The following is a 111,248-nucleotide window of genomic DNA, read 5'->3' on the forward strand; positions in this document are numbered from 1 at the left end:
TGGCCCAAATGCCCATGGCACCCACTGCTGCCACCTTATCTTCTCTTTACCAGCCCACAACTATGGCATCTTGGGGAGTTCCTTATAATCAGTTGACTGAGGAAGAGAAAACTAGGGCCAGGTTCACAGATAGTTCTGCATGTTATGCAGGCACCACCTGAAAGTGGACAACTGCAGCACTGCAGCCCCTTTCTAGGATGTCCCTGAAGGACAGTGGTGAGGAGAAATCCTTCCAGTGGGCAGAACCTCGAGCAGTGTACCTGGTTGTTCACTTTTCTTGGAAGGAGAACTGGCCAGAGGTGCATTTGTATACTGATTCCTGGGCTATTGCTAATGGTTTGGCTGGATGGTCAGGGACTTGGAAGCAACATGATTGGGAAATTGGTGACAAAGAAGTCTTGGAAAGAGGTAAATGGATAGACCTTTCTGAGGGGCCAAAAAAAATGAAGATATTTATGTCCCATGTGAATGCTCACCAGAGAGTGACTTCAGCAGAAGATTTTAATAACCAAGTGGATAAAATGACCCATTTGGTGGATACCAGTCAGCCTCTTTTCCCAGCCATTCCTGTCATTGCCCAATGGGCTCATGAACAAAGTGGTCATGATGGTAGGGATGGCGGCTATGCATGGACCTCCACTCACCAAGGCTGACCTGTCCACAGCCACTGCTGAGTGCCCAGTCTGCCAGCAGCAGAAACCCACACTTAGTCCCCAATAAGGCACCAATCTCCAAGGTGATCAGCCTGCTACCTGGTGGCAGGTTGATTACGTTGGACCACTTCCATCATGGAAAGGGCAGCGATTTGTTCTTACTAAAATAGACACATACTCTGGATATGGGTTTGCCTTCCCTGTACAAAATGCTTCTGCCAAAACTACCATCCATGGACTTACAGAATGCCTTACCCACCATCGTGGTATTCCACACAGCATTGCTTCTGACCAAGGAATCCACTTCACAGCAAATGAAATGAGGGAATGGGCACATGCTCATGGAATTCTCTGGTCTTACTATGTTCCCAATCATCCAGAGGCAGCTGGGTTGATAGAACTGTGGAATGACCTGTTGAAGACTCAAATACAGTGCCAACTAGGTGGCAATACCTTGCAGAGCTGGGGCAGTGTTCTCCAGGAGGCTGTGTATGCTCTGAATCAGCATCCACTCTATGGTGCTGTTTCTCCTATACCCAGGTGTGCCAGTTTGAATGTACTGTGTCCCCCAAATGCCATTATCTTTGATGTAGTCTTGTGGGGCAGACGTTTTGGTGCTGATTAGATTTGCTTGGAATATGCCCCACCCAGCTGTGGGTGATGACTCTGATGAGATATTCCCATGGAGGCATGGCCCCACCCATTCAGGGTGGGACTTGATCAGTGGAGCCATATAAATGAGCTGACTCAAAGAGAAGGAACTCAGTGCAGCTGTGAGTGACGTTTTGAAGAGGAGCAAGCTTGCTAGAGAGGAACGTCCTGGGAGAAAGCCATTTTGAAACCAGAACTTTGGAGCAGACGCCAGCCACATGCCTTCCCAGCTAACAGAGGTTTCCAGATGCCATTGGCCATCCTCCAGTGAAGGTACCCGATTACTGATGTGTTACCTTGGACACTTTATGGCCTTAAGACTGTAACTGTGTAGCCAAATAAACCCCCTTTTTATAAAAGCCAATCCATCTCTGGTGTTTTGCATTCTGCAGCATTAGCAAACTAGAACACCAGGATTCATGGGTCCAGGAATCAAGGGGTGGAAACAGGAGTGGCACCACTCACTATCACTCCTAGTGATCCACTAGGTAAATTTTTGCTTCCTGTCCCTGTAAGCTTAAGCTCTGCTGGTCTACAAGTCTTTGTTCCAAAAGAAGGAGTGCTTCCACCAGGAAACACAATAATCTCATTGAACTGGAAGTTAAGACTGCCACCTGGCCACTTTGGTCTTCTTATGCCTCTGAATCAACAGGCAAGGAAGGGGATTACTGTACTGGCTGGGGTGATTGAGCCTGACTATCAAGGGGAAATAGCACTGCAACTACAAAATGGAAGTAAAGAAGAGCTTTCCTGGAATACAGGAGATCCCCTAGGGTGTTTCTTAGTACTACCATGCCCTGTGATTAAAGTCAATGGAAAACTACAACAACCCAATCCAGGCAGGACTACCATTGGCCAAGAAACTTCAGGAATGAAGGTTTGGGTCACCCCACCAGGCAAAGAACCATGGCCAGCTGAAGTGCTTGCTGAGGGTAAAGGGAACATGGAATGGGTAGTGGAAGGAGGTAGTGATAAATATGAACTACAGCCACATGACCAGTTACAGAAATGAGGACTATGATGGCATGAATATTTCCTCCTTGTTTTCTTATGAGTATGTCTGTATTTGTCTGTAAAGCAAATATGTTTGTTTTCTCTGTCTTATCCCCTTATCATATGGCATAAGCTGTACTGTTCATTTTGCTGTATTTAAGCCAAAGGAGATCAATTTTAAGAGCTAATGTCACCCAAGGACTTGCACCCTACTCTGGAGACATTTAGTGCGTTTCCAGTTGTACTCTGCACAGCAGAGTATTGTTAGGCAGAATATATGTCTGTTATTGTTATCTACTTAGAGATAAAGTATGGTTTTAGGTGATGTGTATAACTGCCAAGTTGACAAGGGGTGGACTGTGATGTTTAGGTTCATGTGTCAACTTGGCCAGGTGATAGTACCCAAGTATCTGGTAAAGCAAGCACTGGCCTAACCGTTACTGCAAGGATGTTTGTGGCTGCTTAATAAACCAGAAGGCTGGTTTGTTAAATCATTAGTCAGTTGGCTGCAGCTATGACTGATGATGTCAACCAAGGGTGTGTCTTCCACAATGAGAGAATGCAGTCAGCTGGTTTTAATCCAATCAGTTGAAGACTTTTGGGCGAGACAGATAGTGGACCTGCACTTCTTCTTTGGCTGACCAGGGAAGCATTTCCTGAGGAGTTCATTGAAGTTGCCAGTTCGTTTCCTGAGGAGTTCATCAAACACATTCATCAAAGTTGCTAGTTTGCTGCCTGAGGAGTTCATTGAACATCTTCATTGGAGTTGACAGTTTGCTGCCTGCCCTACAGCATTTGGACTCATGCATACCCACAGTTGTGTGAGACACTTTTATAAATCTTATATTTATAGGCATCTCTCATTGATTCTGTTTCCCTAGAGAACCCTAACTAATACAGAGGGGCACACCAAAGAGGAGTTTCCCAAGTCAGTCTATCCAAAGGGAAACAAGGCCAGGAACCCAGAAAAGGAATGCAGACTGGTTCCAAGTTGCCCTGGGGAAGGGATGAAAGAGTACCCAAGAAGGGCGACAGGAACTTTCCCCAGGGCTCTCCACAGCTGGGCTTTCTTGTCTCAGTACCTACCCAGCAAATGCAGCCCTTCATCTGTCCTCCACAGCTTGGGAAAGTGAACTGTTCTTAAGTGTCCTCTGCTGCATTTGTCTGGGGTGGGTTGGAACAATTGCCCCCCTCAGAGGTGGACACCCAGAGTGTCAAGTCAGAGGTGGACTTGATTAGCTAATCAAGATGAGCACTCCAGCCTTCTACCCTCAGACCTTGAGGAACTGAGTTTTTATGTCTCACTCTGGCACCAGCAAGCTATGCCAGTACCTTACTGCTGCTTGCCATGAGATTAGGGGATGGGAGATGGTTGCCACAGTGTGGAGAGTGCAGTTCAGAGGTATTTACCACAATTTACCAGCCTCTTCCTTCCACTCTTCCTTGGATGCTGCACAGTGTTCTACTGGTCTCTGGAGTTTTGAAATAGTTGATTCAGACAGTTTTTGCCTATTTAATAGCTGTTCTGGTGAAGGGACTGATTTCTGGAGCTTTCTACTCTGCCATTGAAATTGTGGGCTGGAAAAATCCATTTGTGGAGATATCCTCTGTTCCTATAACCTTTCCTTCTGAGCCTGTTTTACCACAGGTCATATAAGCTGACTATGCACAGAAAACTCTGGCTCTTTTCCTTTAGGTGATCTTTGAGACACCAGGGACAGAGGTCACTTCCCTTGGAATCAAGATTATGAGGACAGGGAGACATTGGAAGCAAATCAAATGTAAGAGGTCCAATAAAGAAGATCTGACCTAAAATCCACTCTACTACTTATGGACATCTCTGTAATTATCCAGTTAGACTATGCCAAGTCAAATCTCCCCACTTTTGTCCCTACCTCTCACCTCCCATTCCCATAAAATCTCACTTAACTCTCAGATGGGGAGATAGATTTGAGCCTGGCCTCCTGTCTTCATGCTGGTCGACCTTGCATTAAAGGTAACAATCCCAATGTCATGGTATTGGCCTCTGTGGACAATGGGCAGCAGCCCTTGCTCCATAACCCCATCTTCCCACAACTCTACCCCCAGGGTCTCCAACAGGTCAAGTGGTGTCTGTATGTGCTTCTAGTACCAGATGGAGCAAAAATAAAGAGGATTCAGCCCTTAGATAGACAGGAGTAAGTGCCAAGGAGAGGGCACCCAGTCCACTGTAAGGAAATTAGAGGGCTGGGCACCCTCCTGGAGAAAGTATGAGATGATGCCAGGCCTTGAGCAGACTCAGCACCAAGGCTTGTTAAGGGGGTCTCCAAGAAACATATTCCTGGCACAGCTATAAGCGAAAAATAAGGGTAGGCTGAAACGTAAATTGTACAATTAACAGATTGATTTAATAAAATCAATTATTTAATCTTTAAAGTAAATAAGAGAAATAATTGTGACAAAGATACAAACATGGAAAACTCTGGAGAGGGAGCACAAATAGGGAGGGAAAGGAAAGAGGAAGCATTTCATGATACTTTAGCAACAACCAGTCTTATTCCAGTCCTATGCTCTGTCTAAATCCATGTCTACCTCCCACCTCCTTCCGCACAGAGACCCCTTTCCCTGAAATTCTATCTACTCTGTGAGGATAGGCAGAAAATAGGATGTCACTTCCTGCTTTAGTTTTCTATTCCTCTGGCTCCTCCTCGACAGAGGGTGTTTAGGCCTCATCCCCTCAAATTTTCATTTCCCTGCTTCCCAAGCCCACAAAACCAAACACTTGAGCAATTAAAGAAATGCCTGCATTATATGTGACTATTTCTTTGAATACAAATGCTGGAGTTGTACTTTTATTGAGGCAATGATTATTGTAGTTTCTTTCTGAAGAATAGAAAAACATTTTCATTGTCCACAGACAAGAAAAGCCAGGGATTAAGGTGCTCTTGCACCTACTCCAAGTCCCAGTCACTTGAGAGTGTTCCTAAGTGGTGTTAATGCTGAGCTCTGCCACATGGAGCCAGGTTAGAGGCTAGTCAGGGATGTGGCCTTGTTTAGCAGTGTGCCAGTTTGGATGTATTATGTCCCCCCAAATGCCATTATCTTTGATGCAGTCTTGTGGGGGCAGGCATATTAGTGTTGATTAGATTGGAATCCTTTGTTTCCATGGAAAAGTGACTCAATCAACTGTGAATGAAACATTTGATTGGATAATTTCCACGGAGGCGTTATCCCAACCATTCATGTTGGGTGTTAATTCGATCACTGGAGTTATATAAAGGAGTTCACAGACAGAAGGACCTCAGAGCAACTGAGAGTGACATATTGAAGAGGAGCTGCAGCTAAAAGAGGACACTTTATGGCCTTAAGACTGTAACTCTGTAACCAAATAAACCCCCTTTTATAAAAGCCAATCCATTTCTGGTATTTTGCATAATGGCAGCATTAGCAAACCAGAACAGCGGGTAAGCTACATTTTGTAAGCCAAAACTATAGAATCATGTTGCTAGGCTTGTTTATACCCCCTTTTGTTTTTTTTTCCTAAGGTATTAGTAAAGTCTTATTTGTATATTTCATTTAATTTTAGCCATAGTATAGAGAAGGGAAATATTTTGTTTCCAAACTAGAGCCAGAGTTGGAGAGCAGCTTCTTGATGTTAATAATCATCTAGAAAATCAGAAGGGTAAAGTAAATTTCTGCCTCTCCCCACTTGAAGTTTCTCCTTTCAGTGCTGGGCTCGGATTTCTGGGTTTAATTTATTAAGGAAAGCTGCAGTTACATTACTCTGCCTTCCTATAGCGCAGGGGACTGGGACAGACAGGCAGGACCTCTAGTGTCTCTGGATACAGAGAGGTTGTGAGAAAGCCTTAAATGAAAGAGAAAGAATAATGCATCCATTTCTCATCATGAGTTACTCCCTCATATCTCTATAAGATGTATGGCAGCATTGCATGCTAGTATGCTAAAAGAAAATCTGTGATGTCACTATCCTGAGTCCGCACAGAGGTGTGAGCTCTCTCACTCTCACAGTCTCTCAAAGTCATTCTTAAGTTATATTTCTTTCTTTGGATCTATACTATTCCCTTTTGTCTCCCTCACAGTCATTCTCTTTCTCTGTCTCTCTCATTCTGTGTCTAACTCTGTCTTAACCTCTTATGCATATGTACACACATACCTCTTTATCCTGTCCCCAGAAATATTTTTCAAACTACATAAAAGGATAATCAGGCTAGACATGACTTCCAAGTTTTTTAGATTTCTGTAGACTAGGTCTCATTTCAAATCATCCCTGATAAAACAAATTTCCAAATTTATCTCAAGTGAAGTAATCTCATTTACTTGCTTGATTTAAGAGTTAGTCAGATGCCACAGGATCCACAGATATAGTTTCTCCTGACAATGGATATTTGTGCCCAGTGCTCATACAGAGAGGAAGGCATAAGGGACTATCCAGCTCCATGCCCACCCACTGAACTGTTGCTGCTGCTGCTGCTCTCCCTCGTGATTTTTTGTCTGGTGTGTCCTTTCTTGCAGCTATTCTTTTTTCTGACACTTCTGCTCTTCCTTTAAATGTCCATCTTCTTGAAAGTAGGAAGTTACCTTTTTCTCATAGCCAGAAGTCAAAGAGACTCCGAAACTCCACTTTTTCTTTCTTTGGAGTTCCTTCTGTATGATCATATAGAGAGAAGTGTCCACCAAAAATATTATTCCCACTGCCAGATAGAAAAGAACATGAAACCAGATGGGAATTGGTGACTGGAAGCCTGAAACAGAAAAAAACAAAAAGAAAAGCTACTACTTAAACCAGAGAGGTCTGGCTAAGTTAGGTTTGGAAGAGAAGGTTGGCTGAGATCTTCTGATATGCCTGTCCCCAGGGGAAGCACTGATAATTTCGGGGGCAGGAAAGAGCTGGAGTTAGCTCCAGCTGAGCTATACTGTCATCAACCAGGAGGGCAGGGTCCTTGCAAGAATTTAAGTGCCAGGATCTGTCAATGGACTTACTCCAAAGTTTCAGAGACAACTGCCAGCTCTATGCCATTTAATGCTTAAATTAAATTTGTTCTGAACTTCACAATCCCTCCACCTCAGTTAGATATGAACACTTGGGCAGGTAGGCATGTGCAGCTCACAATGTTGCTACCTCATCAATCCCCCATGTGAGCTCCTCAAAGCAATAACTGCACCCCAGAGTCTTTCTAAACCCAGATCTATGATAATACATTGAAGGAGCTCAGTATGATGTTAGGGAAAGGGAGACAGAGGAAGGAAGGAAAAGAAGGAAGGGAGAGAGGGAGGAAGGAAGGAAAGAAATGGAAGATGGAAACGAAAAGAAAATAAAGGAAAAGGAAGGAAAAGAAATTTAATGATGTTTGCAAGGAGAATAGTAAAGTTCTGAATCGAGGGTGGAAAGACCTGTTCATGGGCTTTTCCTGAAGAGATTTCTTCCTTCTTTCTGGGCCATGCAATCCCTCTGAACAAACCTCAGTCCCATAGGAGAAAAGGGAGCATCTACTCCTGTACCAGTTAGCTCCCATCATTCTCACTCACCAAGCACCTGAAGCTCCAACTCATGGCTGCGCTTAAGGACATTTCCATCTTCTGTGGCTGCCTCACACCAGTATACCCCAGAATCTTCTCTTTTAGCAGTTAGTATCTGGTATTCAGAGGATGTAGTCCTGAACTTCAGGGTCTTGTTGCCCACGAAGAATGAAAAGAAAAGCTGCAAACCAGGCCTCTGTGGGAACAACTTTGTTTCACAGCTCAGGTTTACAGGGTTCCCCTCTAAGAGGGGGGATGACAATGATGCTCTCAGCACTGGAGTTGGAAATAACTCTATGGAGAAAGTTGACAGAGGGAAGGGTTGCCTGCTTCAGCATCAAAATTCTCACAGAACACATACTCTCTCCCTGCTTAGGAAACTTGCTCCTGGAGAATGCATCCATAAGACATAATTTTCCTCACTTCCAGCAAAGAGGCATTTCTTGGGGTTCCCTAATAGATATAATTACAGTCACCAGCTTGCTCACACCTTTTTGGGGAGACTATCTCTACACAACCGATGCATCCCTAAATGGCCATGTTATGTATTGTATGACCCCACCCTTCTGGCAGTGGTAGTCTAGGAGTGGTCACTGACCCATATGCTAGCTAGTACAATGATTCATTACTTGTATCTAGGGCTCAAAAGATAATCTGAGACAATCATTTCTTTCCCATGAGACTGAACTAAGGGATAGAAAAAAGTTGCTAGTGATTCATGAGTACTAAGATGAAAGATCATGGCAGAATCAGAGCAGGGGTCATGTGCAAACTGGCCCAGAGGAAACTGCTCAGTTAGCAGATGGTCAGAAGGGGGACCAGAGAGACCACATGTAACCAAATACTAATGCCTTCCTGGTTTCTAGTTCTATGGAACTTTTGTGAGATGTCAGTGGATTACTTTCTAATAATCCTCCTAGCTACCCTGAGTAAGTCTCTACTCCTTGCAACTAAAATAAAATTGATGAAATGGATCCTCACTATGCTCCGGCAGACATTAGGTCCTGGATTATTGATGGGGCATCGTGGTAAACTGGAAAGAGCAATGGACTGGGACCCAGAAGACCTTAGTTCTGGTCCAAGTCCAGCCACTGGTCATTGTGTGGCCTTCAATTAGGCAGTTTACCTCTCTGGAGTGCAATTTCTTCACTTTTAAATTGAAATGAGGATTTTAGATGATTTACGATGGTGCCTACAGTCCTTACAACTATAGCTCTATGACTATTCAGATACCATACCTTTCACAGAGACAGATACTCCTGTTGATGTGTAGCGATGCCTTCCCATTCCTGAGCAGTGATAAATGCCATTGTGACTCAGGTTGGTTTTCAGAATGGTGAGTTCACAATCTCGAGGAGAAAACTTGAAGGTTTTGCCATTTTGGTAAAAAAGCATATTGTACACCAGCTTATTCTTCCATCCATGACACCTCAAGGTCAGAGGTTCCCCTTCGGTGAGAACTCTGCTAGAGACCTGGAGTAGTAGCCAACCTGAAAAATGTAGACCGAAAATGTATGTTTAAAGTGGAGGAGGTTCAAAGAGGCTACAGCTTGGCCCTGGGAGCTTTCTTATCTTTTTCTCCTTGCAGAATTCTGACCCCAGAGCTCTGCTGAATCAGAAGCCTGTGTCCAATTCCTCAAATATCTTTAGATTTGGTGGGAAGAAAGTAATCTTTCACTAGCAGCCATGCACACGGCCCTTACTTATCTTCCCTTTCCAAATCTCAAATGCGGGTTGGGACAAAAACAGTTTATGTAGTAGGCAAAATTCTAAGATGACCTTATCAAGTCATCTTCTAGCCAACAGAATATTAAAACAGTGATGGGATGTTTATATTACATTAAATAAGAATCTGTCTTAACAGACTGGACTGAGAGCATCTCCTGCTGGCTTTGAAGAAGTAAGCTGCCATGCTGTGAGAGGGCCTGTGAGAGGGCCACATAGCAAGGAACTGCAGGGGTCTCTAGGATCTGAGTGGCCCTTGGCTGATGGCCAGCAAGAAAGTGGAGGCCTCAACTACAAGGAACTGAATTTTGCCAATGACCACAGGATCTTGGAAGAACTCCAGAAAGGAACACCTCCCAGCTAACACCTTGAATTTGCGTTGTAAAACTCTAAGCAGATCACCCAACTAAACTCTACCTGGACTCCTGACTTATGGAAACTGAGATAATTGTATGTTATTTTAAGCTGCCAAATTTGTGGTAAATTGTTACATAACAACAGACTATTACTGCACTTTAACTCCTGACAAATTTGTTAATGGGACCACACATACTAAAGCAAACATACAGGACAAATATAAAGGACCTAACATACATATCCAGATGCACATGACCTACTAAATTGATATGAATACTCACATATGTACAGATCAGTGATATAGCTTGTAAAAATAAGCTCCAAATCAAATGGGCCTTCCCTTTTGATATACATACACTTCTGCACAAAATCAAGAATTCCTTGTCTCCTTTTTCCTTCCCCTGGGGCAATTGGTTTGGCTAAATAAGGATCAGGATCTTGGAGGACAAATGAGAAGAGACAGCAGTGCTTTTTTCCCTCCAGAACTTATCTAAGAATGGAAGGCATCAGTAGCATGATTTTTACAGTCTTAGATGCTGCCACAGTACTTTTAAATACTCCTTCCTCCCTTACTTTCACCGCCAAACACAGGGTGCTTAAAGATTTCGCAGCCAAAACACAAAGACGTCTTTGCTTCATATCACCCCCACCTTCCCTGGAAGTAGACAAAGCCCTTTCTTTACCATTATAGTATATTGAAGGATGAATAAAATATCACTAGGTGAACAAGTCAGAGAACATTCTCAGTAGAAAGAATCATATTATGCTGGTTTGAATCTGTTGTGTACCCTCAGAAAAGCCATGTTCTTTTAATCCAATCTTGTGGGGGCAGACCTATTGTGAGTGGGAATTTTTGAATAGGTTGTCTCCATGGAGATGTGGCCCACCCAATTGTGGGTGGGAGTGTTTGATTAGACTATTTCCATGGACATGTGATCCCTCCCATTCAAGGTGGGTCTTAATTAGTTTACTGGTGTCCTCTATGAGAGGATAAAAGGCAGAGACATTTTGCAGAGATCTCAGAGATACTTAGAGAGAAAACACCCAGAGACATTTTGGAGAGAGCTGTTGAAACCAGAACCAGGAGAGAAGCTAAGAAATGAAATCCAGAGTTTGTCCAAAGAAGCTAAGAGAGGACTCCTAGATGCTTAGAGAGAAATGCCCTGGGAGAAACAGCAAGGACTAACATTTGCTGAGAGAGGGATGCTAAGACAGAAGCCCAGAGACATTTTGGAGAAAGCCACTGAAACCAGAAGTTAAACCCGGGAAGGAGGGTTCAGCAGAGCCAGCCAAGTGCCTTCCCATGTGACAGAGGAAATCTGGATGCCATCGGCCTTTCCTCAGAGAAGGTATCTACCTCTTAATGCCTTAATTTGGACATTTTCATATTTGTGAGCTAATAAACCCCCATTGTAAAAACCAATTCATTTCTGGTATTTGGAATTTCAGCAGCTTTAACAAACCGGAACATATATGTTCCTTTCTATGTCTTTTAAATGGCAATGTGAAAAAGCATGCTGTTAAAATATATATAAATATTGTATTGCAAAGGATAGATTATAGAAGCAGAGCATCAAATGAGATTGACAATATTTTGAAAACAAAAACTCAAAAAATATTTAGATATTCTTTTGTTACCTACTTCATAGGATTATTGTAAGAACGAAGCAACTTTATGTAAAGAGCAGTGCTGCACTGTAGGTGGAACAGGCAATTTTCAGATGCTAATCTAATAAAATATAGTGAATGTAGCTTTATTGTGGTAGAGAACAGAAAATTCCTTTTGAATTCACACTATTAGAACTGCTTCTGACTTAAGCATGGTAAGAGCTGACTTGTGCAACCTGAATTCCACACAAAGATATGCTAAATAAAATATAACCAAAAATAATCTAGCTTAGCTTAAAGAAAGAATGGTAAATACCCTTATGTCATAAAAACAAATAGAAATTGAAGTCAGATTGGGAAGGCTTGAATAAATACTTCAACCATCAGGATTTTGGATTGAGAAGCTAAGGGATGGGAGCTAGGAATCCAATACCCACTTGGCAATAGCAGATATGATGCAAGGTGTGGATTGTATGTTGGAATTGATCTCTTGCATTATTCTAGAGACTCAAGACTTCACTGAAAACAGACTAGAAAACCTTATCCACCATCCTATAAAAGTTTCAAGGAAAGTTCCTGTTTCATTAGGATTGCTTGTGGGGAAAAAGCAGGAAATTGAAAAGACCTAGCCTGATTTTTACATGAGGTCTGAATTTACACTATCTACTACTCCAGCTAAAAAAAGTAAAATATGACTTATTCATGACTGAAAAAAACAAGCCCTCTGTTAAAATATTTTACTACACATGGTGCCCAGAACTCCCATGGGGGGAAAAACTCAGGGAAAATATGCCTAAAATTAAAACTTACAAACATAAGGAGAAGCAAACTACTATGGAAGAGAGTCAGCAGATAACAAAGAGAAGAATTTTTACCTGAAGAACTAGAAATAACAAATATTCAGAATTATGGTAAAATACTGTAAAATAAATATGTTTAATATGATTATATATATATATATATATAAGAATTAGTAGAAATCATAAGGAAAGAACATGATAGCATAATAAAAGAAATGGCAGAATTGAAAAAAATAATTAAAAATATATTCCTTGAAATTAAAAAGCTCATTAGGTGGGTTAAGAATAAGATTGACACAGATGAAGAGAGAATTATTCCTTTAGAAGAAATTATCTGAATATATAGAGAGTGTTTATATAAGGCCTGGAGGATAGAACAAAAACATCAGGCATAGACAATCAGGAGAGAATAAAGACAGGGACAAGAGAAAATATTTCAATGGATAATAGCTGAAAATTTTCCAAAATCAAAGAAAGACATGAATGTTCAGATTATGGAATCACACAGGACAATAAAGGTGTGCCGGTTTGAGACTATTGTGTACCTCAGGAAAGGCTATGTTCTTTTGATCCACTCTGGTGGGTGTAGACTTATTGTGGATGGGATCTTTTGAATAGGTTGTTTCCATGGAGATGTGACCCCACCCATTGAGGGTGGGTCTTGACTAGTTTACTGGAGTCCTTAAGAGAGCTCAGAGAGAGAGACAGAGCTCAGAGCCAATACAGAGCCAGATGCTTGGAGATGCAGACAGAAAGATGCTTGGGAATGGTAAGAGATGAAGCCCAGAGTTTGCTAAGTGAGACCCCACATATGCTTAAAGAGAAGACCACTGGAATCAGAAGGTGAAAGCAATGCAACCTGGCAGCAAAGGATGAGCAGACACTAGCCATGTGTCTTCCCAGCTGACAGGCTGACAGAGGTGTTCCAGAAGTAAAATATCTTAACAGAGGGCTTGCTTTTTAGGCCATCCACCTTTTTTCAGTAATGGTATCCTCTTGTTGATGCCCAAGTTTGTAAACTTTTATGGCCTTAGAACTTTAAATTTGTGAATGAATAAACTAATAAACACCCATTGTAAAAGCCTATCCATTTCTGGTAATTTGCATTCTGCTTAGCAAACTGGAACAAAAGGGAAAAAATAAACAAACTGTCATCCACAAAATAGATGACAGGAAAGGGGGCAAAAGCAAAGAAAAGCAAATACTAATAATGGAATGTGCAAAATAATGGATGTACAGATTAAAAATATATATTAAAAGACAATCTTAGATTGGAGCTTTAAAAAAATAAAATCCAGTTATATATTGCTTGTGAGTTACATGTATGAACAAAAACATAGACCAAGATTGAAAATGGAGGAGACAAGGACACCGCAGTGGTACACCATACCTTTCTTTGATGTGCAGAAAAGTCTTGTAGATCATTGGATGACAACCCAAAGTGCTGAGCAGCATTACAAGCTTCCAAGTTGTTGCCATGCTTTTGAAAAGGAATGGATAGAATGTGTCCTTGGAATTGGCAGAGAAAGAATGCAAGATCGAGTTTGATGATTTTGTACAATGCATGCTTCCGCAGAAAATTATGAGATGCATTAGCACCAACAAAAGCTAATGGGATAAGTTGATAAAGGAAGGGGAGTACACGCCTCCACCTCGCCACTTGGGCAAGGAAGAACCCAGGCCCTGAGCAGAGCAGCTGCTGATGGCTGGAGGCTGATTTTCATGTTCTCTATTCTCCACTGGAAAGATTGTTTACTAAAAACCTCTGTTCTTTAAAAACAAAGCATTGCTCCTTTAAAAAAAATTGAAAATGTAAGGAAAATTATTTATCAAGTAATATACAAAAGAATCCTGGTACAGCAAACAAAAAAAAAAGACTTCAATAATGAAAGGAACTATTTGTTGCTTTACATAGTATAGGGGTGGGAAGGGGAGGAAAGGGGGGCTTCTAAATCATTGGATGTTTACAGTTTCAGGATTGACTTATTACTCCACCCTTCCAAACGTATAAAGCACAAAGATAAAGCATCTGTGACTTAGCTTCAAAAATATATAAAGCAAAAATTGCAAGGCAAAAAATGTATATATAAATAACATTGTGGGAGAATTTAACACCTCCATCAGAAATGATCAAAATACTAGAAAGGGTATAAAATATTTGAGTGACACAATTAGTAGATTTGATTTTGTGGATATGTATACAGAATGTTATTCACATAATTTCCAAGCACACATGCAATGATTATAAAAATGGACAACATACTGGGCCACAAGGCAATTTTCAACAAATACCAAAGAACTGATTTCATATTTACCACAAATTTTGACCAAAATGCCATAAAACCAGAAATTGGTAACAAAAATCTACCTTCTGAAAACACTTCTAAATAGTTAAGGAGTAAAAAGCAAGAAATTTTAATGGAAATAAAAAAAATATTTAGCCTTGAATGATAATGGAATATTATATATCAAAACTTGTTGGAGATGCGGCTTGTAGCAGGTATTATTAATTACTGACTCAATTATTCTCCCCATCTTTATGGTTTTGGAATAGGAAGGGAGCAATCATTCTAAGCCATATGATTAGGACATGGGTCCACCAACCAGCTGTATTTTCTTAGTCTCAGAATACACAGATTCAATTGAAGCAACTGGGAGTCAGTGTAACTGCAATTAGATCCTCCTCTGCTTACTAGCATAAACCTTTTTAAAATAGGGCATAGGGAACATCAACCAAAAAATCTGACATGCTGTAGTAAAACTAAGAATTTTTGTTCATTGAAAAAAAAACTCACACACACAACATCATAAGATAGCAAAAAGGCAAGCCACAGAGTGGAAAAAGATAATTGCAATACTTGGAAAAGGACTTCTATCCTACAAGTCAATAAGAAAAAGTCAGGCAGCCAGTAAAAAATTGGCAAAAAAAGACTTGAACAGGTACTTGTGGGGATCCAGAGCCCCGGTGCTCCCACCCCCCCCCACCCGTAGTGAAATTAAATTATTGCAAGTAGCTGCCTACTTGACAGACATTAAAGATCATCAGACCTACCCAGGGAGCGGGGGTGGGGAGAGAGTATACAAACGGTATTATAAACAGAGCATTAAAACTCTCCTCCCCGATCACTGCTGATAACAAAGCTCCCCACCCCTGTGCCACAAGACTCTGCTGAAACTGTTCTCACACCCTATGGAATGTCCTTATAAATCACCCCCTGGAACCGCCTGTTCTTTGCAGAGCAGTAACTTCCATTTCCGTGGCTGGCCACCACCATGGAACCATCTCCTGTTCATAAGTCCTAATCAAACTCATGTCTAACTCTATGCCTGACATATTCTTGGGTCTTGGGGCTGAGCTGGGTTACAACAGTACTTTACAAAAAAGAATATCCAAATAGCCAATAAATATATGAAAAAAAATATTCAGTATAGGGTAATACAAATTAAAACCACAATGTGGTACTACTACTGATACTTCTAGATGTGTAAGAAAAATATAGAAGACACCTAGTATTGGTGATAGGGAGCAACCAGAAGTCTCACACTCTGTTGGTGGAAGTGTAAATTGGTACAATCACTTTGAAAAACTAGTGGTATCTACTAAAGCTGAACATGTGCATTTTTTGTGACCTGGAAATTCCACTTCTAGTCATATTCTGACAGATACACACATATTACATACGTGCCAAAGACATGCGCAAAAATGTCGATAGCAGTACTCTTTGTAAAAGGCTAAACTGGAAACAACCTAACAGTCCATCAGTAGAATGGACAAATATGGAATATTACACAGTAATGAGAACAAATGAACTACAACTTCACAACATGCATGAATCTGCCAATCACACTATTGATAAAAAGAAAAAAAGTACAGAAAAAGAAAAAGTATCTACTGTACCATACTGTATCCATTTATATGAAGTTCAAAAATAGGCAAAAATCTATGGTGTCAAAATTCTGTCTTGGGGAGTGGTGACTAGAATTGAGCAAGAAATAGTTTCTAGGTGTGCCAGTTTGAATGTATTATGTCCCCCAGAAAAAGCCATGTTCTTTGATGCAATCTTGTGGGGCAGACATTTTAGTGCTGATTAGATTGTAATTCTTTGAGTGTTTCTGTGGAGATGCGCCCCACCCAACTGCGGGTGATGACTCTGATTGGATAATTTCCATGGAGGTGTTACCCCACCCATTCAGGGTGGGTCTAAATTAAATCACTGGAGCCATATAAGTGAGCTGACAAACCAGAGGAACTCAGTGCAGCTGTGAGTAACATTTTGAAAAGCAAATGAGAGTGACATTTTGAAGAGGAGCTACAGCCAAGAGGGACACTTTGAAGAAAGCACAGGAGCTGCAGATTAGAAACAGTTTGAAGACAGCCATTGAAAGCAGACTCTTGCTCCAGACAAGCTAAGAGAGGACAAATAGCCCAAGTGCAACTAAGTGACATTTTTGAGGAACTGTAGCCTAGAAAGGAACGTCCTGGGAGAAAGTCATTTTGAAACCAGAACTTGGAGCAGACGCCAGCCACATGCCTTCCCAGCTAACAGAGGTTTTCTGGACACCATTGGCCATCTTCCAGTGAAGGTACCCGATTGTTGATGTGCTCTTGGACACTTTATGGCCTTAAGTCTGTAACTGTGTAACAAAATAAAACCCCTTTTATAAAAGCCCATCCATTTCTGGTGTTTTGCATTCTGGCAGCATTAGCAAACCAGGACACTAGGAGTTCTGGTAATGCTCTGTTTCTTGATCTCTGTGCTGTTTACTTTGTGAAAATTCACTGAGATATACACTATGATTTGTGAAATGTATGTTATACTTCAATAAAAATTCACACTAAAAATATAATGCATAGATACTATTTTCCATAAGTCATGGATGCTGGAGGTTCTAGAGCCTGTACAGAGGCAAAGAAAATGGCTTCTTCCCAGCTGAGTCCATATTTTGTCACTTGGGCCATGAAACACCTCTCCTTCTGCTCAAGCTACACAAAACCTCTTGTTGAAACAGTTCTGTCAGCTTCTTTGGCCTTTTTATCCTAGATACTGATTCCCAAGGACCTAAGGATGCTTGAAGAAAACCTCGCCTTCCCTCTCAAATTCTCAGCATTTTTTTAGCTAAGACACATTTCCTCCAAAAGAAACCCAGTCTGTAGAAATATCATTTTGCCTTCAGCATGGATTAACTTTTGCATTATCAATTACAAAGAAGTTTTAGCTCATTGATTTTTGAATAATTAAATTATCTACTTTGACAGTTTGTCCTAAATAGTGAAACATTTTGCCCTAAAGAGTTTTACAGTTTCCTTCTCTTGCCAAATAGAAGCCACTTAAATAGTTTGTGTGTGATGTTTTTTTTTCTGCTTCTATTCATCAAGGTTTAAAACACTTCAAATCTCACAGTAATTCCATGTCTAAAACTTTATCTCACATTATATTATTAAATATGCTCTAGACCATATGTATTTTTTGCAGCATTGCTTGTAAAAGCAAAAGAATGGAAACCTCATAGAAGTTTACTAGTAGGGGAAAAGGTAAAATCAATTCTGGTACAGCCATACAACAGACATGAAGTGAATCTCTAGTGATATAGACTTCCAAAATATTTTAGGTGATGAAAGTAAGGTTTAGGACAGTAGGATAGAGCATTCTGCCAGCCATGATTTTTTTTTTGAAAGTTTGAATATATTAGCATTTCTGTTTCTGTGGAAGGCAACTGTGGGAATGGGGGGTTGTGTGTGAGGGAGTCTTTTCATTGTACATCATTATACATTCCTCTGAACTATCATCATTATTAGTTACTATGTGCAATCATAACTTTTTCCAACAAAACTAGGTAATTCTGAATAAGGATAAGATCTTAGGGTCAAGTTTTATTCTAGATTCTCTATTCATAGATGCCCCAGTTTGGGTGTTCTTGGACATAGTTTAATGACCCTGATGTAACTCAGATAATTTGACATACACATTGGGCACCCCAAAAGGAGACAACACAAAGGAAAACTTTGTGGTTTCCAGCCCTCCTCCATGTCATACTTACCTGTGAGGATTTCCAGCTGTACAGGGTCACTTGGCACTGAGAGTCCTGTCTGGCACCTATATTCACCACTGTCACCAACACTGGCAGCAGTGATGCTGTATTGGGGTGTCAAGGTCTGAATGGCTGTGTTGTTGTGAAGCCACTGGGTGGAGTTGTCTCCAGGCAGACGGGGCCCCTCACACCATAAGTTTACATTTTCCTCTTGGAACATACTGACCCAGGGAGGTTGCAAGGTGATCACTGCCTTTGTGGGTTCTGTTTCAGGATTTAAAAAAAAAAAAAAAAAAAGACAAAGTGGGGTAAAAGGAAGACCTCTGAGCAATTGGTTTTGTGGATAACACAAGGAAAAAAAATGTATTTAGATTAGATTGAAAATAAGCAAGTGGAAACCTACGAAGTCTATGTTTAAGAGTGTCCAGACACTGCTGCAGAGAGCTCTGTTCAAGTTATTAAACCTACATTTAGGTGGTGGAAATTTGGGGTTTCTGAGGATTAAATTACTAATTTAGTTATCACTGTTGGTAAACAATAAAGCAGTGGTTTAAATCAAAGCAAACTGATTGAAGCTTATTTTGTTATCTTCTATCTTATAGTATCTCCAAGGGTTAATCACAGCTGCACTGGAAATTGGAAGTTCACCTCCTCACTTTGGTATCTGCCAGACACTCTCTGAGGAGAAAAGAAAAGTATCAGCTTTCTTCTAAAGGGGGATGTTGGACACAAAAGCAATTCTGGCTTTTTTTCCTGCTATTTTATATACAGTTAGGCACTTAGTTCAAACTTCAGGGCTCATTCAGAAAACCTTAGAAAGAAACCTTAAAAACCAGGATTTCATCAAAAGTGCACTCTGAATATAGGAGATTTTAAATAAATTATAAATCTTTCTCCTTTATGTCCTCTTCCTACACTCTCTTCTTCAGTATAAGGGGACCCATCCTCTGGAAGCAGGTATGTAATAGAGGAAGAGACAAGTTGGAGATCACTCACCTGCTTGCCCATCAACTGGAACTGCAAGAGACCAGAGAATAGAGACGTCAATAGGACTCAATAGGAGATGACAAGGAAAGGAGAAACCAGGAGACACAATGAATTTTGTAAGCTGTAAGGGGCCAGGCTTAGATCTCATGAGTTTCCCCCTAGTTACCATTCCCCAAATCAGGGAACCAGTGGAACTGAATAAACTACAGTGATAAAAGTGATGTGGCTTTATTTTGGCATGGGTTTCCAGGTTTTATGCTACTTCAGAATCCTGCTTCCCACCCTTTTGATATAATCAGCACCAATACACCATGGAAGGCCAGATACAGTTTTCTGCATACTCATGGGTTCTAGCTCAGGATACCAAAAGAAGACAAAATATTTTGACTCGCCTTAGAGCCAGTATCCTCTGGCCACCCTCTCTGAGCCCATCTTACCCCAAAGAAGCAGAGATGCCAAGAGCCACATGTTATCTCCGATGGGAGCAGCAAATCTGCAACATTCAAGACAGTGACAAGGCTCTGCTGGGGGCTCTGGAGATTAGAAAAGAGGAAGGAAATTGTCTCTTCTGACCACTTTCATCATGTTCCTTTTCTGGGAAATACAAACTTAGTTCTTGAGTCATGCTTTCCTCATTCCCATACCTCTTAATTCATTTCTCCCAGTTTGCAGCTTTGGTTTTGGGGGTTATGAACCTTTCAGAATCCAGAGGGGGGACTCAAGTTTTAATGACATTCTATTCTGATTATACTCTCCCTCTGCCACTTTTGTTCCTTGGAACTGGAATATGCCAAATCCTCATTTTTATATTTGGTTCAAAGGTTGGCTTCCCAAACTTGGTCATTTGAACCCAGATGATTCTAGATCAGCCTCTATGAGGCATGTGAGGAGTTACTCATCTGTAAGAGTTCCCCTAATACAAAAAAAGTCTCTGTTCCTTCAGGGAATAAGGCAGGATCAATTTGCCATTTTTGTAAAAACTGTCATCTCCCTGAAAGGTATTATGATTTTTGGATGTTTATCTTGGCTAAGTCCAGGGAAGTGAAATGCAAATAAACTTTTCTTTAATGTCAATGCTTTAGCGAAGAAAAGCAACTTAAACATAGGGTGGAAATATCCCTAAGAAGGGAATTTCAGTGTACAAGGGGAGCTCTATGTCACTAAAGGGAGTTGGTGTCTGAAGCAGAATTGTAGGATATATGGAAATTTTAAAGTATCCTGTTAAGAGAGAAAGCAAGCTAATCAGAAACTAGGATGAATTCAATGAATGCAAAGGGATTTGGTTAGTAATCTCACTGGGAGAGAATTTTAAATGTTGTAGATTGAATTATTGGTACCAATTTCTCACCTTTTTCCTGAATTTATACTATCTCCACAACCTCATGAGGGGTTTGGGGTACCTCCCTGACCCTTGAGTTTGGCTCAACCATGTGACTTCCCTTGGCCAGTGAAATGTGGGTAGAAACAATATTGTCCTAATTCTGAACCTAGACCTTAGGAAGCTTCATATACTATCTCTCACCCTCTTGGGTTTCTGTGATGGTCATGCAAGAACATGCTCTGGCTAGCCAGCTACGGTCTGAAGCAGAGCCATCCCAGCCATTGTAGCCTGAATCAGATTTGCCCCAGCTGACCTGCAAACTTGCGAGTCAGAAATAAATGCTTATTATTGTATGCTACTGAGATTTGGAGACTGTTTGTTATGGAGCAATAGCTGACTGATACAAATGAAAAGCAAGGAAGAAAGGTCTTAGAAGAACTCAAGATGTTCTGAAAGAGATAGGGGAAGCATCAGCTCTTTAAAATTTACATTCAAAGCATATATTCAAAACTATTACATTTTATCTTCAAAAATTTTCACTCGATGAATGAACTATAATTTATTTCACCAAATTCTCTTGAAGGATATGTAGATTATTTCTAATTTTTACTATTGTGACCAACACTGCAATGAATAGTCTTGAACCTTTCTTAAATATTTGATTTCTTATTTCATTAGGGCACATTGCTAGAATCAACATTGCTCAGTTAAAGGATATACACATTTGTATTTGGATAGATGCTGTCAAATTGTCTATCATCATCACCATCATTGCATTTGAAGAGTGCTTATTATGTGCCAGGTAAATATGCTTGATATACATTGCCTCATTTAGCCTTTACAATAATCTATGAGTAGAAAGAATGGTTTTCTCTGTTTTGCAAATAAGGAACCTCATCTAAGGTCATAAAAAGTACAAGCAGGATTCAAAATCAGGTAGCTTGATTTACTTTACATTCTCACCAATAAAGTGTAACAGTACTCACCCCATTCCTCACAATTCTTCCTTGTAGTAAAATAGCTGCTGTTTTGAAAAAAATTAGTGAATATGTTTCATTGATCAGGATCACATGGGGGAATGGGTACTGTGGAAGAGGAATGAAAGAGTGCCATGACCTGGAATGGTGAAATTTTTTTTTTCTAATAAGTATCAGAAGTTTCCAAATGTTGAGAAAATAGCCACCAGTGTAGGTTTGAATCCATGTAAAAATTACTAGGATAATGGGACAAACATTGGAATTAATGCAGATAGAGTAGACTACAGTATTAATGGCCAATTAAAATCATGGAGAATTTACATCCATATGTAACATTTATATTTCCAGATATTGATTTTTTATAATACCAACATACTCATTGGCTTCATGCTTTTAAAATCATTTCACAAATACATTTTTCTTAAAGTTGAGTGCAAAGTCATACATATTTTAATGAAAACTGTTCTCTACCAGAGAAAATGATTTGTAAACAATTATTTGATATATTTTTAAAGGTAAGATAATTTAGATAATTTAAATCTGAAATTGCTCAAAATTTTATTTTTGCATTATTTATGAGTAAAAAGCAGTCAGTAATCCTTTATACTCTATACTCAATTCCTTCTTTAATAACCATATATTTTGGGAACTATTGAAATGTGTCAACTAAATTTTAGGTAAATAATTGCCTATGCTTAATATGTTTTGTATATTGTTGTAACCTCTCTTGAACGACTTGAAATATGCTGCCTTTATATACCTTTAGTTTTCTTCATGAATAAGATTTATAAGTTTTATCCTTGCTTAGATGCAGTACTTTAATATCTGACTTCCTTAACTTAAGGTGAAGTAGACTTAGACAAGCTGCCATTGAATTAAAAAAAAGTTTTCACATTAGAATGCAGCTATGGGTCATGCCCTGAAATTAGTATAATTAGTATGCCACCAGCTTAATTATTAATAGATTAAACAACAGAGATGAAGTTAAGACTTGTATTTATTTGAAAACCTTATTACAATAATATACACCAAGCCAAAAATAACAAAATAAGTGATATGAACCAGTCACATAATAAAGGTTCATAAAAACAATTTAGTTTCTAGTCTTCAAACTTGGAGTTCTGAGGACACAGAAAAAATAAATTTGAATTAACTTATAATTTCTTAAATTAAAGGGTCTATTGGGCTCATTTAACTAAGTACTTCTTCACTCAAGGAAAATCCCCTTCAAAGATGGTTTAAAAGAGAAAACACATTAAATTGATTTGAACAAAACTGATTATCAACCAGTAGAACTCACTTTATTTAGTCTTAATCTGTAGCCCTAATTTGCATTTCACTGATTCTTAATAAGATTGAGCACCTTTTCATGTATTTGTTCACCATTTGTGTCGTTTCCTCAATGAAATATCTTTGTAGTTATTTTATTCATTTTGTGCATTTTTGTCTTTTTTTAAAAAAAAACTTTGTGAGTTATATGCATTGCAATTATTTTGTCCTCATTTGTGACTTGCCTTTTTACTTTCTTTATGCTGTCTCTTTATATACAAAAGTTCTTAATTATAATGTGGTCAAGTTTACCAGTATTTTATTTTGTGGTTAGTATTTTTGTCTTGTTAATGAAATCCTTGCCTATTCCAAAGTATTTTACTCAAAAAGTTTTAAAGTTTTGCCTTTCACATTTGAGTCTGTAATTGATATTTGTAGGTGATGTGAAGCAGTCATCCATTTTTTTCCACATGCATAACCAATTGTCCCAGAACCATTTATAAAACTTAATCATTCCATTCCCTTTCTGATATGACTTTCCAAATCTGTCACAAATTAAGTTTTCCTATATATGTGGTTGTCTTTCTAGATTTTATGCTGTTTCATTGGCAATTTGTTTATCTCTGTGCCAAAACAACATTGTCTTAATATTACAGCTTTATAATAAATCTTGATATATGATAGTACATGTCACCCCAACTTATTTATCTTCAGAAGTCTCATAACTATGCTTGGGTGTTTTGCTCATTCATGTAGATATTGAATCAACTTGTCAGGTTCCTTAAATAATATTTGTTGGGACTTGGGTTGGAATTGAATATGTAAATTAACTTGGGGAGGATTTGTATCTTTATGACATTGAGTCTTACAATTCATGAACTTGGTATTTCTATTTAATTATTTGGTTTTCTTTAATAATGGTCCATAAGTTGCATAGTTTATATGTTTGCACAAATTTTGTTGGATTTTTTCTTGGGTGTGTGTGTGTGTGCATTTCTGCTAATTCAAGTGGTAATTTTATAAAGTACATTTTCTAAATGATTGTTTATGGCATAATGGATATACAATTGATTTTGGGAGCACTGATTTTCTATTCAGATACCTTACTAAAGCCCTTTTTAAAAAAAATCATATTATTTGTTTGCAGGTTCTTTTGTATCTTCTTTGTAGACATTCATATTATCTGCAAATGTTTAGAGATTTGTTTTTCCATTTCTTCCTTTATAATCCTTATCCAGTCATTTCTTTTATCTTTTTGCACAGCCTCGAACTTCCAGAACAGTATTAAATAGACGTGGTGAAAGTGAGCATTCTTATTCATGATGTTAAAAGAAAATGCTTCTTATAGTTCCCCATTAAGTAGATATTTTTCTGTAGAATTTCAGTAGGCATTTTTTTTTCAGGAAAATGATGCTTTATTTCTTGGGGTGCTAAATCACAAATGGGTTTTTTAATTTTATTGAATGCTTTTTCTCAATATATTGAGATGATATAGTTTCCCTCCTTAAATTTGTTAATATGGCTAATTATGTTTATAAATTTTCCGTTGTTAAAAAACACTTGAATTTCTGAGAAAAGTATAATTCCATCACAATTCATTATATTTTTTAGAGATTAATGGCTCTAACTTGTTCATGTTTGTATTTGAGATTTTTGCATTTGTATTCATGAGTTAAGTGAGCTTTAAATATACAATATTTTTCTAGTTCTTAAGTCCCAAACTTAGCTTATTAATTTTAGCCTTTCTTCATTTCTAATGTGAGCATATAAGAGTTTATTTATTCTAATTACTATTTTAGCTGCATCCCATGAGTTTGGATTCATGATATTTCCATTATTGATTATTTATAAATATTTATAATTCCAATATGATTTCTTTCTCAACCCACAAGTTATATGGAAATATATTTTTTTCATATTTAATGTATGGTGATGTTTTAATGTATCTTTTCTTGTTGACTTTTAATGTAATTGTGTTGTTGTCAAATTGTGCTCTGTATGATACAAAATCACTGAAACTTTTGAGATTTGCCTTATAATCTAGACATGGCTACATTTTGTAAAGGTTCTGTTGTCAATTGAATCGTGTTCCCCATAAAGACATGTTCAAGTCCTAACCCCTGGTCCTGTGGATGTGAACTCATTTGTAAATAGGATCTTCAATGATCCCATTAGTTAAGGTGAGACCAAACAGAATCAGGGCAGGCTTTAATCCAATGTGACTGACATCCTTACAGGCGGAGAAAATTTAGGTGCAGAGTCAGTAGGAGAGAGGTGAAAGAGGAAACAGAAGAGACAGATGGCTATGTGACAGAGGCAAAGATTGAGTTACAGACTGGTGGCAAGCCACCAACAGAATGCTACAGACTTCAGAGAAAGCATGGCCTGTAGACACCTTGATTTTGGATTTCTAGCCTCCAAAACTGTGAGACAATGAATTTCTGTTTTGTAGGCCAACCAGTCTGTGGTATTTGGTATAGCAGCCCTGGCAAACTAAGGCAGGCTCCCTTCATGCTTGAGAAGAGTTTGTATTCTTTACATGTAGGTAGTCCATTAAATCAAGTTTCTTAATTCCGTTGTTCAAATCTCTGTCTTTACTGATTTTTTTTTGCTTGCTTGGGCTGCCAATATTTGATAGATGTAAGTTGATAACTCCTACTATAATGATAGAGTTGTACACTTCTATCTGTAGATCAATTTTGTATATTTTGAGCTTAATTTTTTAGATGACTATGTTTAGAATTATTATATCTTCCTGTGAACATTAAACTTTTTTATTGTCTAATTCACTTTTTCTAAGAATGCTTTTATCACAGGATAATATCTCTACTGAATAATCTGATAGTGGGAATGCTGATTCCTTCTCTGTATGCCGCTCTCATATACCACCAGATGTTTTCTGTTCTGATAGTGAAGAACCAATTATTCCTTCTGATATAGAAGCATATTTAACAGTACTTTTACCTAAGAACACTCAAGTACAATTTCCAAATGATAAGAATTGGAAAGGCCTTACTATAATAACAGGGACAGGTGATTCATATCCTTCAAGTCCTATATTAGAAAATTATACTGGAGTAGAAGCTAAACAGTTAAAAAAATTGTGAATATTTTTAAGAAAGAAGAAAGGCCCTCTCAACCTTCTTATATAGATAATATGTAATCATCTGGTCCTTTGTGAAAACAGGATTGGGCTGGAGCTGTTACTTTGATCATAAATAAGTCATAAATAATGTAGCAAGGTTGAATACAGTCCTAATCAAATGTATGTTTATCAATATGATGTAATGGCTAACCTAATCATAGACTAATATGAGAAAACTATATTAACAAGTTGGAGACAAGTAATGCTAATCTCTTTTCTAATTTTTAGACTTTATATAAGTAAAAGTATGTCATATTGCTCTTATGAAAGTCATAGCTTAATTAATAAAAATATTAGCAGTAGAGTTTTGCAGACATTAAAGGCTAAGTCTCTAATAATGTTGTGGATACCCTCCTTTGATCTTGAACCAATTGTGGATCAGGATGTTTCACTTCATGGGTCACTTGTGTTCACAATGCATCATTTAATGTAAAAATAGAATATGACTTAATTAAAGGTACTTTAAACCAATATGCTATAAATTTTCTGTAACTCAGACAATGGGGGAAATCTCTGATCTCAAGCCCAGCTGTATCTGGAAGAGCAGGGGCTCCAGGGCTTGGTAATGTATCAATTTTTTACATTGTAAACTTGTTCCTTTTACCTTAAGTGCTCCTTTAGTAAAAATGTGTTGAAGTTGAATTCTTGTCTTGAGTGCTCTTTATTTTTAAACTATTGTCTGACTCTATACTCCTAATTGAGTGGGAGGTTACTTGATGAAGCCCAAACCCATTGAATCATGACCTGTGTTCTAGTTTGCTAATGCTGCTGAATGCAAAACACCAGAGATGGATTGGCTTTTATAAAAGGGGGTTTATTTGGTTACACAGTTACAGTCTTAAGGCCATAAAGTGTCCAAGGTAACACTTCAGCAATTGGGTACCTTCACTGGAGGATGGCCAATGGTGTCTGGAAAACCTCTGTTAGCTGGGAAGGCATGTGGCTGGTATCTGCTCCAAAGTTCTGGTTTCAAAATGGCTTCCTCTCAGGACGTTCCTCTCTAGGCTGCAGTTCCTCAAAAATGTCACTTTTAGTTGCATTTGGGATATTTGTCCTCTCTCAGCTTCTCCGGAGCAAGAGTCTGCTTTCAACGGCCATCTTCAAACTGTCTCTCATCTGCAGCTCCTGTGCTTTCTTCAAAGTGTCCCTCTTGGCTGTAGCTCCTCTTCAAAACATCACTCACAGCTGCACTGAATTCCTTCTCTTTGAGTCAGCTTATTTATATGGCTCCACTGATCAAGGCCCACTCTGAATGGGTGGAGCCATGCCTCCATGGGAATATCTCATCAGAGTCATCACTCACAGCTGCATGGGGCACATTCCAAGCAAATCTAATCAACATCAAAACATCTGCCCCACAAGACTACATCAAAGATAATGGCATTTGGGGGACACAATACATTCAAACTGGCACAACCTGATAAGGCTCAAGTCTTTTCTAATGGAAAAGGTTTGAGGTGTAAAGAGAGGAGCCCATGACACTTTCTGTCTTTGTCTTTTTGTTCTGGTATTAATGTAGTTACATCAGCTTTTGTTGTTGTTGTTAACATTCCTTTGGTATGCGTTTTTCCACCTTTTATGAAAATGTTTCTTTTGTAAGCAGCATATGCCTGGTTTCTTTAAATATGCATTTTGCAAGTTTAGTCCATTTATTTCTATTGGAATTATAAATATTTGGACTTGTCTCTAGAAATTGTATTTTTATTCTATTTATCTCACTTTTTCTGTTTCATTTTTCTTCTTTCTTGGCTGTTTTGATTAATTGAATTTTTTACTTTCATTTGCTATTTTTTTCTTTCCATTTCCTCCTTTTCATAGCTTGGAATTTTTACACACTATTTTTATTTTTTGATTCCCCTGAAAGCAGATCATGCATATTTTATATGAGATTATAAAGATAATCACCAGGAGGAAATCTTTAGAGGAGAATCCTTTCACCACTTTTATGCTTTAGGATGTGGCAATTCAGTACTACTAAAAGTTCATGCTTGTGAAATCCTAATGTATAGAATATTTTCTGTAGAAGCTCTATTTGATAACTTTTTCTCTCAATGTATTTCAACTAATGGCAAACCTATCTATGAAGATGCTATCTACATGGTATGTTTATAAAACAGCCTTATACTATGAATCCTTTCAACACTGGACATATATGCAAAAGAAATTACCTCCCTTATGACAACATAACCCAGAATTTCTAAGGACATTACTATTGGTATACAGTTCTGTCTTTCAATATTCTGAGGGATTAATGAATGAATAATAGTGGTAATATTTTCCCTATGATAACCTGTGGGAAGTGGCAGATTGAGGTGGTGTTGAGGAAACTTCACCGTAAGTGAAACTGAAGAGCATTTTACAATATGATACTACTTCAACTAGAAGCTTCCACCCTAATGCCTCAGCTGGTGCTCCTACCTATAGTTCTCCCAGCACACAGTCCAGGCAATAAGTAACCTTCATTTGTGATCTAAATTTGTGGGGATCAGACCAACTCTTCTGAACTTAAAGTTCTTAGTAGGAGTGGGGTAAGTGTGGATTGGTGGACTCAGCAAGGTTTTGTCCTCAGAGATAGTTACTTATGTAAGAATCTTGTATTTGGGGGCATCAGAAGGAGCATATAACAGTGCTTGAAAACTGTGCACAATGACTTTGTTTCTTAGAGTTTTATGTAGTCTGTAGGGGTAAGGTTGATCCTTACTAGTCTGATTTGTTCCTTGCCACCAAAATTTAGTTTCTCTTCCTCCATTCTGATTCTTAACAGGAAATGGAAACAAAATTTAGTGGAAAGACAGAGTAACAGAAGTGAAAATAAATTCATCTAAACAAGGCTTGAACTCTCCAACATTTTACTTGGAAAAGAATATCTTATTATTTCAAATTTGTGAATGAGGAAAATAAAGGTAAAAGAGGTTAAGTAAAATGCTCAATGTCAAAAAATTAATAAACTGTGCAGTGAGACACAAAACAGCTCCAAGTCTGGTTTTGCGCAATGTCAAAGAAAAATTTGCACTGGACAATGTTAAATAGGCAAGGATGGCTTTATTCAAAGGCTGCTCTAGTAGGGGGAAGAGAGAGACTGTAGAACTCAATTTCAGGGAAGACAGAGTTTTATAGTCAGGGCAAGGGCAGTGGAAAAGTACTAGTGGGGCATCTAGTGGGAGAGGAGAGAAGGAGGTCAGGGACGAGTTTGAGATTTGGGAGAGCTAGGGTCTGAAGTTGTTTTTCTTTGCAGTTTGTTTTTTTTTTCTGTAGTCAGAAAGCTGAATTCATAAACACCCTTCTATACAGTGTATTTACTTGAAATCATGATCAAAATGTAACTTCTTATATTTGTTCCATTTATTTTGGGGTGAAAAATCCTTATACACAAAAAAAGGAGTTTTCATCCAAAAAAAGGGTAGAACTTTTTTTTTTTTAACTTACTATCCATTGTTTGCTCTCACATAGTTAAGGTATAACTTTTTAATAGCCATTGTGGCAAGAGTCATTAACAGAAGAGTTATGTTAAGGAACAACATAATGATTAGGTAAGAATTTCCTTCCTATGTATGTATATCTACCTACCAGACTCTTTTAACTAATTAATAATAATAACATTTGATTTTATATGATGTGACTTAATTCTCTTTTCCAGAGTAAAGTTAGTCTGTATAGGATTGCAAGTTGGGGAAGCCAACAGGAAAACTAGTGGTAGATTTTGAGGTTGAAGCTTTTGAAACTTTTGGCCCAGAACAAACTGATAGCTGGAATGACTTAAGAAAAAGAAGGTAGAAAAATTCTGTATTGATAATAAAATCTGCATTTGTAGTGACTTGACAGTTTTTACAGTGCTGGGCTGTGATTATACTCAGCAACTTAAATTCAAGTCCGAGCCACAGTAGTAAAATATGACCTTATTTTTTTTTTTGTTTTGTTTTTTTAATCATTTTATTGAGATATATTCACATACCAGGCAGTCATACAAAACAAATCGTACTTTCGATTGTTTACAGTACCATTACATAGTTGTACGTTCATCACCTAAATCAATCCCTGACACCTTCATTAGCACACACACAAAAATAACAAGAATAATAATTAGAGTGAAAAAGAGCAATTGAAGTAAAAAAGAACACTGGGTACCTTTGTCTGTTTGTTTCCTTCCCCTATTTTTCTACTCATCCATCCATAAACTAGACAAAGTGGAGTATGGTCCTTATGGCTTTCCCAATCCCATTGTCACCCTGCATAAGCTACATTTTTATACAACTGTCTTCGAGATTCATGGGTTCTGGGTTGTAGTTTGATAGTTTCAGGTATCCACCACCAGCTACCCCAATTCTTTAGAACCTAAAAAGGGTTGTCTAAAGTGTGCGTAAGAGTGCCCACCAGAGTGACCTCTCGGCTCGTTTTGGAATCTCTCTGCCACTGAAGCTTATTTCATTTCCTTTCACATCCCCCTTTTGGTCAAGAAGATGTTCTCCGTCCCACGATGCCAGGTCTACATTCCTCCCCGGGAGTCAAATAAAATATGACCTTATTTTTTAAGGCATCTAGTATATTTTTAAAGTCGATAAATTTCTGGTCATAGTGGCTAGGATATTTAATCTTTCTAATGAAAACAAGTAGAAGTTGGATAAAAAAGATAGAAAATATATTCTTAAAAGCCTTGAGTTGTGCTTAGACAATAAAGAATTACCAGGTCTAAAATAAAGGAAAACCTAGAACTCAGAGCCATAAGCAAGAAAAGACACCACTTTGGGGGGTGGGGTATTTCCTGATCCCACAAATTAAGGAATTCTTTTTGACAGTCCCTTGTGATAGATGGGGCAGAAATAAAAACCAGGTGTTTGGGACTGAATCACTCTCCCACAAAAGACATATTCAGGTCCTAAACCCTTGTCCTATGGGTGTGAACCCATTTGTAAATAGACCTTTGAAGATGTTATTAGTTAAAATATGCCCAAATTGAATGAGGGTGGGCCTTAATCCAATATAGCTGAAGTCATTATAAGCAAAGGAAATTGGAGATGATAAGAGAAACCATGGGGAACAGCCAGAAGCTGGGAGTCAACAGAACCTAGAAGAGAAAGGAGAAGATGCCATGTGGCTTGCCATGAGACAAAAACCCTAAAGATCGCCAGTCAGCCAGCAGATACCAACCCTGGGAAAAAGCAAACTTTCTAGTCTCTGAAACTGTGAGCCAATAAATTCCTGTTGTTAAGCCAACCCACTGTATGGTATTTGTTTCAGCAGCTAGGAAACTAATACACCATCCATTTCTAAATGACTTTTATGCTATTTGGTTATTATAAATGAATCCCTATAAGCCATTTTTTTGTTAGAAAAGAGCTTTGATATTTTCTTCTTTACACTCCAATCATAAAGGTATAATAAACTAATACATGTTTAAAGGCTCTTTATCCTTAAATTTATTGTCATGTTATAATTAAGGATGATTCCCATGCCACAGCCAGCCCTGAGGTCAGAACTTCTCTTGGCAAATCCCAGGTTATTAACTGCCTGATGTTGGGGGAGATTGTAGGAAAGAACCCAGGATGACATTGCCCTGGTATGGGGATGGATGGTAATGGTATCAAACGCCTTCCCTTCTCTAGATCAGCTTTCTGCTGCTCCTTTGTCTCTTTCATATCGTGTATCTAATGCTCATATATGTGACTCCTCTGGCATCTGCCTCCCTTATTTATTATTAAATAAATTATTACTGGGCCAACAGCAGGAGGTATTGGGCCAGAGCAGTCTTCCACTACCTCACCCAATTTCAAACTTTGACCCGTCCCAATTTTTTCTGTTCAAAAGACCAAGGTTGGTGATGACACTTTGCCTGTTCTTGTTTTGCTATCACCAAAATTAATTGTGATTCCTATGCATGCACAAAAAAAAAAAAAAAAGCAAAAAAGTTGAGATCTTAGACTTTCCTGCACTTTCAGCCTTCTGGATGTGGCAGATTTGGACAGAGTGGAGATAAGGTTGACATATTCTCTGCTTTGGCAAGGGGACTCTCCATAATACCATCCAATATAGCCATGTTTGTAAAGAATGGCCATCTGGTGCATTGGCTAGGGAGTTCAATCATTAATTGAGTGGTTCACAATTAAAGCTATTAGCTTTAGCATTTCCTAGCATTTCTCCCATACTTTCTACCTCACTCTGAACAGCTTTTATTCTGCATTTGTTATGCCCACTCTACTCTAAGTCAAAAGTTCTGAATATTCCTCTCATTTGTAAAGTTACCTGTAGTTTGCCTGATAAGCTGTTAGAAGAGGTAAATAATTAGCATTCAAAATGAACTGACTTCTCAAATACTAGTGCCCTAAAGTTAATTAATGTAAGGTTTTGACCTTTTGTGAAGTTGTAGTGACAATATTAGAGAAATTTCTTTAATGACTGAATTCCCCGTTTCTGGTGCTATGTAGTATACAGTGTTACGGTGCCCGCGAGTTAAAGTACGAGACAGCCAAACAGAATTTAAAGAGCCTTTTATTAGCCAGCTAGCAGGTGGCTGCCGTCTCTCACTCCGCGCAGGGAGTTCTGCAAGCAGCCCCCACCTGTGTGCGCTGGGGCCTTATGTAAACAGAAACCGTATCCTAGAAACGCAAGCAAGCAAGCTATTCTAACAGAAGCAGAGTTGGCAGTTTAGCTCTTGATCACAAAAAACAATTACACAAAGAGTTTCACTTGGAACTGGAGCAGTTATTGATCATACAAAACAATTTCACAAAAACAATTTCACAAAGAGTTTCACTTGGGACTGGAGCAGCTATTGATTATTAAAGGGTTACAAAAAGTTTCACTTGGACCTGGAGCAGTTATTGTTAAAAGGGTTACGCTTGGCTGATGCGTGCAACCGCAGCTTTGCCTCCCCTAAACGGTAAAGTTTTGATTTCTTTAACTGGTACAGGCCCAGTCTCACTCCCCCCTCCTCATGGCCTAATGCTGTTTACACAACACTGTTGCTTTGCAGATGTTTTGGGATTAAGGGAAAGGGACCTCACTTCATTCCCCACTGGTTTTTAGGGAGAATCAAATTACTGTTTCTTCTGAGGATAGGTGTTGATATTGAGATTGCAAAACCATGAGTTTACTAAGGATTTTAAAGTTTTGGTTCCCTGTGACAAGTGCTGCAGTTTTTACTGTGGCTGCTCTGGCTACTTTAAGCCCAAGTAGTACCGGCACTAATACTGGTCCTCCTTGCTTGACTCAACTCGTTGGAGGCTAGTTAGCCCGAGTGCTTTCTACCTCCCTCCCCAGAGTAGTACAGAGGCACAACAATTAGCATAAGGAGAAGTAGATACGGGGAACTGAGGGGACTGGAAACATGTTTTTTGTCTTTGAAAGTTACCTAAAGTCTTGATACATACAGGTGCAATTTCCACGTTTGTTTCCCCCAACCACTGGGAATTCTTCCAAAACTGCTGTGGTTTAAAAGTAACAGGGTTATAGCTTTTAATTGCACAATTTTTAGTAGGAGCTTTTGGCCTTTTATTCCCTGTGACCCTTAACAGACGGTTTACATTTTTTTATGGGGCTATAGTTTTATAGTCCTAATTGTAACAGAAATAATTTTTTTTTTCCACATGCTGCTGAGGTACTTTCTTGTGGACAGATATAGTGCTGACTATCTTATAGTCCCTGTTCCAAGTTTAGGTTTCTACAGCTAAAGCCTTGCAATTTCGCACGTCCCCCACCTAGGTATGTATTGGCCGCTTTCGGTAAGTTCCAGTTTACTCTAAAGAGTCAACCGTGGGGGTTCCTGTTCTCGCGGCGTTAGGTGTCAGGTGGTGGGCGCGGATGGTGCAGTGGTTGTTTCTGGAGTTATACTGCAAGGCCTGTAAGGACTTGAGAAGTTTAGAGTTAGTTAAAGGGGCGAGCTGTTCCTCCCCTATTTTGGGGAGAAGTGGGGGTGGCCTGCTGAACATGGCTGTATATGGGGTAATACCTTTTACATAAGGAGTGCATTTAGCTTTGAGCAAGGCAAACGGAAGGAGGCTCACCCAGTTTCCACCAGTCTCTATTTTTAGTTTGGTGAGGGTTTCTTTAAGCGTCAGATTCATTCTTTCTACCTGCCCTGAGCTTTGCGGTTTGTAAATGCAGTGTAACTTTCATTCAATTTCTAATGCTCTTGCCAAATTTTGAGTAATTTGGGCTATAAAAGCCGGACCATTGTCAGACCCCATGGCTATCGATAGGCTAAACCGAGGGATAATTTTGGCTAATACTTTCTTAGCTACTACCTGAGCTGACTTTGACCGAGTTGGGTAGGTTTTAACCCATTCTGAGAAGGTGTCCACCAGCACAAGTAAGTACTTGTATTCCCCTGGTCCAGGAGGCAATTCCGTGAAGTTTGTTTCCCATTGCTCTCCTGGGAGTTGACCTCTTAGGCGGTGACCGGGGGCAGCAGGGGTACTTACATGACTTGAGTTGACTTGAGCGCAGACGTGACATTTTTTGCTTACCTTCTTTGCTACCTGAAAAAGCTTAGGTATGTAAAAGTCAGTTCTTAGCAGTTTAGCTAATTTTGTCCTTTCCAAGTGTGTACTTTGATGCATTTGGAAGATTAAGTCTTTTTCCAGTGCTTTTGGTAGGAGGATTCTGGAGTAGCCGAATATTAGAGTTTGAATAAGTTGAGGTAGTTTTTAGTACCCGGGGCGGTAGGAGGGGCAAAACTTGAAGAGGCCCCACTGGTTTTAGGGCTGCTTTTTGGCCGTCTAGTTGGCGAAAGCATTTCTCTTGGCTTCGGGTGTTTTTTTTTTTTTTTTTCAGAGGTTAGGAGACCACGTTCTTGGTAGATGGTTTCATGCACATGTGCGGTGGCAAACGCATACCAGCTGTCTGTGTAGACAGTTAGGCCAGCCTGCCGCAACCGGATTGAGGCGCTATGAAAGATAGGCTATGACCCGACCCGTCTTCATGGCCCCAAGCACTGTGTTAACACTCCTTTTGCTGCCCTTTGTGCCTCGGCTACATGCAGCTGGAACGGCTTTTTGAGATTTGGGAGTGTTAAGGCTGGGGCCTGAGTGAGTGCCTTTTTTAGAGTCTGAAAGGCTCCCTCCTCCTTACAGAACACGCATTAGTTTTGGCCTAGAGGGGGCCCTCTTCATCCTTCCTTTTCCACTGGACAGTCTATTACCTCCTCCCGACTTTTCTTTGAATTTCTGGTTCCTTCCTCGGTTTTTATTCCACGCCTGGTTTTTACTTATGGCAAGTAGGACCTTTGCCATTTTTGTTTAAGTTTTTGGAACTTTCCTTATTATTGAAGACTTGTTGAGCACCCCCCACCAACTCGCTTAGTACTTTTCCCTCAAAGCCTTCTAACTTTTCTAACTTTTTCCTTATTTTTGGGGCTGACTGGGTGACAAAAGCAATATTAACTGCTCGCCTGTTTTCTGGCGCCTCCGGATCTATAGGGGTATATAACCGGTAAGCTTCCTGGAGGTGCTCTAGAAAAGCGGCAGGGGACTCTGGTCCTCTGAGTTACCTTAGTTACTTTGGACATATTTGTAGGCCTCCACGCTGCTGCACGGAGAGCCCCCATTAGAGTCTGGCGGTACCGTTTGAGAGCCTCCTTACCTTGATCAGTGTTAGGGTCCCACCGGGGTTGGGTGAAGGGAAAAAACAGCTTCGAGGTGGTCTACCTCCGTGGTTGGCAGACTGTCTGGCCCCACGACTAGTTTCCATCCTTGGGCATGGATTTTCTCTCTCTTCTGACGTGAAAAGGCTTTGCAGAAGTTGTTGACAGTTGTCCCATGTGGGCTGATGGGTAAAGAAAATGGACTCTAACAAAAAGATTAGTCCTTGAGGGTTTTGACCCTCTTGTATCCCCAGCACCTAAAACAGTAGGTGCTCAATAAATATAAATTGAAGCAATGAATATAAAGTATATTGTCTGGGTTTTTGTCCAGAATAAATACCAAAAGTTCTAGCTGGAGCAGGGTTGGATGGAGAGACCAGAAACTAAATTCTGGGTCCCTCCTTGAGGAGGGGGTTAGCAGCGGGGACCCCTGCCCAGCCAGGTGAGGTAGAGCAGCCGGACCCCAGCATTAGGGGCCCGAATGAATAAAGGACTGAGTCTCTCCCCGAGGGGCATGGCGCCTCAGGCCTGGCTTCAGGTGGGCCTTGGCGCCGGGAGCTCGGAGGGGGGCACATGTGAAAAACAGTAAGAACACTGGGTCAGAGTTTTATTTAATGAACCTCTGTGATAATTTTTCACTGGAAGGAGAGTACTTTTTTTCACACACAGTTAAGGGATGAGGATCTGATTCAAATAGAATTTTGTTGGATTACTTATTCCAACATATTTGAATTTGAATGCAGCTTGCTAGGTTCACCATTAGTAACATTGCACAATTACTTTATGTCATTTAAGAACCATGGAAGAGCAATTCTATAGATTTCTAAACATGACATAAAAACATGACTGCATACTTACTATTTATTGCACATCTCACTTCCTTGATAGAGTTAAAAAAATTCCAAGTTGATGGATTTTATAAAGTAGATGGCAACTTAACATTTTACTGTATTTTATATTCACTTTGCTAAACAAAAGCCTTTAAACAGGCCACAAAACACTGCAACAACACATTTACTTCCTAATAAAACAAACCTTTTTAATAACATTGAAGTAAAATGGTTTTATTTTTGCATTAAATGATATATCATGAACTTCTGCAATATAAAACCACTTTAAAAATGAATATTAAAAGATATTTACAAACTTTGGAGTGGGAACAAGGGGTCCTCCTGAACTTAGGGTAGGGGGGGAACCTGAACTATTTCCAGAAAGGGCCCCGCGCTAGGGGCAGAGGGTCCTATGGAATAAGGTGGGGGCTGTGATAAGGGGGGACTATCCTGTGGGGGGTTGAGGACTGGGGGCCTTTTGGGTGGCCCTTTAGAATGAGCACATCTTGCTTTTTGGACGGTTTAGGTGTTGAACAATTTTAGTCCCAGGGAGCCGAGTGGCAGCCCGTGCCTCCCTGCCCTCAGGTGGCCTGTCTCGCCCCCTGCCCAGGGAAGTGGCCTCTGGCCCCCAGCAGGGTTCCCATGAGGACATGCAGCACTCATACCATCATGGTGCCTCAGACATAGACAGGTGGGCTCCAGCGGGACAGCTGTCACCTGGCGGGTCAGCTCTAGCACAGCTCAGTCACAGGGACGAGCGTGAGGCTTACCGTGCCCCATGGGGAGCCTCTGCCCCCACCCCCACCTCCTGGCTGAACGCAGAGAAGCCACTTGTCTTCACTACCCCCCCCCCCGACCTTGGCCTTTCCATGTGGCTGTTTCTGATGCCCAAATATGCTGTTCAGTGGGGCTCTGGCCGACACTCCCCAACAGTGGTCTGCCGTTTTTAGAAAGTACAAAAGGATTCTCTGAGGTCAGAGGCTGCAAGACGAAAAGCAAGTGGTGTCACTAAGAAAAGATGAGCCACTTTTTAAGCACCAAGCCAGCAGTCAACACCACCTCCCAGGGGGCTGGCATGTCTCCAGGATCTGGGAACACACTGGCTCCTGGACACCCCTGGATGCACAAGCAGACAGATGTCCTGTGACCCATGATGGAACAGAAATACCAAAAACAAAGGATGTTGGGGACCACTCCCTGGCTCGCATACTTAGAGACCCATCTCTGCTCTCTCTCCAGTCAGTGTCCAGCTGGTGACTGCTGATCATTGACAAATAATTTACTGGCGGCCCGTTGCACAGGGGAAAGCCTGCACCCTGGCCAGAGGCAGGTCCTGGCACCTGCTCACCACTCCAGTGCTTGTTTACCAGCACTCAAACCATGGGGATAGGCTTGCCTGCCTGGACCGGCAGCAGGAAGGCAACACCCAAGTCTGTAGCCACGCGCCACAGCCTCCAGACAAAGGGCCTGTTCACCCCCACCCCAGCCCTCCTGGAGCCTGTGGACAGCAATATGCAGAAAAACGATTAAGCCATTTGGGGCGGTCAGTGAGGATGCCGATCCAGGTTTCAATATAGGGAATCTGATCCGGGTGTCTTGCACTCCTGTAAATGACTCTTCGAACCTGAAAGGTAATTAGCAAATTTAGAGTGCCCTCGGGGGGGGGGCCAATTAGAATCTGGAAAGGTTGGCCATTTGAATTTGTAAAGCGTCCAGAGAGTTCCTGGGTTAACAGTGGCTCCCAACCCTGCAGCTTGTTGCTGGATGTCCTGGAAATTTTTTAAGAAACACTGCAACGGAGAGCAAGCGGAAGCAGACAGAGACTGACCCATTGCGGGACTGACGGTTGACAAAACAGAAACAGAACAGAACAAAGACACTAACAACAAAACACAAAACAGAGACTAACCAAAACCTGAACCTGATGCCACCGGCCACCGTCGTGGTCCGAGGCCAGGTCTCGGAGTTATGGCTGCGTCCAGCCCTCCTAAAGACCCTAAAGGTGTACCCACCAGACCAGATTAGAGATCTCTTACCGTTGTGGGCCCACGTCCAGACAGCTCCAGAGGCGGATTTTTGAATTTCGAGGCTTGACCACTTGGTTCTCTGCCAGGGCTGAGGACCGTCTCTCAGCGCGCGCCCCCTGGGGGACGGCCGGTAGTCAGACCTTTGCCTCGACCTATGAGCCTCAGCAAACACTGAGATAATTCTCGCTGGGGCCTCCAAATGTTACGGTGCCCGCGAGTTAAAGTACGAGACAGCCAAACAGAATTTAGAGAGCCTTTTATTAGCCAGCTAGCAGGCAGCTGCTGTCTCTCACTCTACGCAGGGAGTTCAGTAAGCAGCCCCCACCTGTGTGCGCTGGGGCCTTATATAGACAGAAACCGTATCCTAGAAATGCAAGCAAGCAAGCTATTCTAACAGAAGCAGAGTTGGCAGTTTAGCTCTTGATCACAAAAAACAATTACACAAAGAGTTTCACTTGGAACTGGAGCAGTTATTGATCATACAAAACAATTTCACAAAAACAATTTCACAAAGAGTTTCACTTGGGACTGGAGCAGCTATTGATTATTAAAGGGTTACAAAAAGTTTCACTTGGACCTGGAGCAGTTATTGTTAAAAGGGTTACGCTTGGCTGATGCGTGCAACCGCAGCTTTGCCTCCCCTAAAAGGTAAAGTTTTGATTTCTTTAACTGGTACAGGCCCAGTCTCACTCTCCCCTCCTCATGGCCTAATGCTGTTTACACAACACTGTTGCTTTGCAGATGTTTTGGGATTAAGGGAAAGGGACCTCACTTTAACAGGAGGACCAAGAAAACTGTATGGAATGGCAACCTAAAGGAGAAGGTGAGACATTCTTTATGTTCCTCAAATATACTCCTAGGGATATATTCACATGCATTAATCACTGGAAAATCAGAAGAATATAGGCATAAGGGGAGAGGGAAATCCTCTGATCTTTTTCCAAAACTAATTTCTGAAGAGAGAAATGCATATTAAATTTATTCTTCATATTCCAGGACAATTCATTTGCTAGTGGGCGGTGTCACGGTGACAAAGTTTATGCACATGAATGTGGCAAGGATATTCCAAATGTTCCATACTATGGAAGCACATCAGAACTTACTTTCTGCTTTGGAAGACCTGTCCGGGAGGAATGGTTGTAGAACCTCAGGACAAGTACTAATCCTTCAATGATCACAGCCCCATCCTAGTCCCTAGGCTGCCAAGCCACTGTGTAGACAAACTTAAGTAATTCTTGTTCCCAAAGCACTGCCCATTATATTCTTTCCTCCTTTTCCTCAGCTGACTACAGAGTTGCTGTGGCTGCCGGATTTTTGCATAGACCAGACTAGCCTGCTGTGGGATCCAGGGCCTGGCCCATAGTGATTTCACCTAGCCACCTACTTGATCTTAAAAGTCATCAGACCTCCTCAGGGGAGGAAAAAATGTAAACAAAGCATTGAAACTTCCCTCCCCTGATCCCTGTTGATAACAAATCTCCACACCCTTGTGTCACAAGACCCTGTGGAAACTCTTCGCACACCCTCCTTGTCCTAACCCTTATAAACCACCATCTGACACTCCCAGCTTTTGGCAAAGCACTAACTTCCATCTCTCCTGACCAGCCATTGACATGGAACAACAATATCTCCTGTAAGTAAGTTCTGTTAAACTCATGTATAACTCCGTGCGTGGTGTGTTCTTCGGTCTTGGGGCTAAGCTGGGTTGGAACACCCAGTACAGGTAGTAAATGAGGTTAGGTTTGGTGGAGGAAAAAGAACAAGTCATATTCATGGCCTGGATTCAAACCTGAGTCACTCAGGTGGGAGAAAGATGTTTGCTGCTGAAGCGCCAGTATTCTTAGTTTGAGGAATCCTGAATAGCTTATAACACAGCCAATATTTCATGGTTTTGTTTGTTCCATCACCCACAGCAGACCCAAGGACTTCATCTAGCAGGCTCTTTCATGGAAATGGAATTGTCTGCCCGTAGTTGGACTTAGTGACCACACAGATCCCAGTTACACTAAGCAGTCTCCTGTTTCTTGAGTTTGGTCAGATGAAAGACCCCCGAGGCTGCAACCCAGCTCCTTCTAAAGACTACAAATTCCCAGCTGGAGAATCCAAAATTGTCACTGTGCAGATGCCATTGTGCTCCTAGAGCACCTCTGAGACTTGACTACTAAGAATTCCTATAAGCCTAAGTCCCAGAATATTTCCCCCAGGGAACTTCCTAGAGAGGCTTTTGGTGGCATTCATCCCAGCAACTAGGGAACTGACTTAGCAAAATTGAAATCATAAGGCCAGGCACACTAGCATAGTAATTTGTTTCAATCCTTGTATTCTAATTTCCAAGCACAGCCATAGACTCCAATATATAGGCGTTTCAAAACTAACACAAGTCCAGAAACCACTGGCTCTGGGAGTTGGTCCCCTGCAATTCTTTTCCCAACACCTCCCATGGTCTCCAGGACTCCCATGGCTAAGGAGGTAAAAACTGCCATGGCTTAACTACTGCATTGCTAGATGTGGATTTAGGCTGCAGATATATCCAGAGTTATGCTGTGGAAGTCAGGATGCAGTGCAAATGGATTGGAGTAGCCAAGACTGGCTCTAGGGAGGCCAGTTTTTAAAATCTGTTTATATTAATGGAGGTGTTACTGGTTGAATTGTATCCCCTCAAAAAGATATCTTGAAGTCCTAATCCCCACTAGCTCAGAATGTGACCTAATTTGGAAATAGGGTCATTACAGATGGAAATTAGGCAAGGTAAAATGAGGTCATACTGGAGTTGGGGAGAAGAGACAGCAGACAGATGTAGGGAAGAGGGCCATGTGATGGAGAAAGAGATTGAGTTATGCTACCACAAACCAAGGAATGTCCCTGTGCAGATGCCTTTGTGTTCCTAGGCACCTCTGAAACTTGACTACCAAGAATTCTTATAAACTCAAATCCCAGAATGTTTCCCCCAGAGAAACATATAAATTTCTGTAGAGACATACACCATGTGGAACTACTGGTGGTTTAATGGTGGAATTCTCACCTTCCACACAGGGGACCTGGGTTCAATTCCCAGCCAATGCATAATCTGTAGTTTGGTTTCTTTATCCTTACATAAAGGCTTCATGCCCACCCTCCCGGTAGAGGTCTCAGTGCGTTCTGTGCTGGATTTCTGGAGTGAGGGGTGACGTCGGCAACTTCTCCGAAGGCAACACGACAGATACTATTATCAGTAGGTATGAGAAAAACTTGAGTGTCTTCCCTGGTGGTCTACCAGCTAGGATTCGGCGATGCCGCGGTTATAACGCACAGAAAGTGCACCTGTAAATTGAGAACAAGGCAGCTAAAAATGGTAGGGTTATATTTGGAGCTTAAGACGTTAAGGCATCCAGTACATCCAGTGAAACAGGAACTTGGCGGGTCCTGGGCTCTGCAACCAGCTCGCTAGCCTGTGTCTTCGAAAGTATTTGTGGTGGGGCTCTGATTTTTAATATTTGGACCTAGAATCAGTGTTACTTTCACCTTTTCTCCGTATCTCTGAAATCCAGTCATGAGGTCACTGATTCCCGTGAAAGACCTTGGGCTGACCCCTGGGCCACACCTCAAGGATTATTAAAGAAAGGTCCTGGAAAGAGAGTAGCTGCGGGGCACGGCAGACAATCCAGTGGTGGGAGAGGCATTAGCTACCCAAGAAAAGGATTGGTTTGTGGGAAGAATCCGCGTGGAGATAAGGGATGCTGAGAGACGGGACTCGGACCTCCTTGTGGAGGTGAAAGGATCAACCTGGAGGAACCCCCAAGACTGTTGTTTTCGACATCGCCCCCTGCCCGCTGTAGGGCCAGCCATCAGCTCCGCCGTCTGGTGCCACCGATCCAAAGAACACCGTTAGGGCATCAGCGGCCTTGGCTTCTGAAGCTCGCTGAGACCAAGGTGGGAGTACTCAGGAACCTGGTGCATAAGAGAAGGGCTAGCGGAGGACCAGAGAAATGCGGAGAGATGCACCGAGATGGGATAGGAGCCTCGTTGTCTGTACACCAGACACCCTGAACTGAATTTGTTAAAATTGTCAGCTGCCTCCACGTGTTCCCTGGGCCTATAGATGTTCCCTGAAGGCGTCCAAGTGCTTGGCAATGTGTGTAATAAAACAGGCTTAATATGGGAAAACTAACTCTACAGAAAATTATATGGTTCCAACCAGTCTTAGATTTTTATGAAATTGGTTATTTGCTTCTGCCAACAGTTCCAAAGATGGATTTAAGGATATTCTTGTGCACCACATTTCCGAAGTTACCAAAGGTCAGGTATACCCATGAGAATATACAAGCGACAGTTCAACATCCACACCTTTTACAACCTCTGCAAGCAAAACGGCCAGACTTACATTTTCAATGTGACCAATCTTACTGGGAGAAAAGGTTAAACACCAAAATAGAAGAAAACAGAGAAAGAGTCTTGAATTAAAGGTTGCAGAAATAGTAGGCAGTTCTTTCATATTATTCGTCTCAAAGGGAAATTGCATATATCAAGATCACTTGATAGTAAAAGTTTAAAATTATATTTAAAAGAATTATATTTCCAGTGCTGGGGAAAACTTGTTTAACACACTCTGGGTATGCAAGTGGTGCTTATATATTGGAAAACAGAATATACGGAAGTTTTAAATTCACATTTCAACCCAACAGTTGGCGGAATCTGTCCTACCTAAATAATTTCAATTTTACGATTGTTTCCCCACCAATCTTGGTGGGTTCAGAGAAGCTGGGAGGAAACCAACGTAGAAACCTCAGCTGCTCACGAAATCCGAAAAGGCAGGGTTTCCCTGACCGGGAATCGAACCCGGGCCGCGGCGGTGAAAGCGCCGAATCCTAGCCACTAGACCACCAGGGAAGACATGTCAGTGAGTTTTTTCTCGTACCTACTGACAATAGTATCTGTCGCGTTGCCTTCGGAGAAGTTGCGGATGTCGCCCTTCCCTCCAGAAATCGTCCACGAAGGTCATTCTGTCGCTACTTGCTCCAAAAGGCGAGCCAGCACAGAACGCACTGAGAGCTCTACTGGGACAGTGCGCACGAAGCCCCCCCAGGTCTACAAGTCACAGAGCGAGTTGACTTGTGCCTGCCACAACTCAGAATTGACCTACAGTTATACCTTTGCGAAGCGGCAGCGTTGAGAGATAGTCACCGGAGTCCGGGCAGTGGCTAGGATGCCAGGAGGCGGCGGGAGGGAAGGAGCCCACTGAGAGACGAGGTAGGAGCGCCAGCCCACCGGATATCCAACCTCCAAAAGGACTCACAAAAAGGCAGAAACAGAGAGAGCTCGGATGGAACACTCTTCCAAGCAGAGCCCCAGGGCTCTGAATTGAACACCGGATCTTCCCTCTAAAAGCTGACGTACTCAGAGTTTTCCTATCTTATTTGATGGTAACTCCATCCTTCCATACACTCAGGCCAAAAAACCTGACAGCGGTCTTTCCCTCACACCTTACATCTGATTAGTCAAGAAATCGTTTTCTTTTTTAGTTAATCGCTGGCTTTCATTTCACAGTCTCTCCTGATCTCTGAATTTGAGCAAACGACTCTTCGGATAAATACGTGGAGATCAATTTAACTCTCCACCCAGCTTTCACAGCTTACGGTTTGAGATTCTTAGTCTCGGGATCGTGCGGTTGGGCAGCCGTTGTGGGTTTTCTTTGGCTCTGTCCCTCAAAATCCGTCTCTTCTGGGCCTGTCCTCGAGAGCTAGCGGTACCGCAGGGTTCCTCCAGCGCGGCTTCTTTCTCAGGTCAGGAACCCAGCCCCCTTCCCCTTCTGCCTGCAGAGAAGCTTCGGGAGGCGGTTTACCGGTTTGCCGGTACCCTCACGTGGTGAGTTTGTGATTGCCTCTGTTGCGCGCTGCCCTCCCGGCGTCTCTCGTTCTCACCAGCTGGTAGTGACGTCCCGAGTTATTTTGAGCTCTCGAGATTCTCAGGCAGGGAGCCACGGGTAGGGGAAGTGCAGCCGCCCCCTTAGGTCCTGTCCACCAGGGATCGAAAAACGGTCCTGAAACGACAGAAGAGGGAGAGGTAGAAATAGAACAAAGGGAAGGGAAGAAATCCTGTGAGATTTCCTGATCTAAAAGTACCGTGAAGATGAAATCGGCCTCCTCTGGAACCGTGCCCTCCCATCAATAGTGACGGTGAGTCAAGCCCCAGTCTCCGGTGGGTGCTGAAACAGGCAAAGCAGACAACCTTGGCCTGGCAGCCAGTGAGTATGCAATCCCTTCCCCTCCTCATCTGGGAAGCACTTGAACTTGGAGCCCTAGAACGTCTCTCCCCAGGCTTTCTATGAATTTCTGGGATGCAACTGATAACTTTCTTTTTTTTAAACTGCCCTCTCTTGAAGAAAGGACATTTTTAAATCTTTCAGCAAAGGAAACGATTTCTGACAGGTTTTGAACTGAGGACTTTAAGGTGTGGAGGAAACATGAAAACTACTACACTAGGGAAAGCAATTGCTGTTGAGAATGTCATATACACACCAACAGCACTAAAGTCAGATAGGTTTCACCTTCAGGTTGGGCTCATTTTCTTTAAATGAACTGTTGGTGGAACTTAAGGTGAGTCTAGGAGGTTCACAGATGAATAATTTAATTTTATAGTTTTTAATTTAAATGCACATTCCAAAAAATTATATAACGAGCCATGAAGTCCTCTTTATGATATTTTTACAAAAATGGAAAAGATGATATACAAAATAAATGACAAAGCATCATAAATGGCCTTCAAATATACATTACTTCCACTAAACTATGTTTTACCTGGATATGGCCATCTAACTTCTCTTTCTACAGAATCTGTCAGACCCTAAAATCAGTTTTCTAGTTCCAGCCTATTCCCTGTATCTTTCCTCAGCATCTCACCCCTCTTCTTTTATATGCAGAAAAAAGCCTTTCTCCCTCAGACTCCAGTTTGAAACCTCTCCCTCAAAATTCAGCCTAGTAAATTAGGGGTCCTCCATGGGATCATCCCTGAAAAGAAGCAGAAAATTACAACTCAAACACTGTATTTCATGTCATAAATAATAAAAGAAATTTTTTCTGTAGCCAGAGGCCTCAAAAATTGAACTCAATTCCTCTTCAGGAAAAATCCAGATTCGGCGCTGAGTATTGCAGACACGTTGTCTCTAGATCAGCTTTACGGGCAACTAGAGATATATTCTCTCCAGAGGGTACAACGAGGGTCTTTGGCAACGAGGTGGCAACTAGGACATGTGAGGGCATGTGTCTCACATTGGAGTGAGAGAAAGTGACTGCATATCTTGATTTGTATGGTATCTACTTAAGTATGTACATATTTTTAACTGCAATTTTATTGAGATATATTCACACAACATATAAACCATCCAAACTATACAATCAACGGCTCACAGTACCATCATATAGTTGTGCGTCCATCACAGTAATCAATTTTAGAACTTTTCTTTACTCCCCCCCAAAATAATAAAAATAAAAAACACCCAAGACATACCATACCCCCATCCCCTCTATATATATTATAGGGAGGATAAGGGGTATGGTATTATATATCCCCCCTATATGTATAATAGGGGGGATAAGGGGTATTGTCTTTATTACTCATCTGCCCAAGGTATGTACCCATTTAAAATTTTGAGTTGTGAAAAACAAATCAAAACTAGGGAACTTAAAGAATTACTATTCAGCTTTTATAAACAAGACAGTGTGATAAGGGCAAAAGGAGACACATATAGATAAATGGAAACAAATTAAGACACCTAAAACGTACTACCTTATATGGGCAATTGATTTTCAGCAAAGGCACTAAAGCAATTCAGTGGGGAAAGGACTTTCATTTTAGTAAGTGCTGCTGGAACAACTAGATTCTACATAGGAAAAAAATACCATTCTTACCTCACAATATACACAAAAGTTAATTTGAAGTGGATCATAGACCAAACCATGCAAATTAAGACTACAAAGTTTTAGAATTAAATGCATGAGACTACCCTTATGACTTGTAGTAAGCAAGAATTTCTTAAATATAAAATTTAAAAATTAAAAAAATAATTTGACAGAAAAAAATAAAATTAAAAAATATGGAAAAATTTAAAATTGTAGAAAAGAAAAATGATAAATTAGACTATCAATATTGAAAATATCTTCTAATGAAGAGATACCACTGAGAACTTGAAAAGGCAAGTCAGACTGGGAGAAAATTCATTCACAAAACATATCTGACAAAGAACTTGTACCCATAATATATAATAAGCTCCTACCATTCAATATTAAAAACTGAAACACCCACCTTAAGAAATGGGCAAAAGTTCGAATAGACCCTTCAGAAAGGAAGATATACAAATTGCCAGTAAGCACATAAAAAAGAGTACTCAAGAGCACTGAGAAATAGGTATTAAAACCACATAGAGATATACCACTCCACCTGGGAGTATAAACTATAAAGTCTGCAGATCTTGTGAAGATGTGGGACAAACAGAACTTTCATAAAGTTTTAGTGTGGACGTGTTGACAAAAGAAAGAACTGGAAGACCTTCTGTAAAGCAAGAAGAAAGTTTTATTGAGCAAGAGCACCATGCATGGGGAGTTCCACCAAACAGGGGTTCTGCTCAAACAGCTGGTCTGTGGAAATGGCTTATATGGCTGTTTAAGGGAAGGGGGCAGTGAGGGAGTATATGGGTTAATCAGGATGTGTCAATGGTTGGTTAATCGGCAAACTGCAAGAACATGATGTTTGTGCAAGATCTGGGACATCTTGTGACTGTCCATAGACTCTCTTTTTCTGGCCTTGACTTATTTGCTACAGTTCTCCTTCTTCACAAGGGCAGAAGCCTCTGTCACCGCCATATGGATTCATTGGTGTGTCAATTGGCTCATTTGTCTTCTTCTTCATAGTTCCCTGGATAAAGTGGAAGCTCAAGCAAATCAAGCTGGTTAGTATAGTCATTAACCATTCCATTTTCATAGATGTAAAATGTTACACCACTTCGGAAAACATTTTGACAGTTTCTTATAAATTTAAACAAAAACATTCCTTCAGTCCTAGTAATTCTTTACCTAGATGTCTATCCAAAAGAAATGAAAACATATGCCCACACTCAAAAAATATTGTAACAAGAATGTTCATAGCAATGTTATTCAAAATAGCCAAAGCTAGAACAACCCAAATATCCATTATCGGGAGACTGGTAAGCAAATTATGTTATATTCATGCAATGGAATTATACTCAGCAATAAAAAGGAACAAACCTCTGATATACTCAACAATATATGGCTAAAACTCAGAGACATTATGTAGAAAGAATTGGATACAACAGCGATCATACTCCATGGTTCCATTTACAGAAATTTCTAGAAGAAGCAAAACTAATTTAAGGTACAAAATATCAGAGGAGTGGTTTTCAAAAATAATACAGAAGATAATGACAATAACTATGATTCTGTTGATTATAATATATATTATATTCTGATAACAATAGAATGAAGTAGACTACTCCTGTTAGCCTCATTTTATAGAAGAAAGAATTGAGACACATTGAGTCCAAGTTACTTGTCCAAGGTCACATAAGTGCAGAACCAGATTTACAACCAGAGTCTATACTCTAAGTACAGATTATTCTGGGTCTTCCCAATTTCAGTTATTTCTGGTTTTCTCAGCTGTGGGGGTGGGAAGAGGAGAGAGGAGAGGCAAAAGTGGTGGGAGTGATGGAAGAAATAAGGATCTGTGGCTGTCAAGGAGCAGGGCTGGAAATTCATGTGAATGTTTTTACATCAAAGATTATGAAGATTTCAGGGAGGTAGGTTGTGGTCCCCAAGCTTTGAATTTTGTAGTGGTTAGTATTGTGCTGTGGTCAGGAGATGAATTTGAGATGCATCATAGATATAAAAATGAAAACTGAAACACTAAAGCTTCTGGAAGAAAATGTAGGAAAATACATTCACAATCCTGGGATAGGAGAGATGTCTTAAAGATCACAAAAATCATTAACAAAAATAATAAAAAAAAAAAACTAAAGAAATTGTATTTCATCAAAATGAAAAACTTTTGTTCATCAAAAATCACCATGACAGTCAAAAGGCAAGTCAGACTGGGAAAAGATATTTGCAATATGCTTATCTGAAAAATGACTCAAATCTTGAATATATAGAAAACTTTATAAATTCATAATAAAAGCCCAGCCATTTAAGACATTTAAAAGCCTAAAATACTTGAATAGGCTTTTTTCACAAAAGAGAATTTCCAAATGGCCAAAAGATATAAGATGCTCAATATCATTACACATTAAGATTACAAAAAATTAAAACCATGATGAGATACCTTTACATATCCATCAGAATGGGTAAATTTAAAAGACAGAGAATACCAAGTATGACAAGAATGTGGAACAACTGTACTCTCATTGCTGGTGAAAAGGTAAAATAGAATAACCATTCTGGGAAACTGGCCGTTTCTGATAAAGTTAAATTTACACCTATCACATGACCTCGTGTTTGAAAAGAATGCACACGTCCACAAAAAGAACTGTACAGGAATATTCACAGCAGCTTTGTTCACATAACCAAAACTAGAAATAACTCTGGGGTGTTCACAAAAAGGAATAACATTCAATAACACCACAATAATGCTCTCAATATGGATGCATCTCAAAAACATTAATTTGCATGAAAAAAAGCCAGGAACAAAAAAAAATATATTCATTTATGTGAATTTCAAGAACAGTCAACCTTAATCTATAGAGATAGAAATCAAAATGGTTTGCCTAAGTGGGTGTGGGGTGGAAATTCACTGGAAAGGGGCCCTAAGGACCTTCCTGAGCGAAAGGAAATTTTCCATAACCTCATCTAGGTGATAATCACGTTTGTCAAAATTCCATGGGCTGGGCACTTAAGATTTGTGCATTTTATTCTATGTGAATTATACTTCAATAATGTACTGTTTGCAAAATATATATTTTTAGATTTTATATTATTAGGTTTTATTGTAAAATACCGTTAGCATTCAAACTCGTTATAAGCTCGTCCTTGCATCTAAAAAGGCCCACTAACATCAGAAAAAATGGTTTTGACTGCACCATTACATAAATGGAAGCTTGAGAGGCGTCATTTCACTTTTTTGATAGCTTCTGCACATGTTCATACACGGGGCACGTCCAACGTGTCCGGATAATCGAGCTCCAGGTGTTTGCACTGTGACGTTTCTTGGCCTTCTGATCACAGAACGCTAGGGAACCTCAGTAAACATTTCTTTCTCTGGCTGCAGGAAACGGGAGCAACCGGTGCTGTAATTAAAAGCAAAATAAAGAGTCCCTTCAAATTATGCAAAGATGGGTGCCAGACACTGCGGTGACTCGGATTCAAGCCGCGGTTGCTGCAACCACGACGCAGAGTACTGACCATTATATGATACAGGGCACCACAGTCTTGCTGGCAGTCATTACTCTACCTTTAATATTCTTTAATATGAAAATATCCACAATATTTTCCTGCTTTGTTTCTTGGGCAGCTATAGGTCTTCATGCTTTTCTTTCAATCTTGTCTTCTCTCCGTTGCTCCTTGCCCATTCGGATACACAATAAAAACAATTCTCATCTTCCCTTTGCCTGCATACAGGCTTCCTGAGAGAGCTCAATGCCATCGTCTACACCTCCGCTGCTTTCTTTGATCCTCTTTATTTTTCCTTTTTGGCCCTGCCTCTTTCCCACTCCCGCTCCCGGGCTCCATCTACCCCACCTCCACCTGGGTAATGAGAAAAACTCGGGCCCCACGTTATATTTGCAAGCTTTGAAACCAGTTCTACCTCATTCGAAACACCTGTCATCTATTTCCATTCTCAGAGTTCTTCAAAGGGCTATAAACTTAAAAACTACAATGTATTAAGTCAACAAATCCTAACTGAGCGTCCAGGTCTGTGCTTGACACTGTTCTCGGCGAGGGGACACAAGCGCGACCATCCCACCACCCCCAACCTCGGGGAGGTCACGTGTTGGACAGAAGAATCCGAAGATTGAAGCGGAGGCATCATACCCGCCCTAAGGCGAAAACACTCATACTCTGACTTCTGTTCTTCCCACTCCCTCCGACCCCGCGCATCCGTCCCGGTGTAGCAGCCCGGGGGTCGGCACCCACTCCTCCCTTAGGGAAAAATGTGGAGGCTTGAGCAGCCGCCAGTGTGACCAGAACACAGACACTGAAGTTGCCTAATCATTGTTGGTAATCAACTTTCACGAGATTCAGCTGACATTTTTTGCAACCAAATCTCCCGAGGCTCTGCTGAAATCAACTTTCACGATACTCAGCTGAGGATTCTTTGTAACCAACTCTAGTGAGGCTTTGTTGAGCTGTATTAGGCACTCCTCGTCCTCTTGTTTGTGCGGATCACTGACCTCCTTTCCCAATTGGCTGCCATTGGGAAGAATCCTGTAATTAAATCCCTAAGAAAATTCATGAGGAACTTTTTGCCTGGCGTGTTCTTTGGTTTTGGGGTTGAGTCTGGCTGGAGAACCCGCCAAGGGGAGAGCAGTGGAGATGAGGACGGCTTGGTGAAGGGTTGCACAGAACGGAAAGAGCTATCACGGGAGCCCACTGGGCATCCAGCTTCTGTTGGGCCCCACTCGACTCCAGCGAATGAGGAGGAGGGGGGAGGCGGGGTCATGGACCGGGGCGTATGAGGCAGTAAAGAGCAAAATTTGTCTGCTCTGTAGCTTTGGAATCTCCTAACGCATGGATTTCAAACGTGATGAACAAAACGTACTTTGCCCCAGTCTCTTCGGATTTCTGAGGTTTCCAAGTCTGCACAGTCGTAGTGCAGAAAGCGGGTAGTACGGCCCGGCGTTTATGAATGATTGTTTCCTTTCACGACGAAAAAGTAGAGTTGTTGGACGTCTCTGTGGCGCAACCGGTTAGCGCGTTCGGCTGTTAACCGAAAGGTTGGTGGTTCGAGCCCATCCAGGGACGGTGTGGTCATTTTAACTATCTTGGATGTTTCCTGTAGATTAGTTATGTAAAGTCAAATCTCGTACCTGTTGTGAGGAAATTTAGTTCTAGACTCTAGCTCTTCAAGAATGGGGGGACCATGTGTTATCTGTGCTCAAGTGAGGGTGTTCTGGGTTAAAATATTGTTTCTCCTCTCGAGTTGCCTTATGATCCTTCAATTTTTTTTCCATCTGTAATGAGACACTGATAACAGCGCTCTACCTCCAGGATGTGCCTGGATTTAGTAATTACCAGGTGAATAGTGTTATCAGTAGAGTCATGATTATATCATTATCAATATCCTCTGCATTATTTTCAATGAAGACATTTCTTCCAAAGTTTAGACTATTATTTAACTTAGATTTTTTGAAATTGGGTTGGTTACATGATTTTATGATTACAAATAATGGTGTAATCAATATTCTTGAACATGTCTTTTGCCACTTGTGCAAGTATTTTTATAGCATAGTGTCACAGGTTTGTCTTTTTACACCTCAAACTTGTGATCTTCTTTAGAAAAGGCCTGAACCTTATCAGCTTGTGATTCAGTTGGTTTGGCCTTCATTCAAGAAACTCCAACTCAAATAAGAGTATAGGGACAGACAATAGTTTAAAAGTAAGGAGTGAGCACTGAAGACAAGAATTTAAACTCATCACATATTTATTAAAAGGAGCAGTTAAGATTAAAGGAACAAGTTTACAATGTAAAAATAAATTGATACATTACTAAACCTGGGGACTTCTGTCCCTTCCAGGTGCAGCTGTATATGAGATTAGAAGAGTTCCCTCATCTGAATTACAGAGTATTTATAGAACTTTTGATTTAAGATGCATTAAATTAAATCTTATTCTATTTTTATATTTGAACCCTGGGTGATAAACTACACATGGTGAGTCCCCAGTAGTGAAACACAGATGAGTCAAAAACAAAGGAGGGTATTTACAGCATTATTAGAGATTCAAATTTAACCTTGAATGTTTGCAAAACTTTACTGAAAATATTTCTACTAATTAAGCTATGACTTCTGTAAGAGCAATATAACACACTTTTACTTATACAAAAACTAAAAAATTGAAGAGAGATTACTATTACTTATATCTAACTTATTAGTATAGCTTCTTTTTTTCATTCTGTAATTAGTCTAGCCATTATATCATGCCTTTCACTCCCCCCTTTTCTGCTTGGGCCTGTGTAGCCTCTCCTTCAGTACAATCTTCTAATATAGGACTCAAAGTATATGAATCATCTGTTCCAGTAATTATAGCAAGGACTTTCTACTTTCTATCATTTAGAAACTGTACTTGAGTGTTTATGGGCACAAGTTTTGTTAAATAGGGGTCTATATCAGAAGGAATCACTGGTTCTTCACTGTCAGAATAAAAGGCATCAGGTGGTATATGAGAGCAGCAAGGCTCCTCAGCTATCTGATCGTTACATAGAGAGGAGTCAGCATCCTCAGATTCCTCAATGGAGATATTATCCTGCAACAGTAGAGCCAGGAAATGCAATTGCTGTATCATAGTGATTACAGTGTATGTTTTTAATTTAAGAAGCCCTGTAACAGCACTAACTTATATTCCAATTTATTTTTCCAACTCAATGACTATTTTCTTCATATTCTTGATAGTACAACACTCTATACATCTAGCTATTATATTCTAATAAGAGTACTTAACTCAGTACAACAAAGAACATGATATAAATTATGCACTATGATATCTCTGCAGCTTCTCCTCAGCTAAACTTCCAAGGTGTTTTGAAAGTCTTCCAATAACTGTAACTTATTTCTCTGGTAACCTAAGCAACCAGGTCCTGACAAGCAACTTCCCCAAGGGAAGAAAAACTCCCTGGTCACATACACTTGTTCCTCTTCCATTTTCTCTATAAATGTCAAGAAGAATTAACATGCTATATCTATATTATTTCTTGAGAATTTTTTGGCTATTTCTGCAGAAATTTTTCCACATGAGAAACATCACTAAAGCCATCAGAATCTTGCACTTGACAATGCGCCTCATGCAGACTTGGATCCTTAAGAGTAACTGGTTCACATACCTTGGTTCTTTGGTTGAATCTCAAGAGCAGAAATTGACCTCTTTGGCTTTTACACACTCAGTTTAATACCTGGAAAGTCCTTTTTTTCTCTCATTTGTGCATCCTCAAATATTTTCTCCTATCAGTGGCACCACTGCAGGATTCTGGTTTTAGTTTTATTGAAATGAACATCTAGGAATGATCTCTGTTGGGTGGTGGTTGATAGGGATCCATTCTTTGTTACGTGATAATTTAATTTACTTCGTGAATTTTTTTCCACAAAAAGATACCATTTACTACCTACTATGTAACTTATTTTTAATTTAAGATACCTTGCATTCATGATGGATGCTTTCTGGGTTTTGCCACACATTTTAATGTTAAAGGTTAAACTATTTTTTACATGCATGTAGTGTTTTCGCCAAGTGGGAATTATAATTATAAAAAGATGACCTACCACCTAGGCTAAGTGTCTTTTTCAACTGAAAAGCTACAAACTGTCTAGTTATATTTCCTCAAAAAACAAACCAAACAAGCACAAACTGACTTGAAACTGAACCTCTAGCCAACATATTCAGACCTGAGAGGATTAAAAATACAAACACAGGTCCTCACATCCAATTAAGGGGGCCCTCTATACAGACTAATCAATACGAGTGGTACTCCTTTAGTCTAGGGAGTGGAAGACATCAACTTCAAGTATCTCTCCATCAGAACCCTGCAACTTAACTGAAGGCATTGTGTTTGGTCTCAAGGAGGTGGTGGGCCAGACACTGACAAGAGCAGGGCCACACCAGCACAATACAAAGAAAAAGGCTGAGAACAAGGCAACATGTGAATCTTTTTTAATTGGCTATATTTTTTGTCCTGAGGTTTCTGGTATTTCCTGGAATTTGAGATTGCAGTATTTAGAAGTTGCTCACATCTCTCTAATAATAGACAAAATCCTATGGGTCCAATAGCTTTCAACATCTGCAAAAGTGGAGAATCAATAACAAGGATGATCTCAATATACCAACGGTTCCCCTCTAAGAACTCTCTTTTTAAAATGCAATTTTATTTAAATATATTCACATACCATAGAAACATCCAAAGCTTACAAGAGTTGTCCACAGTATCATCATATAGTTGTGCATTCATCCCCACAATTTTTTAACATTTTCATTACTCCAAAAAATAAAAGTAAAAAAGAACAATCAAAACATCCCATACTCCTCCTCCATGCCTATTGTTGATTTACTTTTTGTCCCCATTTTTCTACTCATTTGTCCATACACTGGGTAAAGGTAGTGTGAGCCATAAGGTTTTCACAATCACATGGTCACACCATATAAGCTATGTAGTTATACAATCATCTTTGAGAATTAAGAATATTGGATTGCAGTTCAGTTTCAGATATTTCCTTCTAGCTATTCTAATAAACTAAAAAGGGATATCTAAATAATGCATAATAATTACCTCCAGAATGACCTCTTAACTCCATTTGAAATCTCTCAGCCACTGAAACTTTATTTTGTTTCAATTCTCTTCCCCCTTTTGGTCCAGAAGACTTCCTCAATCCTACAAAGCCAGGTCTTCCCTGGGAGTCACATCCCACATTGCCAGGGAGATTTATACCCCTGGGAGTCATGTTCCATGTTGGGGAAGGGCAGTGAGTTTACCTGTTGAGCTGGTTAGAGAGGCCACATCTGAGCAACAAAAGAGATTCTCTGGGGGTGACTCTCAGGCACAATTATAAGTAGGTTTAGCCTCTCCTTTGCAGTAACAAGCTTCATAAGGGCAAGCCCCAAGATTGCAGGCTTGGGCTACTAAACTGGTAGTCCCCAATGCTTGTGACAATATCAGGAATTCCCCAAGTGGGGAAGTTTAATATTCCCCCATCCCACTAAGGGGCTTTGCAAATACATTTTTATTCTGTGCTCAAACTACTCTGGGATGTTTTGGGCTTCACACTAACCTGTACAAATCAACCAGGTCTCACTCCCTATTCAAAGTTCTGTGTAATTATGGTGTTGAATAAACTGACCATACAAGTTAAATTATATAGTGTGTACAGAAAATATAGGTTTTGCACCAAAAAAAATCTCTTCCTTTGGTCCCACACAGAAGCTGAAGTTTTAAAACAGTTAATATCATCCTCTACCCTTTAGTCTGATCTATCCCAGTCTCAACCAAGTGCATTTCATTCATATCTCCAATAGAAGTCTGATCTCCTTTTCAGCCTCTTTAACAGTTGCTGCATGGGGCAATGCTGACACTCACAGCTGCCAAACTCTGGCTCCAAGTCCCAGGTATCACCCAGATACCTGAAGCTTCAGGAACCAACCAGGTGACACACAAACAGCTCAGCATCTCAGAATTTAGAAATAACTGTCAAAACTCATGAATAGATGTGACTGCTGTAAGAGCTTACAATCTAGGAACCCTTACATAAGCCTTCCCCTGTGTTCCAGTTTGCTAATGCTGTCATTATGCAAAACACCAGAAATGGATTGGCTTTTAAAAGGGGGATTTATTAGGTTACACAGTTACAGTCTTAAGGCCATAAAGTGTCCAAGGTAAGGCATCAACAATAGGGTACCTTCACTGGAGAAAGGCCATTGGCGTCTGGAAAGCTTCTGTTAACTGGAGCTTTCTCTGCTAACTGGCTGGTGTCTGCTTGCTCCCAGGTTGCTTTTCAAAATGGCATTCTCTAAAACATCAGTGTCAGCTTTCAATAGCCATCTTCAGAATGTGTCTCTCAAGTATAGAGAGGAATGGAAGAAGATGGCAGCATAGAGAAGAATGGAAGCTAGTTAGTCTCCCTGGAACAACTAATAAACAACCAGAAACAAATAGTAAATAATCTGGGATAACTGTGGGGGGACAAACGTGACCATCTACTCATCATACACCAGCCTGAATTGGAGGAATGCCCAAGACTGCAGCTTAAAATCTGTAAGTAAAAACTACAGATCCGATCTGGGAGCCCCCTCCCCTCAAGGCCCACACTGCAAAGCCTCACAGTGCTAGAAAGAAGCACTCTCCCAAACTGCAAAGCCTTGCTGTGCTAGAGAGCAGCACTCTCCGAGCAAGTGAATATAGCTCAGCTGAGCTCCAACTGGGGTTTTAATAAGCAAACGTGGACTGCTCAATACAAGCTAGGAATCCCCAACAAGCAGACAGAGGCTTTTGGTGATGACTGACCTTGGAGAGCTTGAGGACCTCTCTGGGAGGGAGGCGGAGCCCAGAGGACCAGGTGCTATCTCTGGGCAATGGGTGAAACAGGGGGGCTGCAGACTGACCCTGAAGGGGGTCTTTCTGTCCCTTTTTCAGCTCAGTGGAGAAAGCCTCAGCCATTTTCAATTCCCAGCACTCAGACCCAGACAAGGGTGGAGATACCAGAGTCAGAGACTATTCAAATGCAAATGACCTCTCCCCAGGGGGTATATCTTCCCTAAGAGGAAAAAGGTGGCCCCAAGCTCTACTACCCAACTTCCATTCGGAACAGACCTCAGAGCCTAGGGAAAAACAGCCATAGTCCACACCTCCTTACACCAGTCTGGAGCTACAGGCTGACAGGTGCAACCTGCTGGGCAGAAAAGCACAGTGAGTTGAGGCCTCACAGGGTATACCAATCTTCTAAGACACAACCTCAGGGAGACCTGAAACTATTGCCTCCTTCCAAGACCTGAGCCCGTTCTGGTCTAGGAAAACCTGATTGGGGTAACCAAGGAGGCCAGATGCCTAGACAACAGAAAAATACAACCTACACTAGGAGGGACAAAGTTATGGCCCAAAGGAACAAACTTACACTTCAACTGAGATACAGGAATTTAAACAACTAGTGCTGGATCAATTCAGAAAGTTTAGGGAAGATATGGCAAAAGAGATGAAGCATATAATGAAAACACTGGAGGTACATAAGGTAGAAATTGAAAGTTTGAAAAAACAACTGACAGAATCTATGGAAATGAAAGGCACAGTACAAGAGATGAAGGACACAATGGAGACATAAAACAGCAGATCTCAAGAGGCAGAGGAAAACACACAGGAGCTGGAGAACAAGGCACCTGAAAGCCTACACAAAAAAGAACAGATAGAGAAAAGAATGGAAAAATATGAGCAACATCTCCAGGAACTTAAGGACAAAATGAAATGCAGGAATGTGTGTGTCGTGGGTGTCCCAGAAGGAAAAGAGAAGGAAAAAGGGGCAGAAGCAATAATAGAGGAAATAATCAATGAAAATTTTCCATCTCTTATGAAAGACAAAAGTACAGATTCAAGAAGCGCAGTGTACCCCAAAGAGAATAGATCCAAATAGCCTACACCAAGACACTTAATAATCAGATTATCAAACATCAAAGATAAAAAGAGAATCCTGAAAGCAGGAAAGGAAGTTTGATAAGACTATGTGCAGATTTCTCAATAGAAACCATGGAGGCAAGAAGGAAGTGGGGTGATATATTTAAGACCAAGAATCCTATATCTGGCAAAACTGTCCTTCAGATATGAGGGAGAGCTTAAAATATTCTCTGACAAACAGACAATGACAGAGTTTGTGAACAAGATACCTGCTCTACAGGAAACACTAAAGGAAGCATTGCAGACAGAAAAGAAAAGACAGGAGTGAGAGGTTTGGAAAACAATTTTTGGAGACAGTAGCACAGCAATGTAAGTACACTGAACAAAGATGACTGTGAGTATGGCTGACAGAGGAAGGTTAGGAGCATGTGGGACACCAAAGGAAAGAGGAAAGATAAAGACTGGGACTGTATAACTCAGTGAAACCTAGAGTGCTCAACGATTGTAATAAAAGGTACAAATATGTTTTTACACGAGGGAGACCAAATGAATGTCAACATTGCAAGGTGTTAAAAATTGGGTAGGATTGGGGGAAAATACAATCAATGCAAACTAGAGACTATAATTAACAGAAACATTGTATTATGCTTCCTTTAATATAACATAGGCAATATACTAAAGCTAATGCATATGGGGGGGACATAGAGGAAGGGTGTGGGACTCTTGGCATTGGTGATGATGTCTGACTCTTTATTCTACTTTAATTTAATGCTATCTTTCCTTTTGTTGCTTCCTAGCTGTCATGTTATTTTTCTCTCTCTCTTTCTTTTTTTCTTTTTCTTCTCTCTACCTTCTTTGACTCTTCCTCTTCCTTTTTGGAAGAAATGGAGATGTCCTTATACAGATAGTGGTGATGGTAGTGAATACATAAATTTGTGGCTCTACAGGGAACCATCAATTGTTTACTTAGGACGGAATGTATGGCATGTGAACAAAACTGTCTTTAAAAAAAATGGGTTGATGAAGAAACCTTGAGGGCACTCTATTGAGTGAAACAAGACAGACACATAAGGACAAATATTTCAGGGTCTCATTGATATGAACTAATTATAATATGTAAACTCATAGACGTGTAATGTAAGTTATCAGGATGTAGAACGATGCTAAAGAATGGGAAGCGGTTGCTTATTATGAACAGAATGTTCAGCTAGGGTGAAATTAAATGTTTAGAAATGGACAGAGGTGATGGTAGCACATGGCGAGAATAACTAACAGTGCTGAATGGTGTGTGAAGGTGGTGGAAAGGGGAAGCTCAGAGTCATGTATGTCACCAGAAGGAAAGTTGGAGGTTCAAAGATGGGAATGTATAAAACAGTGAATCTTGTGGTGGACAATGTCCATGATTAACTGTACAAATATTAGAAATCTCTCTCATGAACTAGAACAAATATATGACACTATAACTAGAAGTTAATAATAGAGGGGCATATAGGAATAGAATATATACCTATTGCAAACTATATCCTACAGTTGGTAGTATTTTAACAGTCTTTCATCAACAGTAACAAATGTACTACACCAATACTATGAATCAATAATGGAGGGGAGGGGTGATTAGGGGTTATGGGAGGATTTGAGTTTCCTTTTTGTGTGTGTCTTTATTTCTTTTCTGGAGTAATGAAAATGTTCTAAAAATTGAAAAAAAAATTAACTGTGGTGATGGATGCATAGCTGTAGGATGGTACCAAGGGCAACTGATTATACAGTTTGGATCTTTGGATAGTTGTATGGTATGTGAACAATCTCAATAAAAAAATAAATTTAAAAAATAAAAAAACAGGTCCCTCAGCTGCAGCTCTGAGTTCCTTCTCTTTGTCAGCTGTTTTATACAACTCCAGTGATCCAATTAACACCTACCCTGAATGGGCGGGGTAACACCTCCATGGAAATTATCCAATCAAACTTTTCACTCACAGTTGATTGAGACACATCTCCATGCAAACACTCAGTCAAAGGATTCTAATCTAATAAACACTAATATGTCTGCCCCCAAAGATTGCATCAAAGATAATGGCATTTTTGGGGGACATAATACACGCAAACTGGCACAATCATGAAAGTAAAAAGACAACCTGCAGAATAGGAGAAAATATTTGGAAACCACATACCCAATAAGGGTATAATGTCCTGAATATATAAAGAAATCCTACAACTCAACAACAAAAAGACAAACAGCCCAATTTAAAAATGGGCAAATAACTCAAATAGACATTTCTCCAAAGATGATGCACAAATGGTTAATAAACATATGAAAAGATACTCAACATCATTAGCCATTAGGGAAATGCAAGTCAAAAGCACAATGAATACCACTTCACACCCACTAGAATGGCTACTATTTTTAAAAATGGAAACTAAGTGTTGGAGAACATGTGGAGAAATAGGAACACACATTCATTGCTGGTGTGAATGTAAAATGGTGCGTGCTATGGAAGACAGTTTGGTGGTTCCTCAAAAAGCTAAGTATAGAACTACCCATTTGATCCAGTAATCCCTCTACTAGGTATATAACCGAAAGAATTTAAAGCAGGGACTCAAACAGATATTTGTGGACCGACATTCATAGCAGCATTATTCACAATTACCAAAAGATGGAACCAACCCAGGTGTCCATCAATGGATGAACTGTAAAATATGGTATGTACATACAATAGAATATTATTTAGCTTTAAAAAAGAATGAAGTTTTGATACAGGCCACAATGTGGATGAACCCTGATGACATCTTGTTCAGTAAAATAAGTCATTACACAAAAGAACAAGTGTTGTATGATCTCACTTATATGAAATAGGTAGAATTTGCAACTTCATAGAGTCAGAAACTAGAATACAGGCTACCGGAAGCCAGAGTGGGAGTAGGGAATGAGGAGTCAATGCTTAATGGGTACAGACCTTCTGTTTAGGGTAATAGAAAAGTTTTGGGATGGATGGGGGTGATATTAGCTAAACATTGTGAATGCGTTTACATCACTGAATCATAGATTGTATATATGTTACCAGGATAAAAATTTTAAAAGGCCATAGAACTGTAGAACACAAACCGTGAATCTTCATGTGAAATACAGATTTTTGTCAATAATGTAATTTAAATAGTATTGTTTCATTAATTGTAACAAATGTACCCCACTAATGCAAATGTTAATATTAGGAAAAACTGTGAGGGGGAAGTATATGGGAACTCTATACTTTCTGCATGTTTTCCCATAAACCTACAACTTCTCTAATATTAAAAACATGAAGAAAGGGTTGGAAAGAGAGTAAGTGGAACTAATATTATTAAAGTCTTAGCAATGTCTAGAAAGTGTATAAGTTCAAATTTATATTATAATCCTCTTACAAATAAAATATATATACAGGGTAAAACCAAGAACTAAAATAATTATTTTTGTGTGTAATTTCAGCAATTTTTTAAAAATACCTTTATCTTATGCTAACAGTATTTTGTGATATAGTTTATAAACAGTAAAATGAATAGATGTAAAGTTACAGTTTGGTAAATCTTGACAAATGTATATACCCTGTGTGCCGGTTTGGATGTACTGTGGCCCCCAAAACACCATTATCTTTGATGCAATGTTGGGGGCAGATTGATTAATCTTTTTGATTAAGGTGTGACCTTTTGATTGGATGTTTCCATGGAGATATGACCCACCCAACTGTAGGTGATCACTTTGATTAGATAATTTCCATGGAGGTGTTACCCCACCCATTCAGGGTGGGTCTAAATTAAATCACTGGAGCCATATAAATGAGCTTACAAACAGAAGGAACTCAGTGCAGCTGTGAGTGACACTTTGAAGAGCAACTGAGAGTGATATTTTGAAGAAGAGCTACAGCCAAGAGGGACAGTTTGAAGAACACACAGGAGCTGAGAGAGGAGCTGTGACTTAGATATACATTTTGAAGATGGCCATTGAAAGCAGACACCAGCCATATGCCTTCCCAGCTAACAAAGGTTTTCTGGATGCCATTCATTGGCCATCCTCCAGTGAAGGTACCTGAGTGTTGATGCATTACCTTGGACACTTTATGGCCTTAAGACTGTAACTTTGTAACCAAATAAACCCTCTTTTATAAAAGCCAATCCATTTCTGGTATTTTGCATAAGGCAGCATCAGCAAACTGGAGCACCCTTGTAACCATATGCCAGAGCAAACTATAGAACATTTCCATAAATCCAGGAAATTTCCTTCTTGTCAGTTTCCAGCCAAAATACCTCAAAGATGGTCAACTCTACAATTTATTTTTTTATGAAAATAAGCTTTATTACATCAAGAAATAAATACACACAAAGATACAAACAATTGTAATCATTTTTTCCAGATATTTTGATCATCCTACAGGAAATACAGAACTGAAATCTACATACAGTCTCAGTATTAAAATTTGGGGGGATCCTTTTTAGGTATGGTAGATTAGTCTTTGTTCTTGTATTTATAACTTGTGCACTTCTTAACAGACTTCCAAGCACTAATCATGCAAATGCTTAAGCAAAAAGTTATATGAAGCAGAATCTACATTGTATTGCCAAAGTGGGACTGGCTACTAAATAAAGCTTGCTGTCAGTATTAAGTAAAACCAGAATCCTTGGATTTGCATTAGCTTATGAAAAGAAACAGAGAACAATTTAGGTAACATAAATGTATTCAAAAGAGAAGATTAAAGTGAGTGTGCTGGTTTGAATCTGTTATGTATCTAGGAAAGATCATGTTCTTTTAATCATTATTGTAGGGGCAGACCTATTGTGGGTGGGACTTTTCATTAGGCTATTTTAATTGAGATGTGACCCAGCCCATTCAAAGTGGGTTTTAATCCTTTACTGGAGTCCTTTGTGAAGAGGATAAAAGACAGTAAAAGCCCAGAGAGCTGAGCGAGAAAACGCCCCGGAGATGAAACCAAGAGAGGGCCCACAGGACACAGAGTGGAAGCCACAGGAACCAGAGCTGAAAGCAACAAAACCCAGGAGTGAAAAACCAGCAGACACCAGCCATGCACTTTGCTATCCAACAGAGGAACCCCAAATGCCAGCAGCCCTTCTTCAGAGAAGGTATCCTCTTGTTGATGACTTAATTTGGACATTTTCATGGCCTTAGAATCATAACTTGTAACTTACTGAATCCCCATTGTTAAAGCCAGCCTATTTCTGGTATATTGCATGCTGGTAGCTTTGCAAACCAAAACAGTGAGATACTGGTATCTTGACATTAAACTACAGTTTGATCATAGGTAACTTTTCCATGTAATTTTTTTGTAATCAATGCTTAGGGGGGAAAAAAAACACCTTGAGTTCTTCCTAACTATTTAAAACTCAAACCCTAATCAACTGCAAAATCTTTTCTCAAGCATAAAGTCTGTAGGTTCAGAGCCTAGTGAGCCATGGGAGGAAACAGGGAGAAATAACAGCAAACTAACATTTTGAAAACACAAGTTTCATCTGAACAGGAGAGATGAACTGTAACTTCTCATCTTGTAAAAAGATGGAAAGCCTTCAAAGCTAACAAGGTAGTTAGGACCTGGCATTCTGTCTGTTTCAGCCAAACACTGCTGAACCAGTCCTCTAGCATGAATGATGCCTCATTTTAGTCTCTCACTTGCACTTTTGTTCCCCGCATAGGTGGGGTCTGATCTCTTTTCCCAACTCTTGGATGATGGCCAGCAACACAGCTATTTGCTTTGAGGTACCTGGCTATTCCCAGTTCTCTGGGTGGAGCCAAAGGATGATTGCTCATAGTGGCGCAAGAGTTGGCGGTAGGTAAGAATGTTTACCTGCTGGTAGGAGAATGGACACTTCCAGCCGTGTTGAGGGAGGCAGCAGCCATATGTGCATTCAAGTTCGTTTTGTTTAGATATCCCCTCCAAGCTCTCCTGCACTTTGTGTTGTTGAGGGCTCCAGCTTCACCCGCAAAATCACTACAGTTTATTTTTGCCTTTTCTGGAACCTCATATAACTGGAATCATATATGAGGATCACAAAGGAGTGTTAAGATAGATATGTTGTTGTTATTTTTGCCACTTGTTCACAATTTAACATTATACACACTACATACATTTCCAGTCTTTCACTGCACATAACAAAAGTATTAGAAAACTGGACTACCATGTCCAGAGATGTTACAGAGTACACACATTTTTAACAGGGAGTGGTTTTCTTTAAGAAACAATTCTATTAAAAATGACATGGGAATAGGAGAAATTTAAAATGTTTAAGACATATTAAATGCATGACTGTGACTCCAAATTACTATTTAGTATGCGTTATATTATAGGCTATAAAAACTGCCGCCACCCCCCAACTATGAAACATTAAGTTGATATCCAAAACAGTCAAAGCCTCCCATAATTCAATATCCCACTATTTTCTGGTTGTACAAAATAATAATAATAATAATAATAAACAACCTGTGAATGATTTCACCTCTTCAAAAAAAGAAAAAAGCATTTACACATAAAAAATTGGATAAGGTGGGATTCCAATCTCCCTTTTAAAGAGTGTCTAGAGCTTGCAAAAAACTTTCTTTTAGAAAATAGTTGATAAAAATTTCCTCTGGATTGTGTAAGACGGGAGATTCGGGGACCACTGGTATAAGAGAATAATCAGACTTGGCTTCTTTCTCTCCTGATTCATCAGAGGTTCGACTCTCCTCATTTTTTTAGTTTCTCCAGTTTTGCAGGATAAATCGTTTCTCCATTTCCTTTGTTTTTCTTGATTAACCACTTCGGCTTATTTTCCCTTTGCTCCCCTTTTCCCTCTCGGTTGCACCTTTTTGTCTTTAGATTTATCCTTTCCGGCTCCTGTTCTGGCTTCGTTTCCACCTTCGCAGGAGCAGGTGCAGCTGACAACCTGGGCCCCTGCTCCACCTCCCGTGGACCGAGCGGACATTCCTCGCCGGCATCTTGGCGGAGGAGGGCGCGCTCGCCCACGGCTGCAGGCGCTGCCCCTCCTCCCACCGCCCGAGCTGCGACAGCGATCTATTTTTTTTTTATTCTTTTTTATTGAGAATATATAGTCACATACCATGCAGTCATACAAAACAAAGTGTACATTCAGTTGTTTACAGTACCATTATATAGTTGTGCATTCATCACCAAAATTAATTTTTGACATTTTCATTACTACACACACAAAAATAATAAGAATAAAAATTAAAGTGAAAAAGAACAATGAAAGTAAAAAAGAACGCTGGATGCCTTTTTTTCTTTTTTTTTTTTTCCTTTTTTTTTCTTTCCCCCATTTTTCTACTCATCCATCCATAAACTAGACAAAGGAGAGTGTGGTCCTTATGGCTTTCCCAATCACATTGTCACCCCTCATAAGCTACATTTTTATACAATCGTCTTCAAGATTCATGGGTTCTGGGTTGCAGTTTGATAGTTTCAGGTATTCACTGCTAGCTATTCCAATTCATTAGAACCTAAAAAGGTTTGTCTATTTTGTGCATAAGAGTGCCCACCAGAGTGACCTCTCGGCTCCTTTTGGAATTTCTCTGCCACTGAAGCTTATTTCATTTCCTTTCACATACACCTTTTGGTCAAGAAGATGTTCTCCATCCCACAATGCCAGGTCCAGATTTCTCCCTGGGAGTCAAGGATAGATATGTTTTGAATAGTCAAAAATATTCTTTCTTACAGGCATCTTTTGATGATCATTCTGTTTTGGAGGGATTTAGCCATGCTATTTTGATTATATTTAGTTTGGTCATTTGATGGAGTATTAATCCATTATATGAATATAAAATTTCATTTATCAATTCTCTTGTTGATGGACATTGGTATTGTTTCCAGTTTTTGCCTCATATAACTAACTCTGTTATGATCATTGCTGTAGAAATCTTTTTAGGATGTATGCATTTATTTTTCTTGGGAAATAAATAGAAGTAAAATTACTGGGTTATAGGATAGGTGTATATTTAACTTTATGAGAAACTGCCAAATACTTTTTCAAAATGGTTATAGTAATTCACATTCCAATCAACATCAAACAGCAGTATTATCATACAGTCTGAAAGAGATGAGGGGAAGATTGAGCAGGACTGACAACTTTCAAAATCAGTTCTTCCAGATTCTGTTTCTATATCTTCTTCCAAATCTTTAGACACTTGTGTGGAGGTGGCTGTGGTCATGCTAAGTGGCACCAACAGCCTATCAAAGCCTGGCAGCAGAGCCATAGAGACTGATAAGCAGGTGTGGGAGCCCAGGACCCAGTCCTTTCCCTAAAATTCTATGAAACTTAGGCATACAGCAGCCTGTGTGACCCAGAGCAGTTAATCAAACTGTAACTGGCCTCCCTCAGAGGGAGGGGGTGCACAGATGGTCACTTCTCCCTCCTGTATTAACTTAACCTTTTCAAGGTCCACCTTGAAAAGAACAGAGATTGTTACTCCTTTCCTAGCACGTAGCTAATCTAAATGTTAAAAAAGCCCTTTATCTCATACCTGCTGGAATGTCTTTGTTTCCGGCCCCTATAACTGGCCCTGCTGACTCCTGCTTAACTGCAGAGTACTTTCACACTGAGCTCTGAACCAGCCTTGACTTCTTGCCTCACTCCTGTAAGTAAGTTCCTATAAGTAAGTTTGTGTATTGCTCCATTTCTCAAGTTTCCTTTGCTTTCTCTGCTGGACCAGTCTCTGCAGGCTGGAACAGCAGTGTAGCCCACCAAGTCTTAGACTCATAAGCCCTAGGTGGGAATCAATCAATGGAGCCAGCTAATATCAGCTCATGAGACATGTTAAATTTTCAGGAATTCTGAGAGCCAGTTGTTAAACAGAGTCATTATGAAAGATTAAAGAATATTAACTTAAAATTGTAACTGAGTACTAATGAGATAACTTGTGACTGGTCCTGCATGTATCCCCTTATCTTGTTTTGTAACTCTGAAGTCTCATACTCCTGCATGTAACTCATCAATGTTTATTAATGAAGTAATATGAATCAGCCCAGAACTAACCAAGCCAGTTCTAATCAGAGTTGGCCCATGCCTGACTTGCACAATAGCCTTAACCTTAAACTTCAAATAAGCTAAGCATGTAACCAATCTGCACATACTCAGAGATTAAACTATCTCTAACCTCATCATCTAAACTTGCCTGCCTTTGTTTGAATGCTATAAAACACCAAAAATTTCTCCAGTTCAGGGAGACAGATTTGAGGAAATGTCCTCCTGTCTTCATGAGGCTAACCTTTGCTAAATAAACTTCTTCTCTGCTCAAAATCCCAGTGTCAGTTAATTGACTCTAGTACATTGGGCAAGTACTTACTTTTGAGCAGCAACAAAACTAAATAAATTATATCAAAAACAAAAGTATTAAGTACTCAAAATTCATCATTTCCTAGCTATTTTACAATATTTAGCTATTACATATGCTCTTGAGGTTATTTATGTCTATTGTCTTTATATGGTGGAAAAACTATGTAATGGTATGTTACTGAGCATCTCTTCCCTACTGTTCAGTGACATCAAATTGGTAACTTAAAATTGGCCTTTGCAAGAGTGTTTACCCACCAAATAGGCACAAATGAGGCCTTTATCCTCTGGAGTGCTGGTTACTGACAAATGAATGAAGTGGCTATCTAGGAAGTAGGAAGCAAGGTCAGTTGACCCCTCCAACTGCTGTTGAGCCAGTGCTGTGCCACTAAAAACTATTGCTTGAACTTAACATCCATCTCCACATCCCATGCCCTAGATTTTACTGGACTCTGTTACAGGCCATTTTCAATTGTTTTGAGATAATCTGGCAGAACAATCAAGACTTGAGTAAAAGAATAAAGATCCACCAGATTTCCAAGTCTGTATCACATTAACATTTATCATATCATGATAAATGAAATAAACTGTTTTAAGAACATTCACAAAGCAGAAAGTAATATGTGGAATCAGAATGAAATTCAAAACAGACATTAACAAAATGTTTTCTTTTTTAATGCAATGCAAAAGCAATCACCCACAATTATCAAGGTTGAGTGGAGGTGGAAGTTTGCCTCATGTTAAATAAAACCCCTAAAGGTTGCTACTACAAGGGAAAGGAAGCCAATTCTGCACTGGGTTGAATTAGTTATTATGGGACAAAAAGGTAAGACATCATTGTTAAATGTATTAGTCATACTTAGAATATTATACTCCAGTTTGTGTCCCTATGCTCTTGAAAGGATGGGGGTGTAGGGATGGAAATCTGGAGCATTCTCAAAGAATGATAAGACTCATTAAAGGATTAAAATATTTCATTTAGGAAAAGTGATGCAAAACAAAACAATCATTTTTATTGAAACTGATTTCAAGAAAATAGGTATTGAGAAAATATTGTTGTCTTGATGCTTTCTATGCAAAGTCAAGGTTGTACAAGGAGAAGTAATGCTGTTATGTTTTTGTTTTTGTTTTTAGAAGTTGATTGGTTGGAAGTACCAGCAAAAGGTTACACAGATATTAAAACTGGCTGGTGGAAGAGGTGATCTTCACTGATAGAGACCTCCAAAGGACAGGGCTTCTTGGGTTCTTTGGCTGCCTCCACATTCTAATTCTATGATTGTGACTAGAGACCTGGCAGTCTGTGTCTTCCTTTGGTACTCTTGTTGGTGTCTAGACCACAGGCACCAACATGGGAGTTGAGCTCTGGCATTGCAAGAATTGTTTCTGATTTCATGACTCTCAAAACTTGTAGGTGATGAGAAAGATTCTTGACTTTTGAAGGGACTCTGGGGAACTTTATCTCGCCTCCTTAGCCCAGCTTAAGCCCCACTTGCTTTCGTTAATATTTGCTTCACTGTTTGCTTTTTTTCCTTCTAAAACACCTCTGGACACTTCTCTTCCTTCTCATAGCAGCATCTCCTCCTACTTGCTGTTTCTTTCCTCTAACCCAAGGGATCATCAGGGTCCTGATGGCTGAGAAAGTGCTCTATAAACACATTGAAGGCTTGGCTCTTTTCTTCCCTATAGATTATTCTCTTGTGGTTTTATGCTTCTATGGCATCCCCTTTAGTCATATAATTTCTTTAAACCAATAGGAATTATCTCCTATAGGTAGCTTTGGAGAAAAGCCCATCCATTGTGATGACACAGATACATTTTTTTTCCTCCATCCTTCCTTTCAGGAGGCAGTAGGAGGGTTCTTCATGAGAAAATGCTCCAAGTGAAGGATGGAATGAATCAGCCCTTAGAGAAGAAGGAACAGGCTGAAAGGGGGGCGAATCAGCTGAAGGCTCAGCCCGAGGAAGGAGGATTCTCCTCTGTGTCCCACAGCAGGTAGGAGACTCTTTGTTCAGAAACTCCACTGTGAGAATTGTCATTGCTGTCATAGGAGCTTTCAGGGTCTGCATCTGAGTTCTGTATCCTAATTGTAGGGTTTTCTCCTAAGGCCTTCCTGGAAATTACTTAGAGAAAAATCTATCATATCTTTATTATTAACTACTTTATATTACTCACAGTAACTTGGTTTTATTCTAACTAACATTGCATGTATTCATCAAATACAATATCTTCATGGGTGCTTGAGCTGGAAACCTTTCAGTCATGTGAGCGGATCTCATTGACAGAAGCACATAGGAATCTCCTGTTATCTCAGATGTTCCACTGATGAATGCTGAACCATCCAGTGGCTGAGGAAGTAGATTCATTCAGAGGCCCTGCCATCTCCACTCCGTTCTCTACAAAAGCTCATGTCCCTGGTTTCTGGAATGACAATTTTGATAAGTTCAAATTTTAAAATAAGCTTACAAAATTGTCTGATAGTGTGCTCTGTTGGCTAGATTTGTCAGTCTGTCATTGATGTTTGTTTTCCTATAGATTTTTGGAGCCATTCAGATAATATGGCGTTAATCTATTATACATTTACCTGTGAGCACCAGTTACTGAAATACTAAATCATCACTAAATTCACTATGGGTTGGGCAACAGCTTTGGAGGTCATTCAAATTCTACTTCATGTTGCATTAGGTCACTGCCCAGTATATACCACTTAAATTTCATTGACTCAGAGAACAATGTTAAAGCTAAAATAACCCGAGAGTCTGCTAGTTCCATCTAGTAGACAAAATAGATATTAAGTCAAAAACTGTTAAAAGGGACAAAGAAAGATACTATACATTGATAAAATTGTCAATTCATACTATACATTGATTAAATTGTGCAATTATAAACATATATGCGCCAGACAACAGAGTCCCAAAATATATGACACAAAAGTTGAAAGATTTGAAGAGAGAAATAGAAGGTTCTGCATTAATAGTGGGAGACTTTAATATACCACTTTCAATAATGTATAGAACATCTAGACAGAGGATCATAAGGGAATAAAGGACTTGAACAATACTACAAATCAACTAGACATAACACATCATGTGAAAGAAAAATTAATTTGTTGTATATTGAAATTTATATTCACATCTTTCTGCCATGGGCCTGTTTGTTTAACTGGATTCTTGAGAGCACAAATACATAAAAAATATTTCTTGAATGATGGGAGAACAGGGTCTAAAGCCCATATTTCCCCCATTTAAGGCTTTACATGCCCTGAAACCTCATGGCAGAATTTGAAAAACATATTCTAGACAACCACTTAGTGGTGAAAGCATAGTGAGTTTTCAGGAATTAGATGGTAGTTGGTAGATGATTAAAAGCACCAAACAGCCTTAGAATTATGTTATTTTAAAGAAGTGAGTGCCTAGTATGCTTCCAGGCTCAACTGGGTTCTGTGAAAGATGTAAAAATATGTAATGTGTCTGCCCTCACAGGGCATAGAGTCAAGTTTGACAAAACTTACAAAATTTGCTAAGAGCAGAATTTATTCTAATTAAGAAGTAATTAACTTCTTAGTTCATGTAATTCCAACACAATTTTCTCTTCTTAACCCTCTGATTGATTTTATTTTCAATGTTCCAATTAACATTTGGCTTTTTTTTTTTTTTAGTATATACAAATGGATTATAGACTGAAAAAAGGAACTAGGGGACAACTTTTAAAGCAAATCTAGAGAAGAAAATCTGGTTCCATTTTCAGAACTGTTGAGTAGGGGAATGACAGTCTTAGAAAGGGCCTTTCACACAGATGAAGTCTTTGTTTTCTTCCTTCATTTCTTTATCACATTCAGGCCACTAACCATGTGCAGAATTCAGCATGGAGGCTCCTTTGGTGACATTCTCAAAGTACCTTCTGCTGAAGAAACATTAGTCTATCAGTCACCCCTTTCCACTTTACTTCTTCCTCTTCATTTTCACTTTAGGAGATACTACTCCTTGATTCAGGATCAGGCTCGAGAGTTGACCCACCTAAGGCAGAAGATGAGGATTGGGAGAGTTGTCTCTTCCCTTCTCATTCAGCATGTCAATGATGCAGTAAAGATCTTTGAGGAGCTACTCAGTAGCAATAACATTGACCATTCTATGGAGCAGCACTTCCGTGAGCAGCTGGTCAAGGGAAGCCAGCTGGCAGAGAGCCTTGCCAGCAAATTCAGCACTGGTAAGTTGGCCACAGGGCTCAGGAAGAACTTCAGTTCCTTTCAGGGTCCTAGGATCACATGAGCCCATACCCATCCACAAGTGACTTTTCAACCTGGTGTTCTGCTTTGTAATCAATCACCTCCTTGGTGCCATATCAGGGTTGGGACATTCTGGTGAGGAGCTCCAAGGATAAACGCACATGTTGGGGATACCATGCTGATCACCAGCTACTCCATCGCTCATGTAATATAGCCATTAAAATGCAGGAGGCAATACTAGTGTGATAGCATTTACTTGAAACTAATTACCAGTAAGAGTGGATGGAATAGGGGAAGTTTGTTCTTGTAAAAAGAACCCTGAACTTGGGATCCAAAGTCCCTTGTTCTAACTTGAATGTGGTCTTTACTAGCTCTAGACTAGCTCTAGATTAATATTCCTTTTGGTGGTGTTTCCTCACCTATAAAATTGGGTCAAATAATACCAGTTCCTGAAGGTTGCATGGTTGTTCTAAGGATCAAATAAGTGATATTCATTAATGCACTTCAAAACATGATTGATAAATCATGCTGGTTTTGCATTAGCTTAAGCACTATCTAATATTAGTACCTGTTAGTGGGAATTTTAGTTATTTCAGGAGCTTGTACACAGAATTTTCTCTGAAGACACAGGAAAGCACAAAGTAGGATCAGATTTGGAGTCACTGTGCTGTTTCCTGATGACAGATACAGAAATCGGACAGGGATATCTGTCATCTCAGAGCCAGGAGAAGTTTCTGCATGAAAGCTTGATGGGTCTTGGAACCAGCCTTGTAGGACCTGGAGGCTCTGGCTGGAAGGGTCCAGAGTTGGCTGGATGAATGTCCCATTATCTGTGGGGAAAAAAAATACATTTTTAACTTTTTCTTTGACTCAGGGCAGAGAAAGTGGGGATGATGATCTTTCTGGTGGGCTCAGGAAAACCTGTCAGGCAAGTTCTCTAAAGACTCAACCTGAGGTCTCCTGGGAAAACTCAAAAGTATCCTAGACTCAAGCTTCAAGTAGTCATGTCTCAGATCTCAGATAGAACCCAGTGTTTGTTTATAATCTGTGAAATACTGCCTGCTTAAACTATGACTTGTCTTTTCTGAATTTGGTTTTCAGATGACTATACCAATAAGAATCAAGCAGGACGGGCACTGCAAACCCTCAGGTAAATACAAATTCTCAAGGGCCATGAAAGGCATAATCTGATAAAGGATCTAGAAGCCAATGCCAGGAGATCAAAGGATCAGGAGCTCACCTACTCAGTTAAAAAAAAATCAAAAAACAAAAAAAAACTTATTATACTGTTTAATTTATTCACCAAATAATTATGTATCCTTAATGACAAGGTGGTCTCATTTCCTTTTTTTTTATTTATCATTCTTTTGGTTCTTATTTTCACATTAACTCACCAGTTTAGTAATATAGAGCTTCCCTAACCTTAATGTGAACTATCCAGGTCTTAGGAAGCTTCTGAATCTCCAGTGTTCATCCCTGCTTTCTCCTGGCTGTTCAAAGAGTGGAGTGAGATGTGTATATCTGGTTTCTTCAAGGGTGGCCTGAGGAGTGCCAGCAGATTTTAAATAGCTACTAATTTTCCCTGTTAAAAAAGAAAAGATTTATGTTGTAGCACTGCACTTAGGGAAGGAGGTATAGAAACTGCAGGGCGCCTGAGAGGCTGCATTGCCTCAGGAACCCATTTTAAATGGGCCACTGCAAATACTATTTAATGGATTATGTTCACAGAGTGAGTTGAACTCTTATGGTCCTCTGGTGCCTTGAGAAACATGAAGCCCCATGGGTCTTCTCTCCTTCACAGAAGTTTGGGGCCAATGCACTGAACAACCACTGCTCTCCCTCCTGCCCCTTCCCACCCACACCTCAACTCTCTACCCTCAAACAGACGTGGATTGTTTGGCTTCTGGGGCCTTTCCTGTGATATTTAGGTGACCTTTATTTTTCCTTTTGTCTTTCTTACCCCACCAGTATCTTAAGGAAGATGCATAAGAAGGATAAAGTGACTGAAGTCCTAGAGACCAAGCAGGATGATAGGTCCCAGATGCAGCCCCAGATCCACTCCAGCAGCACCTCCTCATTGTTTGCTGAGCAGGGAGTGCATCCTGCTGTGGATGTAGCCAGTGAGTACCCACAGACCCTCCAGTTGCTTGGTGCTTATGCCTTTGTCTCTAGGCTGAGAGAGGAGGTGCCTTTGCAGCCAGGCCCTGTGGCTCTACCATGATGTATCTGGCTGAGGACAACTTGGGGACTCACGTGGCTTTTTTTCCCCATTCCTAGTACCACATGTCATTGGTCACCAGATCCCCATTGGCACATACATGGTGTTGGACTAGGTCTGGAGGAAGGCAGCACAAGTTGGGTAGGGGAGGGGTCAAATGCTCCCCCATCACTGCAATACAATTATGTCATCTTTCAGACCAAGAATGTGGCTGTGCCTCTGATCCTGGAATCCTTGGGGTAAACAAACACTGTTCCTATTTCCTGTTCACCATTAAATATTCTTTATCATTGTGGATTTATAGGTTTCATCTACCATTCTAATAATTCTGCTGTAATATCCTCTAAACCATCAGTCACTCAGGCATGACTTAGGGTTGAAACTGAATCTATCACGAGCCCTACTAGCCTGCCCCTCTGCAGAATTCTCCAAGGAGGTCCTGTTCTAGTTTGCTAAGGCTGCCTTTTTGCAAAACACCAGAAACAGATTGGCTTTTATAAAGGGGGTTTATTTGGTTACACAGTTACAGTCTTAAGGCCATAAAGTGTCCAAGGTAATGCATCAACAATCGGGTACCTCCACTGAAGGATGGCCAGTGGTGTCCAGAAAACCTCTGTTAGCTGGGAAGGTATGTGGCTGGCGTCTGCTCCAGAGTTCTGGTTTCAAAATGTCGTTCTCCCAGGACATTCCTCTCTAGGCAGCAGTTCCTCATAAATGTCACTCTTAGTTGCACTTGGGGTGTTTTTCCTCTCTTAGCTTCTCCAGAGCAAAAGTCTGCTTTCAACAGCTGTCTTCAAACTGTCTCCCATCTGCAGCTCCTCTCTCAGCTCCTGTGCATTCTTCAAAGTGTTCCTCTTGGCTGTAGCAAGCTCACTCCTTCTGTCTGAGCTTTTACAGGGCTCCAGTGAGCCAGTCAAGGCCCACACTGAATGGGCGGGGCCATGCCTCCATGGAAATTATCTAATCACAGTTATCACCTACAGTTGGGTGGGTCACATCTCCATGGAAACACTCAGTCAAAGAATTACAATCTGATCAACACTAATAGGTCTGCCCACACAAGATTGCATCAAAGATAATGGTGTTTAGAGGGACGTAATGCATTCAAACTGACACAGATCCAGTCAAGGGGTTACCTTGAGGGGTTAGGAGGAGGAGAGGAAGTTTAAAATAAAATCTTCATTTTCTTCTGCTCAGCTTTCTCTTTAATTTTCTCCTGAGAAAAGCATTTGAATTTTTAGGTAACCATATGAGTCAAATCCTGGTGAGGACAACATCAAGAAATCATCCTTAGTCCCTGGCTATATCTGAAATTTTTTTTCTGAATTGAGTATTTTAGATGATGAATGAGCCATAAAGGATTTTGGCCAGATGCTATTCCAGTTTCTTCTTTCACCCTGAGGAGCAAAGCAGCAAAATGTTTTCCCCAGGATTACAGCAGCTAAGGAAAGACAGGAAATTCACATTTATTGAGCACCTATTATACTTACTACTGACCAATACACATATGTTACTTCATTTAATCGGCACAGTGATCCTCTCAAGTAAGTAGTGGCTTCTAGATTTTACTAAGCTGAGGACTCTGAGGCTCAACAAAATCAGAGAATTTACCAACAACAACCCACTTTAGGGCAACATTCACTCTCCAAAGCTCAGACTATCCACTGTACTCTGTAGCCTGAGCAATCAGGGACTAGGCAGGGAGGGTGCTCTCCCCTTCTCAACATCTCTTTTTCTAGGTTTCTGGACCCAGTGCTTTCCTCATTCCACTCTTTCTGCCTCTGTGTTCAGCACAAAGTTCTAGCCTCTGTAAATGAGACAAGATCCTGTACATATAGCATTTTCATCTAAGATTTTATCAATGGATATGTATGTAATCTGTCCCAAGGGTCCAATAGGAGTTTTACTTGCATCTTTGTACTCAGTTGTCAAGAGGCACATGATTCAACCCAGCACTGCCCTGAGAGACAGCAGGAAAAGAGCAAGCACACTTTTCCCTCACCTGCACTTCCTGCTACCACTAGCAATGAAGTGTGGCCTCTGGAGTGGTGCCCCCAAAAAGCACAGGGCTTATTTTCTGCCACGTCTATCTCTCCTGAGGGAAACTAAAGCCCTTCTTTTTCCCATCTGAAGTCATTGTCCCCCCAGAAGAGCAATTGTTTATCATGGGTTTTTTGGTTTGTTTTTTTTGTGGTTTTTTTTTTTTTTTTTGCTTTTTGAGTCAAAATTTCTAGGGCAGTCAACAAATGTGCTAGCATGGCAGCTTCACTGTGAGATACCATCTAAATTCTCTGCAGCATTGGAGGCCAATTTCTCTTCCTCTTCCAACAGTCCCAATATGGAACCATGAAGGATTAGCTGGTGTGTTGCTGGGGAAAGCATAGACTGCAATGTGAGCAGAGCACCTGTTCACAGACCAGCAAAATGTTTCATTTGTCCCCTTATTCTCTTGACTTTTAGATTAGCAGACTTTTCTGAAGTACCTCCCTGGGATCATCCCCTGGAGCATTGGAAACTATAGGAGGAGCCAGGAAAGGGGCCCCTGAACTCCCCTGTGTGCCTTGTGACCCTCAGATACTATAACTAATCAACACTTCTTGATGTCAAAGGCCATAAAATGCCACTAATTTTAGAATGAAATTTACAGTCCTTGGGGAGTGAGTCTTCATCTAACTGATATTCAGCAGTAGGTTTGGGATCTCTGGCATCTGCCTTAGTCTTCATTTCCTGGATTAGCTTTTAAACACTTCTTTTCTGACTTCTTTGTTTGTTTCTCATTCATGTTTCTTTCTGAACAGATGTCAGCCCTGCCACACCTGTGGATTCAGTTACATTACCTAGTAACTATTCAGGAGCCAGACCAAACCAGCAGTTCTATCTTCTGAAAGGCACCACACCACATCACACCACCCAGCTGAGTAGGACTCCAGAACCTGGGCACCATGGCAGCAGTGGCCCATGGGATGAGATGAGGCCTCAGAAAATGAATGTATCTGGGAATCTGTCCTCCTTCTCCTCTTTGCACCGACCTGACTCCAAACCCTCAGGTAACACACAAGGAGCAAATGGTGAAATAGGGTCCACTGACAGGAGAGACACATTCCTTTCCTGGCCAGGGGATTTTTTGTTACTCTTTTATATCCTGGCTCACAGAAGCAAGTGAGAAGATGAAGAGGCAATATCCTATGGTTCAACCAGAGAATGAGATGCCAGTTTAGTGATGGTCTTTTTAAATGCTTTACTCCATCCTCCCTACCTAGGGACTCTGGGCAGGAGAATAAAGGAAGTCACAGGCATTCTCAAGCACTCTCCAGGGAGGATGAACAACCTCACACTCACATGCTCCTTTCTGTCTGTGTCACACCTTCTTAGACCTACATTTAGATTGTTCTAGAATATCAAGCTTAGACTTCCATGGGGAAATTCCTCCTTAGCTTAAGAGTTATTATAGGGGAGGATCCAAGATGACATTAAGAGAGACAGAGCATAATATTTTTCCATGAAAAACACTAGATAAAAGACAGAAAGTGCTCCAGAATACCAGTTCCGGGGTTGTATTGACTGGACAAGGTCTGCTACATCCACAGGGACTGTGTACTTGGTGAAACCAAGAGTCTGCATTCAGAATCGAGTGAGTGTTTGAGGCTGCTGGAAAAACGGCAGCTGCACTGTGGTGGGGAGAAACCTGGGGTTGGGGCTTGGAAGTGGGTTAGTTTAAAAACCCCAAAAGCAGCTGCAGATCCTTCAGTGAGAGCTGCACAGTCAAGCATGGTGGGGAGTGCCTTGCATGCCCCAGGAACCCGTCTCAGTATCTGGCATGGATGATAGCCTTTTGCACACCCACAGCTTATTGTCCCAGAGCTGGGAATGGCCCATAGCAGCAGGCAGAGGGCTGTGGAAGTGGGAAGTTTCCACACCCTGTACAACCATATTTTCAGCAGGCTGGAAGAGGCCCCTTCACAGTTCCACAGCAGAGAGCTTCCTTGGGGATTCTGCTCACCTGTAATGTTGCACAGTCTTCTTCCATGGAGGCCCACAGAGTGCACAATTTAGTGGCAGTGTCCTGCATGGAAGTCCCAAGGGCCCTACACAAATCCCAGGGACTTGTGGGCCTGCAGCAGAGATAGACTGTGGGGAATCTGAGCTGAAGGGTTGGACTCATGCAACAACTTTAAGACTCCAGGAATGTCTGGGAGTTCTGAGTCTTAAAGCCATCTCCCCTGCCTAACTGCAAAGGATGGCAGCCCCAACTGCACACAGAATGTTAGTGCACTGATTGGATCCCCACAAGGTTTGGACACCCACTTGCTGCATAGATGAAATTGGGGAGAACTGGCATGAGAGTAATAGATGGCTTGGGGTGCAATCTGCTGGTAAGACAGAGAAAGTGCACTCCACCAAGCTATAGCTCTGAAAAATTATAGATAATGGTTCAGGCAAGCCTGTATATCCTAAAAGAACACTAGCAAGATAAGCAAATGTCAAGAGGCCAAAAACAACAGAAAATTTTAAAGCATATGAGGAAACCAGAAGATATGGATAACCCAAACACCCAAATCAAAAAATCAGAGGAGACACAGTACTTGGAGCAATTAATCAAAGACGTAATCACAAAGAATGAGATCATGACTCAGATATAAAGGACATAAAAAAGACCCTAGAAGAGCATAAAGATGAATTTGCAAGAGTAAATTTAAAAAATAGATGACCTAATGGAAATAAAAGAAACTGTTGATCAAATTAAAAAGACCTTGGAAATCCATAGCAGCAGATTAAATGAACTTGAAAAACAAGTTGGCAAACTTGAAGAAAACATTCTGGAGAGTGGAAGTACAAAAGAACGAATGGAGAAGAAAATTTGAAATGGACCTAAAGGATATGACGGACAACATGAAGCACACAAATATAAGAATCATTGGTGTTCCAGAAGGGGAAGAGAAGGGTAAAGGTCTAGGAAGAGTATTCAAAGACATTGTTGGGGAAAACTTCCCAACCCTTCTAAAGGACATAAATATGCAAATCATAGATGCCCAGTGAACTCCAAACAGAGTAAATCCAAATAAACCCACTCTGAGACATATTCTGATCAGGTTCTCAAACACTGGAGAGAAGGAGCTAGTTCTGAAAGGAGCAAGAGAGAAGCAATTCATCATATGCAAGGGAAACAACATAAGACTAAGTAGTGACTACTCAGCAGCCACCATGGAGGTAAGAAGGCAGTGGTATGACATATTTAAAATTCTGAAAGAAAAAATTGCCAACCAAGAATTCTTTATCCAGCAAAGCTACCCTTCAAATTTGAGGGAGAGCTTAAATCTTCACAGAAAAACAACTGCTGAGAGAATTTGCTAACAAGAGACCTGCTGTACCAGAGATACTAAAGGGAGTCCTACTGGCAGAGAAAAAAAGAAAGGAGAGAGAGGAATGGAGAAGGGTCCAGAAATAAAGAGTTTTAGTAAGGGTACATTAAAGGAAATAAAGAGAGAGGGGGAAAATATATCTGACAAATAAAAATAAAAGAATAGGATGGCTGATTCAAGAACTGCCTTCATAGTAATAACATTGAATGTGAATGGATTAAACACCCCAATTAAAAGATATAGATTGGCAAAATGGATTAAAAAATATGAACCATCAATATGTTGCTTACAAGAGACTTATCTTAGACACAGAGAAACAAAGAAATTGAAAGTGAAAGGATGGAAAAAAATATTCCACGCAAGCTACAGTCAAAAGAAAGCAAGAGTAGCAATATTAATCTCAAATAAAAAAATATTAATCCTTCTATAAATACATGGATGTTATAAGAGACTAAGAAGGTCACTATATACTAATAAAAGGGGCAATTCAACAAGAAGAAATAAGAAACATAAATGTCTAGGCACCCGATCAAGGTGCCCCAAAATACATGAGACAAACATTGACAAAATTGAAGGAAGCAATGGATGTTTCCACAATAATTGTGAGGGACTTCAATGCATCATTCCTTCCTATAGGTAGATCAACTAGACAGAGGACCAATAAGGAAATTGAAAACCTAAACAATCTAATAAATGAATTTGAATTAGCAGACATATATAGAGCATTACATCACAAATCACCAGGATACATATTCTTCTCTAGTGCTCATGGAACTTTCTCCAGAATAGAGCATATGCTGGGCCATAAAACAAGCCTCAATAAATTTAAAAAGATTGAAATTATTCAAAGCACATTCTCTGATCACAATGGAATACAATTAGAAGTCAATAACCATCAGAGATTTAAAACATTCACAAGTATCTGGAGGTTAAACAACACACTCCTAAGCAATCAATGGGTTAAAGAAGGAATTGCAAGAGAAATTGCTGTATATCTAGAGATGAATGAAAATGAGAGCACGATATATCAAAACTTATGGGACGCAGTGAAGGAAGTATTGAGGGGGAAATTTTTTTCTCTGTTGGTGTAGAACGTTTATTAATTTTTCTGCAAAACACTCAAAGTTTAAGTCAGTGGGAAATAATTTTAATCAAAGAATTGTACATTTTCTTCCCATGAATCCTGCTTTGTATTAGGAAATGACATTGTGATCCATTTCACTACAAGTAAAATATTACAAAATATTTACGAGAAAATATTTAAAATAACTCAAACACAAAAGCCAAGATGGGGTAAAATAAACCAGTTCCTCAGAAATCCCTACTCAGGTGTTCACAACACACAGAGAGGAGAATAAAAACAAATAAGTAACTGAGATCCCCCTGATCACATGTTTCAAAAGAACTGGAGAAGGGAGAGAAATGGGATGGAAATGATATGAAAGGGAATAGATGTTAGCAGCACTGCTTCAATAATCAATCTATTCTGAATGAAACACCCCCTCTTAAATGCAGTAAATTCTGACCAAGACTAAATTTTAGGATATTCTTTGCACTGAAATTAGAAAATACCCTGACAGTGGAAGTGGCTCTTTTACCAAACCTTAATTAAGAGCCTCTTCCTCCATGAACCACTGATGTGAACAGAAACCTGTTATGGCATCAAAAACTGTCACAGTAGCCTTTCCATCTCCTTCATGAATGCTTCATACACATCATCCTTAGTTTGTAATGAGGCAAGAACAGAAGGACCAGACTTGGGGGCTGCTTTGGCAAGAGGCACAGCAGAATCTTTGGGGAGCAGCAGTAGCTCCTTTATTCTCCTGACATACCCTCAGTGCAGTGGGCACAAATCAAGTAATCTCTGCCTTGGGATTAGTGATCTGTGGCTTGGCACTGGTGGTTGCTATGGCTTTCTTCTCAATGGTGGCTGCACTTGTATCATCTGCCTTGGGTCACTATTCTAGTTTGCTAATGCTGCTGGAATGCAAAACACCAGAAATGGATTGGCTTTTATAAAAGGGGGTTTATTTGGTTACACAGTTATAGTCTTAAGGCCATAAAGTGTCCAAGGTAAGTCATCAACAATTGGGTACCTTCACTGGAAGATGGCCAATGGTGTCTGGAAAACCTCTGTTAGCTGGGAAGGCACATGACTGGCATCTGCTCCACAGTTCTGGTTTTCTCCCAGGGCATTCCTCTCTAGGCTTCAGCTTCTCTCCAAAATGTCACTCTTGGTTGCTTTTGGGGTGTTTGTCCTCTCTTAGCTTCTCCAGAGCAAAATCTGCTTTTAAAGGCCATCTCCAAAATGTCTCTGTAAGCTGAAGCTCCTCTCTCAGTTCCAGTGCATTCTTCAAAGTGTCCCTCTTGGCTGTAGCAAGCTCAGTCCTTCTGTCTGAGCTTATATACTGCTCCAGTAATCAAGGCCCATGCTGAATGGGTGGGGCCATGCCTCCATGGAAATATCTCATCAGAGTTATCACCTACGATTGGGTGGGTCACATCTCCATGGAAACACTCAAAGAATTCCAATCTAATCAGCACTAAAACATCTGCCCCACAAGATTGTATCAAAGAACATGGCTTTTTCTGGGGGACATAATACATTTAAACCAGCACAGTCACTTAATCAAATTGGTTGGGGCACTTAAAACTCCTGAGTTTGGCAAGGGAGCTGGTGGGAAGAGCCCAGGTGGGGCAGGTCCAAGTGGAGGCACCAAAGGTGGATGCATCATGCCAGAATGAGGTGGAGGGATACCTGGAGGTGTGGGGGGAGGTAGCCTTGGTGTAGGTCCCCAAGGAGGAGGCCAGGAGGCAGACTTGGAGGTGGACCTGGGGGAGGGCCAGGGGGTCGGCCTGGTGGTGGTCCTGGAGGTAAAAGTCGGGGTGAAGTCCCTCGGAGTCCTGGCATTCCAGGTGGTCTCAGGAACAGAGGAGCTCCTGGAGGTGGCCCAGGAGGAAGGCCTGTAGGTGGTCCAGGTGGCCATAAAGGTGGTGCAGGTGATGGTCCAAGAGGAGGTGGTCCTGGCATGGGAGGTTCTTGTATCTGAGAAGGAGGAACAGACTGTGGAGGAGCTTGCTGCTGTGAAGAATCTGTAGATGTGCCATCAGAAAGATTCTTATTTATGCTGTTTTTGTGATTTCTTTTCTGCTTCAGAATCATCAGAATCATATTCATCATCATCCTCTGAAAATTCCTCTACTTCTTGTCCCCCCTCTAGGATTTCCTGACCTGCCATTCAAAGCATCATGGCTTGAAGAGGAGTCACCTCCTTCATGTTCTTCTTCTTTTTCCTTGATTTTCCAGGCATATCTGCAAATCGTACAGTCAGACCTGACTTTTTTTCCTCAATGTTTTCTCTCTCACTATCATCACAGTGCACAAATTCATCCCCCTCACTTTCTCCATCTGATCTGTCAGTGTCACTGTCATCAGTGCTGTCATCATGTTTATCCTGATCCGTGTCTTCAGGATAGCTGTCATCTTCACTGGTCCTAGAAACATCATCATCATGACCTCACTGAGCAAGTTCAGGACTATATAACATATTTTCATCTCACCTACGAGGAGGAAGATCTAGAGCAAAGCCCACTTTATGGCCATACATCTGCAAGACTTGAGGAGGAGGTAGACCAGGGGGGGACCAGGAGGTTTTCTGCCAGGGGGCAAACTTAGAACACCCTGCCCAAAAGGAGGAAGTATAGATACTGCCCGAGATGGAGGTCCATAGGCTGAAGTCTTTTTGAGTATGGAAGGTGGCTGGGCACCAGGAAGTAGAATGTCCTGGATCCAGATGTTGGAAGGAGCATGAGGCATATCTGGCAAAGGAATACTCTCAACTTCCAAGTGCTGAGCATTCTTGACAGCATCAAAATATTGACTAAGTTGAGCCCACTTCTGTTCATATTCTACTTCTAGTTTTCTCAATTCTTTGTAAATATCTGGATTTTCTTTTTCATAAAGTCATAGAATACGAGAACCTAAGATGGTGGCTAGGTGAGATGGTGCCAAAAAACACCTCCATGAAAAATACTAGATAAAAACCAGAAAGTGACCCAGAACACCAGTTCCAGCAATGCACCAGCCAGAAAAGGTCTGCTAAATCCACAGGGACTGTGCATTTGGTGAAACCTGGAGTCTGCATTCTAAAATGAGTGAGTGAGCCAGCTGAAAGTCCAGTGGCTGTGCTGTGGTGTGGGGAAACAGTGGGTTGGCATTTGGAGATGGACTAGTTCTTTTAAAAATAAAAAAACCCAGGAGAGACTGCAGATATGACGGGGAGAACCATGCAGTGAAGCATGTCAGGAGTGGGCTGGGCTAATGCCTCAGCATCTGGTGTGGAGGATAGCCCTTCCCACACCTGCTGCTGATTGTCTCAGGGCCAGGGGAGCAGAGGGGAGCCAAAAGGAGAAAGAAACCACACCCCTTGCAGCCATCTCCCCAGCGGGTTGGGGACACTCCTGTCCAGGGCTGGACCCACAGCCCAAAGCCGTGCCAAGAAACCCAGTGTGACGGGGAGTCTTTCCTGCAGCACTGCACACACACACCACAATATCAGCCATGGACAGTGGCCTTTAGTGCACCCACAGCAAATTGTCCCAGAGCAGGGAAGGCAGAGCTGTGCAAAAAGGGGGAAATTAACACTTCCTATTCAGCCATCTTTACAGCAGGCTGAGAAGCCCCTGCACGGCCCGGCAGCCAGGGCTTCCCTGGTGGGCTGGTGTGTACTTGTGACGTGGTGCAGCCTTCCCTCAGCAGAGGCCCTGGAAGAGCACGGCTGAGAAGGGGAACCCACTCAGAAATCCCAGGGACCCTACGCCAATACCAAGGACTTGTGGGTCAGCAGCACAGACAATCTGTGGCAAGACTGAAATGAAGGCTTAAACTCTTGCAACAGCCTTAAATCTCTGGGAACACCTGGGAGGTTTGATTATTAAAGCTGCGCTGCTTCCCTAACCACCCAGACACACACCCCACATTCAGGGCGCACAGCACCAACAACACACCCAAATTTAGTGCACCAATTGAACCCCACAAGAATCAGATCCCCACACACCACAAAGACAAAGTTGGGGAGAACTGACTTGAGGGGAATAGGTGACTTGCAGACGCCATTGCTGGTTAGTTAGAGAAAGTGTACGCCACCAAGCTGTAGTTCTGACAAATTACAGATCAAGTAAATCAAATGCTAAGAAGCCAAAAACAACAGAAAATCTTAAAGCATATGATAAAACCAGACGATATGGAGAACCCAAACCCAAACACCCAAATCAAAAGCTCAGAAGAGACACAGTACTTGGCGCAATTAATCAAAGAACTAAAGTCAAACAATGAGAACATGGCACAGGATATAAAGGACATAAAGACCCTAGAAGAGCATAAAGAAGAAATTGCAAGAGTAAATAAAAAAATAGAAGGTCTTATGGAAATTAAAGAAACTGTAGGCCAAATTAAAAAGACTCTGGATACTCATAATACAAGATTAGAGGAAGTTGAACAATGACTCAGTCTCCTCAAGGACCGCAGAATGGAAAATGAAAGAACAAAAGAAAGAATGGGGGAAAAAATTGAAAAAATTGAAATGATCTCAGGGATATGACAGATAAAACAAAACATCCAAATTTAAGACTCACTGGTATCCCAGAAGGAGAAGAGGAGGGTAAAGGTCTAGAAAGAGTATTCAAAGAAATTGTTGGGGAAAACTTCCCAAACCTTCTACACAATATAAATACACAAAGCATAAATGCCCAGCGAACTCCAAATAGAATAAATCCAAATAAACCTACTCTAAGACATATCCTGATCAGACTGTCAAATACTGAAGAGAAGGAGCAAGTTCTGAAAGCAGCAAGAGAAAAGCAATTCACCACATACAAAGGAAACAGCATAAGACTAAGTAGTGACTACTCAGTGGCCACCATGGAGGTGAGAAGGCAGTGGCATGACATATTTAAAATTCTGAGAGAGAAAAATTTCCAACCAAGAATACTTTATTCAGCAAAACTCTCCTTCAAATTTGAGGGAGAGCTTAAATTTTTCACAGACAAATGCTGAGAGATTTTGCTAATAAAAGACATGCCCTACTGGAGATACTAAAGGGAGCCCTACCAACAGAGGAATAAAGAAAGGAGAGAGAAATATAGAGAATTTTAACAGACATATAGAGAACATTACATCCCAGGTCACCAGGACACACATTCTTCTCTAGTGATCACGGATCTTTCACCAGAATGGACCATATGCTGGGACATAAAACAAGCCTCAGTAAATTAAAAAAAAAAAGTTTTGAATTTGTTCAAAGCACATTCTCTGGCCACAATGGAATACAAATAGAAGTCAATAACCATCAGAGACTTGGAGAATTCATGAACACCTGGAGGGTAAAAATCAGGGGGAGATGAAAACATTCCCAGATAATCAAAAGCTGAGGGACTTCATCACCAGTAGATCAGTCCTATAAGAAATGCTAAAGGGAGTTGAGCAGGCTGAAAGGAAGGGACACTAAACAATTGACTGAAACTACATGAAGAAATAAAGATTTCCAGTAAAGATCACTTGGTAAATATAAATACCAACACTACTGTATTTTTGATTTGTAACTCCAGTATTACTTCCTACAGGATCTAAAATACATAAAGTGTAATGATAAATCAGTGGTTTGGGACTCAATGTAAAATATGTAATTTTTGACAAGAACTACATAAAGGTGGGGGAATGGTGGCGTATAGGAGCATAGTTTATGTGTCCTGTTGAAGTTAAGTTGGTATCAAAGAAAAACAAGATTGCTACAGATTTAAGAGGTTAAACTTAAGCCCCACAGTAAACACAAAGAAAGTATCAGAGAATATGACCATAGAGGTGAAAAGTAGGGTAGGGGTTATAAGAAGAGGGGGAAGGGGCAATGGGGAGTTAAGAAATGAGAGTAGGATTTCTGTTTGGAATGAAGGGAAACTTCTAGAAATGGATGGTGGGAAGGTGATAGCATTGCAACATTCTAAATGTGATTAATCCCACTAATGGAATGCTAGGGAGGGGGTGGGGAAGATTTAGGCTGTATATATGTTTCCACAATTGAAAAAAAAAAGTCAGATCCTGGATGGGATCTGAGGATAGAGGAGAGGAGGCTCAAGGGGACATAGATGAGACATAAGGGAAAAAAAAAGGAAATATAGAATGTAAGCTTTGTATCAATGTTGAATTTATTGAACTTCTTAGCTGTGCTTAATGGGATTGCATAAAAGAATGTTCTTGTTCATGGGAAATGTATATGTGAATTATATTGTTTGTTCAAAGATGTGTGTAGCTTGCTCTTATATGTTCAGAGGACAGAGCAATAGATGATGGATGATAGGGAGGGAGGGAGGGAGAGAGGGAGGGAAAGAAAGAAATGGTGGTGTGACAGGATGTTAAAGTTGGTGCATCAGGGTATTGGGGGAGGGGGGGAGGGGTATGCTGGAGTTCTGTGTATGGGGTTTGTATTGTTTTTGCAACTGTTCTTGTAAGTTTGAAATTATGTCAAAATAAAATTTTTTTAAAAAGTCATAGAATACGTTCAAAGGTTTTGTGTAGCTTTTTACATTTGTCTTTCAGTACCTTTTCATTTAACTGGGGCTGTTGCATGGGGTTAAACTCCATTTCATCCAATTTCTCCATGTCCCAGATAATCTGCTTGGGATCCTTCATCTTCAAAACTGCAGCCTGTACCATCATGCACTGTTTTTTGTTCTTCTTTAATTCTCTCTTCCAGGCTTCCTTTCAGGCCTGGTCTGTGGGTTTCATAAATTTTCCACTCTTGGTGGATGATGTAGATCTCCATCCCATGTTTAAAATCTGTATTGTTTACTTGTTCTGTAAAAAACAACAAAAAAAGCAACACTTTGGCTGAGCTCTTGGGACTGTGAGAAGTGGGATGTAGGCGATTCCTGGCCTCTTTTACTTTGCAGGGTTCTTCAGATCAGTCCCTCTGAGGAGGAAATTTGTGGCTCTAAATGCATACATTAAAAAAGGAAGAAAGAGCTAAAATCAAAGAACTAATGGAACAACTAAAGAAGATAGAAAATGAACAGCAAACTAATCCTAAACCAAGTAGAAGAAAAGAATTAATGAGGATTAAAGAAGAAATAAATGACATAGAGAACAAAAAACAATAGAGAATAAATAAAACCAAGAGTTGGTTCTTCGAGAAGATCAACAAGATTAACAAGCCCCTAACTAGACTGACAAAACCAAAAAGAGAGAAGACTCAAATAAAATAATAAATGATAGAGGCAACATTACTGTGGATCCTGAAGAAATTTAAAAAAATTCTAAGAGGATACTGTGAACAACTGTATGCCAACAAACTAGGTAATTTAGAGGAAATGGACAATTTCCTGGACACACATGAACAACCTAGACTGACCAGAGAAGAAACAGAAGACCTCAACCAACCAATCACAAGCAAAGAGATCCAATCAGTCATCAAAAAACTTCCCACAAACAAATGGTCAGAGCCAGATGTCTTCACAGGGAAATTCAACCGAACTTTCCAAAAAGAACTAACACCAATCTTACTTAAACTCTTTCAAAACATTGAAGAAAATGAAATACTACGTAACTCATTTTATGAAGCTAACATGACTCTAATACCAAAACCAGGTAAAAATGCTACAAGACAGGAAAACTACATGCCAATCTCCCTAATTAATATAGATACAAAAATTCTCAACAAAGTACTTGCAAATCGAATCCAAAGACACATTAAAAAAATCATACCCCATGACCAAGTGGAGTTCATTCTGGGAATGCAAGGATGGTTCAATATAAGAAAATCAATCAATGTAACACAACACATTAACAAATCAAAAGGGGAAAATCAAATGACCATCTCAACAGATGCTGAAAAAGCATTCAACAGAATCCAGCATCCTTTTGTGTTAAAAACACTTCAAAAGGTAGGAATTGAAGGAAACCTCCTCAATATGATAAAGGGCATATATAAAAACCCACAGCCAGCATAGTACTCAATGGTGAGAGACTGAAAGCCTTCCCTCTAAGATCAGGAATGAGACAAGGATGCCCACTGTCACCACTGTTATTCAGCATTGTGCTAGAAGTGCTAGCCAGAGCAATCTGGCAAGACAAAGAAAGAAAAGGCATCCAAGTTGGAAAAGAAGAAGTAAAACTGTCATTATTTGCAGATGATATGAACTTATATCTAGAAAACCCTGAGAAGTCGATGACACAGCTACTTGAACTAATAAGCAAATTTAGCAAAGTAGCAGGATACAACATCAATACACATAAGTCAGTAATGTTCCTATACACCAGAAATGACCTAACTGAAGAGACAATCAAGAAAAAAGATTCCATTCTCAATAGCAACTACAAAATTCAAGTACCTAGGAATAAACTTAATCAAGGATGTAGAAGACCTCTACATAGAAAACTACATAACCTTATTAAAAGAAATAGAAGAGGACATAAAAAATTGGAAAAATATTCTGTGTTGATGGAAGACTAAATGTCATAAAGATGTCAATTCTACCCAAACTCATCTATGGATTCAATGCAATTCCTATCAAAATTCCAACAACCTACTTTGCATACTTGGAAAAGCTAATTATCAAATTTATTTGGAAGGGAAAGATGCCTCGAATTGCTAAAATCATTCTTAAAAAGAAAAATGATGCAGAAGGACTTTGAAGCTTATTATAAAGCTACAGTAGTCAAAACAGCATGGCACTTGCACAAAGATAGACATATTGATCAATGGAATCAAATTGAGAATTTGGAGATAGACCCCCAGATCTATGGTCAACTGATATTTGATAAGGCCCCCCAAACCACTGAACTGGGACATAACAGTCTGTTCAACAAATGGGGCTGGAAGAGCTGGATGTCCATATCCAAAAGAATGAAAGAGGATCCCTACCTCACACCATACACAGAAATTAACTCAAAATGGAGTAAAGACCTCAACATAGCAGACAGTACCATAAAACTCCTAGAAGATAATGTAGGGAAACATCTTCAAGTCCTTGTATTAGAAGGTCACTTCCTAGACCTTGCACCCAAAGTACAAGCAGCAAAAGAAAAACTAGATAAATTGGAACCCCTCAAACTTAAAAGCTTCTGTACCTCAAAGGAATTTGTCAAAAAGCTGAAGAGGCAGCCAACTCAATGGGAAAAAATATTTGGAAGATATGTATCTGACAAATGACTGAAATCTTACAAATATAAAGAAATCCTACAACTCAACAACAGTAGTACAAGCAGCCCAATTATAAAATCGGCAAAACATATGAAAGGACATTTTTTTGAAGATGAAATATAAATGGACAAAAAACACTTGAAAAAATGTTCATCTTCACTAGGTATTAGAAAGATGCAAATTAAGACCACAATGAGATATCATCTTACACCAATTAGATTGGCTGCCATTAAACAAACAGAAAGCTATAAATACTGAAGAAAATGTGGAGACATGGAACTCTTACTCATTGTTGGTGTATAATGGTATAGCCACTCTGGAAGACAGTCTGGTGGTTCCTCAGAAAATTAGATATAGAGTTACCCTTTGATCCAGCAATTTCACTTCTTGGTATGAACCTGGAAGATATGAAAGCAGTGACACGAACAGATATTTGCACACTGATGTTCATAGAAGCATTATTCACAATTGCCAAGAGATGGAAACAATCCAAATGTCCTTCAACAGATCAGTGCATAAACAAAATGTGGTATATACACACAATGGAATACTACGTGGCAGTAAGTAAGAACGAGGTCGTGAAATACATGACAACCTGGATGAACCTTGAAGACATAATGCTGAGTGAAACAAGCCAGGCACAAAAAGAGAGCTATTGTATGTTACCACTAATGTGAACTTTGTGAAAAATGTTAAATAAATGTTTATATTGTAGAATGTAGGGGACCTAGCAATAGACAGCAAATAGTGAAGGGGGAAAGATAATCTAATAAGAACAGATAAGTTATCAAGTGTAAACTTGATGCTATGGGAACACTCAGGAACAACTATGGTTTGTTAATTTCTGGGGGGGTATGGTAGGAACAAGTTTGCAGAAATGTGGTTATTTTAGGTTGTTTTTCTTATTCCTTTGTTGGGTTATAGTTTGTTTATTTTCTTGGGGTAGGGTAGGAACATGTTGGAAGCAATGTTATTTTTGGCTATTCGTCTTTTCTTATTCCTTTGTTTTGGTTTTGTCTGAAACGTTTTTTTTATTGTTTGTTTTTTACTTTTTTGTAAAGTTAAAGAAAACAATGAATGAGTATTAAAAAAAGTGGGTGAACAGCGGGGGGAAGAGGGGAATGGGATGTTTTGGATGTTCGTTTTTATTTTAATTTTTATTTTGTTTTTTGGAGTGGTGAAGATGTTCAGGGATTGATTGTGGTGATGAACGCGCAGCTATGTGTGGTGGTGCTGTGAGGAACTAATTGTGTACTTTGAGTGACTGGGTGTTGTGTGAATATACCTCAATAAAATTTCACTCAAATAAAGAGGAAAAAAAAAAAGAAAGCCTTAGAACATAAGCTGGGTCTCCGGCTGTGTTTTCTAGGAAACTCAGGCTAAGAGAGTCATAAAGGGCCAAGACTAGCTCTTTATTGGCTTCTTGGGACACGATGACAAAGAGTAGATGAGGGGCACATGAGAAAAACCTGTAAAAGATGAGACACTTCATCCAGAACAGGGGTGGTGGAAGGGTGTGGTGCTGGCAGCAGTGGCTGGGGATGGGTTATGCATAAATGATGAAGAGGCTAATGTATATGCATGGAACAATGGGCATGACCAGAGGATTCCCAGTTCTGCCTGAGTTTAGGACCCCATCATCTTTTTTGTTTATTTTATTTTTTTATGCAGTTTTGTTGGGATGTGTTCACATACCATGCAGTCATCCAGGGTGTGCAGTCAGTTCTTCATGGTGTCATTGTGTGGTTGTGCATTCATCACCACAGTCGGTTTTTGAGAATTTTCATTGCTCTAAAAGATAAAAATAAGGATGGAAGTACAAGGAAGCACCCAGAACATCCCATGCCCCCCCCCCGCATTGTTCATTTACTTTTTGTCCCCATTTTTCTACTCATCTGTCCATGCACTGGATGGAGGGAGTGTGAGCTGCAATGTTTTCACAATCACATAGTCACACAGTGTAAACTATATAGTTATACAATCATCTTCAGGAATCAAGGATACTGGATTGCAGTTCAACAGTTTCAGGTATTTCTTTCTAGCTATTCTAATAAACTAAAAAAGAAAAAGGGATATCTATATAACGCAAAAAAATAAAGAGCTGTTGTAGGAGGGGAGACTATTTCTATAGAGCCTTCCACCGCTACACACACATACACAGTGCATAGAAATAACCACAAGCGAATCCTACTCTCAAATGTTGCTATTGGAATCAAAGCCAGGCATCTTGGTACCCAGGGGCTAGGGCTGCAGCTTTGTAAGGGAATGGTTTAAGCAGCTCAGTTTCTTGGTCCCAGGTATGTAACAATAAGACATTTGAAATTCTCAGAGAAAAACCGAGCCCTAAGCAATACATTCTGATGGATGAAGCCTGTTCTTGGTTTCCTTCCCTTCTCGTTGTTCATCTTTCCCTACCTTCGAAGTGCTCTTCTCTCTCCTATTCTACCTTCAGGTCCTGATAACTCCCAGGCTCTTCCTTGTCTCTCCACAGAAAAAGGGGTTAAAGGAAAACATTCAGTATAACTCATCACTCAACAGCCTGATTTAATTTCATATGCATTTGCCTTAGTCTTGGTCTTTATGAGTGGTAGATATTAAAGTCTATTCAGTCATGATTCAGCTGGTAGGAGGGGTATAGAGAGGGAGGCCCTCCAGTTTTCTACCTATGTCTCACCCAGGAGGTAGTCAAACTTCCCTATTGCTAGGCTAGTTCTAACTAGAGGCTTTTAGCAGTTTCCCATCTCTGTTCTCTGACCCAGTGTCCACTTCCCTTCCATGTACTAAACCTGTGTCTGGGAGAAGGCCCGGTGGCGTCTGCTCACAGAAGACCACCATGTGATTTAGAGCCCAGGAGCTCTTTAAACAAAATTGCCTGGTGCTCTCTGGGGTCCAAGTGAGAGCAAGAAGTTGACAAAAGGACAGAGCTGGGCAGAGATCTTGCCAAGAGGCCCTGGGCAGCCCCCACAACTGCTCCTGACTGATCGAGCTTATCCATTTCCCACCTCTCCTATGTCCTGGCGGTATACAATAGGGTCTGACCTGCTGGAAAAGCATCTTGTTGAGATCCAAAACCTGCGCCAGCGCCTGGAGGAGTCTGTCTGCTTCAATGATCACCTTCAGGAGAGGCTGGAACACGTGCTGAGCAATGCTGACCAAGGAAAAAGTAGGAAAGACTGAAATCTTGTTTTTTATTCACATCTAGGGCACATCAAAAGGGCTTAGGTTATTGGAGCAGAGTGTCACACTTCTAAAACACATTGGTATGCATTATTTCACTTGTTCTTTAAAATCAGCCCAGAGAGAGAAGCAGGGCAGCTACTACTATCTCCGTTTTACAAAGGAGGAAACCGAGGCTCAAGAATGACTTGCCCCAAGCAGAGCTAGGTATCATTCTTAGGGCTGTCTGATGACATGCTCATTCTTACAACTACAAATTCTGCCTGGTGCTGCTCCTGGGCTTGTAGCCTTACTGGCAAGAGGTAGAGCCAAGGCTTCCATAGTACTCATTTAAGCAGAGGGAAAAATACATCTCACCCTCATGCCACTACCACATGCCTTGGATACCACCTGCCATGGATACCACCTGCCACTTCTCTGGGGTGATCCTTATTCCCATAGTCTCCTCTATGGATGCTCTCACTTGGAGACCAAAACTTCCATACCCCTCCTCCCTTGTTAAGCCCAGAATAATGGTGATTAGAGCCCCTACAACATCACAGTCCATATCCCAGTTCTGCAACAAGAAAAGGGCCTTCAGGGAAGCATCTTTATAGAGGGTAAAACCCAAGCTTAGGTCACTACTAGATCCCTTCCTTCTGTAGAAATACCCAGCTGCAGAAGCAAAGAGGGTGGAGAATACAAAAATTGCCCAGACCTACACAGCCCAATATTATAATAATCATTCTCAATCTAGGTAAAGTTGCTTCTTATGGAGTCCTACCTACATGCATGTCCCCAAACTCCCAGCTCCAAGAGTGAGTAGCTCTGGGAAATACACATTTCATGAACAAACCCCTTCTCCCATCTTTGCAGATAACCCGAGGGTGAATCACTGACTGCCAACTGGATGCTAGCTTGATGTGTCTCTGTTTTCCTACTTCCACCTGAGTGTAAACAGGAGAGAAAAGAATGTCAGTTTCTGTTTCGAGCAATCAGTGAGGAGTATTCCCTGTTAAGTCTCTCTGGACTTCACTGAGCTTTCTCCCTCCCTAGGTACTACACAGTCAGTCCCAGATGTCTGCCTCGCAACCCTTCATTCATACACTAAGAGTCACTCTTCTGGCTCTGGTCAGGACTTCCTGTGACATATGCCTGGAGAGTATAGCAGAATGTCCTCCAGAACCTTTCCAGCCCTATCCAACATCATACTTGGGTGTGCATCACTTTCTGTGTGGACTTGGAGGTATCAGACATTATCTTTAATTGAATGGATCAAATTAATAAATTATTATTTAAAATTATTGCTTACATATATTTATTGCATGCCTATAAAGAGTAAAATTTGTGTGGAAAAGGCTTAAAAACTCATGATGGCCTGAAATTCATGGAAAAAGTTAAAGAAAAAGGGAGTTTTCTCTTAGAGGACGAAAGAAAGGTAATTGCTAGGGGAAGGTGGAAAATATTGGTAGGCAATAGAGCTGTAGAACTCAAGTCCCATTACATGGTTGGAAAGAACAGAAAAACTATCACATGAAAAGATAAAGGAGCACACAAACAGTGAACTCTTAATTAAATCATGGACTATAGTTAATAGTACAATTATTAAAATGTGCTTTCATCAATTGTAACAAACATTCCACACCAGTGCAAGGTGTTAACAGGGAAATCCTGTATTTAATGCATAATTGTTCAGTAAACCCACAAATTCTCTACTAAAGAAAAAACAGAAAGGAAAAAATAAAAAGATAGGGGAGCAAATCTGAATGTTTTAAATGAGAACAATTTGCCAGACCAAGGTGCACTCTATTTAAGAGAATGACAGAACCTGCTTATAAATGTGAATAAATGTTGAGAAGTTATGAAGATCACAATGTTTCCTCAGCTTAGAAAATAGCAATTATTAAATTTTCAAAATGATGAAATTTTAATATCTATAGAAGAGTAAAGTTTCTTGTGATCTTTTACAAAGAATAAATATTAATTAGATGGTATGTGAGCACCAAGAAAAGATGGCCACTGATAACCAGAATGGGTTCATGAAGAAAAAACTTAAGCCACATGAAATTCATAGGTCAAAGGAATTGCAGGAATTGCCTAGAGAAGTCAAGTAGGCCTATATGCTCCATATTGGTCATGGCCTAACTCAAATTTAAAAAAAAATTTTATTGTAACATAAAAAATTAAATCTCCCATTTTCAGTATTTTTAAGTGTATAATTCAGTGGTACTAATTATATTTACAATGTTGTGCTCTCATCTCCATCAATTACCAAAACTTTTTCTTCACCCCAAACAGAAACTTTGATGCCATTAAGCAATAATTCCCCATTCCTCTAATCTACTTTCCATCTCTATGATTTTTCTTATTCTATGTATTTCATATAAGTGGAATCAAACAATATTTGTCCTTTTGTGTCTGGCTTATTTCACTCAGCATAATATTTTCAAGGTTCTTGTTGTAGTATATATGGGAAATTCAATTTTATAGCTAAATAACATTCCGTTGTATGCATATACCGCATTCTATTTATCCATTTATTGATGAACACTTGGGGTGTTTCTCCCTTTTGGCTGTTATGAACATTGGTGTACAAATATGTTCTAGTCTGTTTTAATCATTTTGGGTGTATACCTAGAAGTGGAATTGTCAGGTAATATGGTAATTCTATGTTTAACTTTTTTAGGAACATAATTGAGTTTTAAGAGAACTTCTGGACAGTAACTTTTTTCTAAGACACAGTTTGACTGGAGTTTTCAGAAAATGATGACAAAAAGGAACATTTTGTGAAAAATTGTTACCTGAGAAGAAAAGACCATGTAATAAGACACTATCATCAAATATTTAAACAGCTGCCAAATAGGAGTGAAATTAGACTTTGTGTATAGAGAGCATGGAGGGCAGAATGAACATCAGTGTGTGAAAGTGACAGGAAGATCTAAGTAGACTTAATGAAGAGAACAATTTCTAGCAACTAGAATTGTCCAATGATAGATGTGGTATGCCTCATTATGAGGAAAGCTCCCTGTACAAGGACAAAGCACATGTCTTCACATGATAAATGTCTTAGAGGGATTCCCTGAAAGGGGGACTTGCTGAATGAACTGGGTACTTCAGGTAAAATCTAACTGTAAGTTTCTGTGAATCTTTAAATGAAATGCTCAGTCTCTTAAACAAATAGTTTCATCGAATAGTTGTATGTGTTTTATTGGATGGTATCTTATCAGTAGGTGTGCCAGTCTGAATGTATTGTGTCCCCCAAACATTGACTGATTTTCTATGTTTTACCATCCTTGCATGCCTGGAATGAACCCTACTTGGTCACGGCATATGTTTTTTTTAACGTGTCTTTGGATTCGAGTTTCAAGTATTTTGTTGAGAAATTTTGCGTCTATATTCATGAGGGAGATTGGCCAGTAGTTTTCCTTTCTTTTAGCATCTTTACCTGGTTTCAGTATTAGAGTGATGTTAGCTTCATAAAATGTGTTAGGTAATGTTCCATTTTCTTCAGTGCTTTGAAAGAGTTTAAGCAAGATTGGTGTCAGTTCTTTTTTGAATGTTTGGTAGAATTTCCCTGTGAACCATCTGGCCCTGGGCATTTATTTATGGGAAGCTTTTTTGACGACTGATTGGATTTCTTTGCTTGTGACTAGCTGGTTGAGGTCTTCTGTTTCTTCTCTGGTCAGTCTAGGTTGTTCGTGTGTGTCCAGGAAATTGTCCATTTCCTCTGAATTATCTGGTTTCTTGGCATACAGTTGTTCACAGTATCCTCTTAGAATTTTTTAAATTTCTTTGGGATCTGCAGTAATGTTGCCTCTCTCATTCATTATTTTGTTTATTTGGGTTTTTTCTCCTTTTGCTTTTGTCAGTCTAGCTAGGGGCTTGTCAATCTTGTTGATCTTCTCAAAGAACCAACTTTGGTGTTATTTATTCTCTCCATTGTTTTTTTGTCCTCTGTGTCACTCTGCTTCAATTCTTGTTTCTTTTTTTTCTGCTTGGTTTAGGATTAGTTGGCTGTACAATTCTTAGCTTCTTCAGTTGCTCCATTAGTTCTTTGATTTTAGCTCTTTCTTCCTTTTTAATGTTTGCATTTAGAGCTGTAAATTTCCCCCTCAGTACTGCTTTTGCTGCATCCCATATGTTTTGATATGTTGTGTTCTCATTTTCATTCGTTTCTATATATTCAGCAATTTCTCTTGCTATTTCTTCTTTAACCCACTGATTGTTTAGGAGTGTGTTGTTTAACCTCCAGATATTTGTGAATTTTCTAAGTCTCTGATGGTTATTGACTTCTAATTGTATTCCATTGTGATCAGAGAATGTGCTTTAAATAATTTCAACTTTTATGGCCTTAAGACTGTAACTTTGTAGCCAAATAAACCCCCTTTATAAAAGCCAATACATTTCTGTGTGTTTTGCATAACTGCAGCATTAGCAAACCGGAAGAACATACGATGAAATATGGTTCAGTCCTGAAAAAGAATGAAGTTCTGATACTTGCAGCAACATGGATGAACCTTGAAGACATCATGTTGAGTCAGAGATGACTCAACATATTCCATTGTATGAAATTGCACCTAAAATTGTGTTATCTATGATTATAAGCAGCAATGCCAACTTTATTGTACTTGAATGAGTGTACTTAATGTAGTCTAGTCTCAGTTACCTTGGTTTAAATTTCTATTGTCTCCAGTTTTTCTTTTTAAAATGTATTTGTAAATTTGTGTTGATGGGGGTATTGTTGGACTGCAGAGGTTATTGTCAATGTGTGATTTGTGTTTTTATTTTACATAATCATCTAATGAGATATACAGATTTTTTTTCTAATAAGTGTATATTTGAAAGCCTATTAAGACGTTTTGCAGTGTGAGAAAAAAGTATATGGGAAGGACCAAATAATAGTACAAACAAAATAGGGTAGAAATTCCTTTATCAAAAAACAAAACAAAACAAAAACAAAAACATGTAGAGGGTAAAAATGATCATGAATACAGTGCCACAGGTTTCTCCTCGATGTGACTTAACAAAGTTGTATGTACCAGTTGTCTGAGAGGATGTGCCGGGTTGAAAGGACTTGCAAACCACCCTGCATCTCGAAAAGGAACAGAGCCGATGTGACTTGACAAAGTTGTATGTACCAGTTGTCTGAGAGGATGTGCCGGGTTGAAAGGACTTGCAAACCACCCTGCATCTCGAAAAGGAACAGAGCCGTCCCTGGGTGGGCTCAAACCACCAGCCTTCCGGTTAACAGCCAAACGCGCTAACCCATTGAGCCACAGAGACAGTGTGGAAAGCTACCTGGATAACCATGATGATCAAGAACTCAGTCCATTTTTCATTGCTGAGTAGTAGTCCATTGCGGGATGAATAAAGCTGCTTTGAACACTCATTCCACGAGCGGTTTTGTGGACATATATTTTCATTTCTCTTGGAAAAATGCCTAGGTGTGGAATTCCTGATATCAAAGAGAGGTATGTGCCAAATTTTATAAATCCTGCCAGAACTTTCCCCATGTTGTTGTACCCATTTACATTCCCATGAACAAAGTGTGAGAGAGTTGTGGTTGTTCAACATTGTCACCAAGGTTGGGTGTTTTCAGTCTTTATAATTTGAACCACTCTACTGGGAATGGTGTTATCTCTCTATGGTTTTAATTTCCATGTCCCTGATAACTGATAATATTGAGCACTCTTTGATGTATCTTTTCATATAAGGCCATCTGTGTATCTTTCCTTCTGAGTTATCACTTGTCTCTTACCCATTTAAAGAACTTAGGTGGTTTGATATTTTTATTATCAGGTTGGAGGTGCTCTTTATACATTCTAGACACAGGCTTGTAGTCAGATGTGTTCTGTGAATATTGTCTCCCTGTGTGTGGCTTGCCATTCACTTTCTTAACGATGTCTTTTAATAAGAAGGCATTTATAATATTGATGAGCTTAACTGATCACTTCTTTCTTTCATACTTATACTGTATTCATCATGTTTAATAAACCTTGCCTTCTACCGACTCACAAAAACACTTTCAAGATGTTTTATAGCTTTAGTATGTATGTTTTTTGGTCTAGGATATACCTCAAGTAAACTTTTGTGCGTAGTGTGAGGTAGAAATAAAGGACTATTATTCCCCCAACATCTATGCCCAGGTGTTTCAGCACCATTTATTGAAATGATTTCCTTTCTCATTCATTGAAAAGCACCTGACCATGTATGTGTGGGTCTGTTTGAGGCCTCTGAACTCAGTCCATTTCTCTACTTGTGTGGCCTGATGCCTTGTGTAGTCTTAAAGTCAGGTAGTACAAGTCTTCCAGTTTTGTTCTTCTTTTCCATACAACTCAATAAATTTTGAAATACGCAAAAACTGATGAAACCATCCCACAGAACAAAATATGCTGTCACTTAACCTCTCTCATTTCAGAGTGGGACACATGCCCACAAGTGTACTCATTGCCCCTCTGTGACTAAAGATCCTCTCTTGTACCCTACAAGAAGAATAAACCTCCACTTGTTTGCAGAGCTGATGAAGAGGCAAAATGCCTTCAAAAATCAACAGTGCATCTGAATTTTTCCCGGAGAAAAAAAAAAGCTAATTTTTCAGGCCTTTGATCTTGGAAACAGTTTTCTTTAGTTGTGTCTAACTGTGAAATGTACAAAGCATTGTGTTATTTACAATTTCCTCTCTTTTCAAGAGAGCTAGAGACCTATGGAGGGTCCCTAATTAGCTAAGCTGATGGTTGGATGTGACGTTTGGAGGCTGAAGGAGAGCTGATTTTTTTGAAAGAATATGCAGGACAGCCTGAGATATGGAGCAGGGACGAATAGACAAGACCTAGAATACTGATTTTCGGTCTGGCAGTTGATGTCTCTTCTTGGAGAAAGAGAAGAACTTAAGTGGAAGTAGCATACATTTAAAGGCCTTTGATGACATCTTCATTTGTTTATGTATAATTCTACTTTACCATCTTTATAAATATGGCCTAGGTGAGGTTGATGTGATTGTTATGAGTATGGTTTTTTTGGAATGCATATTTAAATAAAAATGTCTACTGTACTTCAAATCTTCTTCCATGAACCTCCCAGATTCATGTTAGGTTCCACCAGCTGTGCACTAAAAGTAAAATGAGCCCAAGCTGGTGGTAGTCATGGTGGTGTCTACCTGGGAAACTGCAATTAAAATTAAGAGGGGTGTGTGTTTTGGAGAGTCTCAACAACATTTACTCTCCCTTCTCTGGTGTTTTCCTGTTTCCTTTACATGCTATCCTTTCTTCCAATAAGGGCAGTTGAAAACCAAAAACGATTGCATCCTTGGAGTCCACAGAAATCCTAGGTAGGGAAGTTCAAGTGCTACCAAGTGGGAAGTCTGGGGATTGCCTACTCACTGGTAGGCGGACCATGTTGCATGCTTTGTGTACTCTGGAAAACTGGACCCGGTATGTGACTCACCTTCACCAGCCACGGGAGGACCCGGTTCAAGAGGAGATTGATTTCTTGGTAACTTTAGATCCGGAAATCTCACGGGATTTCTTCTCTTCCTTTGGACCTCTCCCCCACTATCCGTCCCCCAACAAGAGTGGATTCTCTGTCACGTCTGGACCCTTTGAGGTTCCTCTTGCGCAGGATCGAAAGGGACAGGTGGTTTCCCCTACATGTCGTTCCCCACCCGGTGTCACCAGAGCTCAGGCTGACCCAGGACCTAACTTTCCACTGCTGGGATCTGGGAGGAGCCAGGATGGTAGCACGTGCTGGGAAGCAGGATCAGAGGGAAGGGGACCACAATCTGAGCACATTCTTCCCCTCGCACTGCTCATCTGCTCTTCTGGAATGCTCGGGGTAGCAGAATAAAATGGCCCCCAAAGTATCCCTGTAGACTGAACCGAAAGAGGTGTGAGACTCCAGAAAAGGTGAGAAGAAATGTTTGGAGCCATGTATGATTGTCATGAATTGGACAGGCTTGTGGGTGTTGTTAGGGGGCATTCTACTGGCATGGAGTTGGCAGAGGCCAGGGATCTTGCTAAATATCCTACATTGCACGGGAGAGCTGCCCAACGAAGAATTCTCTGATCCAAAATATCAAGGGTGCCCAGGTTGAGAAACCCTGGTGTGGATCAGTGTCCACACTTGACCAACGAGGAAACATGGATTGCTTACCAGTTGGATATTGGGTCTGAGGAAACCACCAGCATCTACATTTCTTGGACTCAGCATATGATGGAGTTTCCATCACCTAAGCTGGGTGTGCTGGTTTGAATGTATTATGTCCCCCAGAAAAAGCCATATTCTTCGATGCAATCTTGTGGGGCAGACATATTAGTGGGGATTAAGTAGGAACCTTTGGATCAGGTTGTTTGCATGGAAATGCACCCTATCCAACTGTAGGTGATAACTCTGATGAGATATTTCCATGGAGACATTGCCCCACCCATTCAGGGTGGGCCTTGATCAGTGGAGCCATATAAATGAGCTGACAGGCGGAGGGAACTCAGTGCAGCTGTGAGTGACATTTTGAAGAGGAGCTACAGCCCAAGAGGGACACTTTGAAGAAAGCACAGGAGCTGCAGATGAGAGACAGTTTGAAGACGGCCATTGAAAGCAGACTGTTGCTCCGGAGAAGCTAAGAGAGGACAAGTACCCCAAGTGCAACTAAGAGTGCAAATTTTAAGAAACTGCTGCCTAGAGAGGAACGTCCTGGGAGAAAGCCGTTTTGAAACCAGAACTTTAGAGCAGATGCCAGCCACGTGCCTTCCCAACTAACAGAGGTTTTCTGGACGCCATTGGCCATCCTCCAGTGAAGGTACCCGATTGCTGATGTGTTACCTTGGACACTGTGTGGCCTTAAGACTGTAACTGTGCAACCAAATAAACCCCCTTTTATAAAAGCCAATCCGTCTCTGGTGTTTTGCATTCCGGCAGCATTAGCAAACTAAAACACTGGGCAAACCCAAGGTGCAGCAGGTTGTAGGGAGAAGATCGGGAGTTCAGTTCAGGACCCCGAGGCCTTGCTGGACCGAGTTTTCCTTCCAGGCTGTCCCCGATTCTGCGGAGATGGAGACGTCGGGGTCTCGGTGCTCGGCCATCTTCTCTCCTTGGGCGTCTCCCCTCCAGCCTTCTCCCCTTAACCAGGTCCACAGGCCTGGCTCCCGCGACCATCTCTCGACACGCTGCCGCCTCGCAAAGGCGAATCTGGAGATCAGTTCGGAGCTGCAGCCTGGAGATCCACTTCGCTCCTTGGCTTGTGGTCCTGGCAGGACTTCCGGGCACAACACTGGCCCGGCAGAGCTCTCGGTGGGTCGCGTGCGGGCTCGCCTTGTGGAGAAAGCAGGGAGGCACCGGCCTTCGGGGAAGATTCCTGGAGGCGCGCGCGCGGCTCCCGGAGGGTAGGTGAGCCGGGGCATTCCCAGGTCTCAGTGTACTGGTTTCTACACCCGGAAGGAGCAACGTGAAAAAAGACATGCCCGCCGGCTCCCTGGTGATCTACTGGCTAGGATTTGGCGCTTTCACCGCCGCGCCCCGGGTTCGATTCCCGGTCAGGGAAACGTTTTGCTCCGCAGAGGTCTACAGTGCTCCAAGGGCCACAGCACAACAGATTCCGCAACCACTCCTAAAGCTCCGAGGAAGGGGGCGAAGTTCTAGTGGGCAGCTTCACAGCACGCGCTGAGTCTTCCCTTATGTCCAGACCAACCACCATATGGTAATGCGGCAGTGACTTTAGACGGCTACTGACCATCTTCCCCAATAGGCACAGCCAAGCAGCGATTCAAATCCCTGTCCCGCTACAGTGAAGCCGCCGCGGGGGCGCAGCTGGGACTCAGCTCTGAATAACTGAGGGAGAGGCAGGGACAGAGGCAGAGGCAGAGGCCAATTCATGGCGATTGAAATGCCTCCCTTGGAAATGACGTGGTCAGCTCCGGCTCCTCGGCTCCGTTTGCTGGTAAAATGCTTTCTAGGCGTTTGGAGGAGGTGACTGGGGGCGCGCTAACCGCGAGGGTGGGAGGGAGGCGAGCGGCTGGGTGAGGTCCTCGAGGGCTGCAGGTCGTCGTCTGTAGAGTAAGTGAGGCGGTGCAGGGCCCAACGCAGGCGGCTTGTGAGCTACGCAGAAATGGAAGTGTCATCAGTGCCATGAGCAGAGGGTAGGGGTAAAAATGCACACCACGAGATCAACACGATGGGATGTGTCACAGCAAAACCCCACAACCAGGCAACGGATTGTATAGTTCAATCACCTGGGCACCGTCCGCGTTTCCTCTTTTCCAGTCTATCCTCCCAAGAGGTGTGGCAATAAATACTGTGTCCGTTGTAACCCTAGAGGAGAGCGAGACCAAGGGAGGTGACGCTGAATGACCCGACAGAGGCAGCCTGTGCGTTATGTAGATGAGGCAGCGCACTGGCTAGCGGTCTGCGGAGGCTGCTTCAAGGCGGCAGAGGTGGCGGTGTCGTGGGCGGTGGTTGGTGGCTGGGGCGCGAATGCCTTTGGCGAGAGTGATTTGGAAGAATGGCGGCGGGCGGGTGGCGGAGAGGGTGGTGACCGTGCGTGTGCAGTGAAGAGAGAGGAGGCTGAAGTGTGCGGGCGGGGTGCACACTACCATGTCAAGACCACGAAGGTGGTTTTCCCAGGGCAAGGCTGGCCCACTGCACCCAGGGGCCTGCTGACCCCTGCGATTTCCCACGTGCGGAAATCTCGACTGCGTAATATGGGTCGGTGGGGAGCTGCGTGCGTGCTTTGTCCGGACGTTTTCTGTTGTCAAGATAGAGTGGCAATTTCCCCGCCAGCGGGGGGCTGTCAGCAGTGCTCCTCTCCTGCGCCCGCCTTACCTAACCTCTGCTGATTTCTCCCCAGCTCTTTTCAGCGCTCCGAGCTCGGCCTGCCCGGATGCCGACAAGGCCGCACAGCCGCGCTTAACTTACGCTTGCGCTTAACTTACGCTTGCGCTCCCGCTGCACACCCGGCACAGGGAGTCGGGCTCTGCCTGAGGTTTCCCCAGGACTGGGGTATTGCTCGCGGGAGGGACCCGGCCGGTTTAGCTTGCTCCTGCAGGACAAAGGGACTTCAACTGGCCTCGCCCTGTGGGGAAGGCATGAGACATGTGCCCTTCCCACGTGAGGAGAAGGCCTTTCCAGAGTCTCGTCGGGGGACCGAAGGAAGGAGGGGCCTCTTTCAGGAAGAAGGAAGCATGGTGGCCTGTGGTCGCCAGAAGGCTCGGAAGGCTTCGTGGAGCCCAGCGCCCGACCTCTGCCTGGGTTATACAGATGCTTCCGACGTCTCACTTGGCTTGCTCCTTCCCCTCCACGTCCTCCTCCTCCTCTTCTATCCTGTTGTTCTCTATCTTCCTTTTGTGCCTGGGAACCTCCCTCCCTCCACCCCAGACCACACATTTCCTTGTGTTGTTCTGAGCTTTCCATAAGGGAAGAAAGGTGACACGTGCCCGAGAATTGTGATCTCGTCGTATTATTTTCATCAGTAATACCACCCGAATCAGTATTATCAGCTAACTCCTTTTTTTAGCAGTTGCTTAGCTTTGATGTCTGAATATACTGATAATACCTTTAAACATTACAGTTACCGTTGAGTCATCAGTTGGTTCTGTTCTCTCATTATCAAAATTAACGCCACAGAGAATACTTTACACAAATATGCTTCACAATTATTTTTCTTGTATCCATCCTACAGCCAACCAAATTACCTGTAACAATTTTTGCCAACACTCAGGCCCTTGAGGGCAAATTTCCCTAGCTTGGCACCATCTCAGGTTGAGGACTCTGGACAATTGACCCAATATACTGGCTTCCTTGACACTGATTGATTTTTCTCTGCTCTCTTCTGTTTTGTTTGCATGCTCCCAACTTCCTAATATCAAGTGGCCAGTTCCAGCTATGCTTTCTTTCACTGGGCAAGGATAATGTGGAGGACATTCCCACACGGAGCCCGTCACCCCTCTCCTTCAAGGGCCCATCCAAGCCACAGGAAATCCCAGAATTCCTTGCCCATGTGTCTTTTAGCCCACGTGTAGCGTTTCCACACCCAGGGAAAGGTGGGGGTGGGGTGGGGTGGAGGTGTCAAGGGATAACATGTTGGGAAGAGAGAGTTAGTGGATGGGGCTTGCATGGGTAGACGGTGCAGAACACCCCCTGGTTGGAGGAGGCCTGTGGGCAAGTGGTAAAGGAAAGGCTCTCACCATGCTTCCTTTCTCTAGTGTGGTGTCCAAGTCATCCAGGGACTCTAAATTCAGCTTTACCCTCCAGGTGCTTATGAAGGTCTAGTTGCCAAAGTAAGAGCAGACAATATATTTTATTTAACTGTGTGGCTTGTCTGTTTGTTTGCTGGCTTGCTTGATGTATAGCTTTTAAAAGTTTAGACCTAAGGCACATGGTAAGCCTGCCACTAATGCTTGCAGGTGTCAGTGAAAAATGTAAAAATGGAGACCTCAAAGCTCCCTATGCCATGAGGCCAACTGCCAACAACAGTTTATTGGGTCTCTTTCTGTTCAGTGTTCTTGAGGACAAAGAGTACAAAGGTCAAGGTTTTTCCCAGGCGAATTTGAGAAGTCCTGTAGGAGGTAGTCCTCACCAACTTAAGGTGTGACCGCAATTCCCAACCCCCAGCATAAGGGTGATGCGATCTGGCCCTGCCCCTTCAAATCCCAGGGTTCTTTGTACAAGGCAGTCTTGACTTTACAAACAGTACAAGGGGAAGTTTAAAAAGTACACAAAAATCGTGACCAGAGACTTGAGCCCTAGTGTATTTTCCAGTTCTAGTACACAGCCTGGGTAGTCAGGAGAACCTTAGGGCATCAGGATTGATGTGGTGTTCCCCAAGTGCCTGTCAGAGGCAAGATCGGAGGCTCTCCAGAGGAGAATATGTTCACCATGAGACATTTGAAGAGGATCAACCAGCATCTAGAATTCAGTTACAAAACCGTAGGAAGGAAATCCCATGTATTTGGCAGTTTAGAATTCTTTTTTGAAGGCAGAGATGGAAAGAGAACTTAGAAAATACTCTGAACTGAATGGAAATTCATGTGCTGTGTACACTGCAGAAGGTGCAGCTAAACCAGTCCTTAGAGGACAATATATAGCTTTCCATGTACTTAGGATGATCATCAGTGAACTAAGCCTCCCAGTCGAAAGATTTCTACATGAAGACTGAAAACGGCCAAAGCAGATGGGAGACATAACAGTCTCTTCAACAAATGGAGCTGGGAGATGTGGATATCCATATCCAAAAGAATGAAAGAGGACCCCTATCTCACACCCTATATAAAAATTAACTCAGAATGGATCAAAGACCTCAATATAAGAGACAGTACCCTAAAACTACTAGAAGATAACGTAGGGAAACATCTTCAAGACCCTTTGTTAGGAGGTCACTTCTTAGACCTTACCCCCAAAGCACAAGCAATGAAAGAAAAAATAGATAAATGGGAACTCCTGAAAACCAAAAGGTTCTGTACCTCAAAGGAATTTGTCAAAAAGGTGAAGAGGCAGCCAACTCAATGGGAAAAAATATTTGGAGACCATGTATCTGATAAAAGACTGATATCTTGCACATATGAAGAAATCCTACAACTCAGTGACAGAAGTACGAACAACCAAATTATAAAAGATATGAAAAGACATTTCTCTGAAGAGGAAATACAAATGGCTAAAAAACACATGAGAAAAAAAAGTGTTCATCTTCACTAGCTTCACTAGAGAGGTGCAAACTGAGACCACAATGAGATACCTTCTCATACCAATTAGAATTGCTGCCATTAAACAAATAGGAAACTACAAATGCTGGAGAGGATGTGGAGAGATTGGAACTTTTCTTCATTGTTGCTGGGATGGTATAATGGTACAGCCACTCTGGAAGACAGTCTGGCAGTTCCTCAGAAAACTAGATATTGAGTTACCCTTCCATCCAGCAATTTCACTTCTCAGTATATGTTCTCCAAAAGCAGTGACACGAAAAGATATATGCAAGCCAATGTTCATAGTGGCATTATTCACAATTGCCAAGAGATGGAAACAATCCCAATGTCCTTCAACAGATGAGGAGATACACAAAATGTGGTACATACACGTGATGGAATACTACGCGGCAGTAAGAAGGAACGAGGTCGTGAAACATATGACAACATGTATGACACTTGAAGACATAATGCTGAGTGAAATAAGCCAGGCACTAAAAGAGAGAGATTGTGTGTTACCACTAATGTGAACTCTGTGAAAAATGTAAAATAAATGTTTTGTGTGGTAGAAGGTAGGGGATGTACAGATAGACAGCAACTAGTAAAGGGGGAACCATAAGGTAAGAAGAGCAGATAAGGCATGCAGGGTAATCTCAATGTTATGGAAATGCTCAGGAACGACTATGGTTTGTTAATTTTGGTGGTGGAGGGGGGATGGGGGATGGTAGGAACATGTTGGAAGCAATGTATTTATTTTAGGTTATTTGTTTTTCTTGTTGTTTTGTTTCTTTTGAAATGGTTTTTTGTTTGTTTTTTAATTTTTCGATAAATAAAGGTAAAAAAAACCACATGTGAGCAGAAATTCAATATGAAAGCAGGAGTTTAGAAAGTAGAAATAAGAAGAGGAAGGAATAGACGAAGAATGTTAAGTATGGGTTCTGCAGTGAGTTGTGCGGGTTTGGGTTGGCTTTCTCGGGGCCGCTGCTCCTGTCAGGGGGGACCCCAGAGTATTGCGATGGAACGGATGGGCTGACTGAGTGCACTTGCTAATCTAACCCTTCAGAAGGGTAGGAAAGCGGTGGAAGCAGGACCTGCGGGGAACCAAGTGGCCGGGAATGGAACTCGGGTGTCCCGCGTGGGAGGCGAGAAATCTACCCTTGAACCACCAACGCTGGCTCGGCCCCCTGATTCCAGATACGATTCTTCAGGGGCAGTTGTTCGGAAAGAATTGCTACAGGGACATTGCAATCGTCCAAACAGAACGTACGAAAGGTTGTCTTAGAAATCAGCGCTGGGAGCTCGGTGGCTGCGCAGCGTTGGCGGGAGCGCGGGCTGAGGGGAGGGGTCCGGGGGGGGCCCAGAGGAGCTCGGCGGCGGGTAGGCGGCGGTGGACGCCAGCGGCCTCGCGACCCAGCCCCGCATGGAGCCGGCTTCCGCGTCGCTCGCCGTCACCGAGACCCCGGTCGAGTGCCCGGCCCACAGGCGTCAGTCTCCAAAGCCCAGGCCGCCGCCGCGGCCATTTCTTGAAATCATGAATCCTGTTTATAGCCCTGGATCTTCTGGGGTTCCCTATGTAAATGCCAAAGGAATTGGTTATCCAGCTGGCTTCCCCATGGGCTGTGCAACAGCAGCTCCTGTCTATTCTCCTAAAATGTACCCGTAAGCAAACCTTACCTTCCAGATAGGTTACTCTCCTGGCACACCTTACTAAGTGTCCTGTTCCCCCACCAGTGGGGTGGTGCCACAGTACTCCTCCTCTCCAACCCCCTACCAGACTGCTGTGTACCCGGTGCGAAGTGTCTACCCCCTGCAAAGCCCGTATGCGCAGCAAGGCGCGTACTACACACAGCCCCTGTATGCAGCGCCCCCGCATGTCATCCACCACATCACGGTGGTGCAGCCCAACGGCATGCCAGCCACCGTGTACCCTGCGCCCATTCCTCCCCCCAGGGGCAATGAGGTCACCATGGGCATGGTGGCCGGGACAACCATGGCCAGTCAGCAGTCACTGGGGTGACTGCCCACTCCCCAACTCCTGTCGTCCCCCACTGGGTCACCGTGCCCACGTACCGGGCCCCAGGAACACCCACCTACAGCTACGTGCCCCCTCAGTGGTGATGACTCTGCAAAGGTCTGAGGATGGAGCTGTGCAGTCGCATCACGGAGGTTTCACAGCTGGTGCTTCAGGCCTCGCGCCTCCAACCAGGAGTCTCTTCTCAACGCTCTCTTAGCTAAATGCCATGACGTTCTGGCCCACCAGGGCCAGCGCCAGTAGTCTTCAGCTAACTCTCTGGGTTGGTCTTACAGCAAATCCTGTTCTGTGTGGACTGCCTGGCAACTTTTTAGCTAACTATAATGATAAAAAGGGAGTATTAATCTATTCTGAATCATATCTAGTTGAATGCATGTTTTTTAAAGAAATACAAAAACAAAGCTTGCTCAATCTACCTGCAGTGACAGATGCAAAACCATCATATGCAAAATCCAAAGGAATGGAAAAGTATTTTACAGCTTGTATCACTAACGCACTGTTGTAATGTATGCAAAGTCTTAAAGTTATAAGTGTAAAGTGAATTTCTTCATAGAGCTTCTGAAATGTCCTAGATAATTCTTCAGCTTCTTGGGGTTGATGTGGGTTGCCAGTTAGGAACTTGGACTTTTCGTTTCAGCCATGTGTCTCTTCCCATGACTGCGCCGCCTAGGTCACAGCCTGTGATTGACACAGCCAGGTCAGCAGGCACTCCCTTTTCTTTCCAGTTAGGCCCGGAGGTCAGTGAACCAAGGACGTTCTTGCAGATGGTAAGGAAACAGTAGAATTGAGTGGCCAATACAGTTAGAGTAGGAGGTGGTTTGTGTATTAGCAAAACAGTTTTCTCCACTGTCTAAAGTTTCATTACAAATCTGTTACAAATTAGAGATGGTCTTTTATATATCTACATTGGAGAAGTCCTATATAGACTTCATTATTTTCCTGCGTTGGAAGATAATGTGAAAGAGAAAGCCATACTTGGAGGAGGTATTGGCCTCTACTTTATTTAGCTTAGAAAATCATTCCAGTTTTCTTTTTTCCCTGAGAAATGTTTGAGTCTGCTGCAAACATATGTAAGTATCGCTGTCCCTCCCCTCCCCACCCCAAAGAAAGGCAAAGACTTCAGGTGTGTGTTTTGAAGCAAGTTGTGTATTTAAGAATTGCTAGAAGGGAACAAAACTTTAAAAAAAAAGAAAAGAAAAGAAAAGAAATCAGGGCCGAAAAACCAGCAGACACCTAAAGCATTGCCTCGCCAAGGAGACTTCCTTCAGGCAACACTATAAAGTGATGGCATTCAAACGAAACTATCAAAATACCTGTCTCCTTAGCGGAAACTTCAAGTCTGCAAAAGGCTCTTTCCCACCACGCCAAGAAAGCCCGGTAGAAAAACATCAGAAATTCATCCAGGTCCCTTGTTTATGACCCCAAACCTTCAACTGTCAACCTCGACATGTTTCTCAGTGGGTATGAGAAAGAGTCCTAACACGCAAGGTTGGGAAGTAAAATTCTGATCCCAGCAAGAAAGAAGAAGCAGACGCAGAATTAGAAGGAAAAGGTCAGAATCAAAACAGAGATAATGGGGAAACAAATTTTAGTCAATTGGAGGTAGAGCTCTGCATCTGCTTTTTTATTTTACTTTTTATTTCTTTGGGTGCTAAAGTGATGAATCGGTCATGCCATCACGATAATATCGTGCATCTGCTTTTTAAGGTGCTTGAAGCATTTCGATGGATAAGTAATATATCCTAATTATAAACAGATTCGTTTAGATTAGGCATGCAATCGATGTTTACAGGTTAGGGGGAATACAGTTTCCTAAAGCGGGCTCGGTGGTGCATTGAGTTTTACCATCTGTGATTCTGAGATACATTTGGTGAATCCGTTTTATAAGGCGGAGAGGGCTTTAACGATTTATTGACCGTTGAAATAATGACATGTAGGTCCTTTGATGGAATTGAAATATAGAGAGATTTCTTTTCCCAGTTCTCGCTGGGGAAATGAAACTGAAGAAGGGAACCGGCAGAGTTCCCCGACATGTTGGGACTAGAGTCATTGCGACTTTTTGAAAGACGGGGATTGAAGATATGCAATGATGCCACTCTTGCTGAGAAGCCAGGCTAGCTTGTGGCTGAGTCATAAACTTGTTCTCAAGAAGGACCTCGACCTTCCTTTTGACCTCTCATAGCTTTGGCTCTATTTGACCACTGCTCAGCACCCAAGACATGCACCATGTCTAGCCATTGCGCTTTCAATCAGATCTACATTTATCCTCACATCCCTTTCTCAACTACAAACCTGCCTTTCCAACTCACAACTCCTAATGTACAAGCCAAACGCCTTACAGGCGTCTCTGAGTTACGAATGCTAAGGCTCACATCCCTTTCTCAACTACAAACCTGCCTTTCCAACTCACAACTCCTAATGTACAAGCCAAACGCCTTACAGGCATCTCTGAGTTACGAATGCTAAGGCTCAACGCTAACAGTGAGTTCCCTATCAGCTTCTCACACCACTCGCTAGCTCAGCACTCAGCTCCGGGTAGAGACGGGTGGTAACAATGGGGCGCCGCTTCTCTGGGCATGACGGTCTTGACTCCTCTCCCTTTCCCGCTCGTGCGGGAGTGGCTTTCCAGAGCCACGAAGCATCTTGCCCAAGCTTACACTGCCGTTCCTTAGGATTTGAGACCTTAATCTCCGCACCGAGTGGCTGCACCGCCCTTGTGCTTTTCTTTAGTCGTGGCCTCGAAATCAGCGTTTCCTTGGGATCGTCTAGGAGGGGTGTGGGTGAACTCAGCGAGCATCTTCTTGACCCTTTAGGACCTCATGTCTTTTTGTCCGGCCTGCAGAGGAAAGAGCCGCCACGTTTCCCGCTTCCCCGAACACCCGACGAGTGGGTGCGCCGTTCTTGGGAGCCAATGTGGTTAGATTTGGTCACCCCCAACATTCGCCGCACCCCGGCTCCTCTCGCTCCCACCGGACGGCAGTGACGTCCTGGCTCAGCCTGAGCCCTGGAGACGCTTAGCTATGAGGGACATGTCGGGGAAACTAGCCGCCCCTTTGGTCCTGTCCAAGAGGAACTCCCAAAAAGCCCTGACTGGAGAGAAAGGCGGTAAGTCTTCTCCTGTTCAGGTAGGTGCTGGGGAGAACTAGCTCAAAGGGCAGGGAAGAAATCCCCTCAGATTTCCATACCGAAAAGGACCAAGAAGACGACCTCCTTGGGAAACGGTTCCTCCCATGGCTGGCCTCCAGTTTGCCCAAGTACACAAAGCAGATGACCTTGGCCTGTCTACCAGAGAGTATGTGTATTAGTTAGGGTTCTCTAGGGAAACAGAATCAATGAGAGGTGTCTCTGACTACCAAATTTG

General features: G+C 41.1%; 3 protein-coding genes, 1 long non-coding RNA gene, 3 other non-coding genes and 2 pseudogenes across 7 annotated transcripts in view; 5 read left to right on the top strand and 4 right to left on the bottom strand.

Annotated features, from left to right (window-relative positions):
• Positions 1-9,703, top strand: part of LOC119526752 (histone H2B type 2-F) — a 52,506-nt gene extending 42,803 nt beyond the window's left edge. Inside the window, exon 2 of the mRNA XM_037826143.1 lies at positions 9,679-9,703. Coding sequence (XP_037682071.1) covers positions 9,679-9,688 — 10 coding nt within the window. The 3' untranslated portion in view covers positions 9,689-9,703. The remainder of the gene's footprint in view (positions 1-9,678) is intronic.
• FCGR1A (Fc fragment of IgG receptor Ia) lies at positions 4,736-19,800 on the bottom strand. Its single transcript, XM_037826141.1, has 6 exons — positions 19,759-19,800; positions 19,331-19,351; positions 18,344-18,598; positions 9,053-9,304; positions 7,824-8,108; positions 4,736-7,039 (listed from the first exon to the last, which is right to left on the bottom strand). Exons 1-6 carry the CDS (start codon positions 19,787-19,789, stop codon positions 6,810-6,812), a joined length of 1,074 nt encoding a protein of 357 aa, XP_037682069.1. The 5' UTR covers positions 19,790-19,800; the 3' UTR covers positions 4,736-6,809.
• Positions 19,801-32,956: 13,156 nt separating this feature from the next.
• On the bottom strand, positions 32,957-38,802 carry LOC119517805. Its single transcript, XR_005213629.1, has 3 exons — positions 38,474-38,802; positions 35,607-35,789; positions 32,957-33,874 (listed from the first exon to the last, which is right to left on the bottom strand). It is a non-coding gene; the product is annotated as an uncharacterized LOC119517805 (long non-coding RNA).
• Positions 38,803-40,039: 1,237 nt separating this feature from the next.
• On the top strand, positions 40,040-93,339 carry LOC119517813 (myomegalin). Its single transcript, XM_037814842.1, has 8 exons — positions 40,040-40,097; positions 68,884-69,034; positions 71,013-71,245; positions 72,366-72,414; positions 73,233-73,384; positions 76,281-76,529; positions 92,067-92,198; positions 93,248-93,339. Exons 2-8 carry the CDS (start codon positions 68,913-68,915, stop codon positions 93,337-93,339), a joined length of 1,029 nt encoding a protein of 342 aa, XP_037670770.1. The 5' UTR covers positions 40,040-40,097; positions 68,884-68,912.
• TRNAE-UUC lies at positions 43,259-43,330 on the bottom strand. The gene has a single exon. It is a non-coding gene; the product is annotated as a tRNA-Glu (tRNA).
• Positions 51,332-51,405, top strand: TRNAN-GUU. Its single transcript has one exon. It is a non-coding gene; the product is annotated as a tRNA-Asn (tRNA).
• Positions 80,515-86,664, bottom strand: LOC119517807 (annotated as a pseudogene).
• Positions 93,340-102,744: 9,405 nt separating the features above from the next.
• Positions 102,745-102,916, top strand: LOC119528361. Its single transcript, XR_005215666.1, has one exon. It is a non-coding gene; the product is annotated as a U1 spliceosomal RNA (small nuclear RNA).
• Positions 102,917-107,386: 4,470 nt separating this feature from the next.
• On the top strand, positions 107,387-107,973 carry LOC119517818 (annotated as a pseudogene).
• Positions 107,974-111,248: the final 3,275 nt, after the last annotated feature.

Source organism: Choloepus didactylus, chromosome 2 (assembly GCF_015220235.1).
Source record: "Choloepus didactylus isolate mChoDid1 chromosome 2, mChoDid1.pri, whole genome shotgun sequence".
NCBI classification, from domain to species: domain Eukaryota; kingdom Metazoa; phylum Chordata; class Mammalia; order Pilosa; family Megalonychidae; genus Choloepus; species Choloepus didactylus.

Bases quoted from the DNA above. Each gene is read 5' to 3' on its own strand.
- FCGR1A (XM_037826141.1), bottom strand. From the start codon at position 19,789: ATGTGGCTCTTGGCATCTCTGCTTCTTTGGG. The intron at 8,109-9,052 runs GTATGGTATCTG...CTTTCTCCATAG, and splicing joins AGTATCTGTCTCTGTGAAAG to AGTTATTTCCAACTCCAGTG. The intron at 7,040-7,823 runs GTGAGTGAGAAT...TTTCTGTTTCAG, and splicing joins GTTGGAGCTTCAGGTGCTTG to GCTTCCAGTCACCAATTCCC.
- LOC119517813 (XM_037814842.1), top strand. From the start codon at position 68,913: ATGCTCCAAGTGAAGGATGGAATGAATCAGCCCTTAGAGAAGAAGGAA. The intron at 73,385-76,280 runs GTGAGTACCCAC...CTTTCTGAACAG, and splicing joins TCCTGCTGTGGATGTAGCCA to ATGTCAGCCCTGCCACACCT. The intron at 76,530-92,066 runs GTAACACACAAG...GGTATACAATAG, and splicing joins ACCTGACTCCAAACCCTCAG to GGTCTGACCTGCTGGAAAAG.